The sequence below is a fragment of the Vicugna pacos genome, chromosome 11, assembly GCF_048564905.1.
Source record: "Vicugna pacos chromosome 11, VicPac4, whole genome shotgun sequence".
Lineage (NCBI taxonomy): Eukaryota > Metazoa > Chordata > Mammalia > Artiodactyla > Camelidae > Vicugna > Vicugna pacos.
Genome location: NC_132997.1, coordinates 87,050,423 through 87,194,601, shown reverse-complemented (window position 1 = coordinate 87,194,601; position 144,179 = coordinate 87,050,423). Strand labels below are relative to the sequence as shown.

General features: G+C 39.8%; 2 protein-coding genes across 4 annotated transcripts; one reads left to right on the top strand and one right to left on the bottom strand.

Annotated features, from left to right (window-relative positions):
- Nucleotides 1-73,395: 73,395 nt before the first annotated feature.
- On the bottom strand, nt 73,396-121,599 carry NHLRC2 (NHL repeat containing 2). Its single transcript, XM_006200192.4, has 11 exons — nt 121,228-121,599; nt 118,221-118,373; nt 105,437-105,892; nt 102,738-102,859; nt 95,034-95,163; nt 86,593-86,692; nt 82,973-83,204; nt 82,291-82,413; nt 81,123-81,332; nt 79,892-80,111; nt 73,396-75,217 (listed from the first exon to the last, which is right to left on the bottom strand). The coding sequence occupies exons 1-11, from the start codon at nt 121,403-121,405 to the stop codon at nt 74,961-74,963; spliced, it is 2,181 nt and encodes a 726-aa protein (XP_006200254.1). The 5' UTR covers nt 121,406-121,599; the 3' UTR covers nt 73,396-74,960.
- A 206-nt stretch (nt 121,600-121,805) lies between these two features.
- Nucleotides 121,806-142,379, top strand: DCLRE1A (DNA cross-link repair 1A). Of its 3 annotated transcripts, none has more exons than XM_072971921.1 (10): nt 121,806-121,905; nt 122,391-123,524; nt 125,370-127,064; nt 128,741-128,874; nt 129,928-130,046; nt 133,079-133,219; nt 134,748-134,893; nt 135,678-135,832; nt 140,621-140,762; nt 141,797-142,379. In XM_072971921.1, exons 2-10 carry the CDS (start codon nt 123,038-123,040, stop codon nt 141,955-141,957), a joined length of 3,180 nt encoding a protein of 1,059 aa, XP_072828022.1. In that variant the 5' UTR covers nt 121,806-121,905; nt 122,391-123,037; the 3' UTR covers nt 141,958-142,379. The 3 variants fall into 3 exon arrangements, with proteins under 3 accessions (XP_072828022.1, XP_072828021.1, XP_072828023.1); XM_072971920.1 differs by lacking the exon at nt 121,806-121,905 and adding an exon at nt 122,058-122,245; XM_072971922.1 differs by lacking the exon at nt 121,806-121,905 and having other exon boundaries at nt 122,273-123,524.
- Nucleotides 142,380-144,179: the final 1,800 nt, after the last annotated feature.

Below are 144,179 nucleotides of genomic sequence, written 5' to 3'. Positions count from 1 at the left end.
GCAGTGGGAGAGAGAAAAATCTGGGAATCAACAGGCATTTGATGTGATTTGGCTTTTCTTGAGGATTTTAGATGATTCAGGGTTTTTAAAAATTCTTTAAAATATTTTATTTTATTTTTATTGCACTATTGTCAGGTTACAATGTTGTGTCATTTTTTAGTGTACAGCATATTTCAGTCACCCATATATATACATATATTTGTTTTCATATTTTTTTCATTATAGATTACTACAAGATACTAAAGATAGTTCCTTGTGCTATACAATAGAAACTTGTTTATCTATTTTATATATAGTAGTTGGTATCTGCAAATCTCAAACTTCCAATTTATCCCTTCCTATCCTCTTCCCTTCCTGGTAACCATAAGTTTGTTTTCTACGTCTGTGATTCTGTTTCTGTTTTGTAAATAAGTTCGTTAATGTAGTATTATTATTAATTTTTTAGATTCCACATATGAGTGATCTCATATGGTATTTTTCTTTCTCTTTTGGGCTTACTTCACGAAGAGTGACGATCTCCAGATCCATCCACGTTGCTACAAATGGCATTATTTTATTTTCCTTTGGTAAATTTTATTTTTAAAGTAGACGATACAGTTCTAAATAATATGACAAATATGGTGGAAAGCCACATTTTAATTCCTTGATTTATGCCTCCTTTTCTGAAATCAACAAATACTTACTGAACACCTCCCCTGCTCCGGGCACTGCAGAAGCCAGGTGCTGAGGATCCAGAAATGAATCAAACCAGGTCCCTGCCCCGCTCTGGAGCCCACAGTCTAGTGAGAAAGACAAATACAGGACGCACAGCTCCAAAGCCGTGGGCACAGTGCTGTGAGGTGAACAGTGTCAGTGTCGGGACAGAGCGCGTGGTGGCCAGCGGCATCTCCTTGGGCCGGGAAGTGCGGGGTGCTGGGGCTTCATGGAGGCTGGGAGGCTGTGCTGGTGGGAGGAGGGGGCATTGCAGGCAAAGAGAGTGGCTTGAATAAAGGGCTGTAGCTGGAATGAGTGACCTGGGGGCCTGTGAGTGCGGAGGGTTGTGGGGGAAGGAGAGATGAAGTTAAAGAGCTTGGCAGGTTTGGTTTTGAAGAGTCCTGCGTGTTATGGAAAGGAATTTAAACTGTCTCCTGGAGGCAACGGGGAGCTATTGAAGAGGTTGAGCAGGAATGTGACATGACAGGGTTTCTATTTTTGAAAGTCACCCTGGCTGCCGTTGGAGGATGGACTGGATGATTAGCTAGACCAGCAAGGGGAAGCCATTTAGGGGAGGATGCCAGTGCTCAGTGGAGGGTCTGAAGCGGCACCACGTGTCCACACCAAAGACCAGAAGGTGGAGATAGAGAATAGAGGACGCATGGACTGAGATGTTTAAGGAGAAGAAAAGACACGTATCAAGAATGAGCGCTAAATTTTTTAATTAGGTGTTTGGGTTGCTGACATGCTACAAAAAGGGAGGGAGGGGTATCTTTTTTATGGTATACAGGAAGTTAGGAAAACAGAGAAAAGGGAAAAATACCCAGTAATCCGCTCATCATAGCATAACAAATCTGCATATTTTGATTTAGCCCCGTTATCCCCCCAAGTTTGTAACTCAAAGTAGATGACACCTTCTCCTCAGTGTTGGATGGTAATGAGAATGCTTCCTCAAGCCTGTGGAAGACACACTTTCAGACCCAGTGCTGGAGGCTCCATCCTCATTTCTTATTTTAAGGCAGGCCAAATTGCTTGCATATCTAAGAACCAGTCACTTTGACCTAGGACTGGACCGGGAGCATTTTACTGTTTCATCTGTTCCATAGCTTGGTGCATCCAATTATTTGTTCTCTTCTACCTCCCCACCGGCCATAAAAATGATCAAGTTGATGGAACATGCCTTTGTGTCCTAGAAAATTCATCCTGAGATACCAAGAAATGATTGATTAATCCTTGCCGTGGTCAGTGAGGCCCACTTGTTGGAGAAGCTGGTGGGGAGACTGGAGATTTTTTTTTCGGTTAATGCTCTGGTGTTTTCACTGCCAGGATATCCTCTGAGCACAGTTCTGCTGCCAGCCTTGCGCCACGGGGAGTGTCCAGAGTGGAAAATAAAAAGTAATTGATGATGAGAAGCCTACGGAAAAGTTGTCTTGGCTCTAGCGGGCTCTTGTGGGTCAGAACAATTCACTGTGAGCAAGCTCTGTGTTTTGCAGAGGCCGGGAGAGAAAGCTTCACGTATTATGTAGAGGAAGGTATTAGGCAGGGGAAGGTATTAGCAGAATGTCAGCAGACTTGGCCTTGAATGAAAGGCCTCGGGAACAACCAGACAGTGGCCTTATTCTGTGTTATCAGGATGGAGTGATCTTGGGCAAAGCAGACATTTGATGGAGACAGCCAAGCCTGGAAAGGGAGCCAAATTAGCTTGCTAACTCGGAGCTAAGATGTGGTTCCAGTGGAGCCTTGGCAAATACGAGGCCACTGGCTTCATTCCTCGGCTTCTCCCTGCTCTCCATGGCCACCAGGAGACTTCCCTCTCTGGAACAGCCTCTGGGAGGAAATTCAGTGATCAATGGATCCAGGGCAGGAGGGAGATTAGAAGCAGGAGAGGGGAAGTGAGAGCTGGGAAGACATTGTTGACCAATGCAGGGGTTGGAACCGTTTTTATCTGTCACATGCCCTTGTGCAGGGAGAGCGGGATGGTATCCAATGGTATGTCCCCTGGGGCTTTGCCCAGGCTAATTTTACATGACAATGGCTGCTCTGTGTTCTTTCATGGAGCCTTGGAACGATTTCGCAGGCCCCATGTGGCCTGGTGGCCAGAGTTGGAAGCGACTCCCTCTTGGACTTCCGGTGGCAGGCACAGGACAAGGGTCTGTGAGTGACCTGGGAGTTCAAATGAGCATTATCCCTGGCTGCTCCTGCTTTTCTTCCAGTAGGGGGCCTTTACGGGTCGCAGGAAGGGCTCTCCACGACATAGTGGGCCACTGTCCCTGACCACTGGGCTCTTTCATGCAGGCTGGGATGAAGGTTAGATTTTCCACTCCATGTGGCCTCACCAGGAGATTTTGCAAGACAATGTGTCAGAATGTTTGTGTGGCTTCCTGAGGGCCGAGCCCTTCACTCTTTGTCCACGTGAAGAGGCCCACTGTGGCCAGGGAGAGAAAGGTGCTGGGGAGCCAAGACGAGGCTTGGGCCAGGCTTTGTGGTCACCCAATTTGCAAGCCTGTTTTGAAATTTGACTGGTGTCTTTAAAAATAGATAAAGAAAGCCGAATAACTTTTTCTTTTCTTTTTTTTGAAAGGAAACCACTGATAAAAAAAAATTGTGACATCAACAAAGAAATATGTAAGCACTCTGTTCTTTTGAGAGCAGTAAAGGCAGCGAACAGGGAAATGCCAGAAGCTGTGACCCATAGTGAGTGCTCTTGTCTCACATCTCATTTCCATTTGCACACAAAGGGGAGATTCTTGTTTTCAAGTTGCCTTCGGAAAAGATATAACTCAGCGAAGGAAATGAGCTAGAATTATTATTATTATTATTTTTACCTTGTTCTTGAAATTGGAATAGCATTCCAGTGCATCTTAATCTCTTATGTCAACACATGGCCCGGAGAGCCTGCCTAGGCCCACATCACACCGAGGGCATAGGCGTCCAGGTAGGAATCTCTGCATAAGGAAGTTAATCTCCATTAACCCCATGGGCTTCTCCACGTACAGGGCCCCTGGGCTTCCTTTGTGCTATGTTCCTGGAGTGTGTGATTCCTGAAGCCAGAGACGGAACTAAGTAAGGCCTTCCTGACTCTTCTGGTAGCAAGTGACAGAAACCAAACTGACATTCCTTTCTAATCACACAAAGAGGACAGGAAGGAGGGGGGTTGAAAGCACTTAGCTGGGAAGAGGCCATTCCTTTCCCCCAGTTTTTGCTCCTAGAAGAAAGGGAAGAGGAGCAATGTGGGTAGAAATAAGAGACTGCCACCACAGCCTCTGCCTTAGAACCCAAAGGGCACAGTGGCATCCACCTCCTCCATCCCCACAGCCTTGGATGCTACTGCTTGTCTGCGGTCACGGGGTGTCTCCCACTCGGGAGCTTTTCTTTCATCTTAACTCATCTCTCCCCCGCCTTTGAGCACATGGCATACATCCCACTGAAAATCCTCATCTTTCTAATGCTTTTTCTAGGAAGACCAAAGTCCACAAAATGGCCTTGGACCAGTGATAACCCAAGAGTACTGAATAGGTAGGATGCTGCAGTCTTAGAATCTTGCATCAGGGCTGAAGCTGGTGCAGCATGGAGATGCAACTCAAAGTGCTTCCCTTCCCATCTCAGTCAGATCACCTGTTCCCACAATTTCAAAGCGGGGGGCTTCTGACTATAGTTACTTTGAACTGCTTCAAATCATTCCAGACTCAATAATTACTGACTTCTTCCTGAGCTAAGGAATGGAAGAGGAGACTGGGTTTTGCTTTGATTCTTCATTGCATAGAACAGAGACCTACTCAAGTGAGCTCAGATAAAGATTCCTACGGTACAATTTAGTGGAGATTCAAGAGTCGAGCTGTCTGAGCACTGGGCATCACAGAGAATGGAGATGGGAGATGACTCTACATTCATGTGAGGCGTGTCAGTGGTGGGTTTCTTCCTTTTCATAGTACTCACTGGAAATGTATGGGGTCTTTTGGCTTTTGTTTTCAGCTCTAAACTCCTGTTAGGCTACAAGAAAGATGTTCATATCATTCATAGCTATGTCCCCCCAGACCAGCCCAGAGTGAAGACATACAAGGAAGTGTCTCTTGTATGTTTGTTCAATGAGTTTATGAATCTTCACCATGTGCTCCACCATGTCAGTGACCAGCTAACTCTGTGTGTCTGTTTCTATCGGGTCTGCTTCCCATGTGCTCCTCTGGTTCCTCTGAAGACCCAGTTTCTTCTCCCATAACTCTGGATTGTCCCTGATCCATCATGATCTTCTCCACGTCTTCTCCATCACAACCTTTGGGTTTTAGCTTCCACCACTAACTGGCCAATCCTATCCTAATTTATTTGCCCAAACTTTTGAGAGGGAGGGAAGGAGGGAGAAAGATGGGGAGAGAAAACCAATTAGCCAGGTCATCCACCTGTACCAAGTCATAGGTCAGGAGCCAGTCAGAAGATGGGCTGTTCTTGAGTCTGAGGCCCACTTTGGTTGTCAGCTGAGGTGAAGGACAGGGGTCAGTGTCAACTGGTTTAAAACATAAGTTTCTAGGCAGCAGGGCCTGTGGGAAAGGCAATTTCTTGAAGACCGGAGTATGAGTGCGACAGGCAATTTTTGACCTTGTTTTCTTGTGTGCTGGGTTATTATTATTATTTTTTTTTTTACCACGATCTGCTCATTTTCCTTGGGAAATTATATTTGTAAGACTTTTCTGAGGCCCAAGCTAGGGATGCATTTTATCAAAGAGGATTTGTGTTTGCTTCTGCCGGGTACTTAGCAGTTCAGGACCTCTTTCAATTATATGAATGGCTTAAGATTTCTTTGACCATCCAGGTGGTGTGAATTCAGGCTCCAGTAGTGGGCTGAATGGTGGTCCCCCCAAAAGATATGCCCACTTCCTAATCCCCAGAATCTATGAACGTTACCTTATTTTGAAAAAGGCTCTTTTGCAGATGTAATTAAGCTAAGGATCTTGAGATGAGATCATCCTGGATTATCTAAGTGGTTCCTAAAATCCAATGACAAGCATCCTTATGAGAGACATACGGGAGAAGAGATAGAGGAGTAGGGGAGTCAGAGATGAGAGTGATGCAGTCACAAGCTAGGGAATGCCAGTAGCCACCAGGGGCTGGAAGGAAGACAGCCCTGCTAACACTTGATTGCAGACTTCTGGCCTTCAGATCTGTGACAGAACAAATTTCTGTTGCTTTAAGCAGATTGTGGTATTTGCTACAGTAGCCATTGGAAACCAACTCAGGCTGCAGATCCACACAAGGACTGACCTGTTATCACAACTTCTCTAGGACTTTTCCCATCTCCCTTCCCTGCTTAGCACCTACACAAGATTCTTTGCTGTCCTCTGGGGGCAGAGAATGTCAAAAGTTGTGAAGCGTATTTTACTTGTAAATAGCCTGCCACAATTTCATGGATGTCGGCAGAAGATACAAGATTCCTGGGTCAGAGACAAAGGACATTGTATTACTCACTGCAGTAGCTGTAGCCAGAGTATCAGCATTTGTGTCAGTTCCATGCACCCCAGTTCCCATATGTGAAGACACAGTGAGTTTGTCTTAGGAAAGGAATTTTGAGTTTAGGGAACTGAAAGTTTTATATTGGTCAGTAAACAAACATGCCTGCCTTTTGCATGACAAGGAGACATTATTACACAGGAAAGTAAGTCTGCTTATCATTTGCTGTGGAGGGAGAAACTATACTTCTAAGGCTGTTCATTATACAAACATCTTTGAAAAAATAATCCGGAATGAAGGCAGTCAGTGCTTCTGCTCACAAGATGTGTAGAAATGGAAGAGAATCACAGAGAATTGTCTCCTCGCAGAGAGGTGGGGAAGAGGGGGCGGGGTTTAAAACTTCTAGTTCGCTCTTGGTCCCAGGGTGTAATTGTTGTCAATTGCTGCATAAGACAATCTGCTCTATCATGAGAAATGGGCCAGGACAGCTCACGTATACCTGCCTCGTGGTAATATAGACAGTAACATCAGGACTGGGCGATTCCTTATATGAAATGGCAATGAAAACAATGCACTGGCTTCCAGGGCTGTGATGATCTGTGCTTCACAAACTACTCCGAGAAAGAAAGCGATTGTGGCCTATTGTCCTGCAAAACTCTTGGAGCAACCATAGGCCTGGTTTATAAAAACGGTGAGGGGCTTTCCAGGGTGGCTGCTTTGAAGACGGCCTCATTTATTTGGATACAGGGTTCAGTATGATTGTTACTCAGCAAAACAGCAAGCTCACTGGTTTACAATTTGCCCTCTTATTTCCTGAGAGCCTGCCAGCAGTAGATCGTGAGGGGGAAAGCAGGCAGAAATGCCGTCCAGGGATGAAAATAAAAGAATGCAAGCTACACTGGGGACCTTTCTTTGCCCGCACATTGGCACATCCCCACCTGCAGGGGCTTGGTAGCCAGTGCTTTGCTCAAGGCTTGGGTAGAAGCAGAAGGGGCAGAATTTGGGAAAATCCCACCATGGCCCCGTCATTTGTTTTTATTTGTTGTTTCCGTATTTGCGGTTCTTTCTGAGTTAGGAAGCTCCTCCATCCCCTGCCTCTGAGTATTTTACCACCTGCCCACCTATGCAGCCCCTTCCTTCAGAGTCCTTTTGGGAATGGAAGTGCTCAAGCCAAGACAGAGTTATACCTTAGTTCAACAAAAGTTGATTGTTTCATTGATTCCATGGGTATGAGACCGAACTCTGCTGAGGCAGAAAGCCACTGAAGGAGCAGCAGATAAAATGCAAGTATATCAGTTGACTGAGCTAGGGGGAGAGTCAGAGACAGAGAGAGTCAGAGAGAGACAGAGAGAATGAAAATCCAGATTGCCTTTGTTAATTGAAGTAAACATTTCTCAGTTCAATACCTAATCCCGAATAAACCCAAGCCTTGAGATGTGAACTTTCTTTTTCTTCTTCTCTTTTCCATTTTTATTTTTGAGAGCAAAGCACATGTTTCTCCCTGCGTCAGCAAGCGGGGCAAATGCTGGGTTTGAGGCAACCAAAGGACATGAACTTGAACTAAAGCTTGAAAATATAGACTGTCCTAGATACAATCTCAAGATTAGGAGACATTTTGATATAGAGCTGAACATAAGTCTTTTCTCCTCCAAAGAACTTGTTACCCTTCGTTCTGGAAGCAGAAAGGGATAGTCCGTATTTCCCAGGGTTAAAAAAAATTTCTTTAAGGCTCCAAATGAGCAAAAAATCACAATTTTCCCAAGAGTTATTTTTGTTCTTTATCTTGGGGCAGGGAGGACGTTAGACCTTGAGTTGGAAGGTACATTTGTAAGCGTGAAGGTGTCTCCAGGGATGGCAGCTGCAGGCTTTACTTAGAGTTTTCTAGGAATGCACAATGACCCTTGGTTGCTTGAATTAACTTGTGGTCCAGTGGCATTATGTGTGGTCACATGTGAACTACTGAAGCTGGCGATGTAGAAAAGAGCCTGGCCACCATCTCTGCACAGATCCTGTAACAAGACAAAGGGCCTTTATACACTTACTCTGCTCTAGATCAGGTCTGAAATCTTCAGAATGAGGCCTGAGAAAGCAGGCTAGGCCAGAGGGCAGGGCCCAGCCTCAGCTGGACAGTCAATCTGGACCAGCCTCTGGGCCAGCTAAACTAAGAGCAGGATGGAACTTTAGAAAGCATCCATCCTCACTGCACAGTAGGGGCAGGGAGACCTGGAAAGGAGAAATGTTTTCCACAAGGCTTTGTGGTCACTACATTAGTCTGGTCCTCCAAAAAGTAGACTCCAAGACAGGATTCCAGATGCCAGGATTTTATTAGAGGAAACACCTGGGTGTGGGAAAATGAGGAGGGAACAGGGGAAGACCACGGTGCAAGTCTGGTCTGAGTGAAATGGTGAGCAGAACGTCTTAGACTTCTGTGTAGCCCAAGGAAGGGTCAGCAAGGCTGTGTGTCTGTGTGTGGGGGTATCCCCACCAGAGTCGGCTCAAAGAGGAGTCTGCTGTCTCCCAGGAGGGGGACTGCCTTAGAATCCAGACCATTGTCATTCACTGGCCGGGAGCAGTTGATGGGATATGTGGCTTCTATGCAAGGCCAGCGATGGATTCCAGCATCAGCAGCTGGGGCCCTTGGTCCTTGCTGATGGAGGTCTGCTGATGCATTCTCATGGCCACTTCAGTGCAGTTGGCCTTAGAGTCACAACTGGTACTCCTCCTCTCCCTCCTCCACTAGCCATTCTAAATCGGTCTCACCCTCAAGACCTTGGCAGGTCTTGGTGGCATCCTTGGTGGTATGACCCAAACCTGCATTCCTAGGTGGATCTGAACACTTGATAGCATGCCCTTTTCAGCCCTCCACCCCCAAATTGTAAAAGCATCCATTTTTCAGATTATCAAGTTCAATAGCTCCGGCAGTATAACAATTTCTCTCTTCACCTGCTGATCCTTGGGCACAAGGAGTTCAGAGTACACAGCCATAAATTATAGTTCAGCAGGAAACTTGCCCTGTCTTCTGCCAAGAGTGGGCCCCTTTGGGAGACCAGAACCTTCAACCAGGAAGAGTCCAGAGTTGCAGGAATAGAAGCACAAGATCCCCAGTGGGTCACTGGGAGTGATGGGTGAGTGCGGCTACTGCTGCGTCTTCCCCCTGGTTTCTGAACTCCTGTATCCTTCCTACTGAGACACAGGTGAAAGTAGACTTATTCAGGGAGATGCACACTCCAGAGACAGAGTTCAGGCCGTCCCATCCCACTAAGAAGGGAGAATGTCCAAGAAGTGTGGGGGTGGTTAGTTTTTATGGGCTAGGTGACTTCATATGCTAATGAGAGGGAGGATTATTCCAGCTATGTTGGGGAAGGGGTGGGGATTTCCAGGAATTGGGCCCTGCCCACCTTTTAGCCTTTTACAGTCAGCCCAGGAACTATCATGGTGCCTGTGGGTGTGCCATGAGACGCAAGGTCTACTGGAAGTCAAATCTTCTGCCATCTTGCTTCTAACCAGCTACCCTATCCTCAGTTGCTATGTCATGTGGTTGTGCCCTGCCCCTTCCCTCTTGTCTCACAAGGACAGATTTTAGAGACTTTATCAAGCTCACAGGCAGGTTGGAGGACCATATTTTGTTTTGTTTGGTTGTGACTGCTTGTTTATAAAGTTAGTGTGTGTGTCAAAATTTGGCTAGAACTTCTGGATTGTGGAGTGAGAGACAGCGCTCCCTTATTGCAAACTATTTAAAGCTACAGATGGAAAACATGACTATAATTGTGAGCCATCAAACTGGCTTAGAATAGACCACAATAGAGAGAAGCACTCTTCTGTCCTCTCTGATTGGAGGGATGACAATCACCTTTCACAAACACTAAGCCTTCCCAAAGACCAAAAGACACAGTGGCGTTGCACCCTTTGTGGACTGATTGAAGAGGAGGGAGGAAGGTTTGTCATTTCTTGTGCGGGAGGGGGTGCCTGACCCCATGCCTGATGGTTCTTTTCAGAGGATGAGATACAGAGCATTAACAAAAAATTAATCAGTCCATCTGAGAAAGAAGTGGAAAATTTTATCTGAGCCAAATTTGAGGATGATAATCTGGGAAGAGCATCTCAGAAAGCTCTGAGAACTGTTCCACTGGTTAGATATCAAAGCACAGTTTTATAAGTTTTTTGAGACAGAGAGATGTACATCAAATGATGTATTATTGACAGTTTACATAATCCAGATCTAAGTATCATCCTGGTGGGTCATGTGGCCCCTTTCAAGACCAAGAAGGAATATTATCTGTTAAGGAGTTGTCTTGTTGATGCTGGTTGGGCAGGTATCCTGCCCTCGGGGGAGGTTTGGTTGATGCACAGTTGGAAGAGGAGTCCAAAAGCACAGGAGAGTTTTTTATGTTTAAATTTTTCTTGTCTTGCCATAAAATATAAATTTTGTATTACAGTAGCAGCCTGCTTTCATCTCTGGGCCCTCATTACTGGCCTGGGGTCCCAAGTAATATCGACATTTACAAATGCAGCACTGCAGTACAGGAAACCCCAGAGCGCTCATATGGCTAACATCCTCAGATTGCAAGAGAGGAAAAAGAGGCCCAAGGAGGCTGAGCCTCTTGTCCAAGGCCATTCTTATTTGGTGGACAGAGATTTAGGTGGACCCCGGGTTTCCTACCATATTCAATGTTCTGCGTGCACCTGAGCTAATGGTTCGGTGAAGCTGGTGTAGTAAGTTTAAGTGCAGGTGAGACGGGAGGGAAGGGGGCAGGGCACAACCATTAAAAGAATGACACAGCAATTAGCACCAAGATGGTGGAAGATTCAACTCCCAGTAGGCCTTGAGGCCCAAGATGGCAGGAGATTTGACCTCCAGTGGCTTCATGATACACATTGTAGCGTCCTAGCGTGCTGAATGACATGCCAACAGGTGCCATGACAGTTCCAGGGCCGACCATGAAAGGTCAAAAGAGGGCAGTGGCCCAATTCCTGGGAATCCCTTTCCCTTCCCCAAAGTAGCTGGAATAATCCTCTCACTTGTTAGCATATAAATCTAGCGACACCACACCTCGCAGCCTCTCTCTCTTCTTCTCTCTTTTTCTTGCCTTCTGAGATGGCCTGCACTCTGTCTATGGAGTGTACATCTCTCTAAATAAATCTATTTTTACTTGACTATGGCTCACTCTTAAATTCTTTCCTGTGTGAAGCCAAGGACCCTCACTTGGTGGGGTGCATCCCAGGGACTCAGCTGAGACCTGGGACACAGCCATCCTCTCCTGTTCCATTTTTTCCTGTATCACAGGGTTCGTATGGAAGCACATTCATCAACCACCACAATCACCAGGTATTTGCCCATCAGTGACGAAGTCCCCAGAACTATGCTGAATGGGTCACAGGAAGAAGAGGAGACAGACTCCTTTCCCAGAGAGTTCACTGTCTGGCTGGGGGCTCCAACTAACACAGAAACAGCACTGAACTAGCTCACTGGAGTGGGACAGCTCCAGTTCTCGGAGTGCAGGAGCACAAAGAAAGGACCTTCCGGTGGTGGTTAGAGGTCTGCTCCAGACCCAAACAGACCTGGTTCGAATCCCAGTTCTCTGTAGGGAAGTCCCTTAACCTTTCTGAGGCCCACACTGCCTACGTCCACGGGACGAATAAGTGCCTCTGTCATACGACAGTGAAAATAAATAAGATCTTGCCTGCTAAAATGCTTGACGTAGAGCTGAGCGTCATGACAAATGCTCTGTTGTTGAATTAATATTACTTAGTTAATTTATTTAGTAACCAAGGAAGAGAGGGGTACCGTTACCTGAAAACGGGGTTATCCTCTTGGTGAGTGTCGAGCCAAAAGACACAACCAAGCCAAAGCACGGGAGAAGGAAGGATTTACTACCTGCAACAGGTGTGGAGAACACCAGGGAAGCAGTTTGGCTTCCCAAGCAGCAACATTAGGGAAGTTTTAAGCTAAGAGTGCACATGTATTTACGAAGCGGCTTGGGTGGTCGGCAGAGTCCAAGCTTTAGTTGATTGAAGTCATGAGGGTGAGAAAAGGTCGACATCATCCCTTAAGCTCCAGTTGACCTGGTGGTTGAGCACCTGAGGGGGATTTCAGTTCCGCAAAACAGCTCAAGACAGTGCTTTCTGCTAGTCTTTCACCATCGAAGTAGAACTGGGAATCTTTACAACTGACTTGATGTCTCTTCTATTGTTATTCCTCTTGCCTGATAAGTTAGTCCTTTTGTTCTCTTAAGATTATTATTACTGAGACCTGTTCAAGGACAAGCATCGTGGCAAGGTTTAGATCACCAAATGGCTTAAGCCAAACTTGGCTTCTCTTATATCCGGAGAGCCACGCCTGGTTCTCTTTCTCTGAGGAGCCCCCTACCCTGTCTACTTACAGTACTGTAACCGTACACCTTTCTTATTGATCAAGCATCACAGTGCATATGGTATTCCAAAGCGGGCCATTCATGGGGTGGGATAACCTTCAAAAATACTAATTAGGTGACTGAGATGTCCTGCCAAGAAAACATGATCTAGAAACAGGATGAGCCAAGGGTCAACCAGTGAGATTACTCGGTGCTGCTGGGTCAGGGTTGACTGTGTGTCACATAGTATTTGGGGAGCAGCCGTCACCTACTTTCCCCCACACTTCCTCATCTTCAGCCTTTTAATCCGCCACCCATGCAAGCACAGAGCTAGAAATGACCAAGAAACCCATTTTCAGAGTTGTCGTGCTGAGCAACTGCCAGGTAGCTATGTAGAAACGGATTAATTGTTCTTAAGGTTTCTTGTTTGCTCATCTCCTTACTAGCTTCACAAACACCCCGTGGTCACGTTTAGTCCTAGATCAGTTGATTGTAATGCAACTCCAGGGTGAAAACAGGAGGCCGGACTGCGTTCCTGTCCTTGCATTCTTCAGGAGCTAATTAAAAGGATGATCACCAGGCTACCCAGACAAAGGAACCCAGAAAGAGAACATTGTCTATCTAGCTAAGGGACAAATATTTCCCTATAAGGAAGATGGAGTCAAAAGTTCCAGAAGCCTGCAAAGGTGATTTTGACTCAAAAGCCAATATGATTTCAGTTTGAAATATGTTTTCAAGAGAAAACAAAGCCTTAATCTGGTGCAGACACTGCAAATAGCCCAATGGCTTAGAATCAATAAGAAAATTCAGGATATGAAACAACTGAATTTTGGTTTAGTTAGGTCTGTAATCTGACTATTAATATGTAGAATTTACAGTTCTCTTAGGACCTCTGATGGTGACAAACCTGTAGCCTTTTAAACCGACTGACACCAACTTAACAAAGCAAATAGAATGAAATCTACCGTGAAGAGAAATTCCATCCCCAGATTTGCCCTGAGAACTTCCTGACTTAACCATCCACTTCTAAGGAAAGTTTTTTACTTAGAAGAATCAGTTTTGTCTAGTGATTAGCATTGTAATTTCTTCTGAGAATGCTGTTTTCTCAGTTACCTAGAAAAGATTCATTTTTCAGTGTAGGAACCACTTCACATCCATTAGGATGACTGCTATCAAAAACCCCAGAAAACAAGAAGTCTTTGAGCATATGGAGATACTGGAACCCTTGGTGGGACTGTAAACTGGTGTAGCTGCTAGGGAAACTAGTATGGAGTTTGCTCAAAAAATCAAAATAGAACCACCATATGATCCAGCAATTCTGCTTCTGGCTATGTACCCCAAAGAAGTGAAATCAGGGTCTCAAAAAGATATTTGCACCCCCATGTTCACAGCAGCACTGTTCACAATAGCCAAGAGGTGGGAAGCAACCCATTCATTAGGGAATGTGTGAATAAACAAAATGTGGTTTACACATGCAATGGAATATCATTCAGCCTTAAAAAGGAAGAAGCTCCTGTTACCTGCTACAACATGCATGGACCTTGAGGATGTTATGTTGAATGAAATAAACCAGCCACCAAAGAGACAAATACTGTAAGATTCTATGTATTGGAGATACCTAGAGTAGTTGAAATCACAAAGTCAGAAAGTAGAATGGTGGTTACCCGGGGCTGGGGGAGAAGGGAAAGAGGAGTTTTTATATCAATGGATATTGAGTTCCAGTTTTGCAAGGTGGAAACAGTTCTTAGAGATCAATATTATAACAATGTAAATATACTTAACACTACTGAACTGTCCACTTAAAAATGGTTAAGATGATAAATTGGATTTTTTTTAGCACAATAAAAAAATCAATGTAATAAATGCCTCATAAAGGTAAGATAAATTGACAGATGGAAGAATGGATAGATGGACAGACAGGTGATAAAGCAGGTATAATAAAATGTTAACTGTGGACAGGTGGTGGGTATATGGGTGTTTACTATAGAGATTTCCTCAACTTTTTTATCTGCTTGAAATTTTTCATAATATTGTCAAAGAGTGAAAAAAATCAATACAGTAATTAAGATTTATATACATGCAGTCTGCATATGATTCCTTTGCAGATGCAGCTGATACATATGTGGTACATTTTTCCTAAAAAGAATTAAATGTCTCTGAAAGAGTAGAATATTGTTAAGATAAAAAAGGGACTCTTCATTACATTAATTTGCTCAACAATTTTTCCCCGTCAGACAACAAATAACACACTGTCTTTTAGAAAATCAGCTACGGTAGAAGGGCTCTGAGAGTGAGTAAAAATTGACCTCTGCTCAACCTTCTCTAACCCCAGTCCTGCTCCCCAGAGCTAACTGCATTTCCTCATTTGTGTTTCTAGTGGTGAGTTCCCTATCTTTAACTAAAATGCTTATTCCACTATTTCTTATTTTATCAGCTTTAGACACTGTCTGGGGACTTCCTGTTCTGATAGGTGCAGATTTGGCTCCCATGCATGATCCTCGTGAACTGTAAGTGCCACACCCCCCGTCACCGCCTCCTCCCTTCCCTTCCCCCCCGCCATATACTTTACCCTCGGTTCCTCCACCCAGACCGCCATCGTTTGTGCCTTCAACCATCCCTACGGCCTCTTGATTCTCTGTCGTAGGGCGGGATTTTGGTAGCCCCCTCCTCCCCCTTACTTCTCCTCCCACTCCCTTTCCGCCCCTCAGACTGTGCACCACATCTTTACTTTGCTATCGTTATGTCAGTTTGAACATGTCACAACAAAACCCAAAACCCTGTAACAACCCCATGGTGAAGGTTCCATTCCAACATAGTTGAACACACACACTGCTAAGAACACAGTAGGCGCTTTATAAACACCTGGACAGTCGGGTGTTAGCCATGTTTGCCAACACTAAGCTCAAGAAACAGGCCTCACTGTTGCCTCTTTATCTCTGGGAGACAGCAAGTTCATCACGATACCAAGTGAGAACAAAAACAAAAGTCATTTCACAAACTTCTATGCTATTTAAAGAAAAAAAAAAGCACCGTATCTACTCTGCATCCTTTCAGGGCTCTGAAAGTTCTCTACAACTGCACCAGAGTTTTAAAAATAAGGTTAAATAAATGAAAGCAAGACAGAACCAACATGGACCATTAGAAGGAAATTAAGAAAATTTAGAGAATGCCCCTGGCCTTCTCGGTTTGGCTGAACAGTTGACGAAACTGTTTCTTTGTGTCTGTAACAAACAGAGACACAAAATGGTGTGGATGGACCACAGGTTCCAGCACTGGCTCACCTTCTACCTAAGTCGCAGCCCCGTTTCGTCCTGCCGTGCATCCGAGTTATGCGTGTACTTGATGCCTTTGCTGAATTATATACAGCTTCAATCTGGGGACGCAAGGGGTTCAGTCATCTTTGTTTCCTCCTAAATCCCCAGCAGCTTTCCCTCACTGACATTACACGGGAGCCCAGTCTCCTGAAGTGCAGGTCAGTCCACTTGACAACCTTGCCTGAAACCCAGCAGACTGAGCCAGCCGCTATGTCATCAGACGCTGGTGGTTCGCGATGTGCTCTGACATGCACTGGGTGCTCTCTGTGGTCTGCTGCCCCCGGGGCACAGAGGGCAGCCTCTTCCCAGGACTGCTTATAACGCTTGGGAGTGTGACGGCCTCAGATGGCTATCTGAAATGGCACATGAGGTAGAGAACTCCTATTTTTCTTATTTGACCAGAGAAGAAAGCAAAATTGCAGAGCAATGCCTCACTCTAGTCCTGCAATAGTTTGCTGATACTGCGTAAGCTTGAACTGACCTCTGTTAATTCCAGGTTTAGAATCCTGGCCTCCATCTGCCCCCTAAGGATTTCTACCTGTAAATCCCTGGAACCTGTGAACATGTTACTAGGCAAGAGGGACTTTCCAATGTGGTTAAGGTTAAGGACTTTGAAATGGGGAGATTTTTCTGGATTATCCAAGTCCAATCTAATCACACGAATCCTGAAAAAACAGAGAACCTTTCCTGGCTATGGAGAGATGTGACTGCCGGAAGAACGAGTCAGACTGAAGCAATGTGAAAAGGACACAGCTTGGTGTTGCTGGCTTTGAAGCCTGAGGAAGGGGCCGTGAGCCAAGGAGCGTGGGTGGCTTCTAGAAGCAGCAAGAGGCATGGAAACAGTTTCTCCCTTAGAGTTTACAGGAAAAAAAGCGCAGTCCTGCCAACACCTTGAATTTAGCTCATTATGATCTATTTTGGACTACTGACCTACAGAACTATATGATAATAAGTGTGTCTGGTTTTAAATGACTAAGTTTGTTGTAATGTGTTATAGCAACATTAGACATCTAATACACTGCCCGAGTCCTAACAGGCATGCCCCAGGGCAATACAGAAGCAACCAATTGTTTACAACTTCTAGGCACTTGAGAATGGTTTCTACATTACTTATGAAGTCTCAGCTATCTGGGTCTCTTGTAAAATATGTCATGGTGATAACTAAGTCTTTCTAAAACAGCTGAGGGTTTACTCATTTAAGACCTGAAACATTTTTTATTTTAAACATTTTGTAAGATGAACATTTTTAGCTTTCATGAAGTTTTGATTTTTAACATTTTAAGTTAAACATTTCAAGTTCAACATTTTAATCTTTAGGGCGATTAAATCCTTTATGAGTCATCTATATGAGTCATCTATATCATGTGTATCATATTTATTCCTTCATATATACGAATATATACGCATATATATGTATTACTTTCTACTTAAACAGAATACATTAAACTTTTTTTTAACATTTCACATCGTGTGGGGAGATTTCTTATTTTGAGCATCAGTCATTACCCAATATTATAACATCACCCTTGAGGATCCCTAAGTATTAGAAAACTACCATATGTTGCAGATTTTCTGGAATGATCCCAATTGTAAGAATCTGTTCTACTTGCCTTATTCCTTTCGGATCACCCTCCTAATTTTCAGCTCAGGTGCAGTGATCACTATCGCTGTGAGGCTACTTGCCTTTGTAAGTGGCTCCAAACTACCGTCCAACAGAGAATCATAAATCCTGTGTTTGCCTTGAATAAATTAAAATGAAATAAAAATATTTTGCAGTTTCCTGTTTGTTACCTTTCAACCCTGATAAATAATTTCCTGCACGTTTTAGTAGGTAGGATCATCCGTGTGGGTCTCTTGGCAAGGTGGGAAGAGGAACCCAAGCCACAGGAAGTCCACTGGCAGTGGCGTCAAGCAGCTGATCGGTGTCAAGGTCATGGCGAACACGTAGAATCCCTTAGGTCTCTCTCTATTCCTTGACCCGGTGAAGCGACCATCCTGCTTTTGACTTAAGGAGCAAAACTTGCATCTCTCCTGAGGTGTTTTTTAAACAAGACTAGAGCTGCCAATCAAACCAGCCAGCGTGATTACGATCTCCTTCCTCAGAATAATGCTTCCTTCCTACACCCAGGTTCAGAAAACCGAAACCAGCACAGGCCTCCAGACTCTAACTACAACCATCTTCAAGAGGCATATGAGACGTTCCAGTTCTCCGCAGTCTGGCTGCAGCTGCTGGAGTCACCGCCAGCTCAAATGACTGACACAGGAGGCTCCTTTCCAGGGGGTGATGCGGCTGGAACAAGTTTCCTATACGAGGTCTCCCAGCTTTTTGGCCCTGAGCTTCAGACTATTTGATTAACTAAGACACCCCTATGGTTACTAATTACTCTTAATACAAAGAGGTGTCAACAAGTAGGTACCCAGCTGGCCTTCTGAGCTGACTTAGCTTAGCCCAGGCAGGGATGGGGGCGTGTGGGTGTGTGCACGATTCTGTGGATGTGCGAGTGTATGAGCTGTGTGAGCTGTGACTGTGAACTTGCAGGGAGCTGTGTTTGTGTGTTTATGTGTGAACATATGTGTGTGTTCAGGCAAGTGACTAAAGGAAAAACAGAGAGAGATGGAGAGATGGAATCACAGAAGGAAAAGAGCCACAAGAAATGGGCACGCATAGGCGCAGATACAGGGAGAATGGAGAGTGCAAGAAGCAAGGAGGGGGGCAGGAGGGCAGGAAAGCAGGAAAAGAAGAGCGAGCATAAGACAGAAAAGGAGAGATTGAGAGGTGCCGGGTCTGCATTATTTCCGGGGTAAAGAAATGCCCTTGGTTGGGGGGAAGGTGGGGGAGGCGAGGCAGAGGAGGGCAGGCAGAAACTCCCTGAAGAGCAGTGTTGTTCCCCTGTCACTTTTGTCTCCTCATCACACTGCTGCCGGCTCCACATCCCAGTGGTTGGCGTCACCTGGCCTCAGTCCGGACTCCAGCCCCCAGGGCCCTGGGAGCCGGTACGGCCCAGTCACACCTAGAACCTCACTGTGGAGCCTGTGGTTTTATTATCAGTTTTTTCTAATAACTTAGCAACATCAAACAAAGAAAGTCACGCTTGTCCTCTGCCTCAGTAAGGTAAACGGTGGCCCCACCCTCCCAGGACACACACGGGTGGGGCGGGGGGTGGTGGGATGGTGATTGGGGTGGTGGGGCTGAAGGGGCGGGGCCTGCTTTTGAGAACAACAAAAACCAAGTCCTGCATTTGGTTTGGAGCAGTGGCAGGGAGGAGGGGCGGCTGACACGGGAAGGGATGCGCCCCCCCCTCCCCCCGGCCGGAGCCTTCTCAAGCCTGTGGGACACAGGAGGGACTCGGCCTTTCTCCTCCGCAGACCTGCTGTGACTTGGAAGCACAGCTTTCCTTTTTAGGCTGGAGCTTGCTCTTCTTTCTTTTTCTCAAAGTGTAAAATTCTAGGAGCTGTTAATTATTAGTAGTATTGAAGTATAATTGATTCCTAATATTATATTAGTTTCAGGCGTACAACAGTGATTCAAAATTTTTATAGATTATACTCCAGTTAAAGTTATTACAAAATACTGGCAATATTCCCTGTGCTGTATAATAAATCCTACGGCTTATTTATTTTATGCATAGTAGTTTGTTCCTCCTAATCCTCTACCCCTGTCTTGCTCCTTCACCCTTCCCTCTCCCCACTGGTAACCACTAGTTAGTTCCCTATATCTGTAAGTCTGTTTCTGTTTTGTTATAGTCACTAGTTTGTTTTATTTTTTTAGATTCCACATATAAGTGTTAACATACGGCATTTGTCTTTCTCTGTCTGACTTATTTCACCTAGCGTAATGCCCTCCAGGTCCATCCATGTTATTGCAAATGGCCAAATTTCATTTCTTTTCTTTTATGGCTGCATAGTATTCCATTATAGCTGGGGTTTTCTCTATGTGCATAAGAAGGAGTTGTACGGGATCAGAGAGTTCCAAACAGCTCTGGGGATTCCAGGGCCTCTGGACGGGGGTAGGCCAGTGAACCTGGGGTCAGTCTCCCTTCTGCTCTGACCTGAGCTGCCCCATGTTCATAGTTTACTTTTGTTTTTTTCTTTTTTTAAATTGAAGTATAGTTGATTTACAATGTTGTGTTAGTTTCTGGTGTACAGCATAGTGATTCAGTTATACATATATATAGTCTTAATATATTATATATGATATAATAAATATAATATGATATGTAAATATATAATATACATTATAATAAATCTAATATACATATATATTTCATTATAGGTTATTACAAGCTAGTGAATATAGTTCCCTGTACCATATAGTAGGACCTTGTTATTTATTTATTTTGTATATAGCATTTTATATCTGCTAATCTCAAACTCCCAATTTATTCCTCCCCCACCCTTCCCCTTTGGTAACTATAGTTTGTTTTCCATGTCTGTGAGTCTATTTCTGGTTTGTAAATACGTTCATTTGTATCATTTTTTTTAGATTCCACATAAAAATGATATATTTGTCTTTGACTTACTTCACTTAGTATAGCATTATTTCATTCTTTTTTATGGCTGAGAAGTAGGGAGTGTGTGTGTGTGTATGTGTGTGTGTGTGTGTGTGTGTGTGTGTGTGTGTGTGTGTGTGTATATACCACAACTTCTTAATCCAGTCATCTGTTGTGATGGACACTGAGGTTGCTTCCACATCTTGGCTATTGTATATAGTGCTGCTTTGAACATTGGGGTGCATGTATATTTTCAAATTGGAGTTCCCTCTGGATATACGCCCAGGAGTGGGATTGCTGGATCATATGGGAACTCGATTTTCAGGTTTTTTTTTTTTTAAGGAATCTCCATACTGGTTTCATAGTGGCTGCACCGACATAGCTTTCTTTTGTTTGATGACCGCTAAGCAAAGCAAGCGTAGAGCCCCTGAGCTGGACGTTGTCTGCATCCTTGTGAGTCCTAACACTTTGTGACTCACCTTCCTGCTCCAGAGGGTGGAGGATGTGTGTGGGGGGGAGGCACTATTGAGACCCTGGGACAGAGTTGGCAGTAAACTTTGGCAGAGGAGAAGGCTTGTTTTTTCATGCGATTAAGGGATCTAGACTCTTCCTTGCTGCCCCCAGCACTGGAAACTCACCCACTGAGGCTGATTCCTTGGGACTAAGGCACTTCTGTGCACAGGCTGGAGGAGGTGGAAGGGTGCACTCCCCGACACACTGCCCTCTGAAGGACACAGTCTTACTGCTCTGAAATTTCTGAGCTGGGCAAACCATTAGTTGATATAATGCTCAGCCATAAAGAGAAATTTCTTCCTTGAAATCAGTGCTACTTTGATGATTACAAATCCTGAATGAAACCAGGGGAAACCCAGATGGGATGACTCATTGGGTTAGAAGGTCAGATTCAAGCTCCCTTGGGTGGTGGTGGCTCTGCCTTCCTGCCAGCTGGCTCCAGTGTGTGTGCCAAGGCCTCCCAGCTGGTCCAGCCCGGCTCTGTCCTTCCACACCTCGCTGGGACCCACCCACTTTGTCAATGAGCAGATATTACCCCCTCAGGGTGTGTCATTTAAATACATGTCATTTCTGGGCTCCTGAGCTGCCCCCGCCCCCCTGGATGTCACACTGGATTAGCCATTGCATTTTCTGGAAGGATCAGAAAGCAGGCAACCAATGGAAGAACTAACCACCCTGTGTTGAGTTCTCCTTGACTTTTCCTTGGATTTGGGAGCTCGGGGTGGCAGGCGCCAGCCTGTACACTGAAATGGGTGGAGGGAAGCATTTGCCGCCAGACTGACAAGTGACCAACTTCTCAAAAACCGGGTGGATAAATCTGCCAAATCAGTGAAATGGCATCCTGTTCTACCCGGAGGGTGCAGCAAACACAGATGTGCAAAGCAGAGTAGTGATCACATCACAGGAGAAAATGGTAACTATTTAAATGCCTGCCTGGTGCCAATTCTCATCAGAGGGAGCTTTATGATGTGGGGTTTTACAAGCACTAAACTTGTGTCCTGAGCTATTTTTTCCTTCTCGTAAAAAACGCTGTGTCCATATTTTACCATGCAGCAGGTAATAGCTTCGGTCCCTTTATGTCAGTCGTTGGTTACCTTCACCCCAACAGCCTGAGCTCTCACACTGGAAATTTCTTTACGAAGCTGTCTCTTAGCTTGGGAAATCACTTCACAACTGGACTAGAGTTTATTTCTGTTTCCGGGGGGCAACTTCTTCAGATTCTTAGCGTGTGGGTGGTTTGCATACGTGGGTTATGCAGATGTCACATTCTTCCAAAAGAACCAGTTGTCTCCTTTGACCAGATCAGGGCCCTCATCACCAAGCTGCGGTGCCTGGGAGGCTACCCCGCCACTGCAGGGGCCACAGGGCCAGCCCCCGTGCGTCACAGGACAGCGTGATTGCCATGTGGAAATGCTCCACTGGCCCCTGTGCCTCAGGTCACGGCTTACCTTTACCTGGACCCAACCTTGCCCTGCCCTCCTTCTTGCACTCCTGTAGAGCTTTCCTGAAAGACTCTTCCTCCATGAACCACATGCCTCAGATTCCTGTCTCAGGCTCTGTTTCTAGAACCTGAACTAAACCAGTGAGTCTCTACGTCAACGGCCAAGAAAGAAGAGCCTGACATTCCAGGTTCTCTCTCCCGGTGTCACAGATAGCTCCCCCAGGCCAGTCTGGTTTCTCTAGCTCCCTTCAGAACATGGCCTGGGTGGTGGAGGCTGGTCATGGGGGCTCCCCTCCAGCACAGAACTGGGAGACAGCAGTCACCTCACTGGAAAGTACCCTGCCAGTTGACCTCGGCTTCAGGAGATGAATTCTTCCTCAGACGCCTCCACGGGCAAAGCGTTTCAGAGCTGAAGCCCACAGGCTTAAGGTGACGGACAGAGATGAGAGATGAACTCTGTTGCTTTATGCAGACGTATAAAAGGCTGCTGTGAATGGGGTCTCCCTTCCCAGACCTCAGCTGTGTCTTAGTTCTGTTAGGCTGCTAAAATAGAATGCCATAGCTTGGATGGCTTACAAACAACAGAAATTTATTTCTCGTAGTTCTGGAGGCTGGGAAATTCAAGATCAAAGCCCTGACAGATTAAGTGTCTGGTAAGGGTCATCCTCTTGTGTGTCCTCCCATGATAGAAGAGGCAAGGGACCCTCTCTGGGGTCTCTTTCATAAGGGCACTAATCATGGGGGCTCCACCCTCATAACCTAATTACCTCCCCAAAGCCCACCTCCAAAGCCATACTGGGGATTAGCTCCAACATGAATTCTAGGGTCACATAAACATTCAGTCTATACCAGGCTGTCATCTGAAATTTTACTTTTAGAGATTTAGTCCTTTATATGAAAACAGATCGTGACTTATTGTGTTACTATGTTGTCAGCTGTTAGCAGCTTTATGTGAATGAGTCTGTTTCAGAGTCCAATGTGACTGCTGGTCCAGGCAGCTTTGGATAGGGGAGGCAGGAAGTCAGGACCAGAACAGAGGTTTGGATGAAGGCATCTCTCCCATGGGCCTGGGTGACATGAGAGGGCTTAGCCAGGTTTGGTTTCTTCCCAGATTTGCTGATGGTATTGGTGCTGATGACAACAGCCCCAGCTTTAAACTCCGCCCCCCTTCCATTTTTCACAGTCACACAGAGTAACGGACACACAGCGGGCTCTAAAAGTGCACGCTCTTCAACACAAAGACAAATACTGTATGATTGCACTTATATGAGGTCAATCTCATAGAAACAGAGGGCAGAGAGGTGGTTGCCAGAGGGTGGAGAGAGGAGGAGATGTGGAGTTGTTCAATAAGTACAAAAAAATACTGGAGCTCTGTTGCACAACACTGCAAATTTACTTACTACTACTGAACTATACACTTAAAAATGGTGATGATGGTAATTTTATGTTCTGTATATTTACCGCAATTAAACATACTCTTCAAAGACAATTTGGGCTTTTCATATGGTGGGTCCTCATGTGGTAGTCAACTATTTGTTGACTTTGTGATCTCCTAAATCTAAGAGAAAAGCTCAACAAACAAATAGACAGACAGACAGACAGACACAGTGTAAAGGGCTGGAAGACAGTCAGAGCCTGCTTCCAAATTCTCCATGTTGAGGCTGTTCCCAACTCATCTCTTCCCCTTTCCAAACTCTTCCCCACCACAGCCCTGCCCACGTTCTGTCTCTCCTGTCCCTCCCTTCCTTTTGGATCTGCTTTCTAAGGTATCCTACTTTCTAGGATGTAAACTCTCGCCCTTTTCCAAAGCATATCTGTTTTCATTGCCACCTTTGTTCATTGCTCTGATTCCTTACTTGGTCAGCATCAGATCTAGAGGTTGGTTTGGGGGTATTTACTGTATTCTTCTTGGCCGGGCCAGGGGGACAGGGATGGGGTGTAAATAGGAGCCATTGGGGAGGGGATAGTGAACACTAAGGGACAGTGAATACATTTCCTGTACAGTATTTTTTTTCCTGTTCAATCAGGGTTTTTATCCTTTATTTCTCAGACTTTATGTGTTTGGGTCCTTGTTTATATTCTCATGAAATGGTGGAATGTAATTCAGTTCATCAAATTCAACAGACCTTATTGGAATCTACTGGGTAAAGGATGCCATTCAAAGGATCAGAAACAGCACCTGCCCTCAAGGAGCTTGCGGTGTGGGTAGAAAGACACAGAAGGTAAACAGAGGATTCTTCCCAAGTCACACGTGGTCTGGGTACACAGGCTCTGCAGAAACTCTCACTTAAGCAGAAAGGGGGCTTTAGAATATACCAGTTTGTTAGAGTGAGGCTCTTGGTTTGGATGATCAGTGTTTCTCCAGGAGGAGGGTTGCTACTAACATTTGGGGCAGGGTGTAGGGATGTCCCAGGCATTTCAGAACACTTAGCAACACTGTTCCAGGCACTAAAATGCTAGGAGAATCTTCCAAACTGTTGTTTCAGCAATCCTTAGAAAAATAGATCTTCATGAATTTCCATGTGCTTCCTAGGGGGTGGTGTTGCCTGACTCAGAACCACGGGACCCAAGAATGAATATAGATCCCTCCTCATAGGTAACTTTCCAAAGAACGTGACCCTAGGAACTGCCCCACCACTCTTAGTCCCCAAAGCTAGAACACAAATAAAAAAAAGGGGATCAGATAAGGTGGAATGAATGCTCAGGGGGCAGAGGGGTTTTGCTGTGAGCACCCCACCTCCATCCTTTACCCAAGTGTAACCAGTGGGACTTCCAGAGGAGCCCTTGAGAGCTTTGACCGTCCATGTAGTTGGGAGATCCAGGGGGGCGGGCCTGTGACTCCACGGGCTGGGGTCTAAGTGCTGTGGGAAATCTGAAGGCCTGAGGGGGCTGAGTGCGTTGGAGGGGCCGGAGGGGGAGGTCTCTGCTCCCTACAATGCTCTGTGCAAACCTGCTTCAGAGAAACACGATCTGCTTGCTTAATAGACAGCAGGGATTTTGGCAATGGAGCAGGTTTTAGAATCGCCCCTACCCCTATTTCAGGCACTTAGGCCAGATCAGTCTCCATTTAGATGAACAGTGTGAGCTTCTATAATTAACATACTGTTGTCAACTGGACCGTCTGCCTGGAAGGAAAAACGCAATGTGTAATTTATTGTGACTGGTTTTCACTGAATGGGATAGAAAAAAAGTAAATTAGCCATAAATTTAGAGAGATGGCACATGGTGAAACTTTATGGAAACTGCAACATTAGCAGTCAGAGAAAAGGCCAGCTCTGAAGAACACGTAAGAGGAAAAATTTACTTCCTGTGAAGTTCCTCCAGCTCCTAGGACTGTAAGAAATGCTGGTGTGAGATTCCGGTGTATAAGGACTGGTGCTTCCAAGTTTTCTAAGGGAGAAAGAAATGACATGAGGCTCTCGGATCCTCAGGGCTAAAAAAGGCTGCGCTAGGCATGAGCCAATGGAAACCCATCGGAGCTGTTTGGGATCCACGCGCATGACTTGCCAGGTGGCTTGATGGCGAGGCTGCTGGGAGATTTGCTGCTTTACCTTCAATGTCTGGCCAGTGCTCAAGCTGCTCTAACAAAAGACCACCGACTGGGTGGCTTAAGCGACACACATTTATTTCTCTTGGTTCTGGAGGCTGGGAAGTCCAAGATCAAGGTGCCAGCAGACTCAGTTCTTGATGAGGGCCCTCTTCCTGGCTTGCAGACCGCCTGCTTCTTGATGTGTCTTCCCATGGTGGAGAGTGGACGCTCTGATGTCTCTTTCTTTTCCTGCATAAGAGCACTGATCCATCTCGGGGACTCCACTCTCAAGACCTCATCTAAACCTGTTTTCCTCCCAAAGGACTATTGACTGAAATAAAAGTGCAGCACGTGAGAGCTTGGAGTTTTAGTTTTCTCGGGGACCTTACTGAGGACTATAGCCCAGGAGGCAGCCTCTCAGGTGGCTCTGAGGAACTGCTCCGAAGAGATAGTAGGGGAAGGCAGTACATATATGTGATTTTGAAGAAAGGGTTCTTGTTAGCAAGCACACATCTCTGTAGAAGGTTGCTGCTAGTCACAAGGAACAGATATCTTAATGGTTTTAGTGCTTTGCTAAGTATGGGAAGATACAAGAATTGGGTTCATAAAATTTTCTCCTGAAAATATCTAACCATCTGAAGGTCTAGTCTGCCAGATTTCCCAAAGAGCCTTATTCTTGATCTCCACCCTGAATTCCTTTTAGGGTGTGTTGAAGGTCAGTGACTGCAGTGGCTAATGACTTAATTCTTGTAGAACCAGATGGCAAGGGGACATTCTTTAGTTCGCAGGACCCGCCTCCAAATACCCTCACATTAGAGGTTAAGGCTTCAACATACGACTTTGAGGGGAACACTTTCAGTCCACAGTACAAGGTAACGATCCTGGGGCACAGATAACGGATCCTCTTTGGATGTTCTCTGTACGCCACTTGTGCCAACACCCAGTTGACAATACAGTTGCACTTCTGTATCTGTGAGTTCCACATTCGTGGGTTCCGCATCTGTGGATTCAACCAGTCTCAGATTGAAAATATTCAGGAAAATAAAATTCCAGACATTTCTGAAAAACAAAATGTTGCCAAGCACCAGCAAGTATTTACATAGCATTTCCTTTGTATTTATACCTATTTACATAACATTTACATTATTATGTATTCATTCACCTAGAGATGGTTTAAAGTATGCGGGAGGATGTATGGGAGTTAATATACAAATACTACCCCATTTTACACAAGGGACTTGAGCATCCTCAGATTTGGCATCTGAGGAGGGTGAGGGGTGGGGTGAGGACCCTGGACCCATCCCATGTGACTATGGAGGGATGTACAGCCAGTTAAGATGGAGCTGTTCCCTTTCTCACACTCCAGGCTTTCAGAGGACCAAGTGGAGAGGGGAAAAAAGCCCGAGCAGTGGCAGGATCAATGAGGGCCTTCAAATATTATTTGTTAGGATGAGGATATTTGTGTCTATATGTGTGTCTGGTTCTAAAAACAGTTTAAGGTGGCTTGCAATGATAAAAAACATTAGAAGTTGGTAAGAGAGACAAAGTACAAGACAGCCAGAGCAGGGATGAAATACAGGGTCAAGCCTTAAAATAGAAGGCAAAGGAAATCTATTTTGCTTCAGCAGGGCACGCTGCCATGTTGTCCAGGAAGCCAGCGACATTCTCGTCCATCTCTCTTTTAAGCTAAGAGTTAAACACTGTTAGTCTCAATTTAGGGGACTGCATTTTGATGAGTTTGTTCTGTTTTGGTTTTTGTTTGGTTCCCTGACCTTAAATCTCCATTTCAATAAGAAAATCGGGCTCCGTCACAGCCAGTTGACAGTTTTCTTGTAACTGCCTTCCTCTAGGGATCTTTTGGTGGAGAACTTGGCAACTCGTGAGGGTAGCAGAGGAAGTCAAAGGTTAAGGAACAATCGGACAGCCTGCACAATACAGGAACTCAAAGAAGAAAATTCTGGAAGGAACATCCGTTTTACCACTAGCATTTAGATAGTTCAGAATTTAATTATTTTCTAAAAGGGAGTAGGGCTAGGTGGGCATCCTCTACTAGAGCTAAAAGCTTCATAAATAAAACCGGATTCTGTGGATAATTGACTTGACTTTTTGCTCTGGCTGTGTAGGCACAGTGAAACACAGTCGTGTTTGTTCAATTTTGTGATATTTTTATTTGATGAAACAAAGGCTATCTTTTCTTTCAACCCCAAGATTTGTTTGCCAAGATTATCTTTATTTACATGCTCTGTGTTAATAAGCAGCACCTCTGCTGTCTCATGTAAAACAGTCATTGTTAGCCTCCAGAATTAAACAACAAAACAAATAAAAAACAGGGAGGTGATGTTGTCGAAAGATCGCCCCCACCCCTGATGAGCCAAAAAACTCAGAGACAAGGTCTTGGAGCTTAGAAGAAAAGAGGCAGCTTTATTGCTTTGCCGGGCAAAGGGGACTCACAGTAGGCTGGTGCCTTCAGAACTGTGACCCCACCTTGGGGATGGGGTAGGGTGGCTATACAGCCATAGCTCAAACAGTAAAACATCGATAACAAGCAACAGAATCATTTTCTCATCAGAAGACAGAATGGCGTCATGATGCCTCCAGGCGACCAGTTCTATAAAGGCCAGCTGTTAGATCTCTTTATCTCGTAAGCACGCAAGGTGTGGTCTTGGTAATTCCGGCTACTTTGTAACGTTACAGTCCTATGACCTTTCCCTTGGAGAAGGACTCAGAGACCAAGCATGATTATTACATTCAATGACTGGAATAAAGTAGAAACAGTAAGATCAATAGCTTTAGTTTCAACAATGGGCCTGGAACTGTGAGTAGCAATTGGTCAGTCAGGTCAGTTGACCGTTTTAAGGGCAAGCATAAGAATAAGCAATCTGTCAGCCTAAGTGTGGCCATTTTATTAATCCTCCTTCAGCGACACAAGTGTTTCATTAATACTGTTGAACGATTCCCTGTTATCTACAGAGTTAAGTCCAATTCTTTAGCCAAGGATGAAAAGATTTGCTTTATGTATTCTGACTCTTCTAACATAATACTTGATTTTTCCTCTGAAAAACATCCCTAAGGGAACTTTGGCTCCATTTAAAAGTCTCTGATGGGTGTCTCAGATGCAGGTGTTGACAGATCCCCTCTGGGGAGGGGGCCAGAGGAGGCCTGTTGACAGGAAGTGCCAGAGAATTCACGCCTCTCCCTCTCCTCCACTAGGATCAATTAGCATCACTTGGGAGGTTTTAGGTCCGCAGAGTCACTTGGGATCAGTACTGTTACGCGCTGAATTGTGTCTCCCCTCCCCTGAAATTTACATGTTGAAGCCCTACCCACAGCACCTCAAATGTGACTGTGTTTGGAAACAGGGTCTTTACAGAGATGATTAAGTTGACACGAAACTGTTAGGGTGGGTCCTATTTTAACATGACTGGGTTCCTTTTAAGAAGATAATTAGTATCTGCAAATCTCGAGCTCCCAGTTTATCCCTTCCCACCTCCTTCCCCTACTGGTAACTGTAGGTTTGTTTTCTATGTCTGTGAGTCTGTTTCTGTTTTGTAAATAAGTTTGTTTGTCTTTTTCTTTTTTCTTTTTTTAGATTCCATACATAAGTGATATCATATAGGATTTTTCTTTCTCTTTCTGGCTTACTTCACTTAGAATGATGATCTCCAGGTCCATCTATGTTGCTGCAAATGGCATTATTGTATTATTTTTTATGGCTGGGTAGTATTCCATTCTATAAATATATACAAAATAGATAAACAAGTTTATACTGTATAGCACAGGGAACTGAACTCAATATCTTATAGTAACTTAGGGTGAAAAAGAATATGAAAATGAATATATGTATGTTCCTATATGACTGAAGCATTGTTATTCACCAGAAATTGACACAACATTGTAAACTGACTATTCTTCAATAAAAATATTAAAAAAAAAAGAGAGACCTGGATGCAGGGAGACACCTGAGGGATACACACACACACAGAGGAAAGGCCACGTGAGGACTCAGTAAGAAGGCAGCCACGTGCAAGGAGAGAGGCCTCTGGAGAAACCAAACCTGCTGACACTGTGACCGCGGACATCTCACTTTCAAAACTGTGAGAAATTCATTTCTGTTGTTTAAGCCACTGTGTCTGCGATATCTTGTGTGGCAGCCCCAGCGAAGTAATGCACGTGTCCTCCATACAGGCTTGTTTTCCAGCTGTAATTATTCTGCCTTTCAACTCATCATTTTCTGTACCATTCATTTGAAAGTTAATCCTGAAAATTTATTTTATTTAATTCTTCATGATTTATATTTTCTCTCCAATTCTTCCTTCCACCAAATCTTTTCTGAGCACTACTGTGTCCTGTTCTAAAGCACGTATGTGCTCCAGTTCGGGTATGAACCTATCCCAGAAGCAAATACAGCTTAGAACACTGCAGGGCTTAGAAAGATGATGATTTTTTAAAAAATAAAATCATCATTTTTCTGATTATCATGGTAATTGGAATTATTAAAGATTTGGATAATATATAGAAATGTATGACTATGAAAAACAAAAATTACTCCTAAGTGCCACTACTTGAGGAGAATTACTGTTAAGATTGAAGAATTTCTTCCAATTTAAAAAATAGAAGGAATACTTTCCCAATGTTGTGAAGTAGCTTTTTAAAGCAATTTTTAATACTTTAACAATATCCTGCTGTGTAGGTTTACTTTATTTTACTGTTCACCTGTTACTGGACATCTGATCTTTCCTGTTGGTATTATTATATGTTAAGTAGCCTGGCTTATTAACTCGCCATACAAATCTTTCTTCAAATTTCTGATAACCTCCTATGATGCTTCCAGGAAGGGAACCGCAGGATCATAAGAGATGAGCTTTGTTATTCTTGATAGATATTACCAAGCTGCTACCCTGGGGTGATTACACAAACCGGGTTTTACTATAAAATAATCAGGAACATGGCTATAGGTCCTGCTGCTTGAGTTTGATAACCCCAACCTTACAAGAGGAACAATTATAAGATAATCAGAAAATATCTGCAAATATTGAAATGGTGACTACAAAAGAGTTCAGTTTTTTTGCTATTGCATCTCCATTATGACATTATCATTAAGCTTGTCAAAATCGAGATGCAACACTGGAAAGTCGAGTGTTTTATTTTTAAGTCTAGAATTTTAAATCTAGTACCAAAGGTAGAAGGAATTTTAGAAGCCACCCGCCAACTTTATCGATGCCAAAATTGAAGGCCAGGAGAGTGGTTTTTCTTAAGGTCATGCAGTTACTAGTCAAAGAGCTGATACCGGCATTCGTGTCTCCAAAGTACTCATCTTAGAAATTGCTCTCATGAGATTCAAATTAAGGCAGCCCGTAGAAATAAGGATATGACTTATTTGTAAACACTTCCAGCAGAGATACCCCTAACTCTGCTGCTCATCAGTGGCTTTCCAAGCACCTTCTACTAATTGGTTAATTAAGAGAACAGTGGTTTTTCAAAGAGGATTCTGAAATAATGAGTATTTCCAAGTAAGAGGTACAGTTGGAAATGAAGGTCCCCCATTGTGGAAACTACAATAGCTTCCCTGCAGAGGACAATGGGAACTTAATTCCTTCTGGAGCTAGACTGATGAAAGCTCTGTGCTCACCCCCTTGCTTAGGACATTTGGAGTGAATTACTACGGAGAAATAGAGGCTTGTTCTTGTTCATCTTGCAGCCTGGGAAATATGGATCGAATATCCAAGGAATGTGGGCAAGGCAAAATGGTCTTCCTTGTTTGAATTTGGAGACTAGAAATAATTCTAAAAAAATAAGAAATAATTCTGTATCAACACAACTCAATAGAAAGTTATGTGAGCCATACATATAATTTTGAATTTCCTAGTAGTCACATTTTTAAAAAGTAAAAATTAATTTCAGTAATACATTTTATTTAACTCAATAGATCCCAAATATTATCATATCAGCATGTAAGCAATATAAAACTTATTATCGAGCTATTTTACATATTGGTCATATTAAGCCTTTGGAACCTGGTGTATATTTACACTTTCAGCCTGTCTTAGTTTGGACTCACCACACTTTCAGTGCTCAGTCAGCCCCACATGGCAGGTGCTTCCATACTGGACGGCAGAGCCCTGTACAGCAGAATTCAGTCACTGGTGGGTCCAGGACTGTGGGTTTTGGTACCAAAGTAAAAGAGGTGTCTTAGAATAGAAAAGATAATATGGTCATTTTTATCTTGTAACAATGTCTAGCGGGCCGTGTGTATCAGTTGTTATTAAAAGTGGGTGTGGGAGAAAGAGGCACAAGAAAGACTGAGAAGGCGCTTGAGAGAGAGAGAGGTTCATTAGCCTGAGCCCAGCAGTTTTACACGCTAGGCTGACAGCTTGAATTCCCGTCCCGGAGTCCCAAGAGTCCATGACGGCTGGCCTTGTAGCAACTACCCAAAGGCCACCCAGCACCCCCTCCCTCCCCATTAGTCGCACCCAGAGAAGCCCCCGAGGCCTCGCCAGGGGGAGGATTAACAAGGCGGGGCTAGGACAGGATGCCACAGTTGGCAGAAGGTTTTTCTTATCAGGGACCCACAGTCAGAGAAAGTCTCCTCTTTCAGAGAGGGTTTCTTTTGTTTGCTTTTTCTTTTCTCTTTTAGCTGAAGGCAAATGAATCCCATTGGAAGCCGAAATTCTGAGCAATAAGGAAAAAAAAAACAAACAAACCAAAAACTACCCGTGCAGACACTGGCCCCACCAAGCAACTATCCCAGCTTCAAAGGATTCAGCAAGTGTCTGCTATTCTGAAGTCTGTTTAGGCAAATTCCCTACCCTCCTGGGCTCTTATAACAATTGTAATGTAGTAATAATAATAATAATAATAGATACATCTATTTAGAGTGCTTACTCTGTATTCTTCAAGGTTCTCTATATGCATGAAACTCATTTAATCCCCATTATCCTATGAGACAGGTGTTATTACTAACCCCATTTTACAGAGTAGAAAACAGAAGCAGAGGAAAGTAAAGTAAGTTTGCCTGCGGTCACACAGTTAATCAATCACTCAGGCAGGGAGGTGCACTCCGGAGCCCGCCCCTTTCTTGCCAGCCCTGAAAGGGGTGGTCTTGGCCAGAGGTCTCTTAAGTCCTTCTCAGTTTCAACAAGGAAACTTGAGGGGCAGCATTTCTAAGCCGAGCTTTGCCTGTGCCTTGCTACTCGTCCGGGCAGGCTGCTCTTGCTGCTTCCACTGCTCTGTCTCCAAAATTGAGCGACTAAATGCTGTGCAGACATCTGTGTCTGAAGCATCCTGTTGGACTGTGCAGAGGATACACAGTGGCCCTGGATGTGAGTCCAGTCCAAAGAAACAGATCTTCGCTTTGGCCGAAAGAAAGCAAACCCGTTAAAAAGGAAGGCAGGACGAGATGCCACCAAAAGGCTACCTATCCAAAGTCCAAGGAGGTCAGGGCCCTTGGGTTGGTGGGGGATTCTGGAAAGGCTCAGGTGGGGGTCTTGAGTAGAAGAGGGGTTGGCGCACCTCACAGATGACAACAGTGGAGGTACGAGGTGGGACAAGGCCAGGTTCGCTAGGAGAATGCTGAGTTTGTTTACCAAAAACAACACTATTCTGAAGTCTGTTTCCCAGAGGTGTTGAGTTTAATAAGTACAAAACCGCCCCCAAATCCTGATGATCTGTTCTGCCTTAGGGGCTAGGAAACTGGATGATCAATATCAGCAAATCCAAACGTAGTTTCCAGCTGGTTTGGAATGCAGCTGATTTGACTTCCTAATTCCGTTGCTTCCCCCAGGCGCACATCACCTCGGCCGGGTGGGAAACCCGCGTGGACAGCGGCATTCACGTGGTGGAGAGGGCAGAGCCCGGAGCGCGGGGCATGGCCAGGTGAGTTCTGTTCACCTTATTATTTACACTGAGTGTGTGACCTTGGGCACAGCTTCTCTTTGTCTTGGCTTCCGCCTTCTGTAAATGGAGGATGTATTCCGTCCTGTCTCCCTGAGTTGTTTAAGGAGCAAGTGAGCTAGCCTAGGTGTAGCGGACAGTACTGGTGGTGCACCCAGATGTCCTTAGAGCCCTCTTCCTGGCTCTGCGTGCCTGCGCCCCAGGTTCTGAGTGCTGTGCTTCCTTTGGGGGATGGCCCCTGTGCTGCTGGAGCTGTGTCTCCCACCTCCGCCAGTTTCTCCGGGACATCTCCACTGTAGATCCTCTTGAGCCTGCTTCTGGGGGATCCCAACTGAGCGCAGTTTACAAAAGCATTTTGGAAATGTACAAGTGAAACATAATGTAAGGAATTGTCATTTGAAATAACCGCAGAACTGACTGTACACATCTTCCATCTCTGAATTATTGGGGTCAGGACAGCACAAGAGTTCAAAAGGACACTTGATGCTAATTGTCCCATGATGTACTCAGCACAGTTGGCCTCCATGTGCATTTCCATCAACTAGAAGCTTTCATCTTCTTGGGTCTCGGGGGACCCCCACCCCTGCTCTGTCTGCTAAGCCTGTACCGTCTTCCACTCAGAGGAAAGCATGTTCCCATGACACTCCCTGTGTGACCTTTCTCAGGGCTCCCGGAGAAAGGCAAAGTCCTGCAGGAGGATAGGGGCCCAAGCTAGATTCACTTTTTGAAAGAACTGTCGTATAGTCAGTTTACAGTGTTGTGTCAGTTCCTGGTGTACAGCGTAATGTTTCAGTCCTACGTGTAACATACACAAGTTCCTTTTCATATTTTTTCAGTATAGGTTACTACAAGATACTGAATATAGGTCCCTATTCCATACAGTGGAAACTTGTTTATCTGTTTTATATATAATGGTATCTGGAATAGACTCACTTTTGAGAGCTGTGTAAGGAAGACGGGTATTTTCAGAAATTGTCAAGGAGGCAAATCATGAACCCAGATTTTTGATCAACAAAACTTAAATAAAAAGAGGCCATTGATTACATCACCAGATTGAGTACTTTTAGCAAGGAACACCTACCTGCATGTTTTCAAAATAGATCTTCAACATTCAGAGTCTTGTTTTGGTATCTTTCCTATGGCTGATGAGTTTCAGTGACATCCATGTGAGTCTGGGGACAAGACGGACCTATCACCATGTTTGGATCCACAGAGTTTTCATCTTCTTCATTTAGTGGGTACATTTCAACACCCATGTAAACCCAGATCGCCTTAAAGGCATTAATAAATAATCAGACTTACCTTAGGAGATCCAATCTCGTTTTTCTGATGGCCAGATTCTTCCCACCCTGTCTGGTATGCCTCTCATATACCAACAATCAGAGAAGTAACACGTGTGCTTCATATTGTGTATGATAGCACTTCTGTAAATCAGATGTGTCCAGCCTGGCCCCCTTGACTTCCATTAAACAGGATAGGCTTACCCTAGAACTGGACCCACCCAGGGGCTGAAGAAGGAATGGGACGGGTGGAGCAGGACAGGCAAACCTAGCTGAGACCTGAGACTGGGAGGGAAACCAGAGAGCTGTTGGTCCTAGTGGTCCCCAAACCAGTTGGGACATTAACTTAGAGACCTGAATGTGCACAGATACAGAATCAGAACCACCAGGGGCTTCACTCCAGCCCAGCCAGGGGAGCCTTTGGTCCTGGAGAGGTCTGGGCCAAGATTGTCCCCTGTTCTAAGAGGTGGGGAAGACACAGGGACAGGGGATCCAGAACCCAGCACTAGGGACATCTGTCATAGGCAGGGTTGTAGGGGAGAATGAGGGAGTGAGTGCAGAGGGGAGCAAAGCAGGGAGCCTGGTAGACGATGCCGTGGAGGCGACCCCTTGGGCACAGAAGAGCATAGCATGGATAGCAACCTAGGTACTGGGCAGCTGGCACAAGTTGAAGCTGAGAGCCAAGGGCAGAGCTGCTGAACTTCCTCCTGGCTTCTACAAGCCAGACCAGGATGGAGCCTTTCTAAGGGAGCCAGGTAGCAATTGACCAGGTCCTTACTGAAACCCAGGTCCTCACTCGCACCCAGGTCCCCTGACTTCTCGTTCAACGGCTCCATTAACTGAAACCCCAAGAACCAAATACCAGAACATCCTAGTTCTAATCTGTTACTCCCACCAGCCTGCCTCAGAGGACCAGAAGGCATTTGTCACGTGGGTCCTTTCTAGGGGTCCAGAAGCAGGAGCAAAGGGTTTGAAGAACATGTGCTGGGCAAGACTCTGGTAGAAGAGTACAAAACACTCAACTGGGCCGAACTAGATAAACAGATTGCTTATAGAAAAGCCCAAAACCATCTTTTTCCAATTGAACACATCCAGCCACATCAATACAGATTTCAAAATCTCTAGATTCTGCTGGAATTCTGTCATAGCAAATATTGACTGAAATTGGTGGGCATCTGGTAAGGTCTCGTCAATGTTTTGGTTATCTGGAAACTCTGCTGGGCTGGAGTGGGAAGATGGAATCACGGGGAGTCAGGAGGCCCGGCTGGGTTCCGGCCCAGCCTCCGTGACCAACCAGGTGTCCTCCGATGACCCTCTTCACCTCACTGTTGCAGGGTGAGGGTGTTGACCTAGAGCATCTCCAAGGTGCTTCCTAGCTTTAAAAACTCATGCTTTTATAATAAAGATGGGGACAATGTGGCTAAAATCATCTGATATTAATTGGGACTTAAAATCACTCTGATGGATGTTTTCAGGCTTGGGAGGTGGTCAGATCCAAACTGACCTCTTCCAAACCCCAAACCTACATGAGGAGTCTCCAGACTGGTACAGAATCTGGTGCCACTGACAATAAACGTTGGTCTGTATCTGGCTGGGCCCTGCAGTAAGGAAGACACCAAGTATTTTCTTTCCCTTTTTAGCTGGACAGGGCTCAGTGCAAACATGGAGCTGGAAACTCCAAATGAGGACACAAGTATTTTAATAGATAGTCTGTTAAGAACTTTAAAACTCCTCCAAAGGATGCTCCCGACCTCGAATTATTCTGGCATAGGCCCGAGTCCAGGCTGTCAGAACAGTCAGGCCAGCTGAGACCCTGCCTGGAAGACATGAGGGAGAAGCAGGGCGTCTCCCACATGGGAACTGTCTTGTGGAAAAGCTGGTCTCTGGCATCTGATCCCACTTCAGACATCTGTTGCTCTCCTTTAACAACAACAACAAAAAAGGTAAGGGTAGAGATCAAATGAAAAAAGTTTTTCTTACGGGGAATATCAAAGCGGCCATGACCATGGGCGGGCCACCCTTTTATGCGAGCTTTAGACAAACCATCCAGTGTGATTATAGAGGGAACTTGGCTTGAAGCAAAAACACTGTTCACAAAAAATTTAATCCACGAAATAGTCAAGGGTAAAGGGGATTTTTCACTCCTCTAAAGGATTTACCATACATTCACTTGAGTAGGATGGGATTTCCCCTCAGGCTGCTCCCAGGCAGGAGGGAAGCCCATCACCTGGGGTGAGGCCAGTGGTGATGTCTGGGTTCTGGATGCATAGAGGGAGGTTTGGCAGTGGACCAGGCACCAGACCAGCCTTGGGTGGTGATAACGGGAAACCAACGCTCTCCAACACTCCCTACGCCAGGCCAACCCTTTACCATGTCTACTGAGTGCATACGCATTTCTGACATGGGAGAAGACTTTTCTCCAGTTGTAAAAAGGTTATACAGTGTGCAGAATGTCCCAGGACTAAAAACACTCGGGCACCTCATTAAACATACCTCTTACTTATCCGAGATGATGGCGGAGAAGGGTTACCTTGCTATTTCAAAACCACAGATAGTCTAAACATAATTTATATCGGGCACACGTATGATTGTCTTGTCTTGTTTCGAGTCCTGTTATGGAATCTCATATGTTTAGAATGGGAGGATTAGTTTGTTCCTTTAAAAAAATGCAATTAAAAAACACATAGCATAAATATACCTTCTAAAAACTTTTAAGAGTACATTACAGTGTTGTTAAGTGCACATTGTTGTATACTAGATCTCTATAACTTTTTTATCTTGCAAAATTGAAACTCTGTACCCATTGAACAACTCCACCTTTCCCCCTCTCCCTAGTCCCTGGAAACCACCATTCTGCTCCCTGTCTCTAAGAGTCTTACTACTTTAGATACTTCATATAAATGGAAACATGCAGTATTTGTCTTATGATTGCTTTATTTAATTTAATGTAATATTTTCAAGGCTCATCCATGTTGTACCCTGAGACAGGATTTCCTTCTTTTTAAGGCTGAATAATATTCCATTGTACATATATATCACGTTTTGTTTATCCATTTATCTATTGATGAACATTTAGGTTGCTTCTAAATGTGAATATCAATGTCAAACTTCTCTTCAAGCTCCTGTTTTCAATTCTTTTGGATAAATACCCAGAAGTGAAATTGCTGGATCATGTTGTAGTTCTATTTTTAACATTTTGAGGAAACTTCATACTGTTTTCCACAGTGGCTGCATCAATTTACATTCCCGCCAACAGTGTACGAGGGTTCCCTTTTCTCCACATTCTCGCTAACATTTGTTATTTCTTGTTTTTTTGATAATATTCTATCAGATGTGAGGTGATATCTCACTGCGGTTTTGATTTCCATTTCCCTGTTGATTAGTGATGCTGGACATCTTTTCGTGTGCATGTTGGACATCTGTATGTTTTCTTTGGAAAAATGTCTGCTCAGATCCTCTATTTTTTAAATCAGATTCTTTATTTTATTTTTTGCTATTAAGTTGCATGAGTTCTTTATATATTTTGATATTAACCTTTTATCAGTTACATGATTTGCAAAGATTTTCTCCCACTCAGGTAGGTTGCCTTTCATTTTGTTGGTAATTTTCTTTGTTGTGAGAAACTTTAATTTGATGTAGTCCCACTTGTTTATTTTTGCTTTTGTTGCCTTTGCTTTTGGTGTCAAATCCAAAAAATCATTGCCAAGACCAATGCCAAGGAGTTTATCACCTATGTTTTCTTCTAGGTGTTTTATGGTTTCAGGTGTTGTATTCAAATCTTTAATCCACTTTGAGTTAATTTTTGTGTGGAGTGTAAGATAGTGGTCCGGTTTCATTATTTTGCACATGGCTGTCCAGTTTTCCTAACATTTTTTATTGAAGGGACTGTTCTTTCCCCATTGTATATTCTTGGCTCCTTTGTCATAAATTAATCATATACATATGGGTTTATTTCTGGGCTCTCTGTTCTGTTCCATTGGTCGATGTGTCTTTTTATGCTGATACCATACTGTTTTGGTTGCTATAGCTTTGTAATATAGTTTGAAATCAGGAAACATGACACTTACAGCTTTGTTCTTCTTTCCTAAGATTGCTTTGGTTGTTTGGGGTCTTTTGTGGTTCTACACAAATTTTAAGATTGTTTGTTCTATTTCTGTGAAAAATGCCGTTGGAATTTTGGTAGGGATTGCATTGAATCTGTAGATTGCTTTGGGTGGTATGGACATTTTAATAATATTTTTACAATCTATGAGCATGGAATGTCTTTCTATTTATGTGTCTCCTTCAATTTCTTTCATCAATATCTTATAGTTTTCATCTTCTTAGTTAAATTTATTCCTAGGAATTTTATTATTTTTTGACATAGTTGTAAATGGGATTGTTTTCTTAATTTCTTTTTCTGATAGTCCATTATAAGTTTGTAGAAATGCTTTTTGTATATTGATTGATTGTATTTTTGTAAAAAACATGATTTTGTATCCTGCAATTTTAGTGAATTTGTTTACCTGTGTGTGTGTGTCTGTGTGTGTGTATGTGTGTGTGCGTGCATGCGTGTGTGGAATCTTTAAGGTTTTCTGTACATAACATCATGTCATCTTAAAAATAGAGGCAGTTACACTTCCTTTCCAATTTGGATGCTTTTAATATATATTTTTTCTTGCCTAATTGCTCTGGCTAGGGCTTTTAATACTCTGTTGAATTACAAGGGCAAGAATGGGCATCTTTGTCTTGTTCTTGACTTAGAGTAAAAGCTTTCAGCTTTTCATCATTGAGTATGATGTTAGCTGGGGGCTTGTCATATTGGCCTTTATTGTGTTGAGGCATGGTCCCTATACAACCACTTTTTTGAGTTTTTTTTATTGTAACTTTTAAAAATTAATGTGCAAAGATGGGTCTTAGCTGGGGAGGAATTCGGAGCAAATCTCTTGGTATCATAAAATTAGATGAATTTTGGTTTTCTCTTGGTGGGTAAGGAGACTGGGGCTTGGGGCCCCCCAAACGTGGAGATAATGGTCCTGGCAGAGAGCAGCCCATGGAGAAAGAAGGGCAAGGAGAGATCCCCAGTGATGGGAATGGATGTATCAGGGAAGTGATGCCTGATGTTGAATTATTACTGATTCCTTTGCTCTTCTCCAGCCCATTCACTCCAAACCCCTGGTAACAATGTATTGCTGTGTCCATGGTGCTGTGGGGGAACAAAGGAGGAGTAGTAGAGGCTGATATGGGGCAGAAACAGGACGGCAGCAGCAGGGGGAGGCCAGGAGCTGAACAGGAGTGGGGGAGATGGTGAGAATACAGCCCCTTGGAGTCCAGGAAGTCTGAAGAGGGTGCTGGGAAGGGGGAATGAATTTTGCTCAGTTATTTAAGGAAAGGGGGCTCAGGAAGGCTAAAGGAGACACTGTCCCTGCCCCTAAAACTGGCAACACTCCAAGTTAGGAGAAGGTGCACACACAGGCACACCCACAGGAAGCACACCTGGTAACTAAGGGAGCCCGTGCTAAACGCCCATTCAGTGAATAGAGAAGACAGGAAATGTGATGAGAGTTTATAATTCAAAGAGATTACTTGGGTTGGGGCCAGTGGTGGTGCTGGTAAATGTTTAACAACTGGCTGTCTGGGAAGAAAAGGACAGTTTTACTTTGTAGCATTTGCCAGTTTCCATGATATAAATACCATACTTCCAGCACGGTTAATTTCAAGTCCCCAAGATGACTCCATGGAATGTTCAGTTGGGAAGAGATGCACAGAGCACATCATGATACAGTAGCTCCACCGCAAAGGTGCAAAAGATGTATAGTCAAATGTATTATAATTCAGAAGTGATGAGTTCCGATCATTTATGGCCTTTTTTTAAAAAAAAACCTGAAGTGTAGTCAGTTACAATGTGTCAGTTTCTGGTGTGTACAGAACAATGTCCCAGTCATGCATATATATATATATATACACACACACACATGCACACATATTCATTTTCATACTCTTTTTCATTAAAGGTTATTACAAGATATTGAATATAGTTCCCTATGCTATACAGAAGAAATTTGTTTTTTTAATTTATTTTTATATATACTAGTTAATATTTGCAAATCTTGAACTCCCAAATGTATCCCTTCCTATCCCCTTTGTTTTTAACATAATTGATTTCATTGTAAGTTTACATAATTTAGTTTTTAATTATGCCTGTGTTCACTAACCAGCTTGCAAAATTCCTGAAAATTTATGAGTTGGCTCTTTTGACTCGATATGAGCCGACTCCAGCACACCACTGGCCAGAGTATCAGGGGAGGCTTTCTGGAGAAGGTGAGACTTAAGCTGGGCTTTGGAGGATGAACAGGAGTTTGATGATCTTGGCAAAGTTTATTCTAGGCAAGGTAGAAGTTGTAGCAAAGGGTGGCCAGATGGCATGAGAAAAAATAATGAGAACCTATCTCTATATTTTAAGGTTAAGAAAGTACTTATTTAACCCAAAACAAGCAAAAAACCAGAAGGGATGGAAAGACCAAGTAGGCATTAAATGTTCATAATATACATAAAGCATACAAGGCACCAAATATTTGTGATACACTAAATATACACAAGTCATACGAGGCACTCAGTATTCATAAGGTCTTAAAAGGGCCACACATTCTGGTTCCATGTGTCCCCTGCCAGATAAAATTCATAGCTGCTCAACATGCTCAATGAGAAGAAGATACAGCTGTGGCCCTGAGTACTTGCCACTGCATCTCCCCGTGGAGCAAGTGTGCGTTACTGGCCCAGGTACCTTGTCTATGGGTCCCTTTGCTCAAAACCTCAGCTCTGGTCCTCATAATCAAACCATCAGTGAGGAAGGCTGATGTGCTGAGAGAGACTGGATACGTGAATATTACATAATCCACGGCTCAGGCTATGTGGTCTTTCATTCCACTTGGATGCAGCTCCATCTCTTTCCTCTTGTTCCTCAATTTTTAAATTGCTTTAGTAAGCTGTATTAATGGCTCAGTCTGTTCTGGCTGCTGTAACATAGTACCATAGACTGGGTGGCTTATAAACAACGGGAATTTATTTCTCACAGTTCTGGAGGCTGGGAAGTCCAAGATCAAGGTGCTGGCAGAGTCAGTGTCTGGTGAGAGCCTGCTTCATAGCTGACCATCTTCTTGGTGTGTCCTCGCATGGTGGAAGGGGTGAGGGAGCCCTGGGGTCTCCGTAAGGGCACTCGTCCCGTTCCGAGGGCTCCACCCTCACGACTGAAGCCCGAATCATGTCCCAGAAGCTCTACTTCCAAATACCATCACCCGGGGGATTAGGTTTCAACATATGAATTTTCGGGGAGACACAAGCACTCAGCCCATAGCAATTAGTTATCTACTGTTGTGTAACAAATCACCCCCAGATCAGTGACTTTCAGTAAATATTTATTATTTCAGAATTTCTGTGGGTCAGGAATCCGGAAGCAGTCCTCTGCTTGGGGTCTCTCACAGGCTGTGATCGAGGTGTTGGCTGGGGCTCTGCAGCCTCTCAGGGTGGCTGGGAAGGGTTAGTTCCAAGCCCCCTTCAGTGGGACTGGCAGGAGCCTCCAGTTTCCCACAGGCTGTTGGCCAGGGCCCTCCCTCAGTTTCTTGCAACCTGGGCCTCTCCACAGGGCAGCTCACGACCCGGCATCTGCCCTCCATCACAATGAGGGGGTGAGAAGGCACGAGAGGGTGAGTAAGACAGAGCCAGAGTCTCTCCATAACCCAATCTCAGGACCTACATCCCATCTCTTTTGCCAGATTCATTAGAAGTAAGTCACCAGGTCCAGCTGATACTCAACGGGAGAGGATCACACAAGGGTGTGAATAGCAGGAGGTGGGGAACACTGGGGCCATCTTAGAAGCTGCCTGCCGCGTACAGGTCAGTGACTCCTGGCTTAGCCCGCCTGGTAGCGGACGCGGAGGCCGCCACTGCCTCGCGGGAATTCCCACGCCGTGGAGCCCACGGTCATTCCCACTAGTCTCCCAACACGCCTGAGATGGAGGGATGACTGTTATGGTTGTCGTCATTCCCGTTTTATGGCAAAAGCATCGAGACTTAAACGACTTGTCGAACTCCTCAAAATTAGTGAGAGAGCCGGACCTTGAACCCAGGTCTTCCGAATTCAAGGCTGTGCCTTTGGCCCTTTGCCATATTGTACGGAGCTGAGTCTGTCCCCCCAAAATCCATATCTGTCCAGAACCTCAGAAAATGGCCTTATTTGGGACGAGGGTCTTTGCATATATATTGAGTTAAGGTGAAGTCACACTGGATTAGGAAGGGCCCTAAGTCTAACGGCTGGTGTCTTTATAAGAAGACGCTGTGAAGACACAGAGGCGCACACAAAGGAAATGAGGCCTTGTGAAAATGGAGGCAGAAGCTGGAGGCCGCAGCTGCAAGTCAGGGAAGGCCACAGACTGCCAGCCACACTGGGAGCTGGGAAGAGGCGAGGCATGACTCTTTCTGAGAGCCGTCAGAGGGGGCACGGCCCTGGCGGCACCTTGATTTCGGAATTCTTGCCGCCAGGACTATGAGGGAATAAATCTGTACTGTTTTAAGCCGCCTAGCCTGTGGTCACTCGTTACGGCAGCCCTAAAAACCAACACACGTGTTACCTCCCTGGAAAAAGACTCCTGCCAAACGCCCCCAGTGTCTACGATGTGTGGGAGGGGCTTCTGATAGTGGGTCATGGTGCCCGGCTACCGCGGGTTAGACCCCATCTACTGTCCCCCACCCCCGACAGGCTCCATCCAGAATTGAGCATCCCGGTTCCTCTCCTGGCCAGCATATCCTCTCTTCTTTAATTCCAAGCCAGCAGCCCTAAGGAGAAGGCACCAGTGAGTAGATTCATTGCCTGTGATCTCAGACGGTAAACATTACAGGACACAAGCATGGGTACGTGAGACCTTCTCTCTTCTTCCATGTGACAGGCCAGAGATCAGAATCTCTCTGCCCTTCTCCCCCTCATGCTCTTGAACTTAAATGCCCCCAGGAGCAATTTGCTCACAGCAGCTCTGTGTACGCCTGTGCAGAGTTTTGGGCGGTCTCAGCTGCCTCGTAATTGTGCTGGTTTATAATAAGCAGCAGAGGTCAGGGTTCAGTTGGAATAGAGGTGGGTGTTGGGGGACGGCTGTGGGACATGTCGTTCTGCGCATCCAAGTTGGCAGGTTCACACGGAGGAATCAGCAGCATCGTGCCAAAGGAGAGGGAGGCTAAGAGGATGTTGTTCAGATTCGGTGCCACGGCCAGGGGCGCGTGCGCATGTTTGCAGATCTTTTGAAATGCAAGAGTGTCCTCCTGTAGGAGGACAAATAGAGCATCGTGTGAATTATGATTAAGGTTAAGGATTATCCTTAAAATAGTGCTCAGAAATGACTGCTGCTCCCTAGCGCATCTCCTGGTGCGCGTAGCTGTGCCGCGTGTGTTCACCAGGGCCCAGTCAATGACTAGTAATTCACACTTTGTGGTCCCAAAGGCTCTCAAGCTGCAAGGGACCCTGGACATGATCTAAACCTACTCATCTGGCAGACAGAGAAGCAAAGGCAGAGACCCTTTCCAGTCTACTCAGAACCCTCTCTGTGCCACCCCCACAGCAGATGGCCCAAGGGCTCAGATCTCTGTTTTTCTTCCTGCTTGCCGCTCTGCGGTCTTCTTTTTAAATCCACATCTGCCTGTACAATCTCTGTACAAAAAAGAAGCGTCTACAGTTTAAGTTGTGGGCTCCAGTTGGGGGTAACCAACCATCCATCATTTATCCATCCATTTACCCACACATCACATAATCAGAGCAAACTGCCATGGATGTAGAAATTATTAGGGCAAGATCCTTGCTGTTAACAAGCTTATAGTTTAATCGGAGAGATAAAACTGATATGCCAGTAACAGACCTCCAAGACTCCTTCAGTGGAGTACAGACTGGCTCCAGGTCTAACCAACCATTCAAAGAACTGGAGAAAAAAATCGTTAACTAGAGGACATGGTCGGTCTTTCATGTAGGTACCATCTATTGACCTGTATACTTTGAAAAATTAATGGAACATATATTTGGCAACCACACATCCTGAGTTTTTCCAAATGGCTCTGATATAAAATATTCTATTATCTTTTCAGTTCATGCGTCCTGACTATTGGTCAGGAAAAGCTGGATGTCACATAATCAGAGTTTTCTGTACCCAATCTATTTTCTCTGCCACCTTTCTTCTCCTCCTCAAACAAATTCATTCTTTGGACTTGTTACAATGGATCCGTCCCTGGAAGGGTAACATCCTGAGCCATATATCAGGCACATCTTTGTCAATCACCTGAAGCCCTGCTTTGGATGGGTTTTGGATGGGGTACTGCACAGGTGGATACCAAGGTGCTTAAGTGTATCCAGCAGCACTGGGATACTGAGCAAAATAGGGGATAGAATCTCATGACTATCATGAAATAGGTACCAACTGAATGCTTAGGGGCTATTACCACCGGCGCTTGGAACAAGTATTGGGGATGCCTGGGAAGAATCTGAGAAAAGATCGTGGGAAGTGGGAGAGAATCAAATTCTTCTGACCATTTCATCACTTCACCCAGTGTCAGCTCTCCTGGACAGGAGCTCACCACTTGGGTGCCTGGGGACCAAACCGTAAGAAGGAAGAGTCTTTAAAGTCTTCGTAATTCAGTTCTCTAGAAAACAGGAGCTCTGCTCTCTCTTTCCCCAACAGCTGAGAGGGAAAAATAAGTCAACATTGCTTTTTAGGTCGTGCAAACACCTTTTCTCTCTGTATAGGGACAAATGGCTCCCTGAAAGACAAATAATTCACTCAATCGTGGACAGATTTAACCGGAAATTAGGGAGCATCCCAGGGAAGAGCCTCAAGGCATCAGAGCCCCCTCCAGCCTGGCAGCTCTGACACGCCCCTGCGCTGTCACAGACGTCCTTATCCTCCCAAAGACTGTGCCTTCCTGGTGCTTCAACTCCAATTGTCAAGGTAGTTTTAAAATATGTTCTATGATACGCGTATTTGAAGTGGATGTACAAGTTTAGAACAGATTTGTTAGAAATGGCCATATTCCCTCAAGAAAACTTATTTTTTTAATCTAAACATGTTTTGAGCACCAACTGTATACCAAATGCTCATGGGGCTGAAAAACCAAGAGTCACTGGCCTGAGGCATGGGGTCCCAGCCTTCTGGAAATGAAGCAGGAGTTGTGCTTCCTCCCTGCGGGGCCATTTCCTCTTTAGACCTGAAACCTACTCTATAAGCCACACCCTCGGCAAAGCCTCTTGGCGGGGCTCCCTTTCACCAAGGGGTCTAAGGCGTTATCCTAATGTTCCTCCCCATTGATACTGTCTGAAACAAAGTTCAGAAAACCTCTTCAATGTTTGACTTCGGTCATGTGACCCATTGCTTTCTGCAGTGGTGCCTCAAGCACTTGGTGTCCTCCCAGTCTGTGGTCTTGTCTGTGGATTATAGGCAAGACCTTGGAGCAAGGCCCAGAGAAGCTCAGTGACCTCCTCCAGGTTGGACAGTGAGTTAAGGTGCTTGAGCATGGCCCCCAACATCCGCCAGTTTACCGGGCGATACATTCGTACCATCTCTGCATGGGAAGGACCTTAGCCGTCTATTGAGTGTCATGAGCCCTCATTTTCCAGATAAGAAAATCAAGACCCAGAGTGGGCTATTGATTGTCCAAAGTCATGGAATCACATGTATTTAGAGGTGGAAGTCACCTCTGGCTTTTTATGATCTAGTTTCGTCTCTACCCCGGTGGAGAAACACTGCCCACATGCTCTCTGCCAGATGCTCACCCAGCCTCTGCTTGAACACTTCCGGCAGTGGGGAGTACATGACTGTTTTCTGTCCGTTCCATTTACAGACGTGTCTAATTGTTGTCTAGCCCTTCTCTGTAATCAGAGAGAATCTGCTTTCCTGCTGCATCCACTGACAGCTGCCTTCCAGAGCTACCAGAACAAAACCCAGAGCTTTGCAGGTCCCGGGGGAGCTTTTCCCCCGTCTGTCCCTTTGCTAACTTGACCATTAAGCGCTCCTCACCTTAGGTTCCAGCAAGCGTTAGGTCCGTACAGATTCTCTTTAGTATAGCTTAGTATGTTTGTTTATTTTGCTTTTATGTATTAATGATAATCGTCACCTTCTAAAAGTCCCACCCATTTCCCTCTCTTTTCTGAAGTGCAGAAGGCTCTCATTAGAGCAACATAAGAGTTCACTGCACTCTTGAATATCAGGAAACAACAAATAAAAGAGCTTACGCATGCTTCCCCTGACAAGCCTGCTTAAATATAATCATAGATCTGTCACAAACTATGCAGGCTTATGAGGGGTTGTCAAAATCTTTCCCGAAGTGGGAGACGAAGTTAGGAGGAAAAAAAAATTTTTTTTTAAAATAAACTGAAAAGAAACAAAGAGGAACAAATCAAGGACCAAATGATTTCCTGACATTTTTGCATAGCTATGATGTGGCGAGCTTTGCCTGGATTCATGATAACGAAGAGGATTCCTGGAAGAGAGAAAAATGAAGTTCTGTGCTGCCCATGTGATTGGGCTAGACACCTCCATTCTCTGCGGTTTTTATTCCCTTTGGTTTTATTCTCTTAACCCAGTGAGGAAGAGGGTGAGGTGACAGAATAGAAAGTGTTAATTTTCACTCATCCTGATGCAAACCGGAGGTCTGGTCTGCCGGAGGAGTGGACAGGGGGCTGCCACTCTATACACACTCAGGTTTCTTTAAGTGATGCCCGGCTCAGATGATTGTTTCATTCCACACTATGGTGCTGGAGGGTGATGGGCTCTAAAGGGCTTCTTTAAAAAGATGTAAAATTTTCTTTTTAAAGCCATTTGGATTTGTATCACAACTTGAAGGAGAATTCAGATCCTTCTGAGTTCTGTAGATGGGATCAGTGGAGAGTATTCTAATTTTCTTCATTTCTCGGGGCCGCCTCTTTGAGGTCCTATGAATGTGTGCCTGGGCCTCCAAACCCTGAATGGATTGCTCTCTGGCCTACACATCCAGTTGGTTCAAGGGCCAGTGTAGACACAGCCCCATCTTGCACAGCATCTGGAGAAGCAGTTTCAAGAAGGACGCATGGCTGACCTGGTGCAGGAGCCTCTGTGGCTGTTAGGCTTCTGCCTGGTGGGCATCCTTGCATCCTTCCCTCCTTGACTTCTGAAGAAGCTGAATCTCCCAAGCGTTTTAGTGATTTCTCAGTGACTCAGCAGAAATGAGCTGTGGGAGCTCAGCCTGGTTTCAAATGTGCTTTCCACTTTTGGACCCGCCCACTTCTTTGACCACACCCAGCCCTGAATTAAAAGTACATCAGCAAGAAGATTTGCAGGCCCTTAAAATGCCCCAATCACACATTTCTGTGGAGTTATCTGCTCCACTTCTCCTTCCCCTTGCTTCTTCACACAGCCAGACTAAATGAGGGGATTGTATTCAGACACAACTAAAACGCCCTGTCTGAAAGAGCATCGTGAAAATCTGCTTACCCTTTCCTCCAAATGAGAAAGCTCTCCCACCCTCTTTAACTCCCAGGAGCCCTTGTAACGAGGATTATGAACACGCGCCGCAGACATCAATTTTCAAATGAACTGTAAGGACCCTTTCAAGTGCCCTAACCCTGATGGTAGACTATCGCAGTATTATTGGAGGTGGTTTTAAAAGCCAGGTTGATGATGCCTCAAATTAAGTTATATAGTACCTGCACACGCAGAGGAAGGGGACATCAAAGGAAGAGTGGATTTGGATGGCAGACAGAAGTGATTGCCGGGCACAGACATGGAAGACATCTGGCTTTTCTGAAACCTGATGTTTGTTTCTTAGGTGGGGACAACTGGGGACTTTCATGAGAGCTGGGTGTGGCTTTGTTAAGTCCTCTAACTTTACTGTGAGTCTTTCTGAAGCCCACTTACTTTTGGGCACAAAGGATGTATTGATTGTCTTCTTTGTTACTCTTTCAACTTTATCATCTCAAATTTTAGTAAAGAAAGGTAGTCTTTCAACGGAGAAGTCAAGGTCGACCTGATGAATGCATACAAAGTTGGGATGAGGCTCTTATCAAGGAAACACAGCTTTCTTACTTTCAACCTAGGGAAATAGAAAATTACTTGGGAGGGGGAGGTCTCTGGGGGAATTGCTCACATGGGAAAATCACTATAAATGTACTACTTCGAATAACAAATATTTGAAATTAATATGTCATTGGTATTCTTTATGGACTTTGTGTTTTTGAATTTATTCTCGTGTGATTTTAATGATCATTACCTCCTAAGATCTTTTTTCACTTTATCTCTCTCCAAAATGTGTCAGATTCTGAACTGACAATTTTTTTTTGATTGAGGTATAGTCGATTAACAATGTTGTGTTAATTTCTGGTGTACAGCATAGTGATTCATATATATATACACACACACACACACACACACATTCCTTTTCTTAATTTCTTTTCCTTATAGGCCATTACAAGGTATTGAATACAGTTCCTTGTGTTATAGAGTAGAACCTTGTTGTTTATCTTCAATTGACAACATTTTAATGAAAAGGGTTTTGTTTCCCCCACATTGAAGCAGCACTGGTGGCTGCAGAGTTGCATGGGCCTGGGTGTGAGCCCTGGCTTGGCAGCACTGTCTGGGTGACTTTGGGGGCGTGGCTCCTAGGCTCCGTTTCCTCGTTGGTAAGTGGGGAATAATCAGATAATTACATCCTCACTACCTGGTGGTGCTGCGAAGGATAAGAGGATGTCATGCACGTAGCCATGTATACCAGGGCTGCGCACATGATGTAAAGGACGTTAGTTGGTATCCAGGTACTTCTGGGGAAAATGGCACTGAGAGTTTCCAATTCATCAGGCAAACGCTTGCATCTGCAAAGGTCTCTGCTCTCTGCTGCCCTTCCTAGGACAAAACCAGACATCAGGAACACCCAGCTGTGCCCAGATCTGAGCCCCGAGTAAATAACCCATTTAATCTGCATGGGAAGCAAATGTATTTTGTTATGGGGACAGGAACATTTTATCAATCTGTAGACAAAGTAAACAGTAGGTGAAAGGCCATTGTTTTCCCAATTTTCCTGATGTGCAGAGCCAGAGAATGGCAGCATGAGCATCTCAGCAGCCTTCCCGGCACCCGTGGTACCATAAATAAGACCACGATGGTGTCAAGTGCAAAGGCGGGGGCCTGGATGGGATTTCCTAAATGCCTCAGTTCTCTTCCCGGTTCTGCCACTGGCAGTGCGACTGTGGATAAGTCACCAACTCTGTGGAGAATGTGATGGCTCGCCTGGTCAGTCCCCACGGTCCTGGGAACTTCTGAGTTCTCAAATCAGATGCTAACAGCTTGTCATCTCCCACTTTGGGGGTTAATAAAGGTGTTTTGTGACAGCGGCAGGCCCATCTAATAAAACATAACCTTACACAAAGGCTCAAGGCAAGATGAGTTCTTCCTTCTAGACATTTGTGTCCAGGGGAAAAGTCCCCGCCAGTTGTGCTTTGGGGTGTCACAAGGGGATGCATTTGGCCACATTCCTTTTAGGGCCGCCATCCAAGAGAAGGTCGCTGGAGCCATGGTTAAAGGCAGGCTTCTCCGTGTGGAGGAGAAACACCTTTAAGGAAGCCTGTGGTGCCTGTCCAGATGGCCAGGAACACCTACCCAGTGCACCATCAGTGTGATGGAAGGGCTTTACAGGGAGTTTTAGAACTTTCCTTATTTAGTTAAAAACTGCACGTCCTTGTCTCCATTTTGCAAGCCGGCCAGCTGTCTCTCAGTGGGAGTGCGTGCTGCTGTTTCTTCCCAACAACGTGGGTTTGCTTGACACTTGTTCCATTTGAAAGCAGAGTCCACTCGCCCCAGCCAGAAGAACTTGAAAACCAAATGCGCATCTCTGGTGCTTTTAGATGTGGAAGCAGCCTTCTGCTGGAAAATGGGGCACCAGTTCAGTTGTGTGTCTGGTTTAGTTGCTCATAATTTGTCAAGCTATCGTTTTCAGGTGCTACATGAGCAGAATAAAAGCAGAATTAATACAAAGAAGGCCTTATCTGCCATAATTCGCTTCCCGAGGAAGCTGTTTACCTCTGTCAACTTGCCAGCTACCGTGACATCTGTAGCAAGGATGCCACGGGAAGAGGGCTTTGCTGCCAGGATGGGCTCGCTTTCCACAAAGTGAGCAATGCTCTCTCTTACTGTTCTCTTCCTTCTTTTTATCCTTGACATAAATGACCCCAGTTTAAAGACAGAAGGTCTTATTCAATTGGTCATTTTTTTTTAAAAAGCAAAGGCTGGTACTGACACTTAAGTTTGAATGTGTGGTTGTAAGGGGCACATCAATATACTGGGCGAGGATGAATATAGGATGTGGTTAAAAAAAAAAAACAAAAAAACGGGAAGCAATGGATTTGGGAAACTACGACAAAACATTCACGAGTCAGTGGGTGCCTTCTGCCCAGCCTGGTGCTGGTCCCTGGAGCACAAGGAGAGCAACTTTATAAAGTAGGTTGATTCAGGATGACGGCCCCATTGCTGGGCTGAGACGGGAGAGGCTCTGAGGACTGCTTGCCCTTTCCGCCTCTCTTCTCTCCTTCTTCTTTCTTTTCCTTTAAACCAGGACTTCGTACTTGTGTTAGTTTGCTATATTGCTGTAACAAATTATCACAAATGGAGTGGCTTAAGACAACACCAACTTACTCTCTAACAGTTCTGAGAGCCCAAAATGTCTCACTGGGCTGAAATCAAGATATCAGGACTGCATTTCTTCTGCAGGCTCTGGGAGAGAGTCTGTTTCCTTGCCTTTTCCAACTTCCAGAAGCTGCCTGCATCCCTTGGTGACATATTCAGAGGTTCCAAGGATTACAATGTGGACATCTTCAGGGAGCCAATTATGTACCTTCCACACATCTGGAATCCCGGAGCACTCTGGCTGAGGGGTGGGGATGGGGTGGGACAGTGACTGCACCCGGCAGTGATGCTCAGCCCGCTTCCCTATCTTTCTGAGTCAGCTTGGAGTCCAGAGCTTCTGGAATGGATGTGGTATATTTATGCAATGGAATACTACTCAGTCATAAAAACCAACAACATAACGCCATTCGCAGCAACATGGATGCTCCTGGAGAATGCCATTCGAAGTGAAGTAAGCCAGAAAGAGGAAGAAAAATACCATATGAGATCACTCATATGTGGAATCTAAAAAAAAAAAACCCACAAACAAAGCATAAATACAAAACAGAAATAGACTCACAGACATAGAATACAAACTTGTGGTTGCCAAGGGGGTAGGGGGTGGGAAGAGATAGATTGGGATTTCAAAAATTGCAAAATAGGTAAACAAGATTATACTGTATAGCACAGGGAAATATATACAAGACCTTATGGTAGCTCACAACCTATCATTCTGGAGTCCTTTATGTTGTTGTTGTTTGCAGGGAGGAGTAATTATTAAAATTTTTTTGTCTTTATAATGAAGGTTCTGGGGATTGAAGCCAGGACCTCTTGCATGCTAAGCACTCTACCACTGCCTACGCCCTCCCTCTCATCCCCCAGTCATTCTGGAGTCTTGAAAACCCACACAGCTCATTGTGCATTTTACCAAAACATGAACTTGATGGATATGACTGAGACAAGTGTATAAAAAATTGATCAAAAATTATCCAGCACATTTTACAAATCTTAAGGTGCCCAGGAGACGAAAGGAAATGATTTTCTATTGAATTTAGCCCTTATTCTTTACAGGCAGGCAAGTCTTTCAGGTAAGGGTTTAGGAAAGGAGGTTGGGTCTGTAGTAAAAGACACGAAAAATCCCAGAGTGCTTTCGAAGTGAGGGTAAAGGGAGTTTTCACCCAGTGACTACATTTACTTTGGCCCAACCCATGTTTACCACTGTCTGCACCTGTCCCTTACCCTACAGTAAATAAAATCAGGATTTTTCTTAAGCAAAGACCATTGCTGAGTTTCCCTTCCAAAAGCAAAGAACTGCCACTGCCACCCAAAACAAGAGCAGTGAACATATTTTCATGCCTTTGGGATAATTCACATTTTTAAAGAAAAATTCTTCTATTGGGATTCCAAAGTTGTCTTTAAAAGATTTCTTTGCTTCCCAAGCCCCTTCCTCCCACAGAATCACAGTCTCCAAAGAACCATTTTAAAAGGAGGTAGGTTGGTTAAACGTTCATGAAATTTCTAGACTTTTCTCACTTATTTTTGTGGGCCAGCAGCCTGCTTGGGGTAGGAAATTACTTTCATTTGTAATAGAGTTTGGGGCTAGGAACAGGCTAGCTAATAGTCCTTTGACAAAGACCAATTTTATGCCCCCCTTTTAATCTTTAATCTGGTCACCATATGTTGTTTCTGAAGGATTAGTTAATTAAAGGACCTTATTTTTAGGACACGCTGGACGAGCATTGGCAATATGCCAGAAAATGAGGGGGGAAATAAACTTATCCACTGTAGAAATGTCTGCAAAACTGCTTAATAATTTCTTCTATTAATAAGGTTTTAAAACATTTAAGCTGGACTGGAAAGGGAATGTAGATTTTACTCCAAACCCATGAGCTTTTAACCCAGAAGAAAGGAGTGCTCAGTTCTCTTGGAGAACACAATTAATGGTCCATTGGTAATAGTAATGACTGTGCCCGTGGGACAGGGACACCTCTAAATCAACCGTATTTCTCAGGTAAAATTTAAACCAGTAAGCCAGTACTACCCAGTGAGAATTCTATATTATGTTGTTGTTGTTGTTTAATAATAGTAAAATTTGCATAGAGTTAATTTATGCAATTACTGTGTCGGTTTCCTAAGGCTGCTGTAGCAAAGTACCCCAGCCTTGGTGGCTTAAAACAACAGAAGTTTTTCTCTCACAGACAGTCCTGGAGGCTGTACGTCCAAAGTAAAGGTGTTGGCAGGGTCATGCTCCCTCTGAGGTTCCGGAGAAACATCTGTTTCATTCTCTCTCCCTAGCTTCTGATGGCCTCTGGCAGCTCCCGGCATCCTTCAGTTCATAGGTACATCACTCCAGTCTCTGCCTCTGTCTTTACGTAGCCTTACTTAGCCCTGTGTGTCTCTGATCTCTGTGTCATCACATGGCCTTCTCCTCTCTTGTGTGTCTGTGTCCAAATTGCCCTCTTTTTATAAGGCCTGGGTTAGGACCACCCTCATATGTTACAACCTCATCTTAATTAACTGCATCAGCAAAGACCCTATTTCCAAAGAAAGTCACATTCTGACAGTTACCATGTCACTGGCTCAGCTTCTCCATCCATGTATTGGGAGTCATGTTGCTTGTTCATCTTTGGTTTTAGCGTAATGGATGCATTATTAATCATTCTCCTGGAAGATCCGTTCTCTGTGTCTCACTCCTGAGATCTAGTATGATGGGAAGTCAAAACTCCTCTGGAATTATTTTTATGTAACATGAAGATTATTAAGCAAGGAATCTTTTTGCATGTAACTTTGTCAGACTAGCATCTCCTAAGACATTCCTTGGGGAACATCAATGTAAGAATTTGGCCTTTGTGCCAAGTAAAACTAATAAAACTAGAGATACAGGTGTCTGGTCTGATTGTGTTCTTCCCCCTACAACCACCCCTAATTCATGGGTTGAAATCCTAGCCCCCAAGGTGATAGTATTAGGAGGTGGGGCCTTTGAAAGGTGCTTGGATCACAGTGGTGGAGCCCTGCTGAATGGGAGTAGTGCCCTTATAAAAGAGGCCGCGGAGAGGGAGCTCTTTCCTTCCACTACGTGATGACACAGGAGAAACTGACAGCCTGCCACCCAGACGATGGCTTTCACTGGAACTCAAGTATGTTGGCATCTCGGACTTCCAGCCTCCAGAACTGCGAGAAATTTATATTGTTTACAAGCTAACCAGCCTATGATATTGTTTTACAAGCAGACTGAACAGACTGAGACAGTCAGTGGAATTCTTGTCTTCAAGTCACAGTCCTTCTTACATTGGATGCCACAAGACCTTTGGCTTCAGGAGGGCTGTCTTGGAGTTTCCACAAGTGCTGCTTGACATTTTCATTAGCACTGGGATAAAAGCCTTCTTTCTTTGACAACTTTAAAAGATTCACGGTGACTTTGGAGGTGGCTACGCTGACAATCATAAAGGAAAGAACAATCTCATGAGTACAAGGCAGGGAGTGGTGGTCCTCACCTGGAGTGCAGAACAAGAGGATATGGGTTTCCTTTGTGGGATGACGGTGTGCAGAACTCGGCTGACTCCCTTCCCAGTGAAACTGGCTAAAATTATAAGGATGCCACTGGAAATGGTCCTAAGGACAAACAGTAAATGAAGAAATGTCTATTCAAGAAAAATCTACAAAAATCTGGTAAAAAGTTGAGTCTGTGGTGTTTGAAGCAAGACTGCTTTCTCCCTCATCCCTCCTGCTCAGTGAGGTGGACTCCACTCCAGACGGATGTAGTCAAGAACACAGGGCTGCCTCACCCCCAGCTCCAAGGCGGAGAGGAGCTTCCTTCCTGGGAAAAGCAGGACCTGAGTGTTCCTGACCCCCAGCTACCTGTGGCTGAGGCGTAGTCCTGGGCAGGTGTCAAGAGGTGGGGGCTCCCTGCTTCTGGCCAGAACTCGCTCATGGGCTGGAGGCTGTACCTGGAGAGAGAGAGAAGCTTGCCTTCGTGCCAGTCCCCTGGGGGAGTGGGGAGCAGGCTGTAAAATAGTTAGCTTCGGTCCTGAAGGAACTGATTTTATTTACAACAGAGGGTGAGAAAGTTCAAATATGAGACACTCTCAATAACAGTGGAGGTAAAAGGCAATTCAGAGGTGATTCATGGATTTAATGGACAGCCTAGATTAAAAAGGTGCAGCTTAGACTGTGGGCTGGCCAGTCTGGAGGAGAGGACTGAGGAATAAGGCAGCCGAGGAGGAGCCCTCCTGAGGTCAGAACAAATACCGAACGCCTCGAAACTATTCCTTCAGAGGAGCCACAATTTGATCAGGTTCATTTGTAGAGCAATTTATGCCCCAGGGCATTGTTGTAAACAAAGAGCAACCAGCTGGAAATTAGTCGAGTGGGTGTGGTGTGGTCGGTGAATGAGAGGAAGAAACCCTTATCAATACCACAGTCATTCCGGGTCACTGTAGGCATATCCAAGGCTGCACCTCCTTAAGGAGAAACATCAGAGGCTTATTCATGTGTGTATGTATTGGACTGGGGACGGAGGGGCAGAGAGGCAACAATGAAATAATCCAGCCAGTCACGAAAATTAAACGAGGGGATGCCAGGATCCAGAGTTACTACAATATGTTATCTAATATGTTCAATTTCCAACAAAAAAAGATGAGGCATGCAATGGAACAGAAAACTATGACCCATACGCCAAGGGGGATAAAAGGCAAGAGAAATTGCTGTAAGAGAACCACATGTTGGATTTAACAGAAAAAGACTTCAAAATAGCCACATTAAATATGTTCATAGAATTGAATTAAAACATCATTAAAGAAGTAAAGGAAGGTATGATGACAATGTTGCATTGTATAGAGACTATCAATGAGGAGATATAAATTGTAAAAAGTCAACAAATGTAAATGGGTGAGTTTAAAAATACAATAATTGAAATAAAAAGTTCACTAGATCAAGAGAATGAGAAGACAAGCCACAAACTGGGAGAAAATATTTGCGAAAGACATACCTGATAAAGGACTTAAAAACTCAACAGTAAGAAAATGAGCAACCTGATTTTAAAAAGGGCAAAAGGCCTGAATAGACACCAAAGCAAATATGCAGATGGCAAATAAGCCTGTGAAAAGATGCTTATCAGCACACGTCATCAGGGAAATGCAAAAGAAAACAACAGTGAGGTATTACTACACACCTATGAGAATGGCCAAAATCTATAACACCAAGACCATATGTTGATGTAAAGCTGTAAGGCAATAGGAATTTTCACTCACTGCTGCTGGGAATGCAAAAATGGTACAACCACTTTGGAAGACAGTTTGATAGTTTCTTACAAAACAAACATACCCTTACCACACAATCCAGCAGTTGCATTCCTTGGTATTTACCCAAATAAGCTGAAACCTTACGTCTACATAAAAACTTGCACACAGAAGTTTGTAGCAACTGTACTCAAAATTTCCAAAACTTGGAAGCAACCAAGATGTCCTTCAGTAGGTGAATGGATAAGTAAGTTGTGATACATCAAAACAGTGGAATATTATTTGGCACTAAAATAAATAAGGCATCAAGTCCTGAAAATACATGGAGGACTCTTCAATGCATACTGCTCAATGAAATAAACCAATCTGAAAAGGCTACATATTGCATGATTTCGATCATACGACATTCTGGAAAAGGGAAAACCACAGAGGCAATGAAGAGATCAGCAGTTGCTCAGGGTTAGGTAGGAGGGAAGGATTAATAAGAGCACAGAGGATTTTTAGGGCAGGAAACTATTTGGTATGATACTGTAATATCATATGTGTAATATGTCTAATAGTGGATACACATCCTTGTACATTTGCCAACCCATAGAATGTACAATATCAAGAGTGAACCCTAGTGTAAATTATGGACTTTGGATGGTAATGATGTGTCAAAGTAGGTTCATAAATTGTAACAAATGTACCCCTCTGGTGCAGGATGTTGGTAGTAGGGGAGGCTGTGCATTGTTGAGACGGGGGATATATGGGAACTCTGTGTACTTTCTTCTAAATTTTGCTGTGAACCTAACTAACACTGCTCTAAAAAATAAAGTCTATTAAAAATTCACTAGAGAAGCTCAACAGTGAATATGATCTAGCAGAAGAAAGAATTAGTGAACTTGAAGGTAAATAAATGAAAGTGTGCCAGTTGAAGAACAGAGAGCAGAAAGAATGAAGAAAAATGAACAGACCCTCAGAGAAGTAGGGGAAACCATCAAGCACATCCATATACACAAAATAGAAGTAATAGAAGGAGCAGGGAGAGAGAAAGGAGCAGGGAAAAAAAATTAAAAACTTCAAATTTATTGAAAAACAATAACCTACACTTTCAGGAAATTCAGTGAACTCTAAGTACGATAGATGAAAAGAGGTTCACAAAAAGATATATCATGGTTTAAAAAAAATGGTGGAAGTCAAAGACAAGGGAAAAATATTGAAAGCAGCAAGAAAAAAATAACTTGTCACATACAAAGGCATCTCAGTAAGATTAACCACTGACTTCTCAGCCAAAACAATGGAGGACAGAGGCTGTGCAATAACAAATTTAAAGTGCTCAGAGACAAAAGCTGTTAACCAGTTAGTACAGACCCCACAGGTTGAAGGGTATGGCCCACAACAAGACTGATTGTAGATCAACTGACTACAAGCCTGGGGGGGCTGGGGTTCCCATGATCCCTTTGGGTTTAATAACTTATCAGAACAAGTCACAGAACTCAGGACAACACTATATTTATATCCGAATGAAGATACACATAGGGTGAGGTCTGGGAGGACTCCAAACAGACAGCCTCCATGCCTTCTCCCCAGGGAATTAGTGTATGTCACCCTCCTGGCACATCATTGTGGTCACCAACCAGGAAGCTCTGCTAATCATGCCCAGAGTTTTTATCGGGATATCATTACGTAAGCGTAATCTATTGAACACTGGCCATGTGATTGATCTCTATCTCCAGCCCTTCCCTTCCCTCTCCTCCCTGGAGGTCAGAAGGTCAGGCTGCTACCATGTGGCTCAAAATGTCAACCTCCTAATCACACGGTTGGCCTTTCCAGCATGACTCGTCCCCAACCTAAAGCTACCTAAGGGCTCACTGTGAGTCACCTCATGGGCAAAAACTTAGGTGTAATCCAAGGGGCTCATAAATAATAAAGACACTTCATCACTCAGAAAATTCCAAGGGTTTTAGAAGCTCCATGCCAGGAACCCTGGGCAAAGACCAGACAATTTGTTTATTATACAACAGTCATGGTGTGTCATTCTTTTTATATGTTGCCAGGTTCAGTTTGTTGGTCTTTTTTTATTGAGGATTTTTGCATCTATATTCATAAGAGATATTGGTTTGTAGTTTTCTTGTGATGTTTTTGTCTTGTTTTGGTGCCAGGCTTACAGAATGAACTGGGAATTATTCTGGTATTTTTTGGAAGAGTTTTGTGAAGAATTGGTGTTAATTCCTCTTTCAGCATTTGGTAGAGTTTACCAGTGAAGTCATCTAAATTCTAGGGAATATTTTTGTGGGAGGTTTTGCAATGAATAATTCAATCTATTTTTATAAATCTTTTAAGAACTTTCTATTTCTTCTTGAGTCAGTTTCCATCATTTTTGCCTTTATAGAAATGTGTCCATTTTATCTAGGTTAAGTTATTCACATTAATCATTTTTATTTCTGTAAGGTCAGTAGTAATGACCCCTCTTTCATTTCTGCTTCTTTGTATCACTGTTCTGGAGACAGCAGTGGGGAGAATGCCCTGCATTTGGAGAGTGACACCTATGCTTTGTGAGCATGGCACTGGGTAGGGGGTGGTAGCCTCTGTCCTTCTTGGCTTGTGTCTCATGCTGCAGAACCTCTGACCTATGAGGGAGGTGGGTGAGGTGTTCTGGGCCCCAGTGTTCTTGGCTTGCTATGTCTAGGGTAGAGCCTCCACTGAAGGAGTGGAGCTTGGTGAACGTAGGGAGCCTGTGACCTCTTGGCTGCACTCACCTGGAATTTAGCCTTTTCAAGGAGGGTGAAGGTGGGAATAAGAATGCGGGCAGCCTGCCCTCCTGGGGAACCGCTGCAGCTCTTCACTGGGAACCGGGGAGAGGGAGTTCAGTCTTATTGACCACATCCACCCAGAGTGGAGATTCCATCATACTGATTGAGGGCAAAGGGAGCAAGGGAGTGGGTCATGGCTCTAGTGCCACAGATGCTTGAGGTTTTAGTTGATTTTCTTGAATGAATGTTTCTTCATTTGATGTATGCAATTGGGACAATTTATAGAGATGGTCATTTATAGATAATTTTCACCAGTTATGGTTGTTCACTGGAGAGAGGGTCGTCGGAATTCCTCATGTGACATTCCAGTAGTATGCCTAATCTCCAGCATTAGAAAATGTTAAAATATGAAATGATTAACTTGGAAAAGAGAAGGTTAAGGTTATGAAGAGCTTAGTACATGTTCGTTGAGCAACAAACAAGTGGAATGCTTATAATGCAGAGCAAGACAACATAGAGGAGACACAAGAAATACTCCCTTTGCAAGGTTGTTAAATAATAGACTGTGTTGCCTGTAAAGGTTGCAGAATAGCCCTTTGAAACAGGCTGGATCCTAACATAGATAAACAACAAGGTCCTACTGTATAGCACAGGGAATTACATTCAATATCTTGTAATAACCTACAATGAAAAAGAATATGAAAAAACATATATATATATAGAGAGAGAGAGAGAGAAGGAGAGAGAGAACACTGAATCACGATGCTGTACACCAGAAACTAACACAACATTGTAAATCAACTATACCCCAATAAAAATAAAGTAAAAAACAGGCTAGATCCTTATCTTTAGATGGTTGATCTCCCGAGTGACTAAAATACAGCCTCCCTACTGTCACATTCATTATCGGAGAATTTGGCAGAGGCACTTTATTAATACAAATTATTAAAATAACATCAGTGTTGTACCTTCCGCCTACAACACTGAGCCAGAGCAAAACAGCCACGAATATTTTCAAGTTTTTAATAGCAAAGGGCAATTATACCAAATGAGGCTCTGGGATGATTATTTTGTTCTTCCTCCAGAAAGTTAAATAAAAGCAGTTGTCTTTCCTATTTGACTTTCGAGCAAGGCTGACTTAGGCGCGTTGCTGCCCAGACTAGGGCACAGGGTAAACAGCCTCATTAGATTCAGATCCCTGGCCATGCCTGGATTCTTGGGGCACGTAGCTTCCTGAACCTGGGTAAGCTATTGTTTCTCCCTTTCCAGGATGGGGTGATAAACCACACTTCCAATATTTATCCTCCTTATCTTGCTCACTCTAGTACAGGGCTAGGTTGTGCTGTCATTTCAGATGAAATGCCAAATATAGAACAATTTCAGTGTAAAGATACAGATATTATTTAGTGGGATGCCTTTTTAGCAAATTAAAAATCTCAAAACCATTAGGGGAAGTGAATGTTCTTGTGTGTTGGCAAGATTATAGAGCTTGGCCTTTCTTTGGGATCCTCCCACTCTTCCAATGGCAGTTCAGGAATTTTCTTCAATAAGAGGAAGAGGTAGCAACAGATACACTGGTACTGTCTGTCAGCTTCTCCTAGCAACACAAAATATGCGGAACGTATATTTAAATGGTAATTTCCAAGGTATGGTTAAAATTGCTACTTACTAAAGTTGTGCTTTGAGCTTGACTAGAATTTGACTTTTGGGTAAAAAAGGGAAAACCAGGAACTACAGCTGGTCAAATACACACAAATTATTCCAACTTAATTATATATGTATGTCAATTATATTCATATAGGTATATAGAGATATACAGCGATTGATATATTTATTAGTATATTTTTGAGTATTATAAAGTCGTAAGGCATAAACATGCTTTCAAGTTCACAGAGATGTCTTTAAGCTAAAAAGGTAAACCCTATCTGAACTAAATGTCAACTTAAAGTGCTTTGATAAACAGCAAAATGAAGTACAATTTTCATTAATGTGAAAAAAATTCTCATTTTTGTTTCATTAAATCCTGATGATTTAAAAGCTGATTTGAAGTAATCTTGTTATTTTATTTTGGGGGGGTTATCGCCCCCTTGGAAAATAACCAGCCAGCGCTGACACAACAGTGGATGCTGTTAAAGGGGTGTTTCACGTACTGAAAGGCAAATTTCAGATTGCGGGAGTTTGAAAATACATTTGTCTATCATTTCCGCTGTCCAAGTTCCTTGATTATATCTGCTCCTTAACAGCTGACAACATAAGAATTGAGCTCGAAATATCATCAGTGTCAAGATGTATTCATGTGTCGTGCAAAGAAAAATCATGTAATAAAGAGCAATATATTCTTTGGAAACTGTTAAGATCAAAGTTATAAATCTGTAAAATAGCACAATTATTATATTTGGATAGCCCATGATTTTATCTAAACCTTCATTTTAATGGAATTTAAAAAATCCTAAGTAAGGTTTTATATACATAAATGATACTTAAAATATTTTGGTGGCATATTCATAAAGTAGAAAAGGGAGGGGACAAATTGCCAATTTCCACCCCCTAAGATCCTTTTCTTAGTGAAAAGTTTCTTACCTAGTTAGGAGTTCAAAAATGCAATTGCATTAACAAGGGATTGGAGTTACAGAAAATTATTTACATTAACACAGTTGCATTTGGTTACCTGTAAGTGTCTTAAATAATTTTCTGAGTCCTATTAAAAAATCTGTGCATCTTTAAATGTATCAATATTTGAGTTGGTTTGTAGTGTGTGTTTCATTCTTCAAAATATTACAAAGTCCTAAGGCATAAATAACAAATTAGTATTATTTTGAAGTAAAACGAAAAATACCCATTTTTTTCCGTATATATTCCAAATCACAGAATCTTAGAACTTGAGGTCATCTGGTTCCATTTCCCATCCGCTGTGATAAATACTTGATCCAACTCCCTTAAGTTCGTGGATGGAGAACTCAGAGCTCTCCGTGACATGAGTGATTCAATGCTTAGGGCATTTATTAGCTGTTAGTCACTGGGCTAAGTGCTTTTGTAGCATTATCATAAAATAATTCTGTAAGATATTAATACCCAGATGAGGAAACAATACTGGAGGAAAAGTAACTTGCTCAAGGCCATCCTGTAACTAAGTGATAGGTCAGCTGGTGCAAAGTTGGTGTTTTAGACATGACACTACACGGTGTGACAAATTTACTCTCATTTCCCTTGATTTCTCTTCACATATTCTAAGATAACCACTGTAGGCTTTCCCCACCCCAACCCCCCAGCAAACATTTTCTTCTTCAACACTTTCTTATGTTACGTCTCGCTACCCTTCTGGTTACCTTTTCCAGGAGGCACACAAAGCAAGCAGTGCCATTGTAGAAACAGAAGTCATCTTTTTCCTACTTTAGTTTGCTCTGAAAAGTGATAAATATTAATTTGCAAAAGTTCAAACAAAATGAAATATATATCGGGTAAATAAATCCTAGTCCGTCCCTATCTGCTGTATTTAACTCTATATAGTTATTAGTTTCTGTGCCCTTCCATCTAATTATTTATTTTTTTCTATGTATATGCAGGCAGTCCTTGCTTTGAACAATTCTGATGTGCACAATTTCAGTGACTGTAGTTTCAGTAACCCCAGTCCCCCAAGAACAAAATTCGAGCTTCAGTTGTCACAGTATATTAACCGTGAGTAATTACCTGTGTACAAGCTTCACTGTCGGCTCTTCAGTCCACAAATCACTATCTAATAACAGATGTATCCCATGACCAGTGGCTAATAATGTCACTTCTTTCAAAGGCTGCTGGTGACTGGTCCCTGTTCATGTTAGTTCACGCTCAGGAAATCGTGTCGTGTTGCCTTCTTGTTTCCCAGTGACAGTGCCACGTGACATTTTACAAAAGTGGATAATCAAAAGAGGGAACTGACCCAAAAGACAAAAAGTACAGCAAAGAAATGAAAAGTGAAAACACTGGAAGTGAAATTGAAGTGGAATATAATTAGAGTTACAGAGGAAATAGCTGACCATGGGAATGTCTGAGGGACTCTAGGTACACAGCCAGAGAAATTTAGTGAGAGTAAACTTGTTAACATTAAATGAGGAAAGTGGCTGTGATGCAAAAAATGATCATGCCTCAGAGGAAATGACACTGGCAAAAAAACCTTCACATTAAAAGACTTCTTGGAGATAGAGCACAATGTGGAAAGCACAAAGATTAAAATGTTGGTAGCCGATCCAAACTTAGAAAGGAGTGTGACAATTTGCCAGGGAAGAGAAAAGACATTTGCTCTGTCTCATAAATGTTATGATGAGAAGAAAGCAAACACTGTTCAAATACTCTTGGTAAGTTTTCTTACAAAGAAATAAAAATTTTAACTCTCAATACTTGTAGCATTTTAAATTGCAGTGTGCTAAATAAATATTAGCTATGTTTTTTCATTTTCCCACACATTTACAATCAACGCTGAGAGTTAAAATTTTGACAAACATTTTAAAAGGTCACATTACAATAGTATGTTCCTTCAGTGATTATTAAGATTGCTTTGCATAGTTTCAACTTGCATGGTCATTTTTACGGTTTTGCATTACTGTGCAAAGCAAAGACTGTCTATGTACTTTATGTGTGTGTGTAAACAAATACACACTTGTATGGAGCTAGGTTGTTTTTTTTTGACTAGAAGTTTATACCTTTTGACCCCTTTCAACCATTTTGGCTGTCACCTCCCATCTACCAATCTGTTCTCTGCATCTATGAGCTGTTTTTCGGTTTGTTTGGGTTTTTGTTTGTTCTTAGATCCAACATGTGAGATCATATGATATTAGTCTGACTTATTTTGCTTGTAGTAATGCCCTCAAGTTCCATCCATGTTGGTGCAAATGGCAAGACTTCCTTCTTTTTAATGAATGAATGAATATTCTTGTGTGTGTGTATATGTGGTGTGTGTGTATGTGTGGTATTCTCTTTATACATTCATCCATAAATGGACACTTATGGTTTTTTTCCATATCTTGGCTATTGTAAGTAATTTCACAATGAACATGGGGATGTGTATATCTTTTCAAGGTGGTGTTTTCATTTTTGCCAATAAATACCCAGAAGCAGAATTACTGGGTCATATGGTAGGTCAATTTTTAATTTTTTGAGGAAACTCCATACTGTTTTCCATAATGGCTTCACCAATTTACATTCCCACCAATAGTGAACAAGCGTTCCCTTTCTCCACAGCCTTACCAACATTGCTATTTTTTTTTGATAATATGTATAGTTAAATAAAATAGTATATTTACATTAATTTTGAAACTTGTATTTCTTGGCTAACAGGCTAACGTGGGTACAATAGATGCCTGAAATTAATTTTAATGGCTGCGTCATACTCCACTATATGGATGGATGATTATTAATATTCCTCTACTGATGGACATTTAGGTTGTTTCCAGTTTTTCACTATTACGATGCTGACATACTTCTGTGCACATAAGCAAGCATTCTAACAAATCAGTTTCTGTAAGCACAAACTACTGGGTCAAAACATTTATGCATTTAAAATTTCGATAAATATTGCCAAATAGGCCTTGAAAGAGATATGTAATTTATATTCCTTTAAATCATTATAAAAGTGCACATTTCCATATACCCTCACCAAGACGTCTTATTAAATCTTCCTAGTTTCACTGGCATAAAGTCAAATCTACCAGCAAATTCTGCTCACAGTGTGTCAGCTCTAACCACATCTCCCATACTAACTGAACTCATAATTAACTCTTTCTTGCCTGGGCTAATAAAATAATAACTTCCTCACTGCTCCCCCTCTCCTGACCCCATTCCTCATAATCCATTTTTTCACATATCAGCTGCAGTGATCTTTTAAAACATAAAGTAGATCACATGATTCCCTGTTTAGAATTCCATAATGGCTTCTAGCTGAACTTGGAACAATTGGCACTCACATTGCTCAAAAGCTTGGCTGCTGCCTACCCTTTGACATTGTCCCCATCCTCATGACCCCCATTTGCTGCAACAAGTTTTTGCCAGCCTCATTGCCTTTTGTTTTTTAATGGAATGCAGGTGCACAAAATTTTATCATCCATAATCCTTGGTTTCAACACTCTTAATCAAAACTCCTGAACCACTGTCCAACATACAAGCTAGGATTTTGATAACTCACATCCAATGGTCACCCTTATCTCATCTCCCTGCCTCCTCCTGTCCAAACTAACCAACATTCTTAATCTAAATTTTTCTAAGTTTTTGCTATTATGAACATGGCTGCTGTGAGCCACCCAGTTCCTGGGTTTTGGATGCAACATTCTTGTGTCTATACCTAGGAGTGGAACTGTTGGGTCCTAACACCCAGAAAGAGATCCATGTACACATGGCACTTTGGCATATAGTATAGTAGTGTGTTATTTCGGTGACAAAGTACCTTCCAATAAATGAAGGCAGAAAATATGTTTGTTTATGTGGAAATCAACAATGCGGGTTCCTATCTCATACATATACAAAAATCAACTCCAGATGAATTAAGAATTTAAATAGCAAAAAAACCAATCCCTACCCCCTGCAACAAAACCTCAAACCTTTAAAATTCTAGAAAATGAGTGAATATATTTTATTGCTTGGAATGGAAAAATATTTTTTAAATGAGACATAAAAAGCTTTAACTTTTATAAAAGAAAAATTGACTATATTAAATTACTGAACTTTGTTTTTTTCAACAAAAGACACCCTAAAGAAAATGAAAAGGTACGTCCTGTACTTGAAGAAAGTATTTGCAGTCACTCGCTGCTGCTCACAGAGAGACTGCTCACAAGTCAGTAAGAGTATGCACATGGACAAGAGTCGGGAGACGAACAAAAAGTAAGCAGACAACAAAACAGTGGGCAAAAGACATGGACAGGCATGTTTCCTATAGAAGAGAAAACACACAAAGCCAACAGTGAAAATGTTTCATGTCACCAGTGGTCATGATGATGGAAATCCACGCCACAAAGAGATGCCATCTGACATTTGAATGGCAAATATCCAAGTCTGCAAACCCAGTGTTGGAGAGAATGTGGCTCCAGCTCCTACATACTCTGCCACGAGCGTACATTGGTAGAACCACTTTAGAAAACAGTGGCCTCAATGGCCGCTGCACTTCCTGTGGATGAGTGTGTGACTGGTTTCTTCTCATCGTTCAGATTCCTTTGTGAGACCTCGACTGTCCTATTTACCTTGTTACTACAATTACCCTTTTGTCTACCAAGTCATTCTTCTCTCTCCGCCCAATGACAATGCACGCTCTAGAGCAGGGAACTTGTCTAATTTGCTCATCACTGGACCAAGAATAGAGCATAAAAGACCTGCTCAGTTAATAGCAGAGTGAATGGATTTGCATTTCTTGGTTTAATGGGATTGACTATCTTTTCATTACTGTCATCTCTCCTGTGAATTGTAGGCTTGTATTCGTTGCCTGTCTTCCAGCTGGGGTATCTGTCTCTTACTAGTGTATAGGAGCTCCTCATAACTTAATACGGCCTAATTCTATGTCTATTTGATGTTTTGCCAGTATTTTCAATTTGTCATTTTCCTTTAACTTTTCTCTCATTTGTTATGCAGCTGCTTGATGTTTTCATGTAGTAATACCTAACAATCTTTTCCATTCCTGCTTTTGGGTATTAGGTCATTCTCAGGAATGCCATCCACATCCTCAACACTAGATATTCTCCCTTATTTCTTCTGGCATTGCTGTATTTTTTATTTTTATGTTGTCCTTAATTCCTTTCAAGTTCTGTGTATAGTGTCAAGTAGAGATCTCTTTTTTCAAATGTTCCCAGTACCATTTTTACTGAATAGATCATTTTTTCTGAACGTATTTTAAGAATCTGTTGTAATTATGATTGCAAGCAAATAATTCAAAATGAAACCATGCAGTTTTTTTTAAATCATGTTCATTACCTCAATAAATAATAAATCATGACTTACAGGTTTCTAAGCAGTAAGATTTCATGATATACTTAAAACAGAAAACATTAAAGACAGAAACATGGTTTTAAAGAGAAAATATTTAATCTATTTCATGAAAAAAATCACAAAGTTTTAGAAAAGAGACATTAGGTTTCAGTGTACAGTATAAACACATTCTTGTTTTCTATAATGACACGTATCACTCTTCTGAGTTGGTAATGAAAGCCATTCCAAATGATCTTCTGTTAATACATGCCCTCGAAAAAGTCACTGAAAATAGTCTTGAAGTAAAAGTAGAAATACAGTGTTGTATAAAAATATATTACTCTCCCTACATGAAAGGCATAAAAAATGCAGACCAAACAAATGCTTTCAGAACTTGACCATGTCTAGAAACATCAATGTATGAACCTGTAAACTGGATTTTCGTTGCATTTTTTATCTTTGGAGGAAAAAATAGATATAACCAAGCCTCTGGAATGACAGAGATGAAGTCAGCACAGCAGACCAACTCTATTCTCAAAAATAAAACCCCAACTGTATGCACACAAAGGGGAAAGTCTGAGTCTCTAAAACTTGACAAATGTTATAATTTGAAAGTGATTGTGTATATGCGTGTGTGTGTGTGTGTGTGTGTGTGTATCACAGCACACTTCGATTTGTCCATAATCCACATGTAAAGTAACAATAGCAATTAAAACACTTCTAAACTGGCTCTCAGTGCGCCCTAACACTGACAATTTCAAACTTTTAAAAAATAATCAACCTATACGTAACATAATTCGAACGACATACCTCCAAGTAGGGAGAAATTAATTTTTAAAAGTCACATAGGGTACTGTTCTCCTTTCGAACCAGACAAATTAGGGGTTTTAGAAAAAAAATGACCACAACAAAACCAATTATTGTATCTGTTCTTTGTGTAACCGTAGTTCCTCCCTGAAACTTCTACAGAAACCACTACTGTTTTCAAAGAGAAGCCTAACGTGTGGAGAGGAAGCAGCTGTGTATTTTTACAGGTAAATGTGGATGATGAATGGCAGAGGCATGTGGGAACAATACATTCCAACTCTACACACACACACACGTTAGTGTTTTGAACAGTGTAATGAACACAACAGGTAGACCCTTCCGCACATGCTCACAGAATGATTATATATCTGGCTGGGATATATGGATAATGACTACAAATTCTAAAAATAGCAGATAATTCCAAGGTGGAGCCCTGCTTAGTTTTCAGAAAGGACCACGCCTGTTTTTACCCTTCATTACAATTTATCAGCTGTTCTGCCTTATAGACCTTAACTTTGCATGAGCACACAGCACACTAAAGAATCAAAAGTACTGTTTAAACTGGTCCTATTCGAATCTGAGGGCTGATTTTTTTCCTCTCAGTATTATGAGGTCTCATTTCACTTTATTTCAAATGTAAATATGTAACCAAGTATATTAAAAGCAAAAGGTAATAAATGCTGTTTGTCCATCTAACTTCTTAAATATCTGACAATTTTGCTTAACTCTGTACTACTGAAAATCACTAGGTCTATGAACTGCTGCTTCAAGAGGAAGGAATTCACACCATGCCCTGCCGGCTACACAAGTACCTCTCAGCCCGCGGTTGCTCAGCGCTCCGTAGTGACTGTTTTGTACTTTTTGGAATATGGTTGTTGGTACAGGCTGGGAAGTGGAGCTGGAAATACCTGCGATTCTTTCCTCTTGCTCGCGGGGCTTTCAATAGAACAAAACGCCCTTTGGTCCACCTGAGAGCCACAAGCCAGTGAGGCAGAGGGACACACCAAACAACAAGTAACTATAGCTAGGCAAACAATTCCACAAGTCATCTGGAGTTTTCACTTTGCAGCTCTAACCTTTGGAAAAAATTAAACCAAATCAGCACACTAAGGAGCGGAGGGGATGTGATCCAACACGCTGGCTGCGCTGCCTCCTGCTCTGCTCTCCCAGGCCGTGTCAGGCCGGCCGCCAGGCTAGCTGAGCTGCAGTCTAAGCATACGTGAAAGGGCCATGGTTTGTTGGTCATGGAATACACAGTGGAGACTAGTCCAGTGTCTAATTTTTAATGCCATGCTCTCTATTACCTTACGGCCAGGAAACAGAAAAAAGCAAACTTTTAATTATTCAGGACAAAAGAGTGACTTACGGTTAGTGTGAAGCCTTCATTTAAATAACGTACCATAGGAGGAGGAGGAGGAAAAGGAGGAAACCTTGGTGATTAACAGTGAATTCTACTTCTAAACTTTGACAGTATCATTACCTTTTTAAGTCGATGTACATTTCCTTATGGATTTCAGTAACGGGATTATATTAACAAACTCTAATAATATTTAAACTAGCAAACTACTTAAATGAAAAGATGTTTACATTCTTGCATCTGGATGGTTATGAATCGCAATCAGTGGTATACAGCATTTGACTTCATTACTTTTAATAGTACCTAAAGCTGGAATAATAGGCTGACTTGGTAAAAAAAATAGAATTGCATCTATTTGAGTCTCGGGAGGTGGGATGGGGTGGGGTCAGGTCTACATACTGCAGTGTTAGTTATGAAGCAAGTAGGCAGACAGCTTTATATGTATGTGTTAACAGGCTGGCCAAATAATGTTTTGAGAGCTCACTTTGGTTATTAAAATTTTCTTAAATTTGAATAAGCTTTTAGGGTTTGAAACAGTCCTGGGCTAAGAATTCAGTTACACTTATGACAAGGTCTTATAATTACCTTTTGATGACTAATTAAAATAGCATTGTTGGAACTAACACTGAAAAGCCATTTAATTCTTTAATACATCCCTCTGCCAAGAAAAACTATGGATAATATCTGAATTTAAGAAAGAATGGTACATAAAATCTTCTGGGAAACAATTATACAGACTGTTCCAAACCCTGAAGATGAAGTATGTATAATAAAAAGTCCAAAAAGTTAATATAATTAAATGGATTTACTTTAAATTTCAAAAACAATCATCATAGGACTTTTTGGGTTCTTTGGGTTGATTAGTTACTATATATAACTATGGAAGATTTATGCTTTAAAAAAAAATACTTTGAGAGACAGTCAACATAGTCAGGTAGTTAAGCAGACGTATCCAAGCTTGGCCATTCCTAAATGCGTGATCTCAATTATGCTGGTGTAACTGCTTACAACTTCTTTGTGTCTGTTTCCTCATCAGGGAAATATGGATAAATAGGACCTTCCCCATAAGTTGATTGTGAGGATTAAGTTCGTTAACAGACAGAAAGCACTTAGGAAAGTGCCAGGCACATAGTAAGCACTGAATAAGTTTAGCTATTATTCTTACTCCTCTATTTAAATCCTGCAAAAGCTTAAGAAAGCGTTCACAAAAGTAAGTACTCTTAATCCCATAGTTTGTTTTCACTCTACAACTAGGAATAGAGCTAGAAATTAGGAGATCTACGTTCAAATAAAAGATCTGTTACTCACCAGCCTTTAGTCATTCAACAAAATGGGCTGAGCAACTGCTTCTGCCAGGCACCACTCCAGCACGGACAGTATCCGGGGAGCTCTGATTCTGAGGTATGTAGCCAGCGTTCTAACGCTGCTTCCTCATCTGTAAGATGGACATAAGATCTACCTGTCTGACTCATACGGTTACTCTGAAGCTCAAATGAGACAAAATGCATGAAGGCACTTTGAAGATTTGGTAAAGCACTGTGAGAGTATGTTCCAGGAATGTGGTTTAGGGTGAGTATGTCTGGACCCTCTCAAAGGAAGTTTATTTCATGGTTCTAAGTCTTCAACTTTTAAAAAATAAAACTGTAGGTATGCTTCTTTATAACATCATTTATAAAATAGTAATATGTCTATTATAGAACTGTATTTCTCTTCTTGAATCCCAATTCTATGGACAATATTAACATAGCAAACAGTTGGTAGAGAAATAGTTTCTTTTAGAAAATGCAGTTAAAAAGAAAATGTGAAGCCATGTATTTATGATCATAAATTATTATTATAACTAAGCCAGTAACTAGCAGTTTCTTAATTACTAATTGCTATACAAACATCATTTCATTGAGTCCTTACAGCAACCCCATAGGGCAGGTATAGGAGCCCCATTTTATACAGTTAGAATCCAAGTGACTGCAAAATCTGTGCTCATAATCACTACACTACATCACAGAATAAAACTCCAGCAGAAGAAGCCGTAATCATTTCTGTCTCCACCAAATCACACACTAAAGAGAAAACTGGCAGATCAGAGCTCTGACACTGTGTTCTGATCTTTGGTAATAAAGTGACCCCAGAAAATGTATTATATAACAAGTGCTGGCTATTCAGTTCATTTTAAATCTTTAAAGCACATCCCTATTTTTTTAAAATAACACACTGCTCAATTTAAAAAAAAATACAGAAAAATAGAAAATAAAAATATTCACAATTTTATCATTCATAGTCCACCACTGACACAGACCCTCTGTATATATTTTTATGCAATTTGTGAGCTATGAAATTTCGTTTTTGGTGATTATTCTTCAGCATGATGCCAAATATAATGGCTAGACTGAAGTCTTTTTAGTTGGCAGATAAAAACTAAATGTTGGGCAAGCAGAAAATTATTATATTACAGAGATATGTATTTTTAGTATCTTCTCAGATTTTTCAACTATGGAAGAACAAGCAGATAACTTATTTCAGTGGTCCTAGCTCCGAAGCACATTGGCCATGTGAGAAATTGAGTTGATCTTTGTATCTGTGTAAGTATATATACACATACACACATATATATACACTCATCTGCATATATTATGGGGCTGTGTTAAGATTTATTGCTTTCTTCAGGCCTGATTAACACTATAGCTAAATATATTATTAGAATAGTTAAGGAGAAAATTGTTTAGTCATTGAACTTGGCCGAAGTTACACTTACCAGTGGTTAAACTGTAAAATTTTCTCTTGTGAACAGGTTAAATATTTGCCTGACACAGCATATTCAAGATAAGCGAAGTTCTTTTCAGAGATCGTATCAATCCTGAGCATAAATCCAGAAAAAGAAATTCTGCCATTTGTGAAATATCATACACAGTGGTGGAAAAAAATGACAAACCAGCAGAATAACGTAGGGCAAAGGTTCCAGGTATTATGTCTAAGGGTGTATAATGCCACATTACTGGCACTTTGGTAACGGTGACTAACACCAAGATCTTACTGTTTTTTAAACTGTCACCGGACATAATAATTGATGTATGAAGAAGAGCAAAAGTTAAAAAGTTAAAAAATGCAGAAGTTCTTATAGAAAACAGAAGTCAGACAGGAATCAAGTTTTTAAAAATAAACTTTCTAGTGCTTCCTCTTACGTGAGAAGTTTATGTTAGTCATAAATTCTAGGAGCCTATTTATATTGCTTAGTATGATTTACAAAAAAAAGTCATACCACTTTATACAAATAATATTCTGAACGTAAAAAACACTGCAGACTGGTGGCTGGGTAAGAATAAGAATGTTCAATAAAACTATCCTTTGAAAGTTAAGAAAAGTATAAGCTTAATAATACTAACCTAAAGCTCTATCTAGACAAAGGGAACATTAATTGACTCTAAGAAGTATTTTTGGGTTTTAATGTATATGGAAATACATACTGTATGTATGTGTATAATACTGAATAAATAATTACCAGGCATTCTTGAATTAGCAAGTTAGAATTGTATATACTTCTTACTGAGAGAACTGTTTACGTCCTTAATAGGAAAAAAATCAAGTCAAACTATTCTCATCCTGTCCAACTGGAAATAAGAACTACAATAATCAGATGAGATTAAAAAATGACTCTGGTCTGCTCTCCATAAAAGAGACTATTAATGTTATACATCCTTTTATTATAGAACATTTTTTTTATGGAGAGAAAAGGTTTGAGGTACTTACATATGATTTTAAAAAGAATTATTTTTAATGTTACATTTCTCTTTAAAAACAGTGCTAGCATGCTGCAAATTAAATGGAAGCCATGACCTATGCACTGTCTTACTTCAGATTTTGGAACCTGAATAAAAGAAGTGAATAGCACGTTCAAAATTATATTTCCAAAAAATATAAAGCAATGGGCAGATGGTCATGCTTAAAAAATTACCCTTCAAATGGAACACTGTTTTTGAAGGGGGAAGGCATATTATGCTATATTGTCTATAAATATTTACTGAATAAATATGATTCACCTGTTGTTTTTAAAATCTTGTAAGCTGATTAAACCACAAACATGTTGAATCAGTTTTAGTAAAAATAAGCACAGGCTTTTAAAATAGTTATAAAGAGAAATTATGATAATAAAAGAACCTTTCATTATCTCCTGCTGACTACTTCTTTTAAGGTTAAAAAAACTACCAAAAACAGTGTCCTCAAATCACTGGATATTTCAGCCTTGATATTTTAAAGTAATATATTAAGATATACTATACACATTAATACCATGAAAGTGCTTCACACTGAAATTTTCACTTTGAATGCTTAATAGTAACTTCTTAAAAAAAAATCACAATAAATGATCATAATTTAAATTTTGAATATGGGGACCAAAAAAACCCACAAACCCCACAAATCTGCACTTACTGCTTCAACTGAAATGTGCATTTCTAAGATAACATACATACCCATTTATATCAAACTCAGCTGTCACAGTTCTTTATCATGAAGTGGTATCACAGACAGTAATGTGTCCCTAGTCCCTTTCTCCTTCAAAGGCATGGTATTTCTGTGGACTCATTGTTATCTGGTAAGACTGTGTTCAGTTAGAAATAATAAAGGAGTGAGTCTGTATGTCCTTAGAGACTTTAACCTTTTCTGTATAGAAACATACAGAATATTTAACATACCATTAATAACGGTATATTAAAATAGTAAATAATTTATAAAAAAAAATAGATTACAATTCTGTTTTACATATATCTCAAATGAGAAAACCGCAGAAGAGAGTAAAGAATATATTTATCACCTAGGTAGTCTTTAAGCTTCTACTATGATAGAAAGACCATTTTGTGGCTTAAAACAGACCTAATGCCTTGAATGGCAGATGTCCTTAAACCAACACACAGACTGCATCTTAAGTTCTGTTTAAAATTACTGTGAAATTTATATGTTCAGATGTGCTGCTTGATATTAATAAAGGTAAAAAGGTTAGTTAAAATATTTGGTATCATTATTGTTACCGGTATTCACTGCACATTATCTCATGATAGTATTCTAGCCTATAATGTGGTCTTAAGTCTTGTGCCAAATAGCAGCAAAGATTACAGAATCATGGTTCAAATCATGGTCAGTGACTCAGCTGGTACGCAGCCAGAATGAATGAATTTGTTTATAATAAATAAATAAGGAGCATAGCTTTATTTTAATGTCAGTTGCTAGAACTGAACAATGAGTTTCTTTGTTTCCAGAGGCAGAAATAAAGTTTCTTTTCATAAATTACAGTGATGGTGGGGATGGAGAAGAGACAGCACTGGGTCACTAGCCAGCTTGCTAAAATACATACTTGAGTTCTACCAGAGCTGTGCAGCCTTGCTGTGTGTCGGTTATTTGTAAAGGCTGAGTGAACAAAATTCCCTTCATCATACAGGCACTGCTGTCTGCGCTACAGTAATACAGAAACACGCTGATAGACAGAATGGCTTCAAGTGATAAGCAATCTCCGGGAATCTGCAGTGAGATGGTTGGCTGATTGGAAATGCTCTCTATCTCTCCAGATGGTATCTGTCCTCGAAGAAGCCATTCGTTGCCTAGAAAATAAAAAACTAGATTATTAAGACTGTATTAGAAGACAAGTAGGAAATTAGACAAACCTTATGAAGAGGAGATTCATTCAATCATCAGATATTTACTGAAAGCCTCTATGTGCCAGGTACTGTGCTCTTACTGTGTGAAGGACATAAACGTAAGATATAAGAAGTTCCCAGTCTAATCGTCTTGATATCAAAATTCTTCCTTTGAACACTGTAAAATAAATTATAAATTCATTTTTACTGAAATCAAGATGAATACTGCAAATATGATTATAGATTTAAAATGTGGATATAGAGTTAAAAATGAAACCTATTAGTGAGGTCTAGAAATAAATATGACACTTGAGAAAACAGATCATTTTTACCAGATAAAAGTATCCAGGAATATAACATGCAAACTACAAGATAGCCTATGGAATACAAATGGCACGTACAACTCTGCAGTGACTTTCAAGTTAAGATGATAATGAATTATTGAAATATCCCAAAATAATAATAATAAAAGAAAAGATTTTTTTTTTGAAAAAAGCAACACTGTATACATTATCCTGATGGACTAATGTAAAAAACTAACAGATTTCATCTACTTCATTTTAATACATGAAACTCTTCTGAGACTTAAACACATAGATTATCTATATAACACAAGTCTAAAAACCACTAAAAACCTTCAAGCCTTCTAGCATTAAAGTTTTTAAAATGTCTCTAATTTCACCCAGCTCCTCTCTCAGAAGGAACATGTAGGTCATACTGAGGAAGCACAATCTTGCACTAACATTCAGCACGCGAGGGGGTTAGATATTAAGAGTCAGCATTTGGGAAACAAAGCTGCGCTTTCCTGCCATCTTAAACAGAATATACTGTAATACGGTAATGACTTATCAGTGACTTGTGGTCATCTGTACAAAAACTGGACCATCTAATGAGTAGTGATGAGATTCTATGTCAACTTTTTAGCTTTTCTCCCTTTCTTTTGACTTCAGGATGACCCAACTGATTAGAGCACCTGCCTCTCTACTGGTCCTTTCCATCCCTCCTGTAGTTTATTGCTTCTAATATTCTGTTGAGTGAAAAATTAAATTTGAGAAAAATTTATCAAAGAAGAGTAAGGAGAATGTGAAAGGTGAGCATTTAAAGTTTAAGTGCAGAGCTTTTAAATAATTCTTTTAAAATTCTCTGGCCTACTTTGCGTATTTCTGGGCTAAGGAGTATGTTTTATTTTAATGTTTGATTCTGCTAAATAGCACATTAATGGGGGCACTTCTATTTTCAGTGAAAACAGGAAAATAATAAATTACGCTATTTTAATGTCTAATTCTAGAAATAAAACATAGACACTGTTTCTTTAGATATTTCTTAGGAACATCACATGTAGGATTTGTGAAGCCGTAATATGCTAGTGGTGCTTTTATATAACTGCCTTTTTCTTTTTTTTTGCTTCTTTCCTTCATGTATATGCTGGCAGTTTTAAGATTATAGAGACCAAAATTTAGTTTAAAATTAAGTGTTTCTACCTTTAAATAACCATCCAAGATGAAAAAATGTCTTTTAATCATAGGTTTAGAATATACCCTATAAAATAATTTGTAAAACCTTAAATTATTAGAATTCTTGCCCAAAAGCTCATTTGTCCCTATACAATAAAAATGGAGCCAGTATCTTGGACAAGTGATAAAACAGCTAAGACTTTTCTCTCTAGATTACTTCACTTTCCTTTAACATTCCAATTACTCAATATTAATTAACTTGAGTTTGACAAAATAGAGTTAAAATAAGAGATGTTAATATGTCAATATCCTACTTTAAAAAACAACACACTGCTCTTTAATTTCACACAGAGAAATGACCAGTGAGATTGCCACCTGATGTAATACCTTCAGGCTGAGGGACAGTGCCAATGGCAGTTGAGGATCTGCTCTGAACCTACCGAGGACGGAGGGACGAATGGCAGGGTTTGAGCGCGCGTCTGTCCACAAAGCTGGCTGCAAAATCCTCAAGCACTGCGTGGCTCAGCCCTCTCCTCTGTGGGGGGCAGCAGGGGGGGGTTTCCCCACAGGCTCAATCAGCCCAGAGCCAGCAAACTCTACCCCGGCAGCTCCTTCTGGCAGCCTAGCAAGACCTCTCTGTTCTCTTGGTGTGGATACCAAGTGGGTAGTTGCAGGAAAGTAGCTGCTGCCCTGAGAAAGTACCAAGGTAAGAAGGCCTAAAGCCTGGATCTGGGGAATGTACAAAAGGAAAGTGTGAGAAGGCGTGAGGGAGGAGGAGCTGGGCAGGAAACTGAAAACTGAGAATGTGTCAAAGAGCGTGGGAGACTGAGACAGAGGAAGACGAGAAATCAGAATTTAGTTCTGGGCTACTAGTATTTCACTCTAAAACGGTTGTCCACTCTGTTAAAAGATGCTGGAAAGCACTGCTATAAGGCAAGCAATTATCCTTATCACTTACAAATTGATTAAATAAGTTCACACTGTGATTCACACACACACATCCAAATCTTTACGTTATTTACAGTAACTGAATACTTTGAGAATAGACTCAAACAGGAAGTGTTCTTAGATTAAAAGATCACAAATTAGTGAGTGAGGACAAAGGCTCTGCCTGGATTCTAATCATAGTAATTCATCTGTATTCGATTACACATCCTCCTCCAACAGTGTTTTATTCTTCTACTTGAATGGCGTACTTTAAAGCAATGCCTCTGGCATCCATTTTTGTGGAGTAAGCAAGTTAATGTGGCTCAAATTCTACCTTTGGAATCTCTAGAGTAGAAAATGCAGCTTCAGGCTTAGTAACTGGTAAATCAAGTCTCAATGATACTACTGAAATAAAATGAACAGCAACTGAAAATTCTATAAATTATAGCACTGGGCAGCCTCTATCTGGAAAAGTGGAAGATAATAATAAAACCACCAAAGAACTAAACTGGAAAGAGCCTCTGTCAAGTTACTTCAGTTGAAAGCAAGAATATGTTTTTAAAAGCATCATACTGCAAGGGAAAATCAATTCAATTCTTTAGAATCTGGTGAGGTTCCTCTCACAGCTATGGAAGGTGCAGTAGTAATCAGGATCAACACTGAACCAGGGCCCTGGGGACCTGCTGAGTAAGCCACTTGGTCAATTCGCTTCCTGCTCCCCTGCTCCCACCTGGGCTGGAGAAAAGCAGCCTCCGCGTGGACCAGCCTGACTTCTGATTCACGACAGCTGGCCTTAAATGCGGCCTTCATGCTGCTGAGCGGTCACACTGGGTTTCCCTCGTGCAGTCACCCTCCGCCCTCCTGACCCTCTTCTTTCTTCAGGCTTCCAAAACCTTCTCCCCTATCACCACTCGACTGATGGCCGAGCTTCCCAACGTACTAAGAAGGCAGAAGCACTCAGAAAAGAGCTCCCGCAAGCACCTGCCTCCACAGGTGCCTGTCTAGACCTCTGGGTCACATGCTGGGCCGCCTTCTTGCCTTACTGTGGCATGTCCACACTCCTGGCAAAGGCCAGCCTTCCGCTTACTTGTGCACTAGATCCCATGCCCTCCCGTGTTCTAAAGGATGCCCACCCCCACCACCCAGCAATTCTCTTCTCTACTGATCTTCGCCATCAATATAGCAAACATGCTGCTCTCTCAACTCTGTTTTCCCTTTCTAGCAACTGCTCTATTTCTCCTTTTTAGCTAAACTCCCCAAAGAGTTGTCTGAATTTGCTTCCTCCAGTTCCTCCCCTCCTATCCGTTTTCAACATGCTCTAATCAGGCACCTCCTCCATCATTCTGAAATGGCTCTGGTCGGCTCTGGTTGAGGACATCAATTAACTGTAACATTAAATCAGCGATCAATTCTTAGTCCTTATCTTACCTGCTCTAGCAATAGCACTTGACACAGCTGATCACTCTCTCCTCCTTAAAGCACCTGGCTCCGGGAAACTACACTCTCTTGGTTCCGCTTCTACTCACTTATTCACTCTTCATCTTCTTGGCGGGTTCCCCCTCCTCTCCTTCACCCCTTTATGCTGCAATGCTCTAGAACGGTGCCACCGAAGTAAGGGCTGTGGACTGGTGCTGGTCCACAAACCATGATGAGTTAAGTACAGAAATTGAGAGTAAGGTCTGGAAACTTTTGTAACATCCAAGTGTGTAATTGGTGGCTTTGAATTTTATGTCTTTACAAAAATTAATTTCATTTTTAGGGCTAATAACCCTAGAGCTAGTTTGAGATGGAGGAGCATAATGGAAGACACTAAACTGAGAACCAGCAGAGGTGGGTTCAGATTCCATCTTTTGACCTAATTCAACATATGCCCTTGAGCGAATCACTTTATCTCTTTGAGCCATTAGTCTCCTCATATATAAAATAAGAGGCTTAGAACAGATGGTGTCTTTTGGTGCCTTTTATCTCTAACGTTCAAGGAATTATCATTCTGAGACCACAACAGTCTGCCTCATGTGATAAATTTGCTTAGTAGCAAAGGGGAGAAATTATAATTAATTTAATAAAAGAAGGAATCTCAAAGACTAAAGAAAACTGCTAAAGTGGGGTTAGATCTGGAACTTTTTTTTTTTTTTAATAACAAGAACTCCCTCAAATCCTGCCCAACTATGAAGTATCACAGAACAAATGAGAAAAATTACAAGATTCAGTATCAAGAACTTACGAACTATTCACATATGCAAGATTACTGTCATACCTCCAGCTGACAGGAGCCAGCAACTGGGTGCCCCTTCAGTGAGCTTCGCTCCTGACGGGAGGTCTAGTTTTAGCTTGAACTCAAGAGTCTGTCCTGGGGATGCAGCCACTGGGGAAAGTCTAATGCTTGGAGCAGATGTAGGCAGTTTGGGGAATGCCTTCTGCTTTTCTGCTGAGAATGGGCCATCCACCATAGCACTGTCAGCTCTGAAGACTGGGAGCTAGAAAACAAGAAAATCTGTTTATGAAAGTACAAGTACTTTACAGTAATGGTGGAGTGAGAGAGCTTGTTTTTAGACTTTAGTACGAAAGCAAGGTTCTATGTCAACGAAACGTAATTGCCATTCTAATCTGAATTAGAATGCGTTTAGATTTCCTCATGATTATTTTGTAGGTTCAGAAAAATATTTCATCTTGGCAAAAAGACTGCCAACATTTATAAATGAAACTGAATTAAATTAACTGTCCAATATGTTTATAGATAGCAGGAAATTAGAGTAAAACTTTATCAAGTTAAATGTAGTGGATACAATATATATCCTCTTGTAATTTTCATTGCCAACTCTAAGAAGATGTCATTCATCTTACATAAGATTTATGTAAAGAGAAATGACACTTAGGATGGCAATCTGTGTTTTTAAGTGTCTTGGAAATTCCTAGAATTTTAGGGAAAAAAAAAAGATTGCATTTTTCCAGGCAAATGTGATACATTAAGGGGTAATTTGAAATCTGATTAGAGACCATGTCCATATCTTTACAAGTTGATTAGAGCTTATTTATGTCTTGAGGAATGTGGCTTCTACAACTTCTTCTAATGGTTACTTGGTAACGGATTCATCATAGGAAACAAAAATTACATGTTAATCTAAGGATCATTAAAAAAAAATCAAACCAGATTAAACAACCCAACCCATAGAGTTTGTGTGTATAGTATGTCATTATGTTCACACATTTAAAAATAGATCTGAGTCCTGGTTTTTCCCCCTCTTTCCTGAAAGTTCATCAGATTCTCTCCAACTTCTAGTATCTTTTTCAAACACTCTTGGCATAAGTGGAATTTTAATTCTAAATATAACAGGATATCCTTGAACTAGGCACCCACTCACTACCCTCCCTACGTGTTTCGCTCTCCCCACCAGAGATGGCCCAACCACAAGTGCCTCCGTCAGTGCTGAGGATCTCAGAATCTTTCTTAAATGATGTCCTTTAACCTATCCTTTAAGATTACTTACCACAGAAACCGTTTTTGTTTCTAAATCCATCACTTTAATTTGATGGTTATTGGTGTCTGCCACATATAATAACTGACTATTCTCTCCAATACACAAGCCTCCTGGTTCATTAAAAGTTGACTCAGTAAAACTGGAACCAAGAACATTACTTGCATCTCCAGTTCCTGCTAATGTTGTACAGTTTTTTGTTTTTGGATCCACAACTTTAATCTAAAAAGAAAGAACAAAAATTTATATATCAGAAGCTCAATTTCATGTTTGTAGTATGGAGAAGTATATTAAGCAAGTCAGAGAATTCCTGATTACCGTTAGTATTCTTAATAAATCTCAGAGACAGAACAGTCATTTCCATATTTTCTCAAAAAGTCAAACATTCAAATTACAGTCTAAGGGGAGAGATTTCATTCTGAGAGGTAAACACTGTAAAATCCCCAGTTACATCTTGTCTTCTAGAAGCAATCTTGATAGAAGTATTTACAAAATTAAAAAAATTTTTAAATGTTATTCTTTTTCCTTACAATGGGACAGAGCTGAATTTTCTTCTCATGAGCCTCTAACACTGGCTGAGGATTTGCTACTTATGTTAAGCTGAATTATTCCCCATTGTTTCAATTATATTAATGTCATAGTCTCTTCACAAAATATTAACATTTATTTTCCACTGATTTTTTTGTATTGCAGTATAGTCAGTTTACAAATGTTGTTGTCAATTTTCCACTCATTTTTATAAAAAAGAAAAATACATAGTCAACGCAACAGAGAGCAAAAAATGGAAATGCTAATGAAGACGGAGCGATTTGCTAACAGCTGCAGCACCTAGGCAAACAGCTAGAAAATGTTCATTTGTTACTTGACATATTAATTTCCTTGCGACCTGCCTTCTCCTTATTTACTGAACATGTTTACTAAGTAGCTTTAAGGGGTTACAATTCACAATTTTTGGCTACAGCCATGGGGAATTTGCTTAGTCCCTTCCCTAGCTCAGAGTACTATCACATCCTCTTTGCAAAGAAAGGACCAAGAAAAGAACAGAAAGGCTTATGTACTGTTGTCAAAGGCTGTTATGCCTCTATTTTAAAGTGGCAGTTGTAGGAGGCTCACAGATCTTTCAGCATTTTAAATACCACAAGTGAAAAGGAGGGTATTATATAATTCTGTCAAGACTCACCTTGTGATTGTAAGAGTCTGCCACATAAAGTAAATTCCTTTTCTCGTCCCAAGTTACTCCAAGTGGGTGCTGAAGCTTTGCATTGATTCCTACTCCATCAACATCACCAAAAGCAAATAAATTCTTTTATTTTTTTTAAAAAGAAAGAAACAGCACGTATTAAAAATTTTTTACAGTGCTTTGTTAGAGTACAAAGTGAAAATTAAGATGGCTGTATCTGTTATCTAAGTTAAAGGGGAAAAGGGCTGATTTCATGAAAGTAGGGCTGTGCATTTGATTCAAACTAGAAGAAAATGATAGAATTCTGAACATGAATTAATTTGTGGTGTTTAGGAATTTCATTCATAGAAATTACACATCACAAACTGGTCAAGTCTACTGATCTGGTGCTCCTTCCAGCCTACTGCCAAAAATCTAATCTACACTTTCGCCTTCTCTCTGTAATCAATATTTCATCCTTCCTTTCTCCCTGAGGCCTTGACGTTTATATATAATCAAGTAGAGTCAGTTTCCTTTATTTAGATGGTTTGTTACTTGTGTTTTTTTATATTCCATTTCCTTTGGTTTGACTTCCATTTTAACATGGATAAGTCAAGAACTTTCCCCTTCCTACATCTGATTAACTCTTCACAATTCAGAAAATCGCAAGCTCGGTCCGTGGGCATACCATACATCTCATTACCATGGGATCTCTTTCTCCTCCTGCAAGGTGCTTCACGGCTCCATCTTTCAGTGACACGGTTCTCACTGTACTGCTCTCACTATCTACTACGAACAGGCAGCTCCAGGGATCTTCTGAGGCCAGAGAAAGACCTGAAGGTTGGGCAAAACCTGCCTTGTGAGGATATGCATTATTTCGATTCTCTTCATTTCCACTTCCAGCAAACCGAAGGCAGGTTCCTTTTTTTAACTCACTAAAAAAAGATAAGTTCATAGGTGAAGTCAACATTGTTATATTGTTTCCAAGTTAGTTATTAAGCAAATGAATGTAAATGATAAAATCACAGTGATACTCATTATGTACATAAAAAAAAATCTAGTGACCTTAGCCTAGTTAAATCAGCTTTCATTGTAGTTTTTCTAATCATTAACTTATTTATCCACTGTGTAGGGACCTTTCTACTAAAGCGGGCCAGATCCCACCTTAACTTCTTGACCCCTCTCTCTCTCTTTTTTTTTTTTTTGTAGCGGAAGATTTTTAAAGGATTGATGAGCAAAGAGAAAAAGCACACCTCCAGAACGGGACGCGGGCCGATCCAAGGGCGGGTAGCAGCCTCTGTCTTTGTTTGGCCCCCTGTCTTACACCCTCACTTAGAGATGGGCCTTTGATTGATTGACAGCTCTTGCCTCTGGAGTGCTTATTCATGTCTGTCTCCTTTCGTACATGTCCTTACCCATGATGCACACAGAATAACCCATGGCAGGGGGGCTAAACCACAATGCCAATTATATTACAATGAGCACTGGGTCATGTCCAGTTAGGTCCTGACCGCTTCTTAGTTTCATGCAATATTAGGTTCTGAAAGGGAATTGGAATTTAAAAGATTACCCAGCTCTTGATAGTGTTTAAAGCTTTAAATTTCATTAAAAATGTTTCATTTTCTTTTATATAAGTGGAGACTAGCAAAAATAATTTTGAAAAATCATTTCTGAAAGATTGTCAGGTACTCATTTCAAGAAAATAGTATTAGATGATTACACTGCTTTAACTAATCAATTATATAAATCAATTTCTTATATACACTGGGGAAATTTCTATTTAAGGGACTATTGTAATGATTCCTTTTGCAATGCAGAGGAAGTTTCATACCTTGGTTCCTAAGTTCACGCCAGAGGAACTGTAAGGAAGACACGGCAGTGTCTTGTGTTGAGGGAAGGGAAGGAGCTGACTTTAAATGCAGAATAATGACACTATATGCACATCATTTTCTAATAGGACACAACATGCAAAAGTCTCAAATGACCATCAATCACGTATTGGCTGATGTGTTCCCAATGCTAATTTAGGGGAACACGGGACACGGGATGTATAAATATGGCCACTTATTCAAAGAGCTTATAAAAAATAACCTAGTCGGAGAAATACATGTAATAATGAATATGCCAAAGAAATCAAGGAGCTGTAACAATTTATGAAAGTTCCCTAATTAAAGGTAGAGAGAGTGGGGAGAGACAGTGACTTCTAAAAGGTGAGGTGCTGTTGCCACTTGAAGCTCAGTAACAAAGAAAAAGCATCCTTAAAATTGTAAAATAGGTCAGTGTGGTCCGACTGGGCATTGTCCTATTGTGAACAAGTGACAACTCTACTTAACTGAACGTTTACTTCACTCTTGACCATCTAGGTCCAAAACAGCCATCGCTTAGAAGAGCATATTCTGGTCATCTCTGCTACTTCTTTTTGGCTGTTTATAATTATGCCTCATCCTAAATGTCACTGGCCACCTCACTGTTCAGGCTACTATCATCTCTTGCCTGGGTAATAGCAATGGCCTCCTCACTGGTAACTCTGTCTCTCGTCCTGCCACACTCCTAACGCTGCCAGTGTTCTTTCAAAAACACAAATCTTATGTCACTTCCCAGCTTAAAACTTTCTATAAAGGCATGTAGAATAATGTTGAAATCTCTTACAAAGACTCACAAGGCACTTCGCGATCTGGCTTCTACTGACATCTTGCCTGGAAAACTTCTTCTCTTCCTAACTCCTTTCTATTCCTCTGTCAGGTTTTAGTTTAGCAGCTTCTTCCAGGAAGCCTTCCTTGACACCTCAGGTCTCACTGATAGCGGGTGCTCCTCTTATGTATGTAAAGGACAATTTCAGTTTAAGCACTAGTGCAGTGACTCCTTTTACACATTGCACCTATACTTCCTAACCGTTTTTTTGTTTGCTGACCTGATTCTTCCTCTGAGAGCCCACCAAGGACAGTAACCACATCTTTTCATTTTATTCTTAATATAGTGAACATATCATTTTATCCCTATTGCCCAGCATAGTGCTTAAATATAGTTTGTTTAATAACTATTTGTTAGATGAATGGTTCAATGTTGTAAAACATATAAATAAAGCAACACACACAACTTAGAGAAGCTGATGTTTTGGATTAGCTACACAACTGCTCCTTTCTACTGATAACTGAGGTGACTGGCACTTACTTTCTAGGGTGATCTCACAGTCTTTATGGTCTGTGACTTTCGTTCATTTATTTCTTCTGCAGATCCTGAGATCCTATTGTGTACCAGATACTGTGCTAGGGACAGGGGACACAAAAGGGGATGGAAAGGGTCCTTTCCTTAAAGAGGCAGTCTAGTAGGAGGAAAGAGTTATATAAACAAATAAGCGCAATCAAAAACAGGGAAGGGGAGAGGGGAGAGGCAGGGAGGGGGGATGTGAGGAGGAGGGGAGAGAAAGGAAAAGAGAGGAAAGGAAGGGGGAGGGAGGGGAGACAGCGAACCTATCAGTGCAGTGATGCAACTATCTATGACGCAACTACCTGTGTGAGTCTCACAGGAGAGCTTGGTCAGTGGTGCCTGGGGTGTTAGGAGAAGAGGAAAGGCTCTATAGAAAAAACACCAGAAAGCCTGTAGAGACACGACCTTCCCATCTTTATATCCTCAACAGTGGCAGCAAAGGTGCCTACATTTACTGTGCATGCTGGGCCAGGCTGAGCTCTTCACACACATTAATTCTCAAAACAAACCTATGAGGCAGATATAAACAAGGAAACGGAGGCTTAGAAAGTTAGAGTAGCTCTCCCAAGCTCATGCAGATAATGCACAGCAGAGCCAGGGCCCCATTTCAGGTCTGACTGCAAAACCTGAGCCACTCTGCTATGCAGTCTTCAAATATTTGAATTAATGATCAAGGACATTTGAAATCCATGTTAGAAGATATTTCCAGTTCTCATTCCAGATGCTCGGTGGGACTGCTCTTCCCAAGCTCCTCAATGTTAGGTGTGGTCATGAGACTTACTTGGGCTGATGAAATGTGAGTAGAAGTGATATGTGTCACTTCTGAGAAGTTTAAGAGCCAGTGAGTGACTCACCACCTCTCTCTCTGCCAGGATGACTGGCCAAGCTCCAAATGGTGGCTGCTGCACCAGCCTGGGTGGCAGAGTACTGCTCCCCAGCAGACCTATGTGAGTGAGCAAGAAACAAACCTGTCTTGAGCGACCGAGAACCTGGGCTGCTTGCTGTGGTAGCACAGCCCAGCATGTCCTAACTAGATGGGTGTTACGAGGATGGAGAATTTGGGAACACGCATTCTGTGACCTCCAAGGTTACCCCAAGAGAGATGTTATCACTTACTTTTTCTTTGGTAGTCTGCCAGAGTCCAACAGGAGTGCCCATATCTGATGAGTCCCTGCCATGGCTATCCACAGAATGTCATCGGTTTGGACTTCAGGACCTTTATAAAAATAAACAAACACTCCCAATTATTTCAGAAATTTAAATTAAGGGAATACAGTAATATGTTTATAAATTATTGATAGAAGAAAATTAAAAAATTTGCAATGTTTTAAGTTGTTGTTGAAAATTTTCCATTTTCCTTGTGAAAGGACTTCTTTAGACTTAACAAATTTACCTGAAAATTCACAGAAATCCAAAGTATTCTTAATCTCTGGGCACAATGTTTAAAAATATTTGATTTCTTATTGTATGTGATACAAGAAATGAGTTGACTCATACTCTCCAAAGAAACTCTGGCAGTCAAGCACCTAAATTACATGCTTTAGGAACAGTTCTTCGAACAATTTCTCATGAAAGAACTGTATCTTTTAATAGTTTAAGAAATGTATATTTCCACCACAGTACTAGCTTTTAGACTTAGACTCACATCACTACTGGTATTAAAAAAATCTACTGCTTAATTGTGAAACTTTTTCAGCAACATGCCGTTGATATGCAATAAAACTAAAAGTACAATATACAGCTCTGTTTCTAAAATTAATAAATAATATTCTTTTTTAAAGACTGATATACAACCTACCATAATGTCACAAGGCTCTATTTCTCAAATTAATTCTACTGTTAAAATATTTAATTCTTTTAATTTAAGCTGTATTCTGAGGTTTACTTTTACATGTAATTGAGACATTTTAACTAAAATAATTTAGACAGACATATCTTATGCTAAAAGGAATGTCTTGGTAAGTCTATTTTATTTGTACTTTCATTAACTTCAAATAGTTGTGTCCATAGGAATTTTTCTTCCTTAACTTGTATTACTTTCAAGTCTCTTTCAATTTAACAGCAACAAAAATAATTCTCTATGGGCAATAAATTATAGTTGCCATGTGCCAAGCACTTTATAGAGATTATCACTTAGATTTTCTCAAAAGCTCCAGGAGACAGCTATTGTTACTAGGCCCTTTTTACAAAGGACACTGAGGCTACAGAGGTAACTTGCCAGGATCACAGAGCTACTAAATGAAGAAACTGGAATCTGAATCCAGGCAGTCCAGCAGAAAAATCTATTTCTTTTGGGGGGGGGGGGGCGGTACTTAGGTTTATTTATTTATTTTTACTGGAGGTACTGGGGATTAAACCCAGGACCTTGTGCCTAGCACGCACTCTACCACTGTGCTACACCCATCGTTGAAAAAATCTGCTTTTCATGTTGCCTCTTTCTCTGTGTTAATAGCTGTCATTGTGAAATCTAAAGGAAAGTAGCTTACTTCAATTTAATTTTTCATGTTCTAATTTTTTATAAACATAAATTGTATTAAAAGTAACAATGGCATCCATATATTCTGGGGGACTCAGTCTCTGCTTATCTCTTTAAAGCTGGATCAAAAGCTCTTCATAATTATAGCCTTTTATTTTGTTTTGCCCCTGCCATGTAAAGACAAAGCTTGAAGGTGACCTTCCATAAGCCAGAAGAGAGCTCTCACCAGAAACCAATCATGCTGGCACCTTGACCTTGGACTTCTAGCCTCCAGAACTGTGACAAAATAAAATTCTGTTGTTTAGGCCACCCAGTCTGTGGCATTTTGTTATGGCAGCCAGAGCTAAGACATTCCCCCTGAGAACAGAAATGAGACAAGGAGATCTGCTATCAACACTTATTTAGCATCATATGAAGGTCCTAATTTGTACAAGGAAGAAAAAGAAGCAAAAAGCATAAAGATTAGAAATACAACTGTAATCATCAGAAGACGACATGGGTTTAAAGCCTCTCTGCTCTGCCAAAAGGAGAGCTGTACTGGCATATACAGGAGTGAAAGACCAAATCAGGTCTCCATTAACTACTTCTTCAAACAGGCCATCTAGTTCACCCAGGGTCTCCTACACAAAGGCCAGCGCTTCGTAGTGCTAACAGTGGGAGCATCTGTTTGATCTTGGTCTCTGTGTACTATTTCCTTAAAAGCTGGACGTATGAGAAGAAGTGTGAAAGCAGAGGCTGTGTCAGGTCAGGATTCAGGTGTTTAGGATTCTATATTCGGATCGATGAGGAGGATGATGATGGGGGCGTGGTGGTGAAAATGGTAACCATTCAGAGGACTTCCTATCTTTTAGGCCCTGAGCTAATAGGCACTTTATATGGATTACGTCCTCTAATTTAATGTTACCAATTCCTATTATTATCATCGCCACTTTACAAAGAAATTGAAATTCAAAGGGGTTAAATAATTTGTTGGTATTCACACAGCTAAACCTGGAATAATCCATTAGTGAGTCGAATTCCAGACTATGAGTGTTCTGATCAGAGTGAAGGAACTGCAGAAGTGAGCCTGTGCTCCTGTGGCCAGTACTCTGCTTGGCCTGGCCTCTTTTCCCTCCCTTCTGCCTCTGCCCCATGGATTTCGCTTTGGCTTTAAGTACCCAAGTGCATTTTAATGTGTGACCAGAAATAGGGATCTGGTCAAACGTTAACCACGGCTTCCGACCCCAGGATGTGTGGCTAGGTTCACTCCTGCCCTTCCCTCCCTGCAGCCTCTCACACAGCCCGTGGCCAAGTACTCTCTTACAGGTATTTGCCCCGGTCCCTTGCCTTTCCATTTGTGGTTTGGTTCAGCTTATCAACATCTCTTTGTGACCTTTAGCACAAAAACCTTACAAAAAACGATGATAATAACACTTACATAGTACTTTCTATGTGCCAGGCTCTATTCTGAGTACTTTCCATGTATTAATTCTCATAATTTCACAGTAAGTCTTTCAGTATCTCCAATTTAGATGAGGAAATTGAGGCATTAAGAGACCGAGTAACTTGTCCACAGTCACACAACTCTTAAGATGTGAAAATAATTAGAATCCAAGTGGTCTGGCCCCAGAGTCCAGGCTCATCAGTTCCATGCTATGCTGCCACTTAAGAAGTTTTTATCTTGCCTAATCATTTCACTGAGGGCTGAAAAGAGTGTTCTTGGAAATAAAATGAGAGTTTAAAAAAAAGTGGGGGGTGTGGTATGGCATTTATAATATCTATCAAACTGATAAGAGTCATATTAATAATTTACACTGTTCATCCTGGATTTTGAAATCTAAAGTATATACCTGTATCACCAAGTATGGGTATTTTGTTCCTTCTAACAAGTATGTAACAATCATAGAGATTACAACTTTAAATTAAGAGTGCAGTTAGTATCACGGACTTTGAATAGTCACAAACTAAAAGGAGAATGTCATAAGATAAAAAAGCTTTGGGAGTTAAGTATTTTTAAATGCAAAACCCTTCATAATTATCATAAGGACTAGTGAAACAGTTTCTGAAAACAGGAATAATATCAGCAACTGAAGAATGAAAATGAAAAGAAAATTACCTGCAATTCTGCTTATAAAAATTTTCTGTTATTTTAAGCAAGTTATATCGAAATAGATCCCACTGACTAGAACCCTCTTTATGGCATCTGTGAAATCATCTATTAGGGTAAACTGATTTTTCTACAGTTTCTAAATTTCCTATGAAACAAAGCCTTAAGCCACTGGGATAAAGCAACAAAGTCTGTCACCGCCAGGGCACAGGAAAAGCCCAATTATGACTGGAGAAAGAAGAAAAAAATCTCTCTCCCTCTGAGGGAGGGGCAAGGAACTGTCTCTGGCCAAAGACCCCACAGTGATACCAAGCAGAGATTTCCCACTGCTGGGGGAAAAGCAGGAAACTCTTCAAAACCACTCACAGATACAAGGCAGGGTTTAGCTGCCAGAGAGAAAGAACAGGATGGATGAAAAAGCTCCCCCACACTGTTTCATGGAGGCCCAGGCACACAGGACCTCCCTAAGATGAGGGTGACCAGAATGAAACAACACTTGCTCAGCCCGGACACAGCCTAGTACAGAAGATGGCAGCAGTCTATCCCTCGAGAGAACCACTCTGTGGCTCAGCTGTGGGGGGTCACTGAAGCTGAGGGTGGAGGACTAACACTGAGAAAAACCCTCTAGCATCCAGGCCCCCATGCTTAGGCAATGGCTACCCACTGTGAGAGGACTTTCAGATCTCAAACAGAACAGACAGAACTCACGGCAATGATAAAATCCAAATCCAGCTCAGCTTCAAACTAAATTGTCTCAACCTCCTCTATATATGGTTCCACACAAGATGACTGGGACTTAACAAAAAATGAGAAGACACACATAAAACTAAGGAAAACAAAAACAAACAGAAAAAAAAACCAAAACCCCCCCAGTTTTAAGAGACAAACCAATCAACAGAAACAGACTTAGAGATGACATGAAATTTGAATCTGATATGGACTTCGAAATTACTATGCTTAATACGGTAAAGAATCTAGAGAAAAAGGTGGCTGAAATACCTAAATAGATGAGGAATTTCAGCAGATAGATAAAAATCTCTAAGAAACAGTACAATGGAAATACTATTTAAAAAAAAAGAATATCAGAAATGGAAAATTCCTTCAATAGGCTTATCAATTGACTAGACACAGCTGAGAAAAGAATCAATGACAGAAATCATGCACACTGAAACACAAAGAGAAAAGAAGGAGAAACTAAAAAACCCAACACCATCATATGTAAGAGCTGTTGGATATAATATCAGAGTCTAACATATGAGCAAATGAAATCCCAGGGAAAAAAGGAAGGAGCGGAAAAAAACATTTGAAAAGGCCACAGCTGAGAATTTTCCCAAATAATGAAGGATATCAAACCACAGACTCAAGAATCCTACACAGGGTAACTTATCAGTCAAACTGCTGAAAACCAAAGAGAAAATCTTGAAGAAATCCAGAGAAAAACACACTTTTTATACAAAGGAACTAGGGAAAGAATTAAAAGGGGCCTCTTGAACGAAGCAGAGTGAGCACAGACCTGATATGCATTTTAGAAACATTGCAATGTTTCTGCTGAAAAAATGAATTTACTGGAGTTATTCTTAATTATTTTTAGTGCATTATGAAGTCCTGACCATATTTAGACTGGTAATCAAAAATGAACAAGGATGAAAATAACTTTTGTAAAAATCACTTTATGTCAATTACTTTCATGCTTTTATCACTGTAATGGCACAATCACGTTATTCGTACTATTTAAAATACAAACATACATACATTTACATGGTATATATATTTAAAATAAACAGAGGTATTTCAAGTCCCTTTCCCTAATATCTTCTTGAAGTATGTTGTTCATTAACTGAGTCTCATGGTAGGGTTTGTCTTTGTTATTTTTCACTCCCTTTACCTGATCTGTTTTCTTTATTTTTTAAGGTTTAATTTTTAATTAAACATGCATTTAAATGGATAAATGTTCCATATAAAGTTTAATAACTAAACCACCACGTACACACCACCTAGCTGAAAAAAGGGAACATTGTTTGAAAACCTCCAGCACCCCTCTATGAGAATATCCTCCCCTCTTCCTAGAAGGAACTACCAGTCTAAAAAATGTGTTTTTCATTTTCTTCTTTGATTTTTAAAATTTTATCATATCTGAATGGGTCTCTTAATGTATGATTGGTCTTGTTTGTTACTAAACATTCTATTAAAGGAGTCATATTATAGGTCTCTTCTGTAACTTACTTTATCCACTCAACAGATTTCCTGATACTTGTCCATGCTCCTAGGCATAGCTGTGGTCCACTATTTGCAGTATAGAACAGCTTAATATGATACCACAATACCTAATCTATTTTTCATGTTTTCTGCCTGACATCTCCATCTTCTCTCATATTCCTAACTATAGTAGAATTTCAGAAATATCCTATGTAATTCTTAAAGTAGTAAAAAACGTAAACGTTTACAAGAACAATTTTTCTCAACCACAGTCCCCTTCAAGTTGCATTTAATCACACATCTGTTTAAACCAGTTGTACAATTACATAATTTAAATATATACGAACCTATTCAATATGAATGCAAAAAGGAAACTGTCTCTCACAAAGTTGAATATTTTGGAAAGGCTTTATAAAGGCAAGTAGCTAAGTCAAATTATTTAGATGTGGGAAGACAACTGGAAAGAATAGGTTTAAAAAATTTCAGCCCTCAGATTTCTTTGCAGGTGTTTTAAAATTCTCATCACACTTTAAAGGAAACCAAAACAATACATTTTGAGTAGTATAAGACTGTCAGGGGACACAGAAGAAAAGACTTTGGTCCTACTCAAAAGATTGGTTAAAAATGTACATTCATAGTTCTTAAAATAAAGCATTTTTAGTTTTATGATTTCCAGATTTAACAGATATTTTTTTCTATGTTGATCAATTATCATAGCCAGCCACTTCAGTAAAATATTCTACTGGATTTATTTACTTCTATTTTTATTTCACAAAGTATTCAGGTAGCTTACAAAGAAACAAACCCTAGTAAGATAAATTTAAAATAAGAAAGTTGAAGCAATAGATAAATAGAGCAGAAAAGAAAGATTCAGTCATACTAATACTAAAAAAATCACTGTCATGTTTCCATTAAACTCTGCTAAAGCTAAATCTGTCTCTAAGTTTCCTAGCAATCAGTATAGCAATGTAAACACAATCAGTTATGATATTCAAACAAACTTGATCCTTAGGAAAAAGTATAATTACCTACAACACAGAGATCATGGAAAAAAATTCTCCAGTAGATAATCAGGTTATTTATAAGATAATAACTGAAATTAGCAACAATTCCTTATAGGAAAAAGTTAACTGTGTTTTGATGAAATATATAATGTGAAACATACACACATATGAATATAAGTGAATACAGACTGTATATGTGATGACGTATTTTTTCAGTGAATGATGACGTGATGACAAAATATAGTTTACTACAAACAACTGTAAGGAGAGCATGTATTCTATCATCCAAGTTCCCCACACTCTGACAATACACATTAATCCAGCATTAGATTTCACAGTGATTTAAAGCAGAAGCTCTTAAAGTGTTTTTGGATAATATACTACTTTGAAACGCTGGTAAGAATCTGACCAATTTTCCCAAACCTTAAATAGAATTCCTGGGAAATAATAAGTACTTCACAAAGCCTAACTACGAATGCCTTGGGCATATAACTCCCAGCAAGCTCAACAGATCATTAAAAGCACATGGCTCTGCATTTAACTTACAGTTTAAAATAGCTTCACTCCAGGTATTTGGCAAGATACAAAATAAAAAGAAATAACAAATTTTTTTCTTGTTATGAGAACTCTCAGGACTTCACCACCTTAACTTTCATATATAACATACAGCAGTGTTCATTATATTAATTATATTGCACAGTAGAGCCCTTCTACTTATGTATCTTATAACTGGAATTTTGTACCTTTTGACCACCTTCATCCAATTCCTGTCCCCGTCCCCCTGCCTCTTGCCTTTTTCTGTAAGTTTGTTAGTTTGTTTTTTTAATTATAACTGACCTACAACACTATGTTAGTTCCTGGTACATAACATAGTGATTCGGTATCTCTATACATTACAAAATGATCACCACGATAAGTTTAGTTACCACGTGTCACCAAAGATATTTATTATTATTAACAATATTCCTCATGCTGTACATTTCATTCCTGTGACTCTTTTATTTTGTAACTGGACGTCTGTACCTCTTAATCTCCCTCACCTATTTCACTCATCCCTCTGCCTCATTCCTTCTGGCAACCACCTGTTTCTTCTCTGTATCTACGACTCTGTTTCTGTCTCGTTATGTTTGTTCACTTGTTTTGTTTTTCATATTCCATATATAGGTGAAATCATACAATATTCGTCTTTCTCTGACTTACTTCAGTTAGCATAATACCATCTAGGTCCATCCATGTTGTCACAAATGACAAGATTTTATTCCTTTTTATGGCTGAGCAGTATTTCATTGCACATATGTAAAATTGTTTTAATTGTTCAAAAGAAGCTATCATTCTTTAATACAATTTTTAATAATCCAAAAAAGCTGCCATTTCTTGATTTGTTTTTCACACCACAGCAAATAAAAAGGACGTTGTTGAAAGGTAGAGTTCGTGATAATCTTCTGAAATTCTGGAACTATAAATCCTTCCAATTCAAAAATATTCAGACTACCTTAATTGAAAGTGGCAACTAAGGTGAAATTCTTTAACAATAGAGTAATATATACTCTACCTTGTGTATAAAATATAATATGTATGTAATGTTATATGTTATATATAATGATATATATCCTCTATCTTCTATATATTACTGCTGGCTTTGTTGTTATGCAACTAACAAATCCCAAGTCATAGCTATGAAAACATAAAGCAAACAGCAACAGAAATAATCCAAATGAATGTTCCCATAATATTTTAAAAATCTGAATTTTACTTAACAAAATTTACTTACATTTAGTATCAAAAGTTTACATACCTGACTTTCCAGAAACTACATCCCAAGGGGAACTAATGGGCTGTTCTTCTCCTTGAGCTCCACCTTCTTTATCTGTACCTTGAATTCCAATGCCAGCCACAGTGCTCACCATCTCAGCTTCTAGGTCAATCTGCAGAAATTAATATTTGTTTTATGCAGTGCGTCTATTTCCGATAGAACATACAGAAAATGTATGCAACACAAATACATTGAGGAGAAAAGCTTTAAAAAAAAAAAAGGCTAATCAAGTACAAGGTGTCCTTGTTATTGAAATGCTCAGTCCTTTCCATTTCCCTTCCCATCCACTCCCCAACTTTCCTCTTACCCCTCTCCCTCATCATGCCTCTACAGAATTGGCATTGATCTCAACCAAAAAATATTTTAAAAGGTGAAATTTGAAAATTTAAAGCAAAATCGAGAAACACACTTTTCTTAAAATGTATTTTAATTATGCTTGGCAAGTAACTGACACATCTAGAGCTTAATATGTGCTAGGCACTGATCCAAGAATCATCTATCCATCCTCATAATAACTGACTGTGATTTTGATTATTGTAGAGGTAACTGAGGCACAGATCATTAAGTAAGATCCCAAGATCCCACAGCTAGTAAGTCAAGGATCTTGGATTTGAATCAGTTCTAGGTCTACTACACTATATTGCCTCAACTTCATAAACCAAGAAATTAATGCATTCTACCGAAAAAAGATACTCTGGTTTCATCTCCTGAGACTCTTCGAACATTTTATCACGAAAAATTTCAAACACAGAGAAAAGCTAAAAGAATTTGGCACTAAACATCCATACATCTACCACCTACTATCAACAATTCACTGACTTGCTTTATCACATATCATATCCAATTATCAATCCCTCAATCCATTTACATTTTTGATGCATTTCAAAGTAAATCATAAACATCAGTACACTGGCCCTAAATATTTCAGTATGTTTACCATTAACTAGAGTTTCCTATTTTTTCAGAGCTTTTTCCTTTCTTGAGGCAAAACTTACAACAAAGTACACAAATCTTGAGCGTATCATTTGATGAATTCTCAGAAATGCATAAACCTGTGTAGCCCAATTTAAAGACATAGAATGTTACCTTCATTCCAGAAAATTCCCTCACACTTCTTTCCAGTCATTCCTGACTCTAGTGGCAAACAGTATAAATTTTTTTTTAACCATCATACGTTATTTGTAACTTTCCTAGGACTCCAGATAAACGGAATCATACAGTAATTATCTCTTTCGTGTGTGGTTTCTTTCATTTAAAATGTTTCTGAGATTTATTCATGTTTTGGTAGCTTCTTCATTTTTATTGCTGAGTAGTATTTCATCAATGGAGTATACCACAGTTCATTTATATATTTTGTTACTGACAGAACCTGGGCTGTTTCCAGGTTGGGCCTTTAAATAGAGTTGCTATTAATATTCTTATGTAAGCCTTTTTGTGGACATGCTTTCAATTCTCTTGGGTACATACACAGGACTGTAATCGCTGTGTTACAGGGTAAGTATGTGACTGGTTTGATTGAAAACTGCCAGAAGGTTTTCTCCAGTGGTCCATCATTTTCTATTTGCACCAACAATGCATGAGAGTTCAAACTGCTCCACATCCTTGCTACCCTATGGTACTGTCAGTCTTTTAAATTTTAACTATTATAGTAGATACACAGTGGTATTTCATTGTCCTTTGAACTTACATTTCCTTTTCAACTCATGACGTTGATCACTTTTCAATGTGCTTTTGGTCATTCTTATATCTTCTTTTGAAACATGTTCAAATCTTTCGCTCATTTTTATTACATTATCTTCTCATTTTTCAGTTGCAGAAGTTTTATATTTCATGGATATTAATCCCTTCACAGATGTTTTTCTGAATTTTTGTGACTACTTTCTGACCGCCTGTGGCTTGTCTTTTCACTTTAACAGTAAACCTTAATAAGTAGAAGTTTCAAATTTAGATAAATTTGAATTTATAGTTTTCTTTTATGATTATTGTTTGTATCCTGCCTTTGAGAAGCCTTTGCCTCCATGCAAGTCACAAAGATATTCTCATGTTTTCTTCTAAAAGCTTTAGGATTTTAGCATTTACTTCTGGGTCTATGATGTATCTTGAACTGATGTTCATATATGGTGCATGAAGTAGGGGTCACATAGTTATCTAATTGCTCAAGCACAATTTGCAGAAATGACTTTGCTTTCTCTCGATTACTTTCATGCTTTTTAGAAAATCAAACAACTGCACAGGCGTGAGGTTACTTCTTGGTCTTCTTTTTTACTGATCTATGTATCTGTCCTTGGAAGTATAACACTGTCTTGATTGGTATACAGTATAGCATTAGTCTATGGTATAGCATTGTGGTAAGTCTTGAGGTTAGGATGTATAAGTCTTAACTTTGTTCTTCTTCAATATTTAGATATAATAATCCTCTGTTTGAATTTCCACATAAATTTCTGGACTCCATTTGTCAATATCTACAAAAAAAGCCTGATGGTGTTTTAACTGGAATTGAACTGAAACCAAAGATCAATTTACAGAGAACTGAATATTAATTTTGAGTTTTGCAATCCAATATTGAATTAATTTTTCCTCAGCAAAATCATAGTTTTATAATTTGAAGTACTCACTTGTACGTATTTCTTAAAATTTATTCTAAGCGTTTTGTTCTGGTTGCTAAGTAAATAAAATTTAAAAACTCCAACTTCCAGTTGACTGTTAATAAAACATATAAAAATATAGTTGATCTTTTTATACTGATTTTGTATTTTGCAACCTTCCTAAATTCACTTATTAGTTCAAATAACTGTATAGATTTCTTAAAAGTTTTGGTGTACCTGACATGTCACTGGCAAATAAAGACAGTATTTTTCTTCCTTTTCAGCCTATTAGCCTTTTACGTCCCTTTAATGTCTTATTACAATGGCCAGCACTTCCAGTACCATGTTTAATAGGCATAGTGAGAGTGGGGATCCTTGCCTTGTTTCCAATCTTGAAGGAAATGTATTCAATACTTTGCATTAAGTGTGGCTGTAAGCTTTTTGTAGATGGCCTATACCATAGTAAGGGCATTCATTTCCATTTCAAGTTTACTAATTTTATCATGATTAGGTATTGAATGTTTTTCAATGTTCTTCTGAATCTAGTCAAGCAATCATATGGTTATTATCCTGTTACTTTTTATTCTGTTACTATGGGGAATTACATTGACTTATTTTGGTGATGTCCTCTTGCATCATTTTTAGTAGCTGCTCTACAATCTCCTGAAATTGTAAAGAATATCTATCAATATAACTTTATCTGTATTTTCACTAAACTCAAAACCTGTAAAATACAATCTCCAAAAATACAATAGGCAGTTAGGGATGGGCCTTTGAAACAGATCTTGATTTAAGAAATGCATCACAGAAACTGATGGGATAATAAAAAAATTCCTCTTGGAAAAAGCCTGGGCCCAGGTGATGTTACAGGGGAGATTCAATAAATGTTCAAAAACCATTGATTCCTGTGTGAGACAAGTTATTCCGAAAAACAGAAAAAGAATGAAAACTAGCTCCTTTGATGAGGTTAGTGCGACCTTGATTCCAAAATCAGGTGAGAACAGTACAAGAAAATATAGAGCCATTTAATTTATGAACATGAATTTTAAAATACTAAATATAATTTTGGATAATCAAATCCAATTTGACTTTTTAAAAAATTCATGATTAGGTAAGGTTTATCCCAGGAATAAAAAGATGGTTCAACATCAAAAATATCTATTAATACACAATTCATCACATCAGCATGCTAAGGGCAAAAAACTATATAATTACTTTGATAAATATAGAAAACACATTAAAAAAAATCACATAAAAATTCTTAGTAGCTAGGAATAAAAAGAAAGTTTCTTAACTTCATAAGCATTTTATTTTCCAAAGCTATAGAAAATACCAAACGTGTGGAGAAAGTTTATATTCATTCCATTTAAGATTATGATCATGACAAGACACCCACCATCACTGTAAGGCTTGAAAGCAATATAATAAAAGGAAGTAAGAAATATAAAAAAAAGAAGGGAAAAGATAAAACTGCCATTTGTTTTCTTCAAACAATATAATTACCTATATGAGAAACAAACAAAAGTTTTTGCAGAGATGAATAAGTTGATCCTAAAATTCATATGGAATTACAAGGGATTCAGAACAGTCAAAACAGTATTGAGAAAGAAGTGGGAGGGCTCATACTTTCTGATTTCACAACTTATTAAAAGTTATGGCAATCACAACAGTGTGGTACTGGCATAAGGACAGATACAAAGATCAATGGAAGAGACCTGAAAGTCCAGAAATAAACCCATGCATGTATGAGTAATTGATTTTCTAAAGGCTGCCAAGACTACTCAACGGAGAAAGAATTGTCTCTTCTGTAAATGGTTCTGGGATAACTGAATATCCATATGCAAAAGAATGAAGTTGGATCTTACCTCATACCATATAAACATCATCTAAAAATAGATCTAAGACCTAACTGTGAGAGCCATAATTATAAAACTCTTAGAAGAAAACATAGGAGTTAATCTTCATGACTTTTGATTTGGCAATGGATTCTTATATGACATCAAAAATATAAGTAGTGAAAGAAACAGATAAATTGGGAATCATCAAAATTTAAAACTTTTGTGCATCAAAAGACATGATTAAAAAAGTGAAAAGATGACTCACAGAATGTGAGAAAGTATTTGAAAATCACATATCTGATAAGGAATTCATATACAGAATATATAAAAAGCTCATATAACTCAGTAATAAAAAACCACAAATAACCCAAGTAAAAAACTGGCAAAGACTCTGACTAGACACTTTTCAAAGGAAAATAAACAAATGCTCCACATGCATAGGAAAAGATGCTTGACATCATTCCTCATTAAGGAAATACCTATCAAAACCACAATGATAGGCCACTTCACATCTAGAATGCCTAGAATTTTAAAAATGGAAAGTGATAAGTAATGGTGAAGATATGGAGAAACTGGAATCCACATATACTGCAGGTAGAAATGTAAAACAGTGCAAAGGCTGTGATTTAGCAGTCTAGCAGGTTCTCAAAACGTTAAACATAAAATATAAAACATATGAATCAACAATTCCAGGACTTACACACCTACTAAAGAGAAATGAAAACATGTCCACACAAAAATATGTGGATTATTCATAATAGCCCTAAATTGGAAACACCCTAAATGTCCATTGATTGGTAAATGGATAGAGAAAACGTGGTTTATTCATGCAATGGAATGCTATTCAGTGATACAGAAGGAATAAACTACCTACATGTTACATCACTGATGAACCTCAAAAACATTACACAGAATGAAAGAAGCCAGACACAGAAGACCACATATTGTATGATTCTATTTATATGACACATTCAAAAAATGCAAATTTATAGAGTAGATTAGGACTAAGGGTGGGAATGGGGGTTAACTATAATTGGGCATGGGGGTTCTTACTAGGAGGATAAAAATGTTCTAAAAATGACTTATGGTTATGGTTGCACAACTTGTTAAATTTAAAATTCTTGAATTATATACTTGAAATGGGTGAACTTTATGCTGTGCAAAATATATCACAATAAAGTTGTTAAAACACACACACAAAATACTACATGTTTTATAAGGTCATATACAAATAAAAAGAGTAAATTAAACATATAAGGAAGGCTACCTATAGGTGTATTTATGTACAGGGAATGGCAGGGGAAATGGGAATGGAGATGAAGAGGAATTAATACAAATTAATAAATAAATTATTCTAACAAGAGACAGGTCGGCATGGAACACTGATGTTCGTGAGCTGTAAACATAGGAGTATGATCAATCTTCTGCAAATGAGGTCTTAAACAAACATAAAATACAATAAATATTTTTCTATTTTTTAAAGAGGGGAAGAAATAGTAATTCAACCTCATTTCTATTTTTGCAGACACTGTCATAAAATATAAAAATGATTTCAAGTAACCTATGTTTGTTATGATAATTATGCTACTTAAAAAATTTCTGAAATGCAGTCAATAGACCAGAACTCACTAAGTCCTAAAGCAAGAGAAATAATGTACAATCAAAGAAGGACAAGTACTCCCTGTATGTTGTAGGTTAAATATCTTACTACTTCAATATCCTGTTAGATATCTAAGACACTATGATGAATTTTAGAAGCACAGAACCCAGAAAAAGATAATGATAAAGAAAATATGGACCTTTAAGTAGTTAGTAACATAAAAACACTTTTTCCCAAAGTATATACCATTAACTCATTAGCCCTAAGAAAAGTTCTTACTAAAAAGGGCTCTTTGGTCCAGTAAGTTGAGAAATACTGCACACACATTCCCTCGCTTACGTATTCAAAATATATTAGCCTGTTAAAGTCTCTGAGAAGACAAGTGTCCAAGACTTTCAAAAAATAAATGTGCTTTAATTTATAAATCCACAAAACCCCTTTTTCATGTAACATCTTTTCATATTAAGAGGAACAAATGCTTTAGAAAATGTTTCATTCAACAGGTATTATTTGCTCATAATTCATTCAACAAATAATCTATTGAACACCTACTGTGGGCCAGGTGCTGTTCTAGGTGCTTAGAATTGCAATAGGAAAGAAAACAAATTTTGTGTCCTTGTGGAGATTTACATTACAGTGGTCATTTTATGTTCTATATATATTTTTCCTATTTTATATGTATATATATGTAAAATTTATATAAGTTGATAATTTTGTCATATAAATAGGTAAAAATATTAAGAGAGAGAAAATGGCAACAAAAGCAAAGAAGCACCTAAAACAACATGTTTAGACAGAATGGGTTAGATGAACTTACTTATTTTCCAAATAGATGGCAACTTAAAGACAAATGGATTATAGCCAAAATATTAATCAGCAAGGAATGTTTAAAATAACTAGGTATGTCTACAAGGGAATACTATGCAGTCATATTCATATGACTAATACAGAAAAAATAAGTTAAAAAGAGAATGCAGAAATTTTATATGTACATTATGATTCCATTTGTTAAAAAAAAAGATTCTCTAGAGACAGTCTTTTCAATATAAATTTATTTGGATACGAGTAGAAAATTTCTGAAAAGATACTAATTTAACAATGGTTGTTACCCCTGGGGAGCTAAATAGATTATTAGGGAGCTAAATAGATTATTAGGGGACCTTTTTACCTTTAGGTATTAATCCATTTTTAAAAAATAAGATCACGTATTACTTTTACAATGAGACAAAAGAAATTTTAAGACTAACTGATGGAGAAGTATTTCCAAGCAAAGTAAAAGAGCTGAAGGAAGGCAGGAGTGGTATGATTTTTTTTTTTTTTTAGGTTTGAGAAAATTTTACTGAAAAAGGACAAAACATCACTTCATAAACAGTGGTTTGGACAATACCTCAAAATGAGGAGCTTTTGGATGATTAGGCACATGACTCTGAAATAAAGGATTAAAAAGGGGACTTGATGGGTTTGTCTTCTGTGACAACTACAGGGTAACACACAGAACAAGACACCTAAGAATGAAAATAAAGTAAGTACCTCTGAAAGAAGTTGAATGAGGATGATCTGAAATATTCAAGCAACACCCTCTCACTTCAAATATTTATGTAGCAAGTAAATAAAAGTATTTCTGATTAGAAGTATTAAAACTTTACTTAAAATGGAAAATTACCTTTCTTATAAGGTGGTTTTCAGTATCTGCCACATATATGATATTATTCATTATGGCTACACCCTGTGGTGAGTTAAAAGTTGACTCTGAAAATACTCCATCTTTTCTTCCAGGGTTGGGTCCTAAAAGACAAGAGAGACGTAAGACAATATATTTCTACTTAAAAAGTTATCTCAAAGCAAAACCAAGCAACCAACCAACCAACCAAACAAACAAAACCCATCCCCAAAAGCCTGTATTTAAAGTTGGGATTTTAACATAAATTAACATGATACTTCTACCTAAAAACTAAAATGTTTCCCAAGATACCTGTTTTTCTCAAGAGTAAATTTTGCTAATGACAGGGCTTACTGGATAATGGTTATTAGTACATTTTAGTAGTTTACATCAGAAGAAATTACTTTAAAAAGCATCTAAATTACCTATTACCTAGACTCAAAAGAATTAAAAATAATTTAATTGTTTAGCTTCTGGCTGATGATTTTTAACAACTTTGGAAGGTAGACTCCTTCCATAATACAATGACAATTATAACCTCTTCCCTTCAATACACATGTCCCTACAACGTCACAGGCAATTTCAGTGGGTTCCTAGATTCTGAGGACCATTCAAGCACTTCTTAATAGCCATGAATCCCAAGTTAAAAATCCTTCATACTTCCTATTTCACTTTGCCACAAAGTTCTCTAATACCTCATGGAGACTTTAAGAAAGACAAAGAGTTATTCTAGGTTAATGGCCTACCTCTCAGCTTTTAAACACAAGTGGAGTTTAATGGGTAGAGAGTACAAAGCATAATAAATATAACTGTTACTTCTGAGACCAGAGGACAAGCCAGTCGAAGCCTCTAGACTAGCATTCCTACGTGATGCTCTGCAGAACTCCATGGTCCCAGGTGTAAGAGAGGGAGCATAATGTAGTGGCCAGGAACATGAACTCAAGAGCACAACAGGCTTTCCAGCAATTTCTAGCTGATGATCTGGGCAAGTTCTGTTAGGTCTCAGTTTCTCTTCTGTAAAATGGAACTAATCATACAACATAACTCATAACATTGTGAGGACTAAATAAATTAATACAGGTAAAATGCTTGAATAATGCCTAATATATATATGTGTGTGTGTGTTTGCTATTTTTACTATTATTAATAATACTGTTATTGTTGTCGGCGAGAGTTCCCTGGGGAAAAAAAAATGATTGTGATCACTTTAGATTGGAAGATACTTTTTACTACTGTATGCTATAACCCCTCTCATATTTTCATGAGGTTCATTAGCAGAGTGAAAGATTTGAGTACAGCAACAGCACCATCACCAAGAATCTGTTAAAGCACATCTGACCAGTATTTTCTGAGTGTATCTAACCACAGAATTCTTCTTTTTAATTGTAGAATAACTATTAATTTATCATAACAGTATTCCTAGAAACATATTTGAGAAAGGTAGCTTGCTGCTGGTTTTTCTCTGTTCAACAAAGAATATCCATCTAAACTATTTTGAAAATTTTAGGATCTATTAAAAACTCTTTTTACCATTTAAATTTAACCTGCTACAACAGATGCTTTTTGAGTAACGATTCTCACAACTGCCTGTTATAAACCAAAATATCAAGTTGCCAAAGCAAAATAAACAGCATAAAACACACACATACTCACAGGGGGAGGGTATAGCTCAAGTGGCAGAGTGCACGCTTAGCATGCATGAGAGGTCCTGGGTTCAATCCCCAGTACCTCCTCTAAAAAGATAAATAAATAAAACTAATTACCTCCCCCTCAAAGTAAAAAATAAAAATTAAAAAAACCACACATACTCTCTAACAAAAACAACATGAAATATATAACAATCAAGAGCGAAGGGAATAATCCCTTGGTATGCTAAGAATAGCCCCAGAGCTCAGGGATAAGATTAGTTTATTTGCATCAGGAATGAAGATATCCCTACTTCATGTACTAACACAGCATGTGTGACTAAAGCAAGACTGCAAGAAGATGAATTACTTTTCTCTTTAATATGTTGTTAGATGTAAGTTCAGCCTGGATGAACAAGATTAATAAGGTACTTAACAGATTTTATTAATTATGTAAGATGTCAATAAGAGCCCTTTTTAGATTTAAGACCAAGGAGATATGGAAGAAAATGATCTATGCGTGTATGATACTTTTATTTTGCTACAATCAAAGGGAATGGATTCAGAAGTATGTGTAGTTTCTTATGGAAGGAGAAAAGAGCATAATGGTGTAGAAATCCTAGGTTATTTACCTCATAACCTAAGTCTCAAGTTCCTAGGGTATTATCCTAGTCATTAAAAAGATATGGGTATATTTTGATGGAAAGTGAAACACAACACCCTCCATTTAAATCGCCTGAAATCTAAAGCGCATATAACACTTCCATAAGACACAGTAAGTGTGGTAGTTTTTTGGAAAAACAAGATCGGATATATAAGTATAACTGAAAATTAAACTAAAGATTTTCTCCTTTTGACCTTAGTGAAGCTCTTTGGGTATTTGTGTTTGAGAAAGTGAGAAGAGATTAATTCAGACACCGTACAATAATTACCAAAATTTCTGATGAAGTTAAAAGCCAATGTATAGTGCCTTTCTGTAATTAGTTCTTATTTACAAATTTCAATTTTAATTCATTTCCTTGACTATTTTTTTTACTGTAAAATACATTATGTATCATAATTAGATGCAAACTTTACCTCCAATGCTGTACTGAATTTGTCCATTCTTCCAGACGACCAAAATTCTATGATGTCCAGTGTCCGCTATTACCAATCTACTGGAAACATGGTCTACTGTTACTTTGCCAGGAAACAGCAATGGCGAAGGTGGCAAAGAATCTTTATAGAGTTTGATTCCAATTTTATTATCTCTGATCTGTCCCCTGTCTTTGTAATACTTTAACGCTATTGAAGTATATAAAAATAATTTATCTTTATGTCCCTCTCCAATCAAAGAAAATAACATGTTTCCACGAGGTCCAAGTATGATCAGAGTTGGCCAGCAGGAGACTTCTAGTTCTTGCCAAAGGCTGGCATCTGCATCATTAACCACAGGGTGGGTGATGTTGTATCGAAGAACGGCACTCTTAATGTTATCCACGACTTTTTCATTTGGAAACTTAGCTGAGTGAACACCAACAATCAGAAGACCATCTAAATGGAAAAAATTGTAAGTTAAACACCACGAAGGATTAAAGTTTAAGTATCACCATCCACACATTAGGCTTTGGGTCATTAATAAATGTAACAGTCAGAGATTAAAAAAAAAGGGAAAAGATAGAACTAAACTGATGTCTTCAACTGCATTTAAACACATGTATAAAACACTAACATTGAAATTTCAGTTCAATCTTGACAACTGCATAAAACACATTTGATCAAAATCATGTGGCTATTCCAAGGTTAAAACTCTCTGTGCCCTTTACCTAGATAAAGCTTTTAGAAAGATGTTGAAATTTTGTAAATTTTTTTCCACCTGTTGTAAGCCCCTCTGAAATTCACAATGACTATGACTGCTTTTTGTGGTTATTTACTGTCACATTATCATCTCAGATTTTTCTGACCTAACTACATTACAGAGTAACAGAATGAATATAAACAAAATATTTCCATAAGGTCTTTGATTTACTGAAAATTCCTATTATATAGTTCTGAAAACTAAAAACAACATACTTCTTTTAGTTAATCAATATAGTACGTTGAGAAGATAATACAGAAAAAAAAGTAAGAAGTGTTAAGCCAGATTCAGAGTAAAAACTCACTATCGACTGCCAAGGTAGCAGAGGTAGTAATAGCTATGTAAATCAGAATCTCCCAACATACCCACTAAACACGACACAAACCAGCGTGAAGAAAAAATAAAACCACACAAATTGGGAGGTGCAATTACCTTACACCCCATCCTTCCATTACAACTATTAACTCTAAGCCAAAACATATATGCACACAAACATATGCCTGAGGACTGAGAAAAGAAAGCAAAAGGAGGCAGATTTTTAGACAGGGGTCAAAACGTGGAAAAGCAAATTACATGAGGGCGAGTTTCCAGTTTTATTTTGTTTTGTTTCCTCTTTCATGGCTCTGCACTGACGATGGGCCCAGTGAACCAGTGGAACAGTTTTAAAAGATCTACTATACATGGAACTGGAGTCCTAGAAGGAGAGGAGCCAGACTGAGGCAGAAAAAAAAATCTAAATAAAACCCAAACTTCCAAAATTTGGTTAAAGACATAAATCCACAGAATTCAAGAAGGTTAGCACACCCCAAGTAAGATAAATTGAAAGAAAATCTTATCTACACACATCAAAAAGGCCTGAAAACCAAAGATTAAAGAAAAAACCCCACAAACATCTTGAAAGCAGCTGCAGAAAGAAGACAACAGTGGTGAGTGGTTACTTGGAGATTAGGTAATAGAGCAGTGAGGAGGAGTGGGAAAGACTGTGTACCCTCTTACACTAACACCACACTCACAACACTGCTGACACCATACGTGTGGGTTCTCTTCCCCACACTAAGCAACAGTGACACCAGGTGGGTGTCCTACAATTCTGACGCTAGCCAGTTAACACAGATGTCACTGGTTAAGGGCAGTCACTCACTAGACTGCCCTCCCACTTCAGACACCAATACCAAGCAGTAGGTCTCCCCAAGCTACCCACACTTCTGTCCAGCTTGGCTACAAATCAGAGATTCCCATGACCCTTCCCTTGGACTTGATTATTTGCTAGAACAGCTCACAGAACTCAAGAGAAAGTTACGTTTACCGGTTTATTATAAGAGTATGATAAAATATACAAACCAACATCCAGATGGAAGAGATACTACAAGGCAAGGTATGTGGGAAGGGGAACAGGGCTTCCATGCCCTCTCAAAGCCTTACAGTATCCTAGCACCTCCATGTACTCACCAACTTAAAAGTGCTTTGAAGTCTCTACCTCTGGGATTTTTATGGAGGCTTCACCAAGGAGGTGTGATCGACCGATAACTCCATTTCCAACCCCCTTCCCCTCTCTGGAGAATGGGGGGTGGAGGGGAGGGATGAACATTCCAAGCTTCTAATCACGGCTTGGTCTTTCTGGTGACTAGCTCCATCCAGCAGCCCACCAAGGATCACTTTGGGACAAAAGACAATCCTACCACCCAGGAAATTCTGAGGAATCTAGGAACTCTGTCAGGAACTGGGGTCAGAAACCAAACATGAGGACAAAAGATGTTCCTAGTGCTCCTACCACTTGAGAAATGGCAAGGGATTTAGGAGTCCTGTGCCAGAAACCCAGGGCAGAGACCAAACGTATATATTTTCTATTACTTCCCGCCTTTCTTAAAAATTTAAAAACCCTCTATTTATCAACTTGAGTAAAAGGTGACACGAAAGTCAAGATTACAGAATTTCTTAAAAAAAATGAAAATACTGTGTATCATAATTTATGGGATATAGTTCATGCACTGACAGAAGAAAATTTACATCCTTCATTCATAGCCTTAAACATTTTTATCAATAAAAATTAAAATACATGAATAAGTTTCCCACTTAAAAATTTTTTAGGAAAAGAACAGACTAAATCAAAAGAAAGCACAAGAGAGTGAATGATAAAGATAAGCCAGGAATTCATGAGGTACAAAATAAAAAAACCCACAAAATTAAGCATTTATTCTTGATTTAAAAAAATAAAGAAAACAGAAGATAAACAGGAATTGATGGATGTTTTCTTTCAGTAGGAAAGTTAAGCTTAATCACATTTATTGATGCAACTGGTATGTCTGATCTCAGTTCTTTCATATTATTCTGTACTGCAATTACTGTGTATATTATGTTACACTGACTATGTTTCTCTGTTTGGGGTGCCCAGTTTCCCTTTTTTTGTGGGAGGGAGCAGAGAAGGTTTATTGCAGGGCTGAGCAAGGAGAACAGGTGGCTTATGCTCGAAAAACCTGAACTCACCCATGGTTTTAGGGGAGAAGTTTTCAAAGGCAAAATTTGGGGGAGTGCTGCAGGGTGTGTGACCTTCTTTTGATTGGTTGGTGGTGATGTAACAGGTCAATATTACAGGAATCTTGTGCTCAGCCTGAAACTGTCATCCTCCATATGTACAGTCAGAGCAGTAACCATCTGCTGCCAAAGTCCGATGTCCTTCTGCAGATACTCCCGGGGAGATGCGAGTCCTGCCAGGCTGGCGGGCAGCATGCTCAGCGTGGGTTCCATATGCGTGGTCCCAGGGTCTGGTGCTGGCAGAGTCCTGTGCAGGGCTGTCTCTCCTGCACCTGTGTGTCCTTGCAGCTCTGTCAGGAAGACCCCGCCCTGACCCCAGGCAGCTCTGGGGTGCTGGGGTGTCCGGGTCCTGGGAAATGAGGGTGTGGGTCTGTCTGGTCAGTGGGTTGCTTCCTGATGGGCCCAGCTCTCCATCTTTGGGGCACGTGGAGGGAGAACCTCCTGGTTTCCTCATGGTTGTGGGGAGCGCAGTGACAGGTTCCAGCTTGACTGTCACTTTTTATCATATTATAAAAGTATTAACCTCAACTTTTCATAACTTTTTACTATCTGGTCTATCATTTTTAAATAGTATCCTTTAACTACCACTTATTGCCTATGTAATAATCAATAGTCTTCTATTTCCCCTCTCCTTTTTCTTTTCATCTCTCTTTAGTTACGTTCTTTTTAATTTTGTCAGAATACCTGACTTCATATTATTCTTTTACCCTTGGGCGATGGACTTGTATTTTGTCAATGTAGCTAAGTTGGAACTGTTTTCCATTATTCTATTCCCTGCCCAGTTCTGGGTTATCCTGGACCAGGAGCTACTCTGCGAGAGAACTAGAAGGTGTAAAAGGAAGCAGCAGCCGTATCCTCTCTTGCTGGGCAGGCTGGTGCAGGGCCCTACCTGCTACAGCAGTTTACACACCTACAGCTTGTCTGCTGGCTCACCTTGCTGGTTGTAGGGCAGCAGCTGGGGCCCACAGCTGTACCAATTCCTGCCAGATCTCCACTGTCAGCTTTTCCACCTCCTGGGCCAAGCGAGATTTTAGTTCCATGATGAAGGGAACCAACTTATTCTTCTGGTCACTTCATTATTTAAGCTGGAAGCTTACATGGATTCCAGTTCATCCTTATAGTTTTGGTTCATGCATGCAGCTTGTAGTTTGCCCATGTTCTCCCCTATTTCATATCCATCTTTCCTTTTCAATTGCCTGACCTGCTGACAGCAAGTTGAGCACTAGACACAGAAGCAACAGCCACATGTAGACTAGTTAACCAGTTCCCACAACTACATCAACTAGTCAACATCAATTAATCAAGTGACTTCAACAAATCCTTATTATTTCTCATTACTCCTAGTGGTCTTTTTTCTCTCATCAAATTCTGACTGATACATCAAAACTCCACAACCTTGTTGATCTTGGCTCTACAAATACACGTATGAAGTCTTCATTGTCTTCATTCATCCACTTGGAGTCTCCTTAGTCACATCTGGTTAGAATCTCCCTCAGGCAGATTCACTAGAAAGGAAGGGCACACATGCACAGCATTCTCTGAGTTCCTGGACATTCAAAACTGTCTTCCTATAACCCTGATTGATTCTTGAAAGGCAGCTGCTTAGATATAAAAATCCTTGGTTTGTACTTTAAGAATCTTGGAAATGTTGCTCCACTGTTGCTTTGTCTGTTACGTGGGGAAAAGTCTGTCCAGTCTAATTTACATGTCTTTGGAAGTCATCTTTTCGTGAGGACTTTTTCTTAAAACATCTTTAAAGTGTAATAGTTTTAACTAGGGTATTTTTTTAGGCTGTTCTGGGTCAATTTATCTGGTAGGCCCTTTCAATATGTAGATTTAAGGTTCCTTTTATTTCTGGAATGTTTTCTTGGGTTCTAATTTTAGGTATGAGTTCTGGTCAGTTCTTCTGATTTTCTTTTTTAGTCTCCAAGTAGTCTTATGTTGAACCTCCTCTACTTGTCTTCCAATTCAATCATTTCCTCTCGAACCCTTTTTATTTATTTTTTAAGCTCCTTTTCAGTTTCTAAGTCTGTTTTTATACGCCTGCTTTAGTTCAATGCTCCTTGTAACATTTTTGTGTGAAATTACTATTCCTTGGGCACCTTGTAATTTAGTCTTCATTTGTAATATAATCCTGACATTTTCCTTCTATTTCTTTTCTGAGTTCAATCAACACATTTTTTTTCTTGGTCCATTTCTGTTCTTAGTTTTTAAATTTATGATTCAAGCTGTCTTTTCATTATTCCTAAATACTTTTAGAGGATATGTAATTCGATACAGAGGACTGTGTTAGTTTTTTTTTTCAACTTTCTGACAGAATTTTCACCAGCATTTCAACTTTGAATCATATTTTCAGTTTTTTACAATTTTATAGAGATGTGATCTGTTTTTTAATAATCCTAATCATTCTTTGGACAGAGCTCCTAGTTTGAGTGTTCCCTTTTTCTGTGCAGTTTCATTTTCAGATAGCACTGTTGGAAGGAGGGGTTAATATGTATTTTCTCTTTTGTTTCTGCAGCATCCTTAACCTTTCCATCTTATTTTCCTCTTTCCCTTCAGTAGACTATCTCCAAGGGAAACCACATTCGTCTCTAGCTTCTCTGAGGCCTCTGTTCCCAGTCTCACGCTCTTTTTTAAGAGTTGGCACTATGTTCCAGTATATCCAAACATGTGTTCAGTATTTTGCACTTAGTATTGGAGCTTCTCTTTCTGCAGGGAAGGGGGTTACTCTGTGTTTTGCCCAAGTCCTCTGAACCACTTAATTTTTTCCATGGAGTCTTTAAGCCTCCCCCATTCCTGTTCTCAGCGCCTGCAGGCGAGTAGCAGCAGGATCTTTAATGGAGTTAAGCTTATTTCTCAACTTACAGGTAATTTGAAGGCCATGATATTCTCTGTCTCCTAGTGTTGCTGAACGTAGCGTCAGGTGTGGTTTTATTTACTCTCCCTGCTGTTTTTATGCCTGGGGAGGGGGAAGGGGAAGACAAACTGGGAGATTCAGAATTAGGTAGCCACCAGTGTCCTCCAAACCTGGAAGTAGCAGAGGTAGATTCTTATTTTTAACACCGGGTTTATTGAGATATAATTTTATTTTGTACTTTGATAATTTGTTAAATGATTAAATAAATATAACTAAGTCTTAAAACCAGCCTCTTAAAACATGGCAATATCCATGTTACACTACAAACACATTTAACTTTGACCCAGCCATCCCACTTCTAGGAATTTACCCTTAAGATATATTACCAGCAATACAAAAATGTATCCACAAGATTATTCACTGTAACTGCTAAGTATCAGAAACAAGGTAAGGGCCAATATATAGGATAGAAGAGTGGCTGAATAAATTAAGGTACACACACACACTCACACACACGAAGCATTATGCAGCTATTAAAATTACATAGGAAGTTCTCTATAAACTAATATGGAGTGACTGCCTGGAAAACTGTTAAATAAAAAAAGCAAAGTACACAAAAATGTCAATAGCACGTCACTTTTTACATTAAAAAAAAAAGACATTTTTTAAAAAGAAAAAGAATGGGACAGAAAAAATGAGAAGGTAGGAAGAGGCAGAAGAGATAGGTGGATGAAACTATACTTTCTGAATAGTTTTGACTCTCAGGCTATGTTACAATTTTGCATACTTGAAAACAAATAAAACAAAAATGAGGAAAGGGGCCCTAAAAATACAAGCAGAAACAAATGAATCTAGCTGCACTTCATATGAATAACATATCCTCATGGGGGGATGGGAGGGACTAGCTTATGTAATTTTTAAATTAGTTGAGGGGGACTGGAAGCAAAGACCCAACCCTCCTCCCTCAGTAGCAACAGCACATCTGTTGTTCAGATCATGGTTTTGCAAAACCATTCCCAACATTCAATACTGAAAGGAATCAGAGCTCCTTGGAGAAATGGCTGATTCAGGGATGGGGCTGGGAAAGTAGAAGATGACCTGGAAACATTTTGTAGTGACGAGAACTGGTCAGAGAATGAGAAGGACATGTCAAAAGGACACAAGTGATAGCTCGAGGGGGATCCCATTAGTCAAATGCGGACAATTTGAAAATCAAAATAAAAAATGACAGTGATGATTTATAACAATGAATTAAATAAGAATCCATGAGTTAAGTCCAAATATATTTTATATATGTAATATATATACACATCATATATATAGATATCATCATATATTACATCAAAAGATAATTTTTTTTCCTTGTGATCAATATACCCCAACACTTATTTGAAAAAGTGATAACTGAGGTGAGATCTTAACGATGAGAAGATGCTAACTAGGTGAAGAGAGCAAGGAAGGAGATTCCAGGGAGAGAAAACAACACATGCCAAAGGGGCCGGGGTGGGGGTGGGGGGCATGGCTGAGACTGAAGAAGTGACTGAACACAGAGAACAATGGGGAGCCTTGGGCAGAATGATAATAAACATACAGATAGGGTCAGTCTCATAAGTTATATTAAGGACTGAGCTCTTTATCCTTAAAAGCAATGGAAGTCAGATGGAGAATGAAGTTGAAGTCTCAAACATACTTCAAACTAAACTCGCACACTTCTCCTCCAAACCTGTTCTTCCTACAGTGTTTCCTGTCACTGAAGGGCACCATCATTGTCCAATTTCTCAAGCCAGAAACCTACCTAGCATATCTTTGTAATAACCAACCAGCCCTCTCTTGTCACACACAGTTAGTCCACGATCAACTTATTGGTCTTATCATCTCTAACTAGCTTCAAGCTATGGTGATGTCTCACAGGCCCACAGCAGCCTTGTCACAGATCCATTCTTCTCCGCTAATTAATTACCCACCTAGGAGAGGAACTGATCTTTAAAAAACACAGATCTGATCATGTCACCCTCTGGCAGAAAATCCTTCCCACACCTTCCATTGTTCTACATACAACAACCACATCTGGTCTCTCCAGCACCTTCTACACCCTTCTTCCCCGCCTCCTCCACCACCCCACCCAGGATGTTGTGGCAACCAGGCCTTTCTTCAATTCCTCAAGAATGTCATTCTTCCTCTTACTTTAAAGTCTTGACACATACTGTCTCTCCACCTGGAATATTCTTACGTACTAAAGTCAGACCTGTCTTTTAGATCTCAAGCTCAATTTTCACTCTTAAAAAAGCCTTCTTTAATTCTTCCAGATTAGAGTAAACCCCATTATTTGTTTTCATAGCACTCTGTAATTTTCCTTCAAATTTATAAAAATTATAACAATATTTGTATGGTTATTTGATTATAAGTTTCCCCAATTAGACTGTAATTCCCATCAATTATTTAGGGACCATACATGTTTTATTATTCACCAGCACAGTGCCTAGTACATTGTATGAAATGAATGAATCAACAGGACATAGATACTGAAGAAAGTTATGTATTTGTACAATATATAAACCATATCATATTGTCTAAATAGAATATCTATATTGAGCTACATAGAAGGACAACTGCCAAGTAACTACGCATTCCATTTTTTCAGTGTCAACAGCCTTAAAGTAAGTATACAGAGATTTTTCTTAAAATATTTCGCTTGTTCTGTTAATCATACACAAGAAAAAGTAGGATGTAGAAGATTCTTCCCTTTACTGATCTTCTGCCAACACACAGATCAAAACTACTGCACTTAAAATAAAATATGGAAGGAAAAGAGGAAGAAGGAAGAAAGAGAAAAGAGAAGGGGGAAGAAGAAAGGGAATGAGGGAAGGTGAAACCAAATAAAAAGAGTAACAGCTTCTAAAATATTAGTAATATTAGTAATAAAAAATATGAGTAATAAAATAACTTTTAAAAATCATTTAAAAAACTTCAAAGGTCTCATTTTTCAGAGACATATAGACACACAGATACAGCTGTACATAGTTGTATACATAACACATCCACGCTGCAGTCTAGAGCAGGAAGGATGATCACAGCCAGTGTATGATAACCTAGTTCAATGCAATAATTAAAAACACCCAAGGAGTTTTAGATGTACAAAAATAGTAAACTGAGACACTCTGAGATCTAAAACAAGCAGGACTTTACTGGGAAAGAAAGAATGCGGGGCTCACTGCTGGTGGAGGGAACACATGTCAGGGCCTGAAAGCACGAGGAACAGTGACAGGAGAACCTGACGGCAGGCAGGGAGGCTGGAAGAGGAGAAGCGCACGGAGAAGCGCGTGGAGGGACAGGACTCTAGGTTTGACACTAAAAGCAATGGAAACGAAGTGAAAAAAATCAAAATCATTGAACAAGAAATCGAAGCAGAGACGAGAAGCAAATCTGATTTTTTTTTAAATTTCAAGAACTGACATTACCCTGCATCTACGTTAAACACTCTGAAAGTACGCTGCTTATCGACCAATATTTTCATTCTACTTTAACAAATTTAAGAACAAAGAATAATAAACATATGGACTGCTGTAAAAAGAAAATACGAAGTGTGCGCAGAGAAGAGTTATTTTAACATAGAAGGCCCGACTGCTGTTCTTCCAAAGGCCCGCTTACAGGGCTGGCCTTGCCTGGATTTCAGGGGTGCTCCTCTCATCGTTCCCAGGCTGGGAAGAGTAGCTCACAACGCCTTCAGTGTCTGCACAAATAATCTGATTTATGCTGAACACTCGCTTTCCTTCTGGGAGTCTGGAATTTCGGTCCATGGCACCAGGCAGAAGCTGCTCACGTGGCCGGCCCCCAATAAAAACTCTGGGTGCTGTCTCTAATGAGGTTCCCTGGTGGGTAACACCTCAAACATGCGGAAACAACTCCTTGTTGGGGGAATTAAGCACAACTTGTGTGACTCCACTGAGAGGACCCTGGAAGCTTGCTCCCGTCTCCCCTCAATTCAGCCCCATGCATCTTTCCTGTTGGCTGATTCTGCTTTGTAGTATTTTGTTGTAACAAATTGTAGCCAGGAGTATAACTAAATGCTGAATCCCATGAGTCCTCCTAAAGAATCATCAACCTGGGGATAGTCTGGGGAACCCTGACACAGAGTGAAATCGTGTATTGACTCATTCAAATATTTAGTTTCACTATAAAAATTAGACATGTATTCTTCTAATATTTAATAAAATTTCAAAGAGAAAAATAGCATATACTAGGCAATGAGAGTACCAGCGTTTACTTTGTCGTATTATGGCATTTAGGTTTTATAAATTCTGATTTAATCATCTATTGCCATTCACCTAGCAACACATTTACAAATATGTCAAGTTTTCCTAGTAAGAGTTTTCTTATAAAACAAGAGTGCTTTTCCTTAGATAACAGTCGTGCTAAATTTGGGTATTATACTATAACACATCGTTAAGGCATCCAGCATAAAGAGGTTAAAAAAAATCAGAAGCCCTCAAGGAGAAAAGGAAAAAAAAAAAAACATTGAGGTATCTGTCAGTTTAATACAAATATATGTTAAATCATTATGAATTAATAACCATCTTTGGGCCCAGCCACATTCTTAAAAAATGTCTGAACATCAGAACCATTCATTACTATTAAGTATCTTTTTTACTCTTTGCTTTAGATCTTTGGCATTTGGCATAATTTCTCTTACCCTATTCTGAACGTGATACTGGTCACCATTACAAACCTGACTTTAAAAACTGTTTTGCCAAGGAAGGTCTGAGGATTAAATTGGGCCTCTTTCAGATGGTTTTTGAATTAAAAAGCACTTCCTCAGCTGAGCATTTCTGGCTTACTGATAAAATGAACTGAATATTCCATGGAATTAAAACAGGGTGCTGAAAACTTTAAAAGTTAAAAATAAATTAAAACAATAGACTGCTGAATGTCTCTTCAAGAACGTAAATAGCATTGCTTCAGACACACTCAGAACTATGACACAGTAACGGCATTAACCAATGAAGTTAATCAAACAGTCTGCTAGGGGTGATCTTAAGTATGGAAATGATTGACTTTCAGATTTTTAACCCAGTCTGTAAGTGCCTTTCTGAAACACAAATCTTATTGTTACCCTATTAAACAAATAAATTAAAAACAACCTCAAACATCTCTGTATCTTCAATGCATGAAAAAGTCCATCAACCTAACCATAAGAATGTTACACAAAGCCCTTCACAACGTGACTGAACCTCATCTACCTCCTTCTTTCACTTTTCCTGGGAGTCCCTACAGTCCTGCCACCCTGAACTATTCACCCTTCCCCAAACCTCCTCTTCTGTGCTCCTCTTCCCTGCTTGTTTACCTGTCACTTCCTCAGCCAGGAGTGTCCCCCCAGCCCCATTTTCATTTCCAGCTGCACTCCTGCTCAGTTTTTCAAGTTCCAGCTTAACTGTCTCCTTCTCTGAGAAATATTTCCCAAAGCTTCCAGGCCAAAATGAGTTACTCCTTTCCCCATGTTCCATAATGCATTAATTCAATTTTGTTATGTATTTCCTAAGCAGTTAGAGTATGCTGCACATAATACATACTCAAAAAATATACTTGTTTACATGGACTTGAACAAGACACACAAGCATCCAAAACCTAGGAGCTTAAGAAATACTCATAGTTCTTAAACACAGGTGAATTTTTGAAAACATGACTTTGCTACTGGGAATATTTGAGCTCTTGATAAATCTCATTGATAGGCAATTGCAGGATGAAGTCCATTACAATCTAAAAGCATCCAAAGCTTCACTTGCACTGAAGATTTTTTCCAGCACTCCTTTTTTTTTTAAACTAAGTTTCAAGATAGCCTTCATTTTTGTACATGTATACTCCATTCTCAGCTTCACTCTCACAAGATCAGTGACCCCCCCCTACCTTTTTAGTCATTCCAAGAGGACAGTTTCAATAAATTTAAACATAATTAAGTAGAACTTTTTAGTTTCATTCACCCCATATGCTCTCTTTTTAGAAAGAAGTAAACAAGAAAAAAAATCTGAAAAAAAGTCAACATTCTAAAAAAAATACTAAGTATAATCTCTTACATTTTCTGAATTTGTAATACCATAAAAGAGGAATTCCTAGTGTGCTTTGGAAAACATTAACCTTTACAAGTAATTTTTAAATAAAGCAGGGTCAAAGAAAAAGTATCTGTTATAATATTTTGCATTCCACTGTAGTTCATGTCATTCGAAGAGAAAGGAAGCCTAATCGTATTTTCTAATAAGAACGTTGAACCTTTTTATCATAGCGAGAAGAGTATAAAGTTAGTCACACAATTCATTATTCCTTTTTTTCATAGAACAAATTTAGGTAAGTCCAGATATCCAAAATGACCTTTAAAAAATCCTTGATCATGAAAAAAATAAATTACGTCCTTATCCTGAGAGAAAAACCATATACCAAATGCTGGTTCTTTAGGAAAGCAACCACCTCTCGCTAAGGTTAACTTCTCATGAAAAGGTACACGGAGTCCTTAATTCGTAGATTAGAAATTACTTTTAGAATCACTGAAGTCTTGCCAAATGTTTATTCTATGAACAAATGAGTCAGCTACTCTTCCAGTGACTACGCCAGGACAGTCTGTTAGAAACCAAATGAAGGGCAGATACCTTTATCAGAGTATGTGTGTTCTAATGCGTGCAGATCAGGCAACACGTGAATACAGTTTATGCAGCAGTAGGTGAAGAAATCAAGAATGACCACTTTTCCACACAGGTCCTTGTAGACAGAAATAGATTCTTCTGTGTTCAGCCATTCTAATCCTGAAATTTACACAAAAGAAATTATGATTAAAGGAAAAGATAAAGATAATATATCTAAATCTTACCACTAAAATGTGAACCATTATTATTTCTAAGGAAGGGAGGGGCAGGAAGGGGATGGGGAGGTAAGAGACGGAAAAGCTACTATTATTAGGCAGTCTGCAAATACAGCGGGGGGGGGGGGGAAGAAGCCACTAAATTCTTTCAGAAATAGTACAATAGCCTGTGTGTGAAAGGAAGTAAGATCAACATATTTAGGTAGAAATGAGTGGAACTATCAAATATTAAAAGGACCTAAGTACACAATTTGGTACAAATGGGCTATTGAGAATGAAGGTCAACCTTAAGAATAAACTAAATATCAAAAAGGAACAGTGTTAAAATATAAGCATAAACATATGAAATGTGTAAGCCAATTTCACAAAAGAGCTGAAATGCTCTGGATTTGAATGAGACCTTAAATACAACATATTTTAAATACAAAGTTAAGCAAAACACACTATTATTATTATAGATTGCATGGAAGCAACATTAAAACTGATGAAGAGCATGTTCCCTTCTCTCCAAAGAAAAGAAAAATAGAATCTCATTAATCTGTACTTTTGTAAATCAGAATTTATAATTACTTTACCATGATTTACAGTTTTAACTATGCACTACTAAAAAGGTTTTGTTAAACTAACAAAAGTAGATTAAAAGTACAGCATGTCTATTTAACGAATTTAAGAAAACAAAGATAATGAGTTTGTTGCTTATAAGTAAATAAATGCAGCTACTAAAATTGTAAATTATACCTTAAAGCAAGTATTTGGAAATATTTTACAGAAACTGAAAGCCAAAGCTGGGTGGGACAACTGAGTAATAAGGGCAAACAACTAATAACAGTGACTGGAGTTATTCAAAACAAAACTTAAAAAAAAATCTGCAACTCAAACTAGTATTTTGGCAAATTAGTCCAACTGAGTAAGCTTTTAGGATACAGTTAGGTCTTAATTATACATTTTAATAAAGTGTTAATGGTATGGCAGATCAAGTGACCATATAAAACCTCAAATTACTTGATGTATATTACATATCCTAATTTTAAAGTATTTATGAATTTGTCTTTTAAATTTATTTTCTGTAAATAGTCAAGCGCGACAAATTGGGGATGGGGAAAGTATTAGATGTCAGTTATTGTGCTAGGTGCTTTTGAGACTTAATCATAATAATGAACCTTATAATAACAATAATTAGAATGAATATAATTTTTAAAGCTGCTAACATTTACTGAGCTTGCCTATGAAGCAAGGACTTTAGATACATTACCTCCATCTGCATAACAAACCTGAAAGGTAAATAAATATTGGTTCCATTTAATAAGTGAGAGAAAAGTAACGCTTGGAGAAGTAACTTGCTGAAAAATCATGCAACTAACAAATGAAACAACTGGGATTTAATTCCAGGTCTGTCTGAATCCACCCATTATACCACAGTTTCCCATAAAACATGTTTCTTTTAAGAAATGAACAAAGCACAGTGTTTTTGAGACAGAGTTATGTTTATGACTTTTTGATTACTGTAACTAATAAAGAAACCAAGAAAAAACTCGTATCTAGTATTCTGTCCTCATTAATCAGGCCCAGCATAAAATTTGACTGTGTCAAATGTGAAGCCTGAATATTTTGTTATATTATGTATGAGTCACAAAGATCAAATCTCATGGTAATAAATGCACTCACTGTAAATACAAACAAGAAAATAAAACCATTGGCCCCAGTCTTAGCTGGTGGCCGGCTCATTTATGACAGTCTACTATGCAACTAACTTCTTACAAAGTTTTTTTTAAAAAATGCACACATTTATATAAACTTCTAAAGTTTCTTTGATGGGATAAGCATTCATGCACCCCATTCTTTCGACAGAATTCCACAGTAATTCAAATCCAGCATAGAATTAATAACAACAGAAAGCACTTTTGAAGGTGGGAGCAAAAGGGTTGGAAAGACACGTGACTTTCGTCAGAGGCAAGGTTCCAGTATACCTCCCATGAGATACTGAGCCCTGCCACATCCAACCAATTAACTATACATGTGGTTTCAGTGTCATGCCAGGAGACACAACGACACCACTGGGCAAAAACAATGCCAGTCCCAACCAAAGAAGGTTAAGTTCGGTCTCATTTATCATAGCAAGATGTGCTTCACAAATAGCACTGCTGGCAATATCAGTTCCCTCGGGCTCCAAGCATTCACAGAGCTGGGAATCAAACCCTAGAGATAGGCCGTAATTGATTCAGATTTTTAAAATGACAAGTTTCCCGACTTCGAACGGAGAAATGTGGCCGATCTAGGGGGGTCTGTAAAATCCGGCTCTAGCAGTGGTGAGGCCCTAGTCAAATGATTTAAGCTCCCTGTCCCCGTGCCTCAGTTTCCCACCTGTAAAATAGGACCAATAAGAGCACCTCTATAGCCTTCAGAGAGGATCAAATAAGGTAATACCGTTTAAGTGTTTAGGACTGCGTGTGGCACATAAGAAGTGATGAATAATGTTAGCTGGGAGGATGCGTTAAGATGATGACGATGCTGGGCACCCAGGCTGAAAGGACCGGGTGGCAAAGACACCGGAATCATGGCTAGCCGGGGCCACTAAACGTTCAGGGAACGTTTACTAGTTAACAAAAGGCTCGGGCCGATAGAGGATACCGAGACGAAGATGCAGGCCCACGCCCTCCACAAGCCCGCAGTACGCCGCCGCTTCGGGACAGAGGTCGGCTGGGCGAAGCGCCCGGCCCACCGCTTCAGGGCACGGCGCCGACCCCGAGGAGGAGGGGGGGTTCCGGGAGGGGCTCCCCACCCCGAAGCCAGCCCCTCACCTTCCGGAAACTCGGGCACTGACAAGTCCTGCTGCCAGCCGTCCACCTTCTGCAGATACTGGTAGACCAGCCTGTCCTTCTCCTCCTGGGTGACGGCGTCGAGCAGGGCGTACTCCAGCGAGGTCTGAGCCGGGAGCAGGCCCGAGAGGCTGCAGCTCCGGGCTCCGGGCGCCGCCATGTTCCCCCCGGACGGGCCAGGGGCGGCCGCCGAGCCCGCGGGACCGTCTCGTTTAGGGAGAGAGGAAGCGCTTACTGTCCTTCGGTTTCAAGACGGCACATTCGCCTCACTCTCCACCACCCGCTCTCCACGCTAACAGCCCTTTTTCAAGCGCTAAAGTACAAGTCGACGCAATTCCCAGGCACGTAATTCAAGTGCCGTCCCAAACCACCCCGCCCTTCTAAATCCTATCGCCACAGCCGAGCCTGGACATTCAGAGCGCCAGATTCAACAGGGAAAAAGGCCTCCGGGCCAGCGTTCCAGAAGCGCTAAGAGAACCATTCCCCTAACCTTCACTCTGGAAATCAGCGGGGTTTTGAACTAAAATAAAATAAATCCGTAGGACGTAAAAAGGCACGAACTGTTTTTTTCCTTTTTTGAAAAAATCCCCCTTTAGACCAGATCAGCCGATTCGACACAGCACTGGTAACGGGAAGTTGTTTCCCGCCACGACAGGAAAGGTAAAGGAGTAGGCTTTTTTAAGTTGGGGGAGATTAGCCAAGCGCTTTGGCTTATATAGAAATACAGTATTTTGTCACCCTGCGGTGCTGAAAGTGCGGGCGCGAATAGACTGTCAGCCGAGCGGGAGGAGGGGGCGCGAGGGGAGCGGAAGCAGCTGGAGCTGGTCCCGGGGGGTGAGGGTGGCAGGTGGGCGGCGGCGGGGATCCCAGAGGACCCGGCCTCTGTCTTCAGAAGGGGAGGGCGCTGATGGCTTTTGGGGAGCTGTGCTGGCAGGGACCCCTCATTGGCGCTGCAACTTCCAACGTCCAAAGAGGAGGTTGAGCCGGTGGGAGGCATGAGGCAGGTGAACCTTGGCTTTGAGGGCGGTGGAGAGAGGGCTGGTGGCCCCCAGGCAGAACACCTCTGCGGTCTGGAGTGAGGACTGTGGGTGGCCTCAGTGCATGCACAGCTTAACATCTTTGAATTTTGTTTGTTCATTGTGCAGTGTTTGTTCATTGCTGATAGAAGAAGATACCGGACTGACCCGGGAAACTGAAGTTGTTGAATATCCACGAGTCACGGATAAGGAGAATTATGTTTTTTTGTGAATCACACACATTTGATTATGGTGTGACTAGGGTTACTGGCAAACAGAGGTAGCCATTAAGTGTTTGGAGCACCTGCTGAGCCAGTTGCCCAGGGACTGTGGTTGGATTTGTGAATTATTTGGACAATTGTTCAGTTGAAAGAGAACTGACAGGAGCTTTATAACAATTTTACAAAGCTCCTTCTAAGATTAAATTGTTAAACCTGTAGTTCCCATTAATGTTTAATTTTCTAAGTATTACTGAGTCTTATTTTTATGAATCAAGTCCTTGAAGAAGCCAGGGTACCTGAATGAAGTATACACAGTGGGAAACATCAGATGCTGCCCCTGTGGTTGGTTGTCTTAATGTTATCGTGGCATAAATGGAATGGCAAGTGTTCTTAGGTATAGAGTTTGTAGTTTGTCAGTATATTCATTACCAGAGCTTTGGATTCCCGTCAAGTTAGTGGGTTTTTTGTTACTTTTTTTCTCAGCAAAAGAAGTCCATTTGAAATTTTTGTAACAAGAAATAGACCCTCAATTTACTTAAGAGTAGTGCTTCTTTGATGACTATAAAGCATTTTGCCATGTTAGAAGACATTTTTTTGGAAGAAGACATCTGGGAGTACAAATCCAAAAGAAAACCGAAACCACTACATTCAAATAATTGCTCCGAGAATATCCCAAAATCTGTTGAAAAAGCAACAGATGGAAAACACCAGTCAAAACGAAACAGAAATAAAAAAAGAACTGTAGAAGCTAACGAGAAGGCGAAGGCCCCTGAAATGTGCCTTGGAGAAACAGCCAGCCAGACTTCTTTAGCTTCTAGTCAGAACTCTGATGGTGAGGATGGTGTTCAGCAGTGCCAAGACCAGGAGACCACTCCAGGAAAGCACAGCAGGACTCAGAAAAACAAACACGTGTCTCCAAAGATCCGGCCAGTGTACGATGGATACTGTCCAAACTGCCAGATGCCTTTCTCCGCCTTGCTGGGTCAGACACCTCGATGGCATGTTTTTGAGTGTTTGGATTCCCCACCAGTCTCTGAAACAGGTAAGATTACAGAAAAGATAGTGGCTGTCAATAGTCGACAAGACCTGCATTAGACCAGACATGCATCTAGTGAAACAAGCAATGGTAAGCAGTAAACCAAAAGAGAGATGAGACACTGTAAGTATAAATGACTTACCCTAGAAGGGAACAAGGTAATGCATTTTTACCTTTCTTGTGAAATGGTTTCATTGTAAAGAATGTTGCAGGCTTGAAAACAGTTTCAATGCATTTTATTATTCATTATAAAAGTCCCTAGATACCTCAGTTATTTTTCATAAATGTTAATTGAACACATACTATGCTAGATACTTTCACCTGTGTAAGGTAGGTTGTATTGGCATTTTATAGATGAGGGTTCTTAAAAGTTAAATAATTTGCCCACTGTATTATCTTTTATGAAACAGACTTTGCGAGAATTATGGATGTAGTTCAGTCTTCTGAACATGGTTATGCTGGAGTCATCATGCTAATGTACAGAAAGAACTGGGAATGAGTGTCAGGTTATTATGATCCTAATAAATTAAAATATGCCAAATGATAACTGAAATAATGTTATGTTTTTGTCATCTTTTAAAATATGTAATACATGTCATGTTTAACATGTTGAAAATCCTAGTTGAAGTATGTGGAGAATGGGTTGTTATGGTGATTTGTATATTTTAAAGTTATATACACAATACATAGATTTTTAAATCTCAAAGAATTGAAATTCAGTAAAATAAAAATAATACTAAGGATGGCTTTCGTGTTAACTATGATTCAGAGGACATTTTATTATTAACCTCTAGTTATTTTGAAGTACTATATGAAGATGCAAAATACCTTAAAAAAATTGGCACTAGCCTTTCTTATAAAAGGGAAAGCCTCATCAAATGCTAGTAATTTGCTTTTAAGTGGCTTAAAAATCAGAAGTTGAAGTTGGAGTCCCATGGTGAGAACTTCAGAGTGAAATGTCTTATAGATGAAGCCATCTCAAAGGGATTTTTCTTTTGTTGTTTTTTTTTTCACCGATTAAACTCCTTTGAGTAAAATCTCAAGTGGATTCTTCTTGAATTGAATTCTATTCTATAGCATATACTGTTATGAAGTGGTTTTAAGTTTTAAGCAATGGAGTCTTCCAACTTAATGTAACATTGGTGGAAGAAATCATTTTTTGATAAGCCTGGAAATTAACGTGCAAGGGGATATGCCAAGGTGGCTTGCAGACTTTCTCAGTCATAATGTTAGGATGGTTCCAGATTATTAAAGCCTTATTATTAACCAGCTTGTCAAATTGCATTTCTTAGAGTATTAGCAGCTATAACTAATTAAGATTATTGCCTGCAGTTGAATATTAAATAATGGAACCTGATTCAATACTACAATTGTCACAAATTCATGTTGCCTGATAAGATAAAAATTGGGGTAGAACTTTAGTCTGTGAGAGACATACCAGTCGTCTCTTTATTGCCTGAGCAATAGTGACTTAGTGAAACTGAGGGTATCAATTTGTAGCACCTGTTTGAGAAACGCCTGGCATAAGCATGACTTGCATTTTGGAGGAGCTCATATTTGTGAAAGTTGTTAGTGGCGAGAAGAGGGTGTTAGTCTTAAAATTGAGGGGGGGGGAGATTATTTGAAAAGAAACTGAAAATTGAGTATTTGATTTAAGAATATTAACTAGCACCTTGCAAAACCATACTGGATTACTGTTATTGTATAGAGATAGATATTGTCCTGTGGCCTCAAAGTAGGCCTGCTGACTTTCCACTTAAATGTTATATGTGCTAATGCTGTTAATTTATAGTGCTCAGCTTAGTCTGTGCTTTGATCCTGTAATGCTTTATTCTTTATTAAAATTTGCAGAGTGTCCTGATGGTCATCTGTGTACTTCAACGATTCCTTCTCACTATAAGAGATACACTCACCTCCTGCTAGCTCGAAGCAGGGCTAGTAATAGTCCTTTTAGCAGTCCATCACGTGGGTCAGGTGGGCGTTTCAGTGAGACTAATTCAGTCTCTCTGTGTAGCCCGGAGGAAAAATGGTCTCTGTATCAGAAACAAACGGACGACGTAAAAAATGTTTCATCTGATCCCTTGTTGGTGACGCAGTGTCTAAGAAAATCTCAGTCTCCAACTGAAACTGATAAAAAGATTTCCTCCTCAGCAAATATCCAAACTTCCCAACCAGCCCCGCAATTTACAGAACTTGTTAATAACGACAAACTGGTAGGAGTTGGTTTCCCGCTTGCTGAGCAGTTAGACAGCCAGAACAACTCAGAACACATAAATTTGCCATTGCCAGAAAATGACTTTAGCAACTGTGAAATCTCCTATTCTCCACTTCAAAGCGATGAAGAAACTTGTGATATAGATGAAAACCTGGATGATTCTCAACAGCAAGTATTTTTTATGGAAAGCTCTGAAGATGGCAGCTTAGAAGATGACAGTAGCTCGACTTTGTTGAAAAAACTCCATGATCCCTTCCTAAAGGACCAGGAGGACAGCTGCCCCGAAGTGGATAGCTTCCTAACTCAGGATAAATACAATAAAGAATTGTATAAATGCAATACTCTGAATGATTCGTCTCAACTTACTTTCCAAAACAAGAGTATTCTTTCACGTGAGAATCCTGCATATACTGATGACGATTTTATGTTGTTTCCACCTGCGTTAGGAGGGGTGTTTACCTCTCCTGGTTATCAGGCCACCAAAGCAAAACCTGATGAGTCAGCATTTCACTCATCTCAATCAAGTAAAAAGAAACAGGTCACTGAGCCATCAGCTGTTTGCAATCAGATTTCTCTTCCATTACTTAAGAGTAAGGTGTCAAAACCTTTTGAAAGCCAGGGAGGAGGGTGTGGTTCTCTCCACCCAACCCAAGGTAAACGTAGAGAATTATCAAGTAGGAATTTCAATGCTAAGAACAATACTAACTCAGGATGTTTCTGCAGGAAGGCATTTGATGGTTTGCTAGACAGTAAAGATACGGCTTTAAATACAGAGACATTGCCTAGTACACCTACTGCTGCTAAGTCTTTGAAAGTATTGCCATCTGGTCCTAAGCGTGGTGCAACACCCCCTTCTGCAAAGGTAATGAAGCAAATGGATATAGGTGTGTATTTTGGACTACCCCCCAAAAGAAAGGAAGAGAAGTCACTGGAGGAAAATGCATTAGAAGAGATGAACTTAAATGCAGTTGTAAGTCCTAATGAAAAGAGGTCCCGGCAGTGCAAGAGGAAAGCAGAAAAATCTTTAGGTGATTTAGAATTAGAGGCAAATAATTTAAGTGAGAGTCGGCCGTCTGTGGAACTTTCTAGTAAGAAGTCACAACATCAAAGAAAGAGACTTAAAAAGTCAGATTCACCACAGGAATCAGTACATCAGAAGAGCTCAGATCACCTTATTAACAAGACAGAATCTGGAAAAGTCAATTTAAGTAAAGACAAAGCCTTCAAATCAACTCATGAGAGACTGCAGAGAAAGAGGATGAAAACCCCGGAATCAGATCATGCAGGAGAATTAAGAAAAAGGACATGTCCGTTCTATAAGAAAATCCCTGGTAAGTTGAAATATCAATGCTTAGTATATCTGCAGAAACACAGCTTTTTTGACTTCATGTTCATTGCCCATGTTGTGTGTGTGTGAAAGGCAATTTTTGTGTTCTCTTTTGCTTTTTAAACCTTATTAAGCTGTAATGTAGTTTGTTTGTTTGTTTGTTTTCTGCCTGTTTATTCTTTGTGTTCCATTCAATTCAGCAAACTTTTATTAAACATTCTGTGTACAAGATACTACACCAGTTGGGTAGATATTACAGATTTGACAAAGATTGGAAAAGATCAGCTTAATACGGAAAAAGGAAGGGCTCTCAGTAAGTAACTATGATAAAAGGCAGTGACTAAGCACCTAAGAAACGCAAAGTCCTAAATAGCTTCAAAGAAGGAAAACACAGGTTGTACGAGTCATAATAAATACCAAACATTTTAAATCATAGCATAACTTAGTTCCTCAACTTTTTCATATCCTTGTAATTTCATGCCTTCATAGATGAGTTAGTAGAGACATGTATAGTGAAATAAATTTTATTATTGAAGAAACCAGTCATTCTTCTTCTGCAAAGAATATAGAACTGCCAGAATACACTTGGTTTCAGAAAGAAGTTTTAAAGTGCTTTTTTGATAGTCTAGATCTATAATTTGTTCAAGACATTTATGTAAAGAAAAGCCTGTTTGTACATTGTAGCATCAGTTCTGTCTTTTAATAATTGTTTCGATTAGTTTTCTGTATTTTAAGTGAGCCCCAAACAGTAGGCCATGTGTTATAAGCCTCAATAGGATTGTGGAGGTGTGCTTGCAAACACAAATACTTGTGTTTCTCTTGTGAACAAATTTCAGAATAGTTTTTTTTTTTTCATTATTGCTCCTCTAGGGAGTCTTTTTAGGCATGCTTTTTTTTTCCTTCATTTTTCCTTCCTTCTCTCCACCTCCCACAATGAAATTCATATATGACAGATTATTATTCTACTGTGGCCCTTTGGAGGGCCAATAAGATTACTTGGGTCTTCAACCATTTTTACCCCCTTAGAAGCAAATCACTATTGCCCCCATTAAGAATTCATGTTTTTTAAAAAAAAGTCACCATTTTCCTTTAGCTGCTTTGCAGAAGTAAAGGATTTTAGGTGCCCAGTAAGTATTTTCAAAATATTCAGCAAAACAAAGAAGTCATTGGTTTGTAGCTTAGTATTTTTTTTGTACAATTATTTATTTAAAAAAAAAAAGCCTATACTGGGGTAGTTAGTAGAAACTTAACAAGATTTCATCTCTGATATCACCTTCTGCTGAATTTATGTGGTGTAGATTTTTATTTTTATTTATTGTTTGTTTGAATTTTATTTTATTGAGTTATAGTCAGTTTACAATATTGTGTCGATTTCCAGTGCAGAGCACAACTTTTCAGTTATACATGAACATACATATATTCATTGTCGCATTCTTTTTCACCGTGAGCTACCACAAGATCTTGTATATATTTCCCTGTGCTATACAGTATAAACTTGTTTATCTCTTCGATATAAACCTGTCAGCATCTACACATGTGGTGTAGATTTTAAAATTAGATTGTAAAGTTAAGTTGGAAATGAGATGTAAAGCTGTTGGAGGGTTTGCTGTATGAGCAAGTTGGAAAGCTCTTACTGCGTCAGCTGTCACTCAAGCGGCTGTGCTGATGTGTTCGTTGCAGGAACTGGCTTTACAGTCGATGCCTTTCAGTATGGACACGTTGAAGGTTGCACAGCCTATTTCCTCACACATTTTCATTCTGACCATTATGCTGGATTGTCTAAAAACTTCACGTTTCCAGTTTATTGTAGTGAGGTAAGTTTTAGTATTCTAAAATTCTGAATTGGGAGAATGCAGCTAATTTCTAAGCAATTCTGGTATAAAAAGAATAATTAAAATCATCAGACCCATCACTCTTCCTAGAAAAGATACGACAAAACTGATTCCACATTGAGACCTAAAGTTAAATGAGTTGTTGTCAATAGTTACAACAGATTTTTTGAAGTTTGCTTCATTATGTGAAAACAGTAGATAAACCACATCACGACGTACTAAAACCCCTAAGTTTCATTCAGTAAACATTTATTGAGTGCCTAAAAAAGCGATTCAAGGCAAAACCCCTAACTTTTAGGAGCTTACAACCGTCAGGAGACACATTCACAGATAGGACCCCGATGGGATCAGTAGAAAAGTGAACAGAATGCCTAGAAGTAGAGAGAAGGGGTTTTACTCTGTCCCAGGCTAAGGTTAGAGAAAGTTTCATGGTGAAAGAGAGAACCTTGAATCAATTATTAAAAGGTAAGTACTTTAATGCCTACTACTGAGGGCTTTGGCTGGAACTTGATTTAACCCTCAAGATTTCTTCCATCGTCCTCTTTTTATTAATGAAGTAACTGAAGTTGGGGGAAGTTGAGTGGTGTGCCCCAAGTCCCAGAGCCAGAATTTGAATGCAGGTCAGTCTGATTCCAGAACCATTCCAGGTGGGGAGAGGAGCTTGTGTAAAGGCACATACACCTAGGAAGCACGCCTGTTCCAGGGACTCCAGGTAATTCAGAGTGGCTCCACACAAGACAGGGAATAACAGGCGATAAACCACAGAAACGGGCAGGGGCCAGATCACAAAGGCTTTTGTGTGTCGTGCCAGGGATGATGGACTTTTCACAAGTGAGTGACAGTCAGAGACAAGTGTTTAAGCAGAGTTGTGACACAGTCATTTTAGAAGTTCCTCCCGGCATTCTGGAGGGTTTATGTGAATATAAGTGGGCGAACAGGGAGATCACCAAGATGCTTGTGTTCTAAACTAGATATGAAATAAAAGGCTTATTTAGTGTTTTAATGTATCCATAATAAGCACATCCTGTTTTGCAGATAACTGGCAATTTGGTGAAGAGCAAACTTCGTGTGCAAGAACAGTATATCCATGCATTGCCAATAGATACTGAATGTATAGTGAATGGTGTCAAAATTATTTTGCTAGATGCCAATCAGTGAGTATTAAAGTTCCCTTATTAATAGCCTATTTTTAAATATTCAAAAGGAAAACACATTGGCTTAGTTATTTAAGAACTTTTTTATTGGAACTATTATGCTTCATATTTCTTAAAACTTGAGTAAAACATGCTTCTCCTTTTGAAAAAAAAATAATGTACCCAATTGCAGAATCAAAGATTAAATGTAGAGAGATTTTCTTGTTATCTAATTCACTTGTAAAGCAGTTTAAATTACTGGGCTTCACATGACTCCCATCTTATTTTTTGCCATTGTGCCATTTTCTTTAATATCACTTACATAAATTAACAGCTTGTACTCCATTCAGATACTAGAGGGGTTATTTTGTTTTTTGCCTTTGAAGAAAGCCTTCAGAAGTTTGATACCAAAGACTGGGAAGATTTTTTTCCTTGGAAATTTTCTTTTTCCCTCACATTTTTTTTTAATGTAAAGTATTGTCAGTATTCACGATGCCAGAATGTAACCATCACCTATGCCTCTTTCCACTTTTCATAGAACGTTAGCCTTATGTACCATAGAGATCATAGATGCCTAGAGAATTAAAATTAAGACTAAATCTAGGTCTCCTAAAATCCAGGCCAGCGCTGTTTCTTCAGGTTGTCTGTAAGTTTTTGTCCGCTAACTTTGCTGCTGTTTCTTTTTTTAATAACCAATTATGACAACTCAAGTTCTGATTTTTTTTTAGTCAATTTGAGGTATCATTTGCATAAATAAAATGCACCCATTTTAAGTGTTTGCTGAATTTTGACAAAAGCTCACACCCATGCAATTCCTTCCACAGTAAAAATAAAGAAAGTTTTCCCCACCCCAGAAGGCTTCCTTGTGCCCCTCCCAGTTAGTCCCCAACCCCTACTCTGACCTAGGAAGTTACTGGTTTGTTTTCCGTCACTACTGGTTAGATTTGTCTCTCCTAGGATTCATTTACGTGAAATCATATTAGTATCCACTCTTTTGTGTCTGGCTTCTGTCCCGCATCATGTTTCTGAGATTCATCCATGCTGTTGTGTGTTCCTCTTCATCGCTGAGTAGTAGCTATCGTAAACAGACGGTACAGTCATTTTATCCGTTCACTTCTTGATGAACAACTCGTTTTTGTTTATTGACTTTGTATCCTGAGACCTTGCTAAACTTGTTCATTAGTTGTAGTAGGTTGACTTTGTAGGTTCTTGAAAATTTTCTACGTTTACAATCATGTCATCCACAAATAAAGACGATTTCATTTTATTTCCTACTTTCCATTCAGAATGCTATTTTTTTCTCTTGTGTGTTGTCCTGGGTCAGAACTTCAGTACAATGTTGAATAGGATTGAATTGAGTTGGAAACATCTTGCCATTTTCTTTGTTTTGTTTTTTTGGGGGGAGTAATTATGTTTGTTTATTTATTTATTTATTTAATGGAGATACTGAGGTTGAACTCAGGACCTTGTGCATGCTGGGCACTCACTCACCACTGAGCTATGTCCAGCCCTTCTGTTTTCTTGATCTTAAGGGAAAATCTTTCAGTCTTTCTCCGTTAAGCACAATGTTAGTGGGTTTTTCATAGATGCCTTTTATCAGGTTGAGGAAAGTCCCCTCTATTCCTAGTCTGCTTGGAGTTTATAATCATGAATGGATGTTGAATTTTGTCAGATTTTTTTTTTGTCATCTACTGAGGTGAAAAAACAATTCTTCTCTGTAATATTAATGTGGTAAATGACAATGATGGACTTAATTGAATATTAAACCAGCTTTGCATTACTGGGGTCAATTCCACTTAGTCGTCATATATTACCCTTTTAAAAAATATATAGCTGGATTAAAAAAATTTTTTTTCAGGAATTTTTTTTTGGTGGGGGGTGATTAGGTTTATTTATTTATTTACCAGAGGTATTGGGGATTGAACCCAAGATCCTCTACCACTGAGCTATACCCTCTGCCCCACCCCGAGCTGGATTTGATACGCTAATATTTGGTTAAGGAATTTTGTGTCTTTTTCATAATGGATATTTATCTATAGGGTTTTTTTTAATAATGCTTTTGTCTGGTTTTGATATCAATGATGTCATGAAATATTACCCCCTCCTCTAGTTTCTGAAAGATGTCATGTAGTAATTGTTATTATTTCTTCCCTAAGTATTTGATAGAATTCCCCAGTGAAGTCATTGGGGTCTGAACTTTGGGGACAGGCAAGTAAGGGGAAATTTTTTCATTACAATTGTAATTATTTCTTATGTCCTCCTAGAATTCCAAATGAAAGTTCTCTGTGTTTTGACAGTAATTTTCAAACCCTGTTGTGTCAGGGGTCCCCAGTACCACCTTGAGGCTCAATGACTCACTAGAATGACTCACAGGACACAGAAAAGTTGCAATATTTGTGATTTTATTTTATCACAGTGAACAGACACAGATTAAAAGCAGCAAAGGGAAAAGGCTAGTGGGAGTGAATCTAGGAGAAACCAGACGCCAGTTTCCAGGTGTCCTCCTCTACTGAAATGGCCCAGTGTGCTTTAATTCTCCCAGCAGCAGCGTGTAACAACACATGCGATGTGTGGCCAACTAGCTGAGCCTTGGTGTTCAGGGTTTTTATTGAGGTTCAGCCAAGTACACATGCAGCACCCATGTGACTGACCTTGGCTACTTGGACTCCAGTCCCCTAGAGCAAAAACAGATACTCTCCATGGATCACACTGTTAGCATCAACTATCTGATCAAAATAGTAACACGTGGCCCAATGCATTGGGCATACAAAACACTCCTAGCAGGCAGAATATTTCAAGGACTCAGAACTCACCTCCCAAGGACCAGCCAAGGAAGAGTCCTAAAGACAGGCCTTTCCTGGGGGCATGTGGAGTGTGAGCGGCCCTGGCCTGCTGATTAATCCTTTCGTGCACACCATTTTTCTGTGTCTGTGACATAAATGTCGTCGTGGTCGGCTAGTAACGTGTGTTAATTGGTTGATATTGCAGTGAGTATTCTCCCGTCAGATGCTTTGCCTGTATTAAGAATATTCCTTTGAAATGTTTGTGTTCAGCTGTCCAGGAGCCGTCATGATCCTTTTTCGTCTGCCTAATGGTCACGTCATATTACACACCGGAGACTTCAGAGCAGACCCCACCATGGAGCGTTCTCTTCTTGCAGACCATAGAGTCCACACGCTGTACTTAGACACAACGTAAGAGAAGCTTTGTTTGTGTGCTTCCTTTTTTCCACTGGCAGCATTTGCCTGTATGGTATGAATAATTTGAGCTTTTGTACTTTCCACCAATCAAAATGATGGCTTATCAATCAATTATCATGTAAGTTTATTTGTCAGAGGAATGCTGTATGAAAAAATATATACTTGCTTAGGAACAGATTTGAGATTACGTGTCTTAACTGACTCCAGCTCAATGTTTTTGTAATATCCTTCTGAAAATATAGTGTATGTGAGAATCTTGTTACTAAAACAAGAAAGAAAAATTGGGGAGTAAACTTTAGGAAAATACTCATTAAAGTTACCTGTTTAAAGTATCTGTGTAGCTATGCAGTATAATTGTGAAGAAAAAAAAAACAGAATGAGATTCTGTGTCTGATCTGAATATTCACAATTATTTTGCTCCTTTCTCCGCAAGATAATCTGTAAGTGACAACTTTAAATTCCCAAGTGCTATACGCATAAGCCATTTTCTTTTTATTATGTATTAAAATACCTCATCAACTTGTCAGAAATTATGTTAACTATTTCAAACTGTTTCAAGAAGGAAGTGAGTTTGGAGGGCATATTTTAGTAAAAGATGTCTTTTCACATCCATTTTTCTAACACTGTAGCTAATTTTCCATTCTTTTACATGTACCTTAAAATACCAGGTGAATTATGAAAACAATACTTTAAAAAAATTTTTTTGTTATTTAATTCTATTCTAAAAGCAACTCTGAATTTCCTGGTGAGTTTTTATAGGAGAAAGAACTAAGTTTTACCTGTCTTCCTATGACTGACCAGAAAAAAAATTTTGAAAATTAGGGAAAATTGATATTTTTTTGATGTTTGTACTTTATGACTTTTTTGGTAAAAAAAGTGCTTAATTTTCATCTCAAATATATGTGACAGTAGTCTTAGGGTTAATTTTTCATTGGGTGTTACTGTATTGAGGTAGTAGACCTACCTGAATCTTCTATATTCCTGTAATACTGTATATATTTCTGTATCTCCTAAGAGAAGATACCAAACATGTGAACATTAACTGATTTAAAACTACTTCACTAAATTCATGTTCAGTTTCATTCTTTTGAAATATATATATATTTTACTAAATAAGAATTCTTTAGTCTGAAGTTCACCGCATCCATAATATTTTCTTTGATAGGGATTGAAAGTTAAAAAAAAAAAAAAAGAGAGATTTTAAAGTTTGTAATTCATAGCTAAAACAGCCAGCTAGCCAGAAAGTATTCCTGAAGGGGGAAAAAAAAAAGGCAGTTTCTTGGAGGGAGATAAAAGAAATACAATGAAGAAGGTATATTGAAAATGTATAATTCCATCATAAATAATCAATAGCTGGTGACAGATGTCTTACCCACAGGCCCTGGTGAGATAACTGTAGTGTGTTCATGTATCTTTACTGCTGTTGCATGTACTTTTGCTGAAGCTTGTTTTGTAAAATAGCATCCGACTTCGTGCCATGGCTTTCTTGTGGTTCTTTTAGTAAGTACCGTATTTCTTACAGGTATTGCAGCCCAGAATACACCTTTCCTTCTCAGCAAGAGGTTATCCAGTTTGCCATCAACACTGCCTTTGAGACTGTAACTCTAAACCCACGTGCTCTTGTTGTCTGTGGCACGTATTCTATTGGAAAAGAGAAAGTCTTTCTAGGTGGGTGGTAGCTGTATCTAATTTGCATTAATATATTATAAAGATCAGAATCTTTTTGCATAAAGCCCTTTCAGTCTCTGTTCTTGTACTTGATATTTATTTCCTGAAATGGTTCAATGTTACCTTTGAAGTTGAAGAAAAATTTGAGAGTTTGACTCGTTGAAACTTTGAAAGGCTTAGCTTAATGGAAACATTTGATAAATGTGTTTATGGTAGCCTTTGTATCTACAGGATGATTGTAGAGCAAAAGTCCGTGCTACATTAGGGTTTTAGTAAACTTTGAAAGATGACTAGTACATAGTTGTGTCACTGCATTCTTTGATGATAACCATCAGTTATTTTAAAGAACAGTTTTAATTTTTGTTCCTAAATGATTTTTGGATATGTAACTGTAGTTTATCTAGACAGTATCATACTATTGTATAAAATACTTTCCACTTTTTCTTAACTGTGGTCCCATAATGTCAAACATTAAGATTTAAAATGATAAAGCCAAGGTTTTAGCTCCTCTAAATTTGTTTTTTCCCCTCCCTTTACCCCTTTCCATACATTTTTTGCAATTTTTAAAAACTAAGTCTTTAAAAATAAATTCTTGGCTTTCTCACAATCTATTTCATGTAGTTAACAAAGAAAATTATTCTACCTTTTTGAGAAACTATGGCAGAAGTATGAATGTTTTGAATTTCTTATTATTTGATAGATTTTTATTTTAAAGTTGAATGTTGCAATTTTTTTTTTCCTAAGCTGTAATTTTACTATTTTTAAACTATTCCTTTGTCTGTAGCCATTGCTGATGTTTTAGGTTCAAAAGTGGGAATGTCCAAAGAAAAATATAAAACATTACAGTGCCTCAATATACTGGAAATGAATTCTCTTATCACTACAGACATGTGCAATTCACTGGTTCACCTTCTCCCAATGATGCAAATTAATTTCAAGGTAAGCATTCAAAAGATACGTTTTTTTCAGGCTGAACTAGAAAAGACAGTTTACTTTCTTTTTTACTTTCATTTAACATTTAACTTAAAGGAATTCAGTTACAGTGGAGTCACCTATAGTAAAGTTTGCCATAGGAAATCTTTTAAACGGAATTTTAAATGTTTTAAGTTTTTGTATGTGTGCAGCTGTGTAGAGTAATTCATATGCCCACCAGGAGTTTAGGAACTAGAGAACAGTCATAGAGGAAGAAACAAAAACAGAAAAGTACGCAGCTCTCTGGTCATTCAAACCTTCTGTTACTAAGATTGTTTTCTACTTCTTCCTGGGAAATGAGTGGAGAATGCTACGGAGTTCTTTCTTTTTTTCATGTCTTTTCTTGAGGTCTGTTCTGTATTAATATTAGTATAACGCTGATACATGTTGGAAATATACTTGTTGGGAGGATTAAATGACATAGTGGAAATACATCTTAAGAGGAAGTTCTAGTGTTAGTTCTGAGGCATAAATTAAGATACATATGATGTGACCTTCCTGTGATTTGTGAGGGCTCGTTTGTCAGATTTATTCAGATACTAAGATTCCTTCCATTTACTAACATTTTGACACTTAGCAATGGAATACATCAAAACTGTATTTAAAACAATTCAGAACATAGTGTACACCAAAAAAATGTATTTTTACTTCTGTTATAATGTTTATGAAATAACTTTTGTGGAGCTTTTTGAAATAGCTTAGGGGTGTTGATTACTGTGTATGCCTTATAAATAGTAACACTTATGTTGCTTAAAGAAAATGAGTATTTTCGTTCTCTCCCTTGAGTAAGGAAATGCTAACTGGTATAACTACTCCTTTGTTCACGAGATTATGGTAAAATTTTTATGGCCTATTTTCATGGATATATAACTCATAAAATTTTCAAGACTAATCAAATCGTAGTGCTGTCCATTGGTGTTTAAGCCGGCTTCGCAAACATATTTTAAATTTCAGAGGCTCCAGTTTGCATGGAGGCTAATGAGAATGTTGACTGATCATCGAATGAACACGATATCCTGAGGAGGGTATAGCATATTTTTGTTATTTTTATTTTACAATCTTTTTTTCTACTAACTTAATTTGATTCGAACAAATTATCCATTTAGTGGGACAGTATGAGTGGGGAGTCAGAATATTGTGGAAATGAACAGATTAGACCTTTCCAGGCTTAAAGAGTGTTTAGAAGTGTCGTATGCTACAGAGAGTGCATTCAAGGAAACAGTGGCCTGCACGAGAACCCATTCAGTGAAGTGATGTTGGAGGAAGCCAGAGGCAGCAGAGGGCTAAGGAATGAACAAGAAGGTATGCAAGTAGTCAAATGAATGAGAAGATACACAAATGGCCAATAAGCACATGAAAAGAGAATCAACTCTGTTAGCCATCAGGGAACAGTAAATCACAGCCACAGTGAGATGCCACTTTACACTCACTAAGCCAGATAAGATAGACAGTGCCAATTGTTGGTGAGGATATGGAGAAACTGGAACCCCCGTTCATTGCTAATGAGATTATTAAGTGGTGCAGCCGCTTTAGAAAGCAGTTTGATCATTTCTTTAAAAGGTAAACATGGAATGACTATATGATCTGCAATTCCAATCCTAGGGATGTGCCCAAGAGAACTGAAAACATGTCCACATAAAATCTTCTACACAAATGTTCATAGCAGCATTATTCATGGTAGCAAAAAACTGGAAACAACTCAAATGTCCATCAAATGATGGATAGATAAACAAAAGGTGATGTATCCATAAAATAGAAATATTATTTGGCTGTAAAAAGGACTGAATTACTACTACATGCTACTTCTTCTGTGAATGAGCCTGGAGAACATGCCAAGTGAAAGAAGCCAAACATAAAATGCTACCTATTGTGTGATGCTGTTTGTATAAAATGTCCAGAATAGGTGAATCTGTGGAGAGAGTGAGGAGCTTAGTGGTTTCCAGGTCTCAGGGGAGAGGGAATGGGGAGTGACTGCTCATGGGTACAGTGGGGTTTTGGTTGAGGGGTTGATGAAAATGTTCTAAAATTAGGTAGTAATGATGGCCACACAACTTTGTGACCATGCCTACAACCACTCAACTGCACACTCTAAAAAAAACTGGCTGTTACTTACTTTAAAGACAAAAAAAAAGTATCTGAAATCATTAAGTCTTTATTATTTCCATTATTTGTCAAGTGTTGTTTGTAGTGTTCAGTAGCCCTTCCCCTGCCTCTGTAAAAGTGACCAGATATTGATGACATTTTTGACGATTTCTTATCTTCAAAACACAGATTGGAATAGAAGCAGATGGTTCCCATGAGGCTATATTTTAGTTAGTATTCCAAACCAACTTTTTACCAGCCAAAAATAGTTTTATGGTATCAGAGCTAATGACTTTTTGTGAAAATGTAAACCTGATACAATTGTCAGGGTTTCTAAGGAAGGACTTAGAAGCTCTGTAAGGAATACCATTCATGCTTTCTAGTTCAACATCCCAAGTTCACGTGTGTAAATATGTAGTTGACTACCACCTCTGATTTAAACCTGGTTGACAGATGTGGTAAAACATTATAACGATGTTGTAGATAATTATCTGCACAATGAAAAAATAATTTAGTGGCATATACTGAAAGCATTTTTATCACAAACTGATAATCAGTAAACAGAGAGACAAATCATGGATCAGGGACTTCATGTTGACTAAATCATAATGAAATTCCTCATGGTAGTATTTCTGCAGTTGTGGTTATTGAATGGTTAGTCGTTGTTGGCAGTCTTTTCTGTATGTTTGGCTTACATGATATGATATATTAATTGATAATGTCCTATGTTTTGTTTGTGGCACAGGTTGATGATGCTTTTGTGGTAACTAATTTGTCTCGTGAAAAACAGGAATTACTTCTCATTGGATTATTCCAAGTGTTTTTACTGAGACAAATAGGAATGGATGAGTTTGATAACCTGTATTGAAAGTTGGACTCTCAGTTTGTAATATTACATGGGTAATTGCTCTAAACTTACTTCCTTTTCTTTGTGAGGACAGGGGAGGAAGATTAGTAATTAAGAGAGTAGTATTACATTAGACTAAGCAAGCCAAAAACCTGAAAATTTGCAGAGCCAGGGATATGGTAATGAAAACTTAGTTATATATGTATAACTTAAATTTTTTTAGAGGGGCAGTAGTTGATAAGACATATGACTGTTTAATGGAAGGAATACAAATTAATAAAAGATCATTATTTGATACAAAAGGGAAATCCAAGGGTTATTATTAATTCACCAGTGAAATATTAATGCCTGATAAACACACTAAAATGTTCAGCCTCTGAAGGTAGTTATAAAGAAAAATTAAAACAACAGTTATGTATTGTGTTCTATCAAATAGGCCTATTTTTAAAAAAAGGTAACAGTCCTATGCTGAGATTCAGAGAAATTGGCACTCTTCATCCACTTGAATAGTAATAGAAATTATGGGTAAATCCTTAAAAATTCCATTTCTAGGAATTTATACTAAAAATAAGTCCTTTGTGAAAAGATCAAGCTATAAGGTTCCTAGGTACTGATGGAGTAGATGATGAGAATTTTAAAAAGTTTAAGGGCAGATGATGATGATTTCCATTAAAAAAAAAAAAAAGACCCAGAGGTGCTGTATACTGATGTCTTCTTCTTAGACCGTAAGCTCCCAGAAGGTAAAGGCTGTGTCTCACTGACCACTCTGACATCAACACTCAGCGTTAATACTGAAACAGATATTTATTGAATGGATGAGTGAATTTGTCTCTGTGATTCCTTCAGAAATTCATATCAGCATCTTTTAGAATAATTCAATAGTTCAGAGTATGTATAGGTAAAGAAGAAAAAGAAGACTTTTGGAAATCTAAGGTGGCCCTAAGCAGTTTAGGAATTTTATTATTTTAAATAAAAGCAGAAATTTTAGAATAAATTTACACTAAGCCTTTGACACTCTAAGCTTAGTCTTTAAACCAAAAATATTAGACTTTGTTTTTGTATCTCTCATGCCATTATTATCTTTATCTGGATTTCTCTTATCTTTTAAAGGCTAAACTTTGACCATTGATTTTCTAAGAATCTTACTTAATGTCATCATTTTGATGACCTTAGTTTGGAAAGTTTTATTCCATTCAAGATTTATTAGCATATTACTTCCATAGCAACATGAAAAGTTTTGAAATTATTCCAGTTCATGTATAAAGGGTGAAAAGGAGTAAACATCTGGAAGGAGAGCTACAGAGCATTTTAGAATATCTGTCTGTGCTGAGTATAATGCCATTCTTATAAAATTATTTCCATCTTTCTATCCATCTGTCAATCCTTTATTGGTGATAGATGCGTGGGCATATGTTTGGACTGATGGTACCAATGTTAATATCAGTATCTCTAATAAAGGTACTAATAGATACTTGTATCTCTAATATCCTAATAATAGGATTTGGAAAGGTGTTTGAATTGTTTCTTTTTTTGGTGGCTATCCGAATTGTAATTTTAAAATACGTAATTACTTATCTTTAAAGTTGCCTCATCTTATTTTTTTCAGACTGTACTTAAGCTTGCTTAGCTAAGTAAAGGGGAAAAGATTTTTTTCCCTTGAGTTTATTTTATTTTTTTGGAAGCACAGCACTAGGTTTTCCAAGTTAATGTTTACCAAGTGAGAACTCCCCATGACCGTGCCAGTGTAACATCTTAATCATTCTGTTTTATTGCAAGTCACCTGTCTTCACTGACCATTAAATAAATATCCTATTTTTACTTTACAGGGTTTGCAGAATCATTTGAAGACGTGTGGTGGGAAATATAATCAAATTTTGGCTTTTCGACCTACAGGATGGACGCACTCTAATAAGTTAACTAGTATAGCAGATGTTATTCCCCAGACCAAAGGAAACATTTCAATATATGGTATAATTATTAAATTTTTTTCCTCTTAATGTTTGTAATTACTTTACGTTTTTTTAAAAAGCTGTAAAATTAAGATCCAAGGAAAAATGGCACCAAAGTATCTTTAGCAATTTAACAGTTTCAAACCACTCCATGTTCTCTAAACCTATATCTTTAATCCTTTGTAAACTCATAAAGGAATATGCCGGTAGTAAATAGACATTGACTACTACAGATCATTTCATATGTGTGACCAGTGATACGCAGGGGAGATTGTAGAGCTACTTTAAGGGAGGGGTGGTTAGAGCCATTGTGCCCTGGAAATTTAGGTGATGCTGAAACACTGAGAACAGGAAGACAGGGGATTGGATGTGGTGATACCAGAAGTTGCAGGCTTGACTTTAATTTTTTCATCTCTCAGAGGAGATCTACCATTGTCCTCAGAAATTGGATTATTAGAACAATAGCTAATGGAAACATTTTTGGACCCTAGTTTACCCAAAACAAGACCCTTTCTCCCTTTCTCTGTCATACTTGATCTTCAGTAAAGAAGATAAAGGAATTTTTAGGATTTAATGTTTTTTCCTTTTGATGTGTGCAAAGCTTAGGGACTGAAATCTACTTACTTGCTTTGGAAATCAAGAATTCCTGCTTGTTACTCTTCAAATTTTACTCATATTTCTTCCAGAATTTTCCTTAAATCAATAGCTGAGCAAAATGCTTAAAGGGAATAATTATTTAAAATGACAAGCCTAATTATAAATTTTAAAAGTCTAACTATAAATAAGAACCTATAGAAATGCATATGAAGTCTCTACATAGAAAAGTGATAGATTTTTTTTAGTGTCCAAAATGTTTATGTCATTTTAATATTTTAATCTTTATTAATTGTAAAAGATAGTAGCTAATTTTCTTATCAGAAAAAAAGCACCAAAGAGTTTTTGACAAAAATACTCTGGAATGCTTTCTTTTTCTCTTTTATTTTATTTTGGGTTTGTTCATTTCTCTTTATAAATCTAATTTGTAGTAGGCAATAAATATCTTTTGTGTTACAGGGATTCCTTATAGTGAACACAGCAGCTACCTAGAAATGAAACGTTTTGTGCAGTGGTTGAAGCCACAGAAAATCATACCTACCGTGAATGTTGGTACTTCGAAATCTAGGAGCACGATGGAGAAATATTTTAAAGAGTGGAAATTGGAAGCTGGATATTGATGTTACCTTAGAGGACTCAGAAGTAGTTAAGTAACTTAGGCCTAGCTTGTTAGTAGTTAAATTTTTTTAGTGTTATGAAATACGCATTATGAAGGTCGCTCATGTAGCTTATTTTCTCGTTTACACTTGAATAACATGTTCCTGGTGCAGGGCACCCGTCAGCATCATCAGTGATAACCGAGACTGGTCTGCCTAGCGCCCCTGGTTCTTGCCCCTCCCAGTAGGGGCATTGTATTCTGCACCCAACCTTAGGAGGGGAAATGGGCAGGTTCGGGGACCAAAGGATTCATGATAATGGATAAACTAGATCGAAAGTATTATATGTAAGTACTTATGTATCTTCAAAATTATTTAATATAGAGCATATTTTATGAGATAAAACTTTTATATGATATGCATACTTAAATAAAAAAATTAATCTTAAATCTGCTATAGTGTTATTTGGTTTTTAGGATTTATAACTGTGATGTTTATACAATTTTATAAAATTTCAGTGAAAATAATGCGACATTTGACTCTGAAGATGATTCAAAGAGCCTGGATAATCACCCAATAAAAAAATTGGGTGAATGATGTTTATCTAAGCTGTTTACTCAAGATGTCAGATAACTAAAGGTTTAGACTGCAGTTTTTTTTAAGTGAAGTTATATGGTTTATTTATGAATCTTGATCTCTCCAACAGAGATCAAGTAGCTGATCCAAAATGAAAATTTGGGAAAATGCGTGTTAAAATTCTATGTGGTTGAAATAAGAAAATATCTAGCATAGTGAATATGTGCATACCTGTATATGTGTATTCTTGCATTGCCTCTAGCAATGAAGTTAATTGAGGGATTTCTTAATAATTTTTTAATGGAAAATTATTTTCAGTTATAATTTCAGTCACCAGACAGATCATATTCTCCATGAACTTTATTTTCATAAGCTTGGATTTTCCTTTGTTACGGAGGTAAAGGTAATAGGGATCACATTTAGGGGAGGAAAAGTTTTGGGGCACATTAGTGATAAATCCAGTGGCACTGATCTTAGAAAAATTCCAAATAAGTTATTTGAAGTCAGCAAAATCATAAGTTAATAGTTATAGATAATGGAATGGTTTCGGTATGAGAATTGCTTCTAATCTGAATAGTGGGAAGTTTTTTTAACTTGGTAATCATGTCAATGTGCTAGTCATGTTTCATCTTTCCGTTGGTTTCTACCCCTTCTCCAGAAAGTAGACCTACTCTCTCTCTTTGCTTAGGAACTCAATCCCCCATGATTTCACAGTTCCATTTTTGGTAAGCCAGAAATAATCTATAAAACATTGTTAGGGAGTGTACTGAGTATGCAACACTAAGTATAACACAAAACTATTATTTCCTTAAACATTCAGAGCTGGACCAGAATTAGGACGAGGCAGGAAAGATGCCTACGGTGCAGAATGTAAAGAGGCCAAATTTAAAAGTCCTTTTTAAGGCTGATCCTGCATTTGCATGACTCTGAGAAAAAGTACCTCCTTAATTCTGTGCTGTGAAACTTCTCTAGGGTGATACCTCCCCCTAGTCCCAAGCCCTGATTCACAGCATCTAATTGTTGTTTTACAGCTTTGTTGAATGCAAAGTGCTTTTCTCAATAAAATATTGTTATAGCTTTGTTTTTAACAAACAGTGGAACATAAATATTATAACCTGAATTTAAGAGAATACATTTTTCAAGAATTTCCAGATTCATCAATATAGAGCAAATGGTTCTAGTTTTTCTAAGCACCAAAACTCAGATTCCTTTGAGATCCTTCCCCCAGGTATTGTAAACACCCACATCTTACTCATTTTATGACCTGGTAACTTTTTCAGTGTCTTGTCTGGTCCAGGGGCAGTTCTAATAGATGGTAAATGATTGAATGAATCTTGAATAAACAGTGAAAAAGCCATCTGCAGTTCTAAGAATTTGACTTCCAAACTACTTCTACACATTTTCCTCAGGTGGAAATAGTTTGATTCCTGAAGAACCACTAAAAATAGAAATATATTGAACACTACTACTCAGTTGATTGTTTTGATATATTAAAATGTCTGTTACTTCAGTGTAGGAACAATTTAGAGAATAAACCTTTTTTTCTGGTCAAGATCCATCACTTTAGTTTATTTGTCACTAAAGTCAGACACTGAGTATTAGAATGTAAGTTCTTGAGTGAGGATTAAATCAATCAACATTATTTGTTGATTAAGTGCTATGTGCCCCAC

Bases quoted from the DNA above. Each gene is read 5' to 3' on its own strand.
- NHLRC2 (XM_006200192.4), bottom strand. From the start codon at position 121,405: ATGGCGGCGCCCGGAGCCCGGAGCTGCAGCCTCTCGGGCCTGCTCCCG. The intron at 102,860-105,436 runs GTAAAGTTTGCA...CTTGTCTTTTAG, and splicing joins AATTCAGTACAGCATTGGAG to GACCCAACCCTGGAAGAAAA. The intron at 86,693-95,033 runs GTATGTAAACTT...ATTTTTATAAAG, and splicing joins TGTAGTTTCTGGAAAGTCAG to GTCCTGAAGTCCAAACCGAT.
- DCLRE1A (XM_072971921.1), top strand. From the start codon at position 123,038: ATGACTATAAAGCATTTTGCCATGTTAGAAGACATTTTTTTGGAAGAA. The intron at 123,525-125,369 runs GTAAGATTACAG...TAAAATTTGCAG, and splicing joins CCCACCAGTCTCTGAAACAG to AGTGTCCTGATGGTCATCTG. The intron at 133,220-134,747 runs GTAAGAGAAGCT...TATTTCTTACAG, and splicing joins ACGCTGTACTTAGACACAAC to GTATTGCAGCCCAGAATACA.